Source organism: Prionailurus viverrinus, chromosome B1 (assembly GCF_022837055.1).
Source record: "Prionailurus viverrinus isolate Anna chromosome B1, UM_Priviv_1.0, whole genome shotgun sequence".
Lineage (NCBI taxonomy): Eukaryota > Metazoa > Chordata > Mammalia > Carnivora > Felidae > Prionailurus > Prionailurus viverrinus.
In genome coordinates, this window is record NC_062564.1 from 49,150,690 (window position 1) to 49,294,868 (window position 144,179).

Here is a 144,179-nt window from a genome sequence, read left to right on the forward strand (position 1 = left end):
AGAACAAACAGAGGGCTGCGGAGGGGTTGTGGGAGGGGGATGGGCTAAATGGGGAAGGGACATTAAGGAATCTACTCCTGAAATCATCGTTGCACCATACGCTAACTTGCTAACTTGGATGTAAATTAAAAGATAAATAAATTATTAAAATTTAAAAAAAAATTTTTTTTTTTTTTTTATTTTTTTTTTTTTTTAAATTTTTTTTTTCAACGTTTATTTATTTTTGGGACAGAGAGAGACAGAGCATGAACGGGGGAGGGGCAGAGAGAGAGGGAGACACAGAATCGGAAACAGGCTCCAGGCTCTGAGCCACCAGCCCAGAGCCCGACGCGGGGCTCGAACTCACGGACCGCGAGATCGTGACCTGGCTGAAGTCGGACGCTTAACCGACTGCGCCACCCAGGCGCCCCTAAAAAAAAATTTTTAAAAAGATCATTATGTTTGGAATGTCATACCTTATAAAGTATTTTAAGGCAAAGAGAAGCTACTTCCCCTTGCAAGAAGAAACACAGGCTGTCCCACTCTGGGAGACTGTTAGGATGTGGAGGTTTTGAAGACAGGGCCACTGCAGCACGCGTGATCCTCTCCACACCGCGAGGATGGGGTGGATAATGGGGATCACTTCCTGGAATGGTGAGGCCTAGGGCGTCTGATGCTGAGCGAGACACTTTGGTTCTTGGGGTCGGTGCCCTCACCTATTTAATGTGCATACTAGCAAAGAGTCTTAAGGATTAAACAATACTGTATCTGGCACATAGGAGGCAATTCATAAATTCCTGTTGGTTGTTGTCGTTTCCCCTGTGCTTTTTACGTTTTTGCAGTTAGAGAAGCAGACGCGGTCATGGGCAAGTGAATTGTCTCCATCGCCAACTGCTTTTACACAGCCAACCCTTCTCACTAATTTGAACTTCTGCCCCCCAAATGTCTTTGCATTTAAGAGAGAAAAGGCACAGTCCTTGCTTTCTGGGAACAAATAAATGATTCCTCTTTACTTTGAGAAGGGCTAAATAGAGATAATTACAGAAAACCAAGGAACACAAAGAAAAAGCAAGCAGATCGGCCTGCAAGTGGATCAGGGAGAGCAAAGCTTCCAGGATGAGCGGGACTTGGCCAGGTCAAAGGAAGGGAGGGGACCAAGGCTCCTCCCCAGGAGACACGGTTGGGGTTTCGGTGATTACAGGACACAAGGGTGCTCCAAGGCTGGCTATCAGCTAGGTGAGGAAGTGCCCCTAACTGCAAACAGGAACTAAGAGGTGCCAAGCCACCCTGGCTTGGTCTCCAGCCTCACCGGAAGCGGAAGTGACAGAAGGGGCCAGATGAGGGTGATGGTTCTCAGGCTGCAGAAGCCCGGTAAAGCCTTGGGCCCTGTCTCAGGCCCAGACTTTCCCCTTTGTTCTTCCTGTGAGCTTGAAGGGTAGGTCTTCTCGGTGCCACATTTTGGGAGTGGGAGGTGTAGAGGGGATTGGCGCCCTGGGAAGGCCCCGTTCTCTCCCTGCCGCCGTCCCAGCCCACGGGACGGCTGGCTCACCGCTCTCTCTCACTGGCAGGGCCAGACCTCATCAGGGAGGAGGAGGGATTCTCTCTCAAACAGCTCCAGTAACCTCCTCAATTAGGTTGGTGCACTTCCTTCATAAGTCACGTCAGAAAAATAGCACGTTTTTGTGAATCTTTTCTACAAGTCTGGGGCCTGGTGGTCCTGGGAAGTGAGTGGGTCAGTCCTTCGTGGATATGTGTATGGAATAGAAGCGGGGAGAGAGGTAGGCCATTCGGACTGTGCCCAGCACTGGGTGGATCCCAGTTTGGGGGAGGCTGAAGCTGATACAATTTGGCAGGAGGCACTTTTTAAGAAGAGGAACAGAACATTACAAATGCAGAAATATAGACCTTGGGTATAGGTCTTTGTAAGTATAACTTCGCCATCACTTGTTTCATGGTAAGCCCATCTCTGCTAAGATGCTCACCACATCCTCCACCCACCTTGTGTGGAGCTGGTGGGAGAGGTGGGGGGTGGGTGGAGGAAGAGGGACACAGGATGGAGGATAGGAAGAGAGGACTGGCCTGGGAGTCAGGACCCTGGTTCCGGTCCTGCCTCTGCCACTCCCTGGATGATGAAATCAGGGCACATCTCTGTCTGGCTGATCTCTAAGGTCCTTTCCAGCTTTATTCATCCATCCATCCATCCATCCATCTATTCATTTCATGAGCAAGGCCATTTAAAAGTCATCCGAGCCCCTATTACCTTTTTTATAGAAGCCCTCTCCCACCTCATGTTAAATGCAACAAAATGCATTCATGTCACCCATTAAATAAATTGTTGTATTTGCTGTAAAATGTGAAGTATTTTTAAACTTTGAAAAAACATATAAGTTGAACCTTTTCAACTTCACTTTTGAAAATTTCATTCATTCAGCAAATATTTTATTGAGCTCCTAGTGTGAGCCGAGCACTGTTCTAGATGCTGGGGTACAAAGTTAACAAAATCCCTGCCCTTATGGAGCTTATGCAGATCAAGCCCAACAAATAGATACAAAAAAATGTATAGTATGGCAGATGGTGATACGCTTGTGAGAAAAGTAAAGCAAGGGGAAAGGCAAAAATAAATTTAAAAAAATAAAGCAAGAATGGGGGCAAGGTTGGTTTATTGTCCACAAAGGCCCCCTGTGGTTTCAGTGGTTAGTTCTGGCCTTAGGCCATGGTTAATAAAGGATTAGTGAAATTAGCTCTGGTGAGATAAAGTCAGTGAGACTGGGGTCTTGCCAGAAAAACTCAGGACCCTGGAGCTCAGCCTTGATTCAGAGATGATTCAGATGTTGTTTGGCTTTGATTAACTCAATTACCTTACAGATGATTAGGATCGCTCAGTAATCAACGTGTATTGCTAAGTTACAAGTTCAAAATGGAATGAAATGTTTATAAGCGCTGAATCTAAGCATATCAGAATGGCATCCTAGTACTACATTTGTAGGCATTCGTTAAGTACGTATTCGATTATGTTGGCTTCTATTTCACTTTGGAAGCCGACACGCGTTTTTAAAGGTCTCACACATTTTGTATGCCTGGGAAAGCTCGCAGGTATAGTGCCGAAAAAACCGTCCTGTTAATGAACTCCCCTCCCCACCCCCCCATCCCCCCCTCCCCCTCCCCCACCCCCGCTGCCCATGGGCAGCTGTTCCTGTGGGCATGTTCCTGCTAGCCCTGCAATTACATTCATATTAACTCTGGGCTTCTGCATTTATGAAAGAGAGATCATCTCCACCCCATAGGGCGGTTTGAGGCTGCAACAAGATCACCCCTGGTCCTCACACAGACCCCCCCCCCCCCAACTCTTTGTGCCTTCCTCTATGTTATCCACAGCAACTCTCCTTGAAAACCCACCCACTGGCTCCGCTGCTGGGTCCTGCAGCTCCCCATTCGGCCTCAGCCCCATTCCTGCAAGTCTGACTCCAGAGCTCCTGTCCCAGAGGCCTGTCGTTCCAGCATCATCATCATGAATTTCCGTTCAGTCTCAATGTCTTTGTCTCCTTCGCCCTTCTGGGTCAAGGTGGCTTCTCCTTGTCCTCTGGGGACATGTGGGGAACCCACTGCCATCACGTTCTAGGGCCATGTAGGAACCTGCTTTGTTCCCTGCTGCAACATCCAGACCATTAACCTACCGCTGTCCCCCAGCTCCTTGTTTGAAGATCATGCCATCTGGTTCTGGTACTTTCCCCTTCAACTCTAGTGACTCTGGCACCTAACGTGTGGGCCTGGTGCCCTGTCAGTGGTGCTAGCCTGCACGGGGATGCCCCACCTGAGCCTGTTCCCTTTCTCCTGACGTCACTCTCTGCTGGTCATCAGCAGCAGGCCCACCACTTCCCAGGCCACATGTCATCCTGCTCTGTGAGTCTCATCTCTGGGCCTTCCCTTTCCCACCATAACCAAACTCACTTCTCCTTAAACACCCAGTCACATAACCTATCCCATTTTCCCCAGTCCATACCTCCTTTTGTTCCATCTGATTTCCTTCCTCTGGGTTCTGGAGCTCCTCAGCCCCTCGGCCCCTTTGGTTTTGCTCCCACAAAATGGCCTAAACTCATCTAAAATTTACCCCTTAGCTGGTGCACCCTCAGCCCCAGACTGTCCTGTCTTCTTTCTCCTCTCCTGCTCCTTGGCTGGGAGTTGCCGGTGGAGAGAGTTAGCATTCCATATTAAATGGACCAACTATTAAATTATCCTAACCCTACCATTTCCTTTTGGCAATCTGATTCATTTCTCATAAAAGCATGCTTTCATTACTTCAGTGACTATCTCAACCTTCCCCTTCACCCTCAAGTTCTTAATCCTACTCCTGCCAATTTCTGAAAATTATCTCATCTGCCATTTTCTGGAAACCAATCATTAAGAGCTTTGTCATCTTCTCTGTGCTAAAAATGCCTTCCTTGTCCCAGTAGATAAGCTCTTGTCCCCCTGGAGGCATAACCCCCTGGCCCAGACAAAGGACATTCCAGGTACTGAAAACTTGTGAAGAAAGGCCATGCAAGATTATCTGTGACCTCATGGAAGGCAAGAGATTAGCAATTGTAGTTCTGGTTTTCTGGAGGTCAAAGGTGATTCCCTACAATTTTAGGCTTGGTGAGCTTCTCACCATCTCAGGCAGAGTTATGGAAGGGCTGTTTTATTTGATTTAGAAAATGTTACAGCAATTATTAGGAGCCAATACAAGTTTTCTAAGTCTTATTTTGACAAGGTTGCTGAATTGGTAAATCAGGAAAATGCCATGAATCCATTTGATCTGGATTTCAAGGAAGGTGTTTTCTGACAACCCCATGAGCAAGTAGAAAAATATGGTCCGTATTAAAGTAAAATTAAGAGGATTAGTTACTGGGAGAATGTTGCCCAAAGAGTGCTGAATAATCGATTAATCTCAATCGGAAAGGATGGTTCTAGAAGTTTGCTGAAGGGACTACCCTGAGACCTTCCCCATTCAATGTTTTCCCAAATTTTTTGGATTATAATATAGAAGGAATGTTTACAAATATGTAGACAATATTTGTAAAGGGGACTATTTTGGAGTAAATCATAAAAGCAAGAATTAACTCAGTGGACTCTAACAAGATATCTTTAAGAGGGAAAATTCATTAAACACATAATATTAAGTGAAAGAAGCAAATCATAGAAAAAAACTACAAACAAAATTCCATTTATATAAAGTTCGAAACAGGCAGAACTAAACAGTGTATTGTTTTGTTAGACAAAAGTATGGGATGAAGGCCATGAAGAAAAGCAAGGGAAAGGTTATCACAAAAGCGATGAGAGTTGGGAGGGAAGGAGTGGCCATGAAGAGGGGCAGGCACAAAGGGGGCAGGGGTGGGGGCTGTTCAATTTCTTAGCTTGGGCGATAAAACACAGGTATTTATATTATCATTCTCTTTCAAAGTGATTGTATCTTTCCGTGCACTCTTTTGGGTGTTCGTGACATGTTACAGCAAAAAGAAAAATCGATCAATCCATCCACCCATCCTCCTATCTAAAGTCCTCTGATCCAAAAAAACTCCTCAAGGTCCCAGCAGTCTAATCACTGTGATGTGTGGAAAAGACACTGTCAAAGAGTCAGGTGATCTAGGCTACATGTGGAGAAGAATGGGCTCTCGACCCTGCTCTGTGCAGGCCGCTGGGGTCATGGCTAGTGAATGTGAACAGTTGGGGAGCTGCTGTTTACCTGGGAGTTAGGCAAATGGGGGTGGGGAGGTGATCCATGTGATGTGAGGGGCCATCTTCTGTCCTCAGATGCCTACTTTTTCTGCTAATGGGATGTTTAGGAGCAGTCTCATGTGGCAATTGACATGTGATCCAGCCTTCCAAGCCTGTTAATAGAGGAGGACTTCAGCTTGGTCTGTGTAGCTCCAGAAGACAAAATGGTGGGTTGAAGTCACTGTGGGACTGACTTTGACTCCATAAAGTAATTTTCTAATAACAAATGGCTTTAGAAAGTACCGAGCTTCCTGTCTCTGGATGCATTCATGCTGACACTGAAGGAGTTCTGTTACAGGACGTTGTAAAGGGCACGGAAGAGTGTGATCAGCTTAGCTGACCTTCAAGGTCCCTTCTAAACTCCATGGGCTATGTTTCTATGAAATTCCATGATTCTACAAAACCTGTGCATTAATACCCGTAAGGGAAAGCTAGAAGCTGAATCCGAAACAAAAGAAATGTTTTTAAATATAAGCATTGTGTTTTGAACAGCCATTTGCTTTTCCAATCAATACATGCTATTGGTTTAGAGGGGTCAGGCACCTTCTGTCCCACATTTCTAAGATTTCAATGGCAAAGACCTTCGAGAACCCGCACCCCCCCCCCCAACTCACCACCAAAGCATAGCTTTTCCAGATGTGCTTCAAGATTCTTGGTGCTGGAGGGATACCCGAGGTCCTGTGTCCCACCTCCCATCCAAATGTCAGAATGCAATATGGACTCACAAGTTGGCAGCTGGAACCACAACTAGACAGAAACTGAGAACTGTGCTATTCTCTCCTGCCACCTGCTGGCCTTCCCCTCAGGTCTTGTTTCTCCAGGACACTGGTGGTATCCACCCAGGAGAGTTCATTTCCAGGAGGCCTCTGCCACCCAGAAGTCCTGGGGGAGTGGGGGAGGAGGGTTGGGGGGACCCTGACTGTAAGGGGAAACCTTGGATGACTTAATGTTTGTTTATTTTTGAGAGAGAGACACACACAGAGTGTGAGCAGGGGAGGTGCAGAAAGAGACACACACACACAGAATCTGAAGCAGGCTCCAGGCTCTGAGCTGTCAGCACAGAGCCCAACGTGGGGCTCGAACTTACAGACCGTGAGTTCATGACCTGAGCTGAAGTCGGAGGCTCAACCGACTGAGCCACCCAGGCGCTCCCCAGGGTTTCTTAATCTAGGAAAATCGTAACTTCACGGATGACAGTGACTAGAAAAGACCTTCAAACTCATTCTAAGCCAGAGCCCTCCAGTATAGCCCACAGATAGGCCTGGTTTGGCCCAGTGGCATTGAGTAATTTTGAGCTCGCATGTACAAATTTGACTTAAAAATCAGATCCATGATGTCATTTGCTATTTATTGGGTATTCGTGAAGTCGTAAAGCTGAGAGCAGTGAGTAGGTGAGTGAATTCACATTCCAGTTGTGAGACCCACCAATAGTGAGATTACAACAGTCACAAAAGATCCCTACCCTTGGCCTTTGTTTATCTTTCTAGTCTCTGCCCTGCTTTGAGGGGAGCGACTGCTGGGGAAGAGGGGAACATCAGAGCATCTGGGGAGAGCTAGAAGAGGCGGTGACCAGTCAGACCTGAACTAGCAGGTGGGTTGAAGTTTTGAATTATATTTGTGACTAAAGTTTTGACTTAAATGATCAAGTTTTTAATATCTAAAAGGATGTTGTAATTTGAAAATGGAACCGTTCCATTTTGGGAAGTTGATCAGAAAGTCCCGGAATCTGATCTATTGGTACAAGATATCATCAGAGGGTGAGCAAGAGAATCCAGAGTACTACTGAAGAAAGGCCTGGGAGATGGCTCAGAGCCTGGAGCCTGTTTCCGATTCTGTGTCTCCCTCTCTCTCTGCCCCTCCCCCGTTCATGCTCTGTCTCTCTCTGTCCCAAAAATAAATAAACGTTGAAAAAAAATTTAAAAAAAAAAAAAAAAAAAAAGAAAGGCCTGGGAGAAAACAGCCATTTCTTTTTTTCTGTCCTGTCAAGTTTAGCCCCTGTGGTGAATCGGTTAATAAAAACTTATTTCCCCCGTGGCGATCATTGGCCAGAGCTGAGAGGCAGCTGCCCCATTTAGAAGCTCAAATGGGGTGTGTGTGGGCCCTCATTCCCATGACCTGCCTGATCCCCACAGCACTTGAATTTACCCTGCTGTCGTCCTACTCCCCATTTTCCAGCGGGCAAAGGGGAGCCCAGAGGGAAGTGACTTGTGCTAAGTCACATAGAAAAGGAGCTGAGTGTTCCTGAAGTCCACACTCCTAAACATAAAACCTAGGCACGGAAATGGTGTCCGGCTTCTTTTCCTTCATTTTACTGTGCAAATCCTCACCCTTCTGTGCCCTCTGCCCTTTTAAACCTAGTTAATAGAATTGAAAACATTTTATTTATTTATTTATTTACTTATTTATTGGAAAACACTTTAAACATTCTTCACTAGATCTTTTTCCCCATCCTCTGTGTCATGGGAGGAAAAAGCACTGGGCGTTGGGCAGCTAAGGTAGTAGGCGGCAAGGACATCTTGACTCGCTCGAGGCCAGTCCTGTCCCCATCACCCCCTCTCCCACCTTCAAGCACAAACTGAGATGAAAGCAAGCAGCCTTCTTCCTTTCCTTGTGTCCATTCTCCACGGAGCTCAGATTCAACTGGAACACAGGATTTCATTGAGGGACAGCCTGTCCCTTAACTCAGTGTCCAAGCAGAAGTGGTTCTGTGGGTGGGGACACCAAGGCACTCCTAATCCTCCTGTTCCTCTCCATTTCTCTCACTGCCTTCCCCTAAGCACCACTGTTTCTTTTGGCTTAGATGCCCCAGGAGGCAAAGGCAGAGAGAAGCCCCTCTCCCTCTCCTTGTTAGTTGAGCCACTGCTACATCCAGGCCAAGAAACAGGCAGAAATCCCCCAGCTAAAGCTGAATCCAGATGGGGAAATTCTACCTTTGATTAAAAAAACTGGTGGTTTTTACTGGTTGCCTCCAAGAAGGAGAACTGGGAACACTTGTTCCGCTGTACCCTTTTCTTCTTTTAAGTAGACTTTGTTTTTTAGAACACTTTTACATTTGCTGCACAACTGAGCAGAAGATACAGAGGTTTCCCATTTATCACCTACCCCCACGCATACACACAGCCTCTCTCATTATCAACATTCCCACCAGAGGGGTACATTTGTTACCATGGATGAACATCCACTGACCCATCCTCTGACACAGAGTCTGGTTTACCTTAGGGTTCCTTCTTGATGTATATCCATGGGTTTGGACAAATGGATATTGACATGTATCCACCATACAGGATCACACAGAGTAGCTTCATTGCCCTAAAAAGCTGTGCCCTCTGCCCTTTTATATCTAATGAATATAACTGAAAACATTTTTTTTATATTTGTTTTTTGAAAACATTTTCAACATTCTTCCCAGTTCAGAATCCCAGGAGATCCTGGGGGTGGGGGGCTCCTCCAGTGGAGTTCATTCACGGCGCTTTCATGGAAGAGTGGGCAAACTGAAGTGCGGGAGAGTTTGTGTTTCCAGCACTTTCTTTAATCCCTGACGCATGAGAGGTTGTCTGAATAGAAACGAAGGAGAAAACAAGTCCAGGTAATCAATGTATTGTTCTGTTCACCAAGGTTTTACTGTTACCAATCTCCAATCGTTAACTGGTTTTAAACATGGTGGATAATGCTTTTCACCATGGCAGAAGAGGGACCAAGCAGGACCTCACTTTGGGGGTGAGGGGCAGGAACATGGATGTACTGACTTCTCCCTTCTTGTTGAAAAAGGAAACATTTTCTAACCGCATGCACCTGTAAAGGCTTCTCTGTGACCAAAATTAAGCCCTGTCTATTTGAGACCTTCTACCCCTTTGCAAAGACTTCTCCCCCCCCCCACCGCCCTGCCCCACATCAAACTTTTTAATAATGTCCCAGAAAAGGTCAGGGAGAAGGAAATTTCACAGTTCCCAAGCAGGTAGCTGTAACTTCAGCTCCTCCTGCAGCAAAGGAGGTAGAAAGACCAGGCTGACCTCAGGAAAAGGCAGGGGCAGGGTGCTAGGTGTGGCCACAAAATTTACTACCTGCTAGGAGCTCTGGAAGCACCTTGGGGGAGACTGGGAGATGACGGTGGGTGGGGGTTGCCCAAGGATGCCTTCACATCCAACATTCACACCTCTGGAGAGCAGCCTTGGGAGGTCTCATGCCCATTTGCAGATGAGGAAATGAAGCCTCTCAGAGGTGACGTGGATAGACCAGCACACAGCAAAGGCAAAGAGAGCAGGGCCCGCACAGTTTCATGCGAGGTCCGGAGCAGGACTGTCAGCACGGAGGTCCCCACGGTGACTTTTGTACACTGTACGGTGGCTGGCTGAAGATGGGCTGGTTGTCATTCTCATCGATGAGGGTGATCTTCACCTTGGCATAGCCCACATGGTTGGGCAAACTTTCATTGGCAAAGAGGTCAAAGTTGTGGCGGTCCGGAGTCTCAGAGTCTAGGAGGATGGCCACCCAAATGAGAATGTCTGCTTTCCCGTGGACAGAGGTCGGGGAGATGACACAGTGCTGGGAACTGTTCCCTACCAGGTACACCTCGACCATGCTGTTCAGGCCCGGGTTCCATTACTCTGTAATGGACCAGACAGCAGAGATGAAGGAACACTGGAGCTCGGAGCCCCCTCCAGAGGAAATGGAGTTCGGAGAGGTTGAGTGAGCCCTCCAAGGTTGCACAGGACATTGGAGGCAGTGAGGATAGAAGCCCAGGCCCAGCTTCTAGGCCAGGCTGCCTTCCAGGCCGAGGGAAATGGGGTCAGGGCATCCCCTAGTTGTGGCTCCAGGGACTGGAACAGAGTACCACTGGGCACTCCAGGGCGAGTCTCAGTGAACACCTGCAGGTGAGGCCAAGCAAGGAAGGCTGCCCCGAGAAGGGGAGTTTTGAACTGGTTTTAGGAATAAAGGGAAAATGGGTTAGACTCTTAAAAGAGTTCTACTTTTGAAAGAGGTTATGTAAGCCTCACTGATAGGGAGTACATTAACTATAAAATTAAAAAGTCAGTGTTAGAAGTGATAGAACAAAGCCAAGGGCTTCACAATGGAAGAGAATTCTGGCAAGGCTGAACTGGATAAAGGGCACTGCTCTAACACTGTTTTTCTCTTTACCTTTTTCAGTCTGTAATTTTGACCTGTTGACCCTGGATTTGGCCAAGAAGCTAAAAAGGTTCAAGAATAACAGATCAGCCTTTAAAACCTGAAAGATCCTATTCTCATAAGCATATCCCAGAAGTCTTAAGCAAATGTTAGCCTCCTCTATGCAGGGCAAACTGCTGAGGCAGAAACCAAAATACCAGCAGGAGTGCGGGCAGCGAAGGGTTCATCTAGGCAGGATGTGAAGTGTCAGGCCATTAGTCTTATATTTTTACTGCAGTGGTTACAGGATGGGGTTGACATGGGAATGAAAACGCATACTGACTTGGGAGAGTTGTTTTTTTTTCCCCCCCAGCCTTAAATATTGACACCCACGCACCAGGTTTGGGAACGAGTAAAAGCTACATAAGATTTCAAGGGTGAGCCTTCATTTCCCTTGGCCTCCATTCCTTGGCCATCAACAAAAGCAGAAAATGCCAGGTCAGTGCCAATCAGTATGTGCCAACAGCAGGGAGGTTTCTTATTTCACCTGGCTATGGGGCAGAACTAGAGTCACGGGCATGAAGGTGGAAAGTTCCTCAAGTAATTGATACCATGATATCAGAAAGACACAGTAGAGCAACCAATGTGAGGCAGAAAAACAGAGGGCAGTAGATTCTAATGATCAACCATGGTTAACACACAGTGTCAGATAAGCATTTGTGTTTTCAGTGTACCCTCGACTCTAACGGGTACGCACTCATCTCTACGTTTTTTTGTATGAAAATTCTGGTTTCAACCTATCTTTCCCATATGGGTTAATTTACTCAAAAACTTAAACCTCTTGGGGCGCCTGGGTGGCTCAGTTGGTTAAGCAACCAACTTTGGCTCAGGTCATGATCTCACGGTTCTGGGAGTTCAAGCCCTACATTGGGCTGTGCTCAGAGCCTGGAGCCTGCTTTGTTCGGATTCTAAATTCTCTCTCTCTGCCCTTCCCCTACTCATGCTCCCTCCCAAAAATAAACATTAAAAAAAAGTAAAAAAAAAAACCTTAAAACTCCAGAATTCTCATAGTGAAGGAGGTGAAAACCAAATGGATGTGGGTATTGCCCCGACCAGTGAGAAACAGAACTCAAATGTCTTCTAATAATCATTTAAGAATTCCAATATGCTTTTGCAGCTGGGAGAGAAACTTGAATGTTTCTGTGGCTCCCTCTACCCCCATACCTGCCTGCAAACGCACTCAGTTACAGAATAAGCACTGCCACAGAAGGGGTGCAGCTGTCAACAATGCTGGTCTGGACCACTCCACTCCTCAAGGGTATCATTCCAGCAAGTCTTCACATTTGTAGCCTCGTCCTGGTCAAAATCTCAGCAGACCCCTAGGATTTGTGGCAGGCGGGGTATCAAGTCGTGAACTTCACATACCAGAGCTCAAGTATCATGGCCCTTGAGCTCCAGGCTTTTGACTTCTCTTCCTGGAATCTCTTCCCGGATTCCTAGGCAATCTTCCCTTCACCCTAGTTTGTTCTTTTCCTCCCACTAAGAAACAAAACTGTTTGAAGGGCATCATTTCAGGCAGCCAGGAACCTCCCCATTCCTACTGGCCTAAAATAAGCATGCAGAGCCCATCAGTGAGCCTGAGGCTTGGAGGAGCAAAGTGAAAAGTAAAATCCCCTACACACTTGGTTCTACTCAAACTATAAGCTTTTATTGAATTTTACATATCATTCATCTGGGACATGAGGACTATGCAGCTGGCATCTTCTCGTTCGTGAAATGATACAGCGCACATAAAGTCTCTTGCCCTGTGCCGGGCCCACGTGTGCTGAGCAGAGAGCTGTCACGGAGTGAAACTCGAATGTGAGTCTGCCTGGGCACTGGCAGTGGCTTCCTCATCTCTGAGCTGTCACACACGCTGGAGTTACACGGGTCAAGGCTGACAGCTTGGAATTTAAGTTTCTCATTTTACACTTCTGATTTTATTAAGTTACAGACTGTTTCATAGTCTAACATCAGAAGGTTGCCCACCGACTTTACTGTACTCCTGTTGAGTATGGGATTTGTTATTCACCAGGCTACACTTCCAACCAAACACAGAAAGAGCAGGCTTTGGCATCACAGCTTAGGAAGAACTGGAGAAGTGTTCTATTTCCCTACCCTGTGCAGTTTTCCCCATAACCTGTTCTATGAGAACAAGGGTTTCCCCTCTCAGATGCAAACGTGGAGGGAGAGCACTGGCTCCGAGCTGGAGGCTAGGGCTAAATTCTCTCCACTCCTCTGCGTCCTCCTGACGCCTTCCTTCCTGAGTGGGGAAACCTTGGCACTGAACAGTTAAAAGGCTCACCCAAACCCGTGCTTCGAGACAGAGTCATAAACAATACAACAAAATAAACGTGAGCTGCTGATGGGGCTCAGCTAACGCTTATTGCCTATTCTGCTAATGTCAAAGCCTTCCGTGCTTTGGGAAGCTTCCAAATACGTGTTCCGGCACAGGAACTGTGACAGAGCTCCCCTGCCAGATCGTGAGCCCAGGTCAACAAAGGTGGATAAGAAACAAATTCTTTAGCTGTAAGAGTAAGACAGAGCAGAGTTTGTGAAGTAAATTCAATAATGTGAACCTCACCCACAGGCAGGTGAGTGGGGAAATGAGACAGTTAATAAGAGAAGCCCTCAGGAGGCACGGATTTGATCAAGGGCACAGCTCATAAAAGTAACGATTGGGAATTTTCCTATAGGAAGTTTAGGAAACATGCCAATAGCAAGAAATGAGATGGGTCCAGTGCCAGAATTTTGACCTGTTGTCACTGAACCAGTGTCCTCAAGAGAAAATGTCCTTGTTGTTGTTGTTGTTGTTTTTTCCTGGGATCCTGGGTGCTGGGGAAAAGACTGCCCAACACACACAGGCAGGGAGCTAGGAATCCAACTTGGAGAATTCAGAGAGGCCTTGACGTTGTAAACCAGTGTGGGGAGAATTAGGACATGTTTGAAATTCGGACCCCAGGATCTCTCACACTGCACTCAAAATAGAGGTCTGCTTCAAAAGTCCTACCTACACCTGTTGTGACGTGGGGTACAGAGGAGTCCTTCGGAAGTGGTGGCAGGGTGAGGTGACGCAGGTGGGGCTAGAGGCAAGATGTCCCCGTTTTCAGTGTTTGCCGCAGCATGAAAGACGTGCCTCCGTACTGGGCAGGGCGGCCAGCTCACTGAAGAGGTACCGCTATCAGCTCACACTCCAATCCAGAGAGGGTTTGGGGAAGGTCATGCACTTTGGCCCAGCGGGCATCTGGTGTGGGTGAGAGATGCATGTGACAGTGGGGGAGGAAGAAGATACCCCTCTAGAACCTGCCATGTTGAGTCTCAGATGGATGAGGGCATTTTTTTTTAGAGCCAGATCATCCTCCAAACCAGCTTGGGGATGGGGATAATGAGCAGATTCTAAGAATTCATGTATCAATGTCCTTCCAAATAAAAAATGATTCTTTATTATTACATTTTTAAAATCACAGAACCCCAGGGTGAATATTATTACACACACACACACACACACACACACACACACACACACACACAAACACACACGATCATTAATTTCTGGAGTCATTTCCCATACCCCCTCTCAAAAATCTGGCTGAGCTATGCCTCAGGGAAATTTTCCAGTTTCCAACTCCACACACCAATTTGGGATAAATAGAAACACTGAAGTCTTTTGGTTTTACCCATAGTTCCAAAGTGCTATTATAGGTAGAGTATTTGTTGGAGGAGATAATTTTTGCTGGGTTAGAATACAGTGAAGAATAAAAGAAGTTGCGTGTAGAGCTCTGGGTGTGGTTAAAATGTGAATCTGCATGCCTCCTGACCTGCAGGCTTTATTCTCTTCCCCTTTCATGGTTTTGTTTTGTCTCTTCCTACAGGGACTGCAATAAAAATAGGTCTTCTATTTGGAATCACACTGGAGAGGAGGTGGTTCAGATGAGCAGTCTTGTTACATATTAAGTTACTGGGTCTACAATTGAGAAATCTGAACTCTGGGGTTACAAATCAAAATAAATATTATTTCAAGGTAAATAAACAAATTACTTGGCTGGCTCATGAAATGCTTAATTTTTTTTTTCCTAAAATCATAACCGCAACACGGACTTTTGTTTTAGGCTGCATCCCAAGACAAAAATCAGGTAACCTACATCTTCAAAAGGACGCATGCCTTCCGGTTTCTCCCCTCAGTGCTGAGAAATGGCTCCAAAGCCTGGAAGTCGTCAGGCACGTGGCTTGGGTTACGTGGCATTCAGGTAAACACTGCCATACGCCCAACCTTGATGAACACTGACTACTTCTCTAAGTACGATGGTACCTGGCGGGGGAGGCCCTCGCTCAGAGAAAGGATGCAGAAGGGAGAAGTTAGGACAAGCTGGGAGCTGAGGACAACTCCGCTAAGAGACTCAGGTGACACAATGGAATGGGAATACTGAAGCCAGCAACCTTCTGAAAATATCACCACCACCATCAAAACCCATAAGCTTTTTTTTTCTAGTCAGGAAATCAAGGCTGAGGGGAACATTCGCATATACTGCTCACTAATACATTCTTCTTAACAGAAGTGAAGCTATTTTAAGAACATGAAAAGCTTTTCAAGACATCTGTTTTCAGGGACAGAGCACAGTAACAAATACTTTTCAGAGCTGGTTCATTCTAAAGTCTATCCCAGGAACAAGGGCAGCCAACTTTCATGAGGTACTAAGACATGTTCCGGCAAAAATATTTTCACTTTCCTAAAGTTATATGCTATTTTCAAGTCCAAATATATTATAAATATCTGATCCTTTTCTGTTGGCAAAAAAGGAAACACTTTTTTTTAAAACTCTGAAGTTGGTAATATTTGTGTAGAATGAAGGTAGAATTTTACTCATTTTTTTATAACTCAGAACACAGATGAAATCAAAACGTCTGCAACTGTCCCTAAATTCACATCTTTAAAAGGTCCTTTCCTCCATTTACATGAATTCATCTGAATCATTGCCGTCCTGTAGGAAAGAGAAAAGGGACACTGTGAAAGCCTTCAAAATAAATAACTCCGTTTAAAAAATGTACACAATTAGTCTTAAGTAATAAGCTTCCTCATGCGTAACAGCAGCGGTCAGAAAGTAAAAAGTAAAATCACTAAATTCACTCGAATTCTCTATCTGAAAGTAGGAGTTGTTTAAAAGAGCTGGCTTCTCTAAGTTGTCAATAACATAGTGACAAGTCACCAGCGGTTTACAAAGTATGAAGTAAGGCTCAACTGACCTCGTATAGGACGTAATAAGTGTGACGGGAAGAAAACGTGATTGCTCCTTCAACAAATACACCAAGATTTGAATCCAAACAGATCTTGCCTCAAACCTTCTGCCCATGATACTGCCAGTATGCAAACCCTTCTTTGGTCTACATTCCATTATTTTGAGCCTCAAGGTTATCGCAAGATTTTTTTTTTTTTTTTTTTTTTTTTTTCTAAATAGGAAAAGTGATTAGGAAGCCACAGGCTAGATACCAAGTTAGTTAGCCTGCCAAGTTATTGATTAAAAACCCGACATGATGGTATGTAGTATAAAGGCGCTGATTTTATTGTGTGGCTTATACACGAGTCCTGAAGGCCAAGTACAAAAGAGTGCCAGACTCCACTTTGAGCTACCGCATGCCCTGAACACTGCTCCGGGTGCCAACGTTTACTAATAGTGTAAGTTTGGGACATTCGCTTGAAAATGTCTCAACCTGAACATATCAATTGTTGCAGATTCTCTTTCCCATTGCTTGATACCCGAGCTGTTAGAGAAGAGGAGAGGGCTCAGGCTTACAGGTGTATATGTTTTTCACCTTCTTAATAGCTCTTATGAAAGATGGGTAAGGAAACAGGAGATATAGGCAGGAAACAATGGTCTGAAGTCTGGTTTGATCTCCGGTTTCATTCAGTAGTTTCCTCTGTGCTTTTCTTCAATTAGCACAATGCACCCAGGCCACAGTAAAAATGTCTTAGATAACTGTACCCAGAGAAAACTCCTGTTGGTACTCTATGCCAGAACCAGAACTGTGACTGCTCTAGAGTCTGACGCTGAAATCACAGCATTACAGATGTTCAGAGAGTCACCATCTATCTTGAAGGTCAGCATTAGATCTGGAACACTGAGGAGGAAAAATGCTCTAAGATAATCTGGGTTGGTGACAATGAAAGTGTGTCACTCTCTATAAAGGCCGGGAGTCAGATCCGCAGAGTTCCGGTGTGTCTGCAGATCTGTATCTGGGGATTACAGTAACTTTTAAATATATGTCTGAGACCAAGACTTTATTTGGACAATTTTTACATTTAAGATTCCCTTTAAGAGTCAATATGTTCTCCCTTTTTTTTTTTTTTTTTTAAAGTTTATCTATTTTGAGAGAGAGCAAGCATGTGGCAAGTGTGAGTGGGGGAGGGGCAGAGAGAGAATCCCAAGCAGGCCCCATGCTGCCAGCGGCCAGCACAGAGCCCAACTCGGGGCTCGATCTCACAAATCGTGAGATAATGACCTAAGCTAAAATCAAGAGTCAGATACTTAACCAACGAGCCACCCAGGCGCCCCAATATGTTTTTCAATGTAGCAAAATAGGTATCCTGTCATCCACCTATAAAGTGATAAGCAAATAAAACTGAATTGAAAGTTAACTGTTTATTGGCACCAAATTTAGAAAGGCTAGGTAGAAATTACAGATTGAAAAGAATTATTCTAAATAGAACAAAAGCTCAAAATTAAAACCAACTTCAGAGTGGAAGACTAATATTTTTCCTGATAAATTTATATGAGCTTAATTAAAAATCAAGTCCTATGAGCGCCTGGCTGGCTCAGTCGGCTGAGCATCTGACTCTTGATTTCAGCTCAGGTCATGATCCCAGAGTCGTGAGATCAAACTCAGCAATGGGCTCTGCACTGAGCATGGTTCTTGCCTAAGATTCTCTCTTCCTCTCTCCCTTTCCCTTTGCCCTCTCCCCAGCTCGTGCTCTCTCTCTCAAAAAAAGAAAAAAAAAATCAAGTCCTATCTTATATAAACACTAGGCTTTAACTGAAAATCAACAGAGTGTGCAGCCAAATTAGATCATAAAAGGTCTGTAATCCCCTCAACAGCAGAAAGTTACAAGGAGAATTAAAACCTATTCTTTTGAAGTCTGGGGGAAAGCTGTAAGAGTCCTTCCACTGCAAGAGAGAATAAAAATACCCAGTGCAAAAACTTCCTTGGAAATGTGAATCTGATTGAAACCTGGAACTCAGGGACACAGGAACAAGCAACAGAGGGAAGGGGAAAGGTAGAAGAGTTCGTGATCCTTTGTTCTACAAATCTGACTTGCTAATCCTGGAACTTTTAACATCTGTCACTAATCAGATCACGTGTGTGTGTGTATGGATATATGTATGTATATTTGTCTATGTGTATTAATTCCAGAACGCTCAAACTTTAAAAATCAACAATGATGGAAATGAAAATGCCTAATGTCGTACATAACATTATATAGGCGCCAGATTTCTGCTGGCGTAGTCTCTAAATAACAGAACATTTTGATAAACAACAATAAGCACAAAACAAAGACATTAGATTTAGGGTACGTTAAAGACTTGTTTGACTATTAAGCTGTTTTAAGAGTTCCAAGAAATCTAAGAGTAGTTTCCAGAAGCGATTAAATACATCTCATCGTCATTAATCCTGATACTGTGTGGGAAAAGAGCAACTAAGGACTCTATCAGTAAGAAATAACAATGACTGGGGTGCCTGGGTGGCTCAGTTGGTTACGTGTCCAACTCTTGATTTTGGCTCAGGTCCTGATCTCACGATTCTGAAATAGAGCCCCACATCAGGCTCCATGCTGATGCATGAAGGCTGCTTAAGATTCTCTCTCCCTCTTCCTCCTTCCCTCCCCCGCTCATGCAGTATCTCGCTCTCTCAAAAAATAATAAAAAATAAAAAATAACAATGACCATTTATATTCATAGACTAAGGAAGAACTTTCATATATATGTCCTTGTTTAAATTTTAGTGCAGACCCATGAAGTAACAGATCTCTTCCACTGCTGATGAAATCTCCCTCAGAGAGGTTACATCACCTCATTAGGCTTATCCAATTAGTAAATGACAGTTTAAGGCTCTAAATTTCAAATTCAAGGTTGTATTTAATTACATAATGCTACCCTGGAATGTTTCAGGATAAAGTACAAAGCTACATCTCTGACTCACAAAGAAGCCTCATAAATTTAGTTCTTCACAGAGACATGAATAAGAATATTGTTGTCATTTTTAGAAGGACATCCAGATATGAACAAGGTGTAAAGTCCTACTAACAATTCCAATTTATGAACTAAATATGGGGTTTGACTAGATGACTTTTAAGGGATCTTACATTCTATTAATTATTTCTAAGCACCTAAAGCAATACTGCTTAACAGTATTTTCTGTGATGATGGAAATGTTCTATTTCTGCACCATCCAATATGGTAACCACTAGCCATATGTGGCTAGTATGACTGAGGAACTGAGTTTTTAAATTAAATTAAATTTTAATTAAATTTAAATAGCCACATGTAATTAGTGCCTAGTATCCTACATAACACAGATCTAAAGCATATATAGTTGATCCTTGAAAAACATGGTTTTGAACCACACAGGTCCACTTTTACAGATCTTTTTCAATAAATACAGTACAGCACTGTAAATGTATAAACTTTTTCTTATGATTTTATATTCTTGTCTCTAGCTTCCTTTATTGTATGAATAGAGTACATAATATGTATAACATAACATATGTGTTAATTGGGGCGCCTGGGTGGCTCAGTCAGTTAAGCATCCAACTCTTGATTTCGGCTCAGGTCACGAACTCTTGGTGTATGAGCTCAAGCCCCGCATCGGGCTCTGCACTGACAGTGTGGAGCCTGCTTGGGATATTCTCTCTCTCTCTGCCCCTCCCTTGCTCACTCATGCTCCCTCTTACTCTCTCTCAAAAATAAATAAACTAAAGAAAAAAAGGGGCATGTGTTAAATTGACTGTTTATGTTATGGGTAAAGCTTGTGGTCAATAGTAGGCTACCAGTAGTTAAGTTCTGGGAGAGTCAAAAGTTATATGCAGATTTTCAACCGCGTAAGGGGTTGGGGTACCTAACCCCATATTGTTCAAGGGTCAACTGTATTTGTAAACTACACTATAAAATACGCAATAGAGCAAATATATCCACCCAGTTTCAATCTTCTGCAGACTGTTAAGTGACAGCTAAATTGTGCTATTGCCAGTCACTGGAAAATAAATTCGGGGAAGGTAGTACTCATGGACAAGAAGTCTCTGACATAGTTCTAAGAAAATAATTAGGTGTTGATTATAAGAAGATTCTTTCAGTACTGTAATATGGATCATCACTGCTTTTTATCTTAGGAAGTACTATCAGACCACACTTCGCAACAATGTACAACAATCTCTTTCCATGAGGTGACCTACTTTAAAAACACATGAGAGAGTCCACAGGGAAGGAGGGGCGATGCCTCATAGAATCCACTTGAGTGTACGATGGTTACCAAATCATGTCAAGCCATCAGCAACACACGAGTCGGTATTGGCTAGTAACTCAATTATTAAAAACTCTTAATTATTTTAAGGCACAACATTAGAGCAAATAACTTGAACATACCTGATTTGAAGACATATTCTCAACTTTCATTAGCGACGAATAGCTCCTAGAAGAAGAAACACACATTTGCAATCAGGTTATCCAGCCAAAAAGTATTTCATGAACATCTACCATGCATCCAGCACTGTTGAGGGTCTTTTTGGAAGAAAATATAATCACTGCCCTCAAGGAGAGTGCAACAGAAAAGAGGCAGAGATCTCTGAACAGTAAATAAGATGTGCCCAGTGCTTTATAGTTTACAAAGTGCTTCCTCAGACTCATGTCATCTCCACAATGACTGGGAGGTAGGTGGCATTATTCAGATGAGGAAATCCATCTACAGCCAAGAGCAGATCGGATTCCTAGTCGGGGCATACTGCCCAGGTCGCAGATGCTACAGGAATTCAAGCGGAAATGCATCAGCGTGGCAGGGCTGCTGGGGCCCTCTCCTCAGATGAGGCAGAACCCAAAGGGAGCCTAATAAATATGTGGGATCAGTGAGGGAGGCAGACGCAGAGAATGGTAGGGGCAAAGACAAAGAGTTGGTGTTTATAATGACATTTCAAACCAATTCAAGTGGAGTCTGAAGGCCAAGTAGGGAATTAGGCTGGATGTGTAGGGCCCAATTATGTTGTCCTAATTGAGTGAGTTAACACAATGTGAACAGCAAGAAGCCACAATATAAGACAGGAGTAGAGAAGAGACATAAGAGATTCAACAAGCATTTAGTAAATATCCGTGATGTATAAAGCCCTATGCTAAGCCTGGGTGGAGGATAGGACAGGAAGAAAACAGAAAATGATGAATAAGCCAAAGCCTTGCCCCCAAAGAGCTTACCAGGAAGGGAGATAAGGCCTATTCAAGCCATAGCTATACAAAAAGTTCAATTAAAAATACACAAAGAGACAAAGGAAATACCAGTGTTTTAAAAAGGGTAATCTGTAGTAGACAGAAGAGAGGGAGAAGGGAAATAAAGGCAAGGAGATTAGTTAATAATAACAGTATTTACCATTTACCAAGTATTCTTTATTTGCTAGAATCTGCATTATATGCTTCAAAAATTACTGCTAACCCCAACCACCTTGCAATTGACAGTACTATGCCTACTGAATACCCTATGATTTCACTCATGTGGAATTTAAGAAACAAAACAAATGAACATATGGAAAGGGGGTAAAAAAAAGAGAGAAGGAAACAAACCACAAGAGATGGTTAAATATGGAGAACAAACTGAGGGTTGCTGGAGGGAGGTGGGTGAGGGATGGGCTAAATGGGTGATGGGTACTAAAGACGGCACTTGTGATGAACACTGGGTATTGTATTTAAGGGATGAATCACTAAATTCTACTCCTGAAACCAAAATTACACTACATGTTAACTGGAATTTAAAAATTTGAAATGAAAAAAAAAAAAAAAAAATGAACATACAGGAGGCAGAGTCAGGGAAGTTAAGGAAGCTGTCCAAAGTCTCCCTGCTAACCAACTAGTGGAGAAGCAGGCTTTTGCACCCACATCAGACTCCTGAGCTCACACTCTTGCCATCATGCTCCAGGCTGCTGCAACATCCCCACCTGAGGACACGAGTCCATGCTGTTAGCAGCTGTCCTGGTAAGAAGGGATAAAGCTCAGAGAATCAAGGATGACATCAAGGTTTCTAGCTTGGGCAATTTGAAGAAAGTAATGCCACAGCTGAGAGATATCCAAGTAGATGTGAACTGTAGAAACTGAAAACTGAGAACTGGAGAGAAGAAATGTCACAGTTAGAGACAACCATCTGGGAGATAACTGGAGACAGATCAGGTGAAGGATGTCAGACAAAGTGGTGTCTGGAAGAAATAAATAGGTGAGACCCATACACTACATGAAAGGCATGCCAAGAAAAGACTGGGCAGGGCAGGAAATCTCAATCATGGCTGCACTGTTAAACCACCTGTGGAGGTTAAAATGACGAGTACTCACAAGCCAGGTTCCAGAACCAATGGGTCTGAGGGCCCCTCCTCCGAGCTCCCTCCCACCCATCCAATGGCCTATCTGACACTTTTTTGGGTACCTCAAAGGTATTTTCAGATTCATATGTCCCTGTGCAACTCATGGTCACCCCACTACCAAAAAGTTTGGTTCTTTTCCAGGACTCCCTAGCTCAAAGAACTGTATCACTATCCATTCCATTTCATAGACCAGAAACCCAGGAGCCATTCTTTTTCTCTGCCTCCCACACCCTCAATCTGAACTATCTTCAAATCTTGTGATTTTATCTACAAAGTTACTTCTCCCTGGTCCACTTTTCTCCACCTCCACATCACCACCCTATTTCAAGCTACCAACATCTGTCGTGTGGACGACTGCACGAGCTTGCTAGCTGGCCTCGCCACACCTACCTGGTTCCCTTCCCAATCTGGTCAGCAAAGCAAGATTTCCAAAACATAAACCTTTATCATACTTGGGTTCAAATTTCAACCTTCTAGGCTCCCAATTTTGAAAAATTTCTATCTCAGGTAGCCATAGTCCCTATCTTTTTCTTTTCTGATTTGTTACTCACTTACCCTCTGTTAACTACATTTCTCCATTATTTATTTCTTCTGGCTTCAATATCCACATGGTGGAACCTGGTCTTGATGTTAATAGTGTTTGTCACACTACCACAAAGGCCAAAGAAGTGAACACAAGACTGAAATGGAGTAGGTAAGCTTTTACTTGGATGTGACAACAAGTTCAGCTATGGAGATGAAACCACACTGCTGGACACACTGAAGACAGCCATGGATACTCTTCCCTAGTATATGCCAATAAATGATGGTGTCTACTGGGAGACTCCCAGGTAACCTGCTTACAGGTTTTCTCCAAATGCCTGCTCACTAAAACCAAAGGTAGACCGAGTAGAAGCTGTTCTCCTTCTCTCACTCTTCAAGCCAAGGTCACTTCTAAGACTCCAACTACTTTGAAAACCTGTGTGGAGTCTCTCCTGTTATTTTCTCTTACTCTATGTATGGCTTATAAGGTAGCAGTCATGGAAAGAAAATAACATGTGAGGATTCCTCCCTACACCTAACTCTATGCAAAGAATCTCTAAACCAGAACCCCATTAGATCCTAGCCTGACAGGACATGTGTGAGCTACAAAAACTGTCTAAGGAGCTAACGAGTAAGGTGGTAAGTGAGAATTAACACACAAAGTCTAAGGAAGGGGAATTTTTACAAAACGGTTAACAGAGGGTGTTAATATACTACCCTCCCAACAACCCAAATATTTCTAAAACCTACCTGAGAGGATGGTCTTTATGGAGACTTATGTACATTACCAGATCATTACAATTTCTGCACACTGAGGACAAGGAGTAAAGGGCTCCATCTACAAGAACAAGATGGAGTTGTCTCCAGGGGCTACTGTTGTGCCTCTGAAAAGGAAGTCAGTGCCTTCTGTGTGGTAGGCTTTGCCTTGTTCACTGCTGAGCTGAAGGCTGATGGATAGGATCTTATCCATCCAGCCTAGAGCTCAAAGAACTTGGGACAACACAATGGCAATTTGATCCACTTTTTTCCATTGCCATTCTTGTTCAAAAAGCTGACAGGGTAAAGGAGACCAGAGTCTAAATAATGGTTTCAGAATTGGAAGGAAGCTGGAGATCTGTGGATGTGAGGCTGTTGAGTGTTTCTTCACTGAAACCATCTGGAAGCACTGGGGATAGCTTCCAAGATAAGAATAGCTTCCTGGCTTCTCTGTAGAATCCCCTGCAGATTCAAAAGTCAATTTCTTAAGCAATCAGAGCAACTAAAGTGGACATTCCCTACCAGATGTTCCAAATAAAAGAACCAACTGCTGGTGAAACTTAATAATAAAATTTTTGCTGTCAGAAAGCCAAGAGAAAGACTTTGGAATGAGAGGCTTCTGTAGGCACAGCATTTGACCTCTCAGGTGGAAGAGTCAAAGACCAAAATTAAAGTGACGTACGAAGCCCTATGGATGTGAGAAAAGATTCTAAAACAGCTCAGAAGCGCGGAGCTCGCTGCTGGGATCTCGTCAAAGCTGCGGAACACGGCACCCAGACGGCAGCGGTGAGCCTGCCAAGCCAACACGTGCTAGGTCACCGCGTCGGTCCCCAGCCCCGCAGCTCTGCCCCGTGTCCTGCTACCTTCGGCAGCTTGTGAAAGCAAGTCAGTTTTGTGGCGTCGGTTTCACAGAAATGAACACCAAAAAAGTGGGGTCTTTTGGTTTCCTGAGATCCGTGAAAGTGTATTAAAAAGAAAGCGGTAGGGACGAAGTAGAAAAACACGGAACAGAAAAGTGATTTTTCCATCTATTCCACTTACATTTTCCTTTTGATATGTATGTTACCAGAGTGATAAGAGGATAAAAATTTGTGTCTGAGAAAACAAATGGAAAAAATACAAGTGACTAGGGACAGCTTAGAAAATAGAACTGATTAGGAGCACCTGGGTGGCTCAGTTGGTTAAGCGTCGAACTCTTGATTTTGGCTCAGGTCATGATCCCATGGTTGGTGGGATCAAGCCCCACATCTGGCTCTGTGGGGATTCTCTCTCTTTCCCTCTCTCTCTGCCCCTCCCCTGCTCACACGTGTGCTCTCTCTCAAATAAATTAACATTTTTAAAAAAAGAAAGAAAATGGGACTGATTAAATTTGCTCTTGAAGCAAAAATTTCATTCAATAACAATGAGAATTTTCCCCCTCAGCTTATTTAAATGTTTTGTGTTGTTGAAACAATAAAAGAAAATTTGAGATATGAACATTGTGTTTTAATTTAAACTAGTAAAATCAAACATACAAAATTCCCTAAATTTTACTAGTACACAGCTTAATTTGAAACAAAAATGTAATGTATTTTAAGATAAATTGCCATAAGTTGCTTGATTTATAGTAAAATTTTACTTTAATACTGAATAGACAGAACGAGGCAGAAAAGTGTGGTAATATTGTGTACGAACTTGAGAATCAGATTAGTTATGTGACTTTGGGTGAGTTACTTACCTGCTTTTTAGGTTCAGTTTGCTCTTCTAGAAAACACCAATAACAATATTTGACTTACATGGCTATTGCTAGGATTAAATGAGATCACGCAGCTAAACCCAGTACAGTGTTTGGAAGATGACAAGTGTCCAAAAATGTTAGCTATTCTTAAGTTTTTAAGGTTTTTAAAAAAACTATTATTATTTTTTATTTTAGAGAGAATGTGTGTGTGCAAAAAGGGCAGAAAGAGAGAGAGAGATGGAGAGGGAGAGAGGGAGAGACAGGGAGAAAGAGGGTGAGGGAGAGGGAGAGGGAGAGGGAGAGGGAGAGAGAGAGAGAGAGAGAGAGAGAGGGAGAGACAGGGAGGGGGGGGGGGAGACAGGGAGGGAGGGAGAGAGGATCTTAAGCAGGCTCCACGCTTAGCATGGAGCCAGACACAGGGCTTGATCCCACCACCCTGGAATCATGATCAGAGCTGAAACCAAGAATTGGACGCTCAAGTGACTGAGCCACCCAGGTGCCCCTCTTATTAAGTTTTCAAGTACATTAAGTGATATTATTATGCCTAACATATTAGGTTTCTAAACAAAATTGTTAGGTTTGTAAAGGGCACAAGAAGGCATGTTTTCGATCTTTCCTCCACTCCACACTAAAAACAAAAATGAGTAAGTTACTCTCAATCCCACACTGCTCAAAATTACATTTTACTGCACTGATCAAGTTGATAATTTTTCTTTCACTCACAACACAAAGCAGACTCACAATCTAGGTCAAAAGAAATCTGTGCATTTGTTTATCTCATGTTAGCAGATTATAACTCAAGGTAACACTTCTGGAGTTCTCCATTTGAATATTATATTTTAAATGAGGCCACTTATCCTGTTTTAGCAGAACCCCCAACAGGAATACATGCATGCAGATAACTAATACCAGTACTTGATCACAATACCTGCATTCTGACCCAACAATCTTTCTAATAATCCAGTGTATTCTACGGAAATCAAGTCAGCATGTGGCAAAACAGCTCATTTTGATCCTATGCCATTTCCAAAGGCACAGCAATACATCTTTCCCAATTTCTTTTTGTTACATTTACACAAATGATATCTATGGAAAAATGTGGGAAAATCTAGAAATTCTATAAGTAGAAGTTGCAGGACTAGATTCCTTCTTCGACAAAGAAAACTTAAGAGCCTCCTCAGGTATAGCACAACATACCCAGTGGTAGGGAGAATAATGATCCTACTCAAAGATGTCTACATCCCAATATCCAGAACCTGCAAATATGTAACTTCATCTGGCGAAAGGGACTTTGCAGATGTGGTTGGGTTAAGGATCTTATATTGAAGAGGCTGTGGATTGTCTGGGTGGGCCCAATGTCATCACCCTGGTCCTCAAAAGCAGAGAAGGTCGAAGAGGGGGCTGTGACTTTGGAAGGAGGGTGTAAGAGATGCCAGATTGCCAGTTTTGACGATGGAGGAAGGCGCCACAAGCCAAGGAATGTGGATGGCCTCTAGGAGCTGGAAGAGGAAACAGATTCTCCCCTAGAGTTCCAGGAAGGAACACAGCCCTGCTAACACCTTCCTTTTAGCCCAGTGAGAACCATGTTGGACTTCTAATGTATGGATAGGTGGAACTGTAAGATAATAAAACTATGTTGTTTGAAGACACTAAATTTGTGATAATGTGTTACAGTAGCCACAGAAAACTAATACAGTATTTTAAAAAAAAATTTTTTTTTTTTAACGTTTTATTTATTTTTGAGACAGAGAGAGACAGAGCATGAACAGGGAAGGGGCAGAGAGAGAGGGAGACACAGAATCAGAAGCAGGCTCCAGGCTCTGAGCCATCAGCCCAGAGCCTGACGCGGGGCTTGAACTCACGGACCGCGAGATCGTGACCTGAGCCGAAGTCGGACGCTTAACCGACTGAGCCACCCAGGCGACCCCAGTCAGTATTTTTATACACTAGTATTTCAGGACCCAAATTGTATTTTAACTATGATTTATCATTTTACTTATTTTTATTTAAAAAATTTTTTTTGATTTATCAACCACCAGCCTTTTTATTCATACTGTCATATATCTTTTTTTTCCTATTTTTTTAATATGAAATTTATTGTCAAATTGGTTTCCATACAACACCCAGTGCTCATCCCAATAGATGCCCTCCTCAATGTCTATCACCCACCTTCCCCTCCCTCCCAGCATCCATCAACCCTCAGTTTATTCTCAGTTTTTAGGAGTCTCTTATGGTTTGGCTCCCTCCCTTTTTTTTTTTCCTTCCTCTCCCCCTTGGTCTTATGTTTTCATTTCACTTATTTTTAAAAATGTTTATTTTTATTTTTAAAAAAAAAATTTTTTTTTTTCAACGTTTATTTATTTTTGGGACAGAGAGAGACAGAGCATGAACAGGCGAGGGGCAGAGAGAGAGGGAGACACAGAATCGGAAACAGGCTCCAGGCTCCAAGCCATCAGCCCAGAGCCTGACGCGGGGCTCGAACTCACAGGCCGCGAGATCGTGACCTGGCTGAAGTCGGACGCTTAACCGACTGTGCCACCCAGGCGCCCCAAAAATTTTTATTTTTTTAAGTAGGTTCCATGTTCAACGTGAAGACTGAACTCACAATCCTAAGAGAGAGTCACACACTCTACTGACTGAGCCAGCCAGGCCCCCCTCCTGTTTACTATTTTAAAATGGAGTGTTTTGCGATAGGCCTCATGACATTAATTACTTCAAACTTTCAAAATATTAACAAAAACGGTTCTAAAAACAAATTTTAGGCACTGGTCTTTGGAGCTAAGACAACCTTATTCAAATATCATACTAATTGATGTTAATCCGTTAATATAGCATATTTTCTTCTCCTGAAGACGCTTACAAACCAAACTCTAAAGATAACCTATGATAGTTTATCTAAGAATAAAACCAGCTACTTTATTTCACATGCTCTCATATCCTGCCCCTATAAAAGCATGTCATTTGACCACCGCATCCGCATAACTACCTTTTTCTAAGCTGTTTAAGGCCCTGAGCTTGTCCTATGTCCCTCTCTCCACCAGTATATACTTCCTTCAGGTTGGTCCCTGGTGAAAATCAGCAGTGAGGAATCTCCAAGGTCAACACCAATACCGTAGCTCAGACATACCTAAGTTCGTCCATTTCTCGCTTCTTCTTCATCTCTTCCTTCTCTCTCCTTTTCATTTCCTGAATTTGGGCTTTTTTCTCATTCCTCTCTTCTCGGTCTCTGCATTCCTTCTCTGCCGCTAGATCTGGAAACCGCTCCATTCTGGTCTTTTCTAATCGGTTCAGGATCTCATTCACTTTCTTCTCCACTGTCACAATTTTCACCTTTGAGAAAGGGGGGAACAAAACTGAAATCTTTTTTTTTTTTAATTTTTTTTTTTTTAACATTTATTCATTTTTTTGAGAGAGGAGACAGAGGGTGAGTGGGGCACGGGCAGAGACAGAGGGAGTCAGATTCTGAAGCAGGCTCCAGGCTCTGAGCTGTCATCACAGAATCCAACATGGGGCTTGAACCCATGAACTGCAAGATTGTGACCTGAGTCAAAGTCGGATACTTAACTGATGGAGCCACCCAGGCACCCCCAAAACTGAAATCTTAATCATACAGTTTTCCCCTCCAGAACAAAGGAGTCGCTGTCTAGGGGCTGAGCAATGCAGCTGAGAGGGACTTAGAAAACATACATCATGCTGAGCCTTTGACAATGAAAGTGTTCTCCGTGTCCTCTGGTGGCAAACAACACTTACATCCTTCTGCCTGTGAAAGCCTATCTGTCCCACATCCATGTCAGCTGTTTTCTTCAGGTTAGACCACGGTGTATACACCACATTCACATTGTTCATCTTGCAGCCTGCCAAGAGAGACTGTCTTCAACATGCGGGCAGGACACTAAGCAATTTGCCCTCACCCACTGGCAAATTACCAAAATCCAACAGAGGAAAAGGCTTTGCATAAATAGCCATCGAGTGATTCAAACCACAGAACGCTTTTTTTTTTTTTTTTTAAACCCACCCAGAAATGGCAAATGGCAAAGGTGAACAACACAATTCAAGCAAAAGTATTAGGAAGGAAAGCAGGGACTTCTGAGACTCCCTAATATTGGATGCAAAGTTTATGATATGCATTTTTTTTTTTTTTTTTTTTTTTTTTTACAGTGAAAAGGATCGAATAGGTTTCCTCAAAGGAGTCCTTGATCCAATAAAGGCTAAACAGCAAGATAAAGCAAAAGGCCAAGGTCTGGGATTTAAGGGACCTGCACCACCATGATCAGCTATGTCACTCAGGGAAAGTCCCCACAGCTCCCAGAATCCCATGTGAAACATGAGGAAACTGGACTGGTTCAGTAGAGGTGTCTTTTGTTTTGTTTTGTTTTTTTTAATTTCTTTTAGCAGTGGCAACTCTGTTACCAAAGAAAACATATCAAAGTAATAAAAGCACAGATGTTTTGGAAGAGTGCAATGCATGCACTCTTGCTGAAGTGGAAGCATCAGACCAACCCAAATCACAAGATAGTCTACAACTGGTCTCCACTCAAGGTGTCAATGTCTTGAAAGACAAAGTAGTGCCTTTAGATAAAAAGAGACTAGAGACATGGTGAGGAACTATAACACATAATCCTGCATCAGAAAAAAAAAAAAAAAAATGCTATAAAGGGACCATAGTGGGAGAACTGGAAAAACTTACATGTGGGCTGTGTATCAAATAACAGTATTCTATCCATGTTAAATTTCCTGAAATTTGATCACAGTAATACAGTCACTTAAAACAATGTCATTGCTCTTAGGACATGCTGAAGGGTTATAAGATCTATAATTTTCCTCCAAATGGTTCAGCTTAAAAAAAAAAAAGAAACCAAAAACCTAATAATTAGAGCATTATAGAGAGAAAGCAAATACATACAGAAAAATTGTTGAATCTAACTACAGGGTATACAAGAGTTATATTTTTCTTGTAACTTTCCTGTAGGTTTGAAAATTTTTTTTCAAAATTAAGATTTAAAAAAATCTCCATGTGCATGGTGCTAGGGGAGATCCAATATGGATCAGACAATGGGTCTTGCCTTCCAAAACTGAAGGAAGGCAGATAAGCACATAAATAACTATGATGAAAAACAGAACTTATCAAATGATATTGGAAAGGTATAGGTAGAATGCTGAAGTAGCTCAGAAAGGGCAGTGGTCACCCACACTGGAAGAAAGGAAAGGCGCCACAGGAGAGGTTAATACAGTCTAGTGGTTAAGACAGAAGACTTCAAAGACACTGTCTGACTTCAATGCAGCTACTGCCACACTTCAGAGCTCTGAGACCTTGGGCAGGTTCCTTAATTCCCTGAAGCTCAGCTCCCTCATCTACAGATGAAAATAATATGCATAACTCAGTAGGGTTGATAAATGAATTAATTTGTAATGTTCTTAGCACAGTGCCAGACATGTAATTAACATTCAACGGTAACTCTACTACCATTACTACAACTACTGGGTGGACCTTGAACCTTAGTTTGGTGCTAGACATGGGATGACTGACAAGGAAGACAAAACTGAGGGCAAAGGAGACAACATAAGCAAAGGCATAAGGTAGGAAAACAGCAAATACGTGCTTTGGCTGGAGTGTGAAATAATTTGAAGGGAAACAAAGCCTGCCGTCAGATCAGAGATGCTTCACTTCCAGCTTAACAAGTCTGGACTCAATTGTACAGATAAGGCGAGGCGTGTCACAGGGAGTGTCGAAGCTTTTAGAAAGTTTAATCTAGCAAAAGATTCTAAAATGAATAAACTGGCTGACCAGATTCTATGATGACAAACAAGATTAACCCAACGCCCTTGGTTCTGAGGTCAAGCAGGGGGGAAAATATTTCAACTGCACCGCAACGGGAATGGAGTGTCCCTAGCAAACCCCGCAGGAGAACCCCTTCTTCACTCCTTGGCATCCTCTGCTGGGGACTCACGAGTGAAGTTCCTGGGCTTGGCTCCTTATTTTGCTAAGTGAGCTCTCACTGTGGAAGGCCAAAGAGCAGAGTGAAGTAAGGCAGTATTTTCTTCTGTTTTCTCTAGAACTGGTAAACTATAAAGAGATTACGAAGCAAGAGACTGGGCCCAGAATAAAGAGTCCAAAGATCCTTTAATAAAGTTACATCTGCTAGCCAGGGGCATGGAAAGGGGACAAGAACATGTGAAAGAGGTTGCAACACACAGAGAATAATGATTGTTTTAACTTTATTATTTTTACTTTAATAAAAGAAGCTCTTAACTGGAAATCTTAAGAAACCCTGTCCCACTCATAAAAATGGAATGTCCTAAAACTAACTGCAACTTAATGATTTACGGGGCTGAAAGTCAGTGGCTCTACAAGACCAGCCTTCTACTTTCTTTGGCTAGGTATCTGACCCATTAAAGCTGCCCAAGTTAGATTTAGGAAACACAGTCTAAGCGATGGAGAAGGGGTACACGGGTCAGCTCCTGTCCTGTAATCACCGACCCCTGGTACCTGCTCTCAGTCTGCCCTGTGCACTTATCCTCCACCCAAACCAGATTTCTTTCCAACCCTCTGGATCACCTCTGACCCTCACATCAAACCAAACTTACCTCTACTCTACCTAGGTCTATGTCCTACACACCAAAATCCAACCTCCTAACTAGCTTAATCATTCTTAGCAGCATACCATCTCCTTCCTGGCTCCCCTTTTTAACTCTCATTTCCTCCCCAAAAGTTGTCCTTCTTGACCTATACTGACTACTGACAGATTAAATCTACTACTGACAGTAGAAACAAAGAAGCACCAAGCCCAGAATTTCAGGCCTTACCTAAAACACTTAGAGCAATTGTTCTCAACCCTCTCTGCACATTATAATCTCCAGGAGAGCACTGTAAAAATATGGATACTCCTGGATCACCCCAGACCAACCAAGTAAGATTCTCTGGGAGATAAAAAGATCAACAGACTCGATACCTTCACAATTCACAGGGAGAAAGAAGTATTTAGGAGGAGAAGGAGAGAAAGAAAAAGTAGGAAACAGGGATGTAGAGACTTGAGCTCTAGAATCTAAGGACAAATGACAGAAATAAAGACATCACACAACATTAAAAATAAAACCACGAGACACATCTCTTGCTTAGCCATTAACCTCATTTCTGAAAGCCTTTCTACATAACCTCAAGGGTAGGCAGGTCTAGACAACTTTCTAGTCAAAGGAAGGAAGACAGGGTAGAAAGAGCCAAGAAAGGGCCACCGTCATTAGAGGGGTGGGGAGATGGGTTTTTAGTTCTCTGATAGGTAGCAGAACTGCCACTTGAAAGGACAAAACAGGGGAAAGGCATACTACATATTATTCCTTTGACTCCAGCCAAAGTCCCCGACATATTCTCTGAAAGTATTCTACTTCAGACACAGAAATCGGTGTTAATTCTGAAAACACCTCTAGGAAAACTGACCTTGAATGCTATTGGCCTTCACGAGATGGGCACAGTCCATCAAGACTTCCTTTGGGATGTCTTCTATCTTTTCCCCCTGAAACAAAAATAAACCAGATGGTCGACTACCTTGTAACTGATCGATACTGGAGCACTTACAGGGTTTTAGTGCCTTACGAAACACAATTTTATTAAAAGCAGAGACTCTTCACTATATTTCAGAACACTGAAAAATGAAGTCTATTATGGGAATGTTTGAGAGAAGGCAGTACAAGTAATACAGAAAATACTAACACTTAAGAAGTGAGGAAAAAGGGTATTGAAAACCCCACACCACAATATTAACTATAATTATGCCTGAGTAACTTTCCCCTCTTTCTTGTTACTTTCTTCTCTTCATTCTTACTTCTAGAAACCGTGTAGGGAAATGGTGCCCTATTTTTGATAAGTGGAAGTCTTCTTTGCTGAGGTCCTTACGACCCTGCTCACAAAGAGACACCTCATAGTTTTGGCTGTCAAACATCTGGTAGGTCATCTATCAGCCTTAATTAGAAACTCAGCTCTTAGTGTGTTAGATACAACCATCCACCCTAAGGGAAAAATAATATTGACTCATTTTCTGTACAGATAATGTAACAAAGTCAAAGCTGAATAAGCAAAGCCATCCCAAAACAACAAAAATACTTCAGAGGCAAGAGCAATGGAATCACCTCAGTACTGGCTCCAACCAGGCATAGGATTAAAGAAGCACTTCTGTATGGGAACGAAATGTTCTTCCTACTAAATACTTGAGACTAATTTATACCATCATGTTTCTAAATTTGTTTTTGTTTGAAAATGGGGATCTCTCAAATACATAAATTGTGACCAAAAAATAAGTGATTTAAGTTTGCCATTACTTTAATGACCTATCTCAGGCTGTCCAATTCTCTGACCACTAAAATAAAGGATTCTGAATTTCACATCTTGATAACACAATGTCATTATTAAGAATATCAAACATTACACCAGGTTATAATATGATGCCTTCAGGGACTTCTAAAATACACAGAAGCAGACTGAGCCTACACTAAATAAATCAAAATGAGTAATTAAAAAACAAAACAGCTACTATGTTTTAAGTACCCACGTGCCAGGCACTAAGTAACTAGCCATGTGAAATAGTTTACCTTCACTTTAGCAATGAAGAAACGAAGCTTAGCAAGGTTAAGTAACTGGGCCAAGGTCCCCTAAATCTAGTAAGTGACAGGACAGAGGTGAGACATGAACCCAGGGCTAAAGCCATGTTGTAGCAACTGAGCCCAGAGTAGGGTGCTTAAGAAATTCTCATGGAAACGTACTTTCTTGGTCCTTGATGTCAGGCTACATCCTGATAGCCCTTCTTAATACCTGTGTCTGTCAGTATTCCTAAAGCAACCTCATCTTCCTGTTTTGCTACTTCTAATATAATATGAGCAGACTTTAAAAAAAAATCACTCAGCTTAGCATTATGAGTAAAGTCAGAGTAAACTCTGTGGAGAGTGTGAGGTGCCCTCAATATGTAAACGTCAGAATGTAACTGTGGGCTTTGTGCCATCCATGTTAATGAGATTAGAGACTCTTCTATGGGTTTTCAAAAACCAAAGCAGCCTAGGAAAGAATACTGCTGAATATCTGTGATCTTCAAGGTCTGGATTGAATTCAACAACAAAATTAACACATACGATGCTTAGCATGTGCCAGGCATTATCCTAACTGCCTCAGTCATGCTAGCTCACTTAATCCTCAGTAACATAGGTACCGATTGCTCCCTTTTACAGATGAGAAAACGGGCACAGCTAGGTAACTTGCTCAAAGTCACACAGCCAGTAAGCAGCAGAGCCAGGATTCAAATCCAGCAGTCTGGATCCTGAACCACTCTAGTCTTATTCCATCACTAACACGTACTTGGTACCTATTAAGTACAAAAGGCTATGCTGTTTACTATACAGATCAACCATGTAAATGGTCCCTAAAAAGCATTTATTTTTACTGAGCACATTATGTGCTTCCAAAAGAAAGTGAAATTAAATTTCTTTTCACACAAGGAGAAACTGGTGGTAATGTCAACTTGGGACTACTGCTATTACTTCCATTTTCTGACACAGAGTCTAAAGGAAAAAAGTTTAATCTGAACCAAGAGGAAACTTGGTAATACCATACTTTATTTCCTCTAAACTTAAAGTAGTTCCAAAATGGCAAGAAGTTGCCAAGGAGAATCCAGAGTTTTGTTCCAGCACAGAGTTCACAATCTTCCTCTTTTCCTTTACAACACAGTTCTCAAAAATATCAACAGTATAAATAAAGATGGGGCACAATGTTTAACCTTGCTAGTAAATTAAGAAGTGAATATTATAACCATAATGAAATAGCATCTTGCATTTATTGAAAATTTGTCAAAAGGTTGCCATATTTTTTAAGTTATAAAATCCCAGGAAGGTCTGGAAAACCTGTATATATCAGGTAGCATTTTAAGCTAGCGCAATATTTTTAGAGGGCAATCTGGTCTTTGAAACATCTCCCAAATGCTTCTATCTTCTGGCTCAGTGATTCTGCTTCTGAAAAAAAATTTTTTTTAATGTTTTTATTTTTGAGACAGAGACAGAGCATGAGCAGGGGAGGGGCAGAGAGAGAGGGAGACACAGAATCCAAAGCAGGCTCCAGGCTCTGAGCTGTCAGCACACAGCCTGACGCAGGGCTCGAACTCACAGACTGTGAGATCATGACCTGAGCTGAAGTCGGATGTTTAACCGACTGAGCCACCCAGGCACCCCGAGAATTATTGTAAAAAAACCCAATTCAAAAAGAAAAACAGAAAGTGGTTCATAAAAAAACTTCGCGTTGGGGATTCATGATGCTGAAAACTATAAACAACTTATATTCTGACAGGGGAGCCAGGTAACTGTGGCATATCAACTCAAAGCAACCAGTCAAAACAATAAATATGAAAATAATACAGTAACATGAAAAGTTTTCAAAACTGTCACATTAAAGAGTAATACAATCAACTAGGGGAATTAAAAATTGTTGTAATAATACAATCACCAGGATGGAATATAAATGGAGACAAAAGAATTGGAGCGCATGGCATGACATCACTGAAAGGCATGGGGTAAAAAAAAAAAAAAAGCAGCTTACAAATAACTTTGGAAAACAGCATTTCAACTGGAAACTGTAAGGCAAAAAGACAAAAATAATTGCACACAAACAGCATACTTTAGTTGATAAAGTTGTTTCGTATGGGGATAAAGCTTAACACATCTGAAGCCATTTCCACATATAGTGGGAGTCAAAAAGCAAATAGATGGTAGATGGTGGGAACAAAGCTTCTCACTGTGAGAAGGAATTAATAGAGAAGCAAAGAGAAAAGACTAGAATGGCCTCTATAATAACAGATTCATCACAGACATCAGTTTGAGCTCATGCTTAACATAGATACAGATAGAGAAACAATCCAACACATGAATTACTAACGTGGGTTAATATACATACATGTACTTCCTAGCTCTATCTGCTGAGGGGGCTTAGAAGCAATGACACTCTAGGAGCAGTGAGCACACCAAGTCCAGATCTTGGCTCCTAAATACAATTCCCCAGTGAAAGGAATCAGGGTTCCTTGGAGAAAGGCCCGATTCTAGGACTGGGGCAGGGAAAATACAAGAAGAGCCCACACCATCTTAGAGTGTCAGAAAGGAAGTGCTCAAAAACCAAAAGGACAGGAGCATATCAAAGGAACACAGGAGCCAAGCTGAAAGAGCTCCAACCAAAGCTGGAACAACTTCAGCAACCAAATAACATAGAACCGATTATAACCCGAAGTACAAAATAAATGTATGAGTCCATACTGATACATGTAAACTGCTGTATTAAATATGTAGGGGAGAAGAGATAGAATCTTCCTTCTAAGTTTATGTAGATACTCCCCACTCCAAGAAGTGAAGCTTAATTCCATCCCCTCCCCTGTGAGTACGGGTTGGACTCGGTGATCTGTGTCCAAATAACAGAGTATGGGAGAGGGGAGGAAACCTGGCAAACACTGGCCTGGCCAAGAGATGAAGGTTAGCATCACTGGTGGTAAATTCTACTAATGCACGTGCCCCTGACATGATGTGATGAGGAGGGCACTCCACTCCTGTGCTATTCTTCCTCCAAAACCTGTAACTCCAGTCATGAGAAAAACATCGGATAAACTCAAATTGAGGGGCCTTCTGTAAAAAAACCTGACCAGTACTTCTCAAATTGCCATGCTCATGAAAAACAGGGAAAAATCTCACACTTTCAGAGCGTGAACTATCACAGACCAGAGACTAGGCACACGTGACAACTAAACACAACATGGGACACTAGACTGGATCCTGGAACAGAAAAAGGACATTAACGGAAAAACTGGTGAAATCAAAATAGAGCCCGGAGCTTAGTGAACAGTAACATACCAATGTTGCTTTCTTGGTTCTGACAAATCTGCCATGGTCATGTTAAGACGTTAACAATGGGGGAAGCCAGGCATGGGGTATATGGGAACCCCATGTAGTATAGACTATTTCTGCAACTTCTCTGTAAATCTAAAAGCATTCCAAAATAGAACATTTAAAAAAAAAAAAAAAGGCAATACACATACCAAGTACGTATACCCTATAATTCAACTGTATAAAACATACGAATGTTAAGGCATTAGAAATAATAGTGGTCTTATGTTACTAGGAAACACTGCATCTTTTTCCTTTACTAGTATAATGCTGTGTTAAATGTCCCAAAGAAGCCCCTGATAACTGGGAACATCTATCCTTGGTGAGGCAGGACAACCACATGAGTGTGAGAAAAAGGAACCACATGTGATCTCCACTGGAGAAGACAGAAGGTCCAGAACTGTCAACTGAAATGAAAGGGAGAGAGAGCAGAGGTGACGAACAACACACCTAAAGTTGCAGGATAATTAGGGCAGTGGTTCTGGCTAAGGTACGTACACTATGTCTCCTTTCAAGTTTCAAAGTCACCAAAATTTCCCTTAGTCATTTTCTGAGTCAGGGGTAGGACAGCTCTTCATTTGCTACCTTTTTTATCTTTTGCATATATTTATTGTTTTAAGCAATTTAACTGCCAAAAAAAAAAAAAAAAAAAAAAAAGGACAGAGGACAAGAGAGGATGTTCATCACTAAAGAAAAAGCATGAGTCCATGTTTAAATCCAGTTACCTTATGTAATCGAAGGTATACATGAGCCGAAGAGAGTTTGTCCACGTGAAACCTACAAAGAATGAAAACTACTTTTAGCAAGAGGTACAAGACAACCATCTCCTCAGGCCCCTTGCATTTAAAGCATTCCAATCCAAAAAGTATTAACTCAGTGCTTACCACATGTCAAGCACCATGGGGAGTAAAAACACGATCACTGCCTCCAAAGGGCTCACTGTCAACTGGGAGAGGTAAGGTAAACAGGGCAAGTTCTGCAGCTGCATGAGACTAAGTGCCAAGCTGAATACTAGAGACAATAAATGGAAATGCCTTGGAAAGGGCAATTTTGTTTCAAGTGAGAAAGAGCTATCAGTGATCACAAACTTCACTGATGAACTGAGACTCAGAGGGTATCTGACTAAAACACAGGTCGTAGAGAAAACACAGGGAAAGGAATTTCAGGTGAGGAGAGAAGGGAATGAAAGAAGTCATCAAGATCCATGGTGTTGCAAGCCTGGGAGACCGGCAGGACTATAGAGGAAAATACTTTACAGGTGGAGAAGGCACCAGTTTGGGAAAAAAGATGAGAGGAATGGTTTGGGACGTCCTAAGTTCAAAAACAATCCAAAGAGAAGTACAGAGTTGGACGAGCCATAAAATGGGTCAGACCAACAATTCATCCCTCCTTGTATCTGACAATGGCACTAATATGTTTTCTGGGAAAGCACGGGGATTGCCCTTTATGATACAGTCCTAAAAAATCCCAATGTCCTAAATTTACCTTTCATTAAGCCTCTATCATCCACCAATTGAAAGAAATCTTTCTAAACTTAATTCCTTTTACACCCTAGTCTAACATTTGGAGATATTTACCAAATAAAGTTGACATTCCCTCTTTCCAGCTTCCAGAGATGCCCCAGAATTGTCACAACAAACAACGGTAACACATGATGGTCACTTTGGGATTCTGATAACATTAGTCATCTCTTCCTTACTCCTCACCTTTCCAGACTGAAGAGTGCTCAGTAAAACCCTAAGGAGGCACCACTACACCCCATTATATATTTCTCTAGACATTTTCTTAGCATTAATGTGTTTTTAGAAGTGAAAATGGTCACACACTCATGCCTACTGTAAGATGTGTACAGCATGATTCTTTTTTTTTTTTAAATTTTTTTTTTCAACGTTTTTTATTTTATTTTTGGGACAGAGAGAGACAGAGCATGAACGGGGGAGGGGCAGAGAGAGAGGGAGACACAGAATCGGAAACAGGCTCCAGGCTCCGAGCCATCAGCCCAGAGCCCGACGCGGGGCTCGAACTCCCGGACCGCGAGATCGTGACCTGGCTGAAGTCGGACGCCCAACCGACTGCGCCACCCAGGCGCCCCAGCATGATTCTATACAAATGGTAAGATTATGGTGTTTCTGGGGTGCCTGGGTGGCTCAGTCGGTTAAGCGTCCGACTTCAGCTCAGGTCATGATCTTGCCGTTCGTGAGTTCAAGCCCCGCGTCAGGCTCTGTGCTGATGGCTCAGAGCCTGGAGCCTGTTTCAGGTTCTGTGTCTCCCTCTCTCTCTGACCCTCCCCCGTTCATGCTCTGTCTCTCTCTGTCTCAAAAATAAATATACGTTAAAAAAGAAAAAAAAGATTATGCTGTTTCTAATGCCCTCTTAAGGAAGTTAAGCATTTTGCTAGTCACCATGGATACAGAAAAATACTCCACATTTTTGGCAGTCTGTGATACCTCTAGGTTTTTTTTGTTGTGTTTTTTTTTTTTTTTTTTAACATGTATTCGTTTTAGAGAGAGTATGAGCAGGGGAGGGACAGAGAGGAAGACACAGAATCCAAAGCAGGCTCTAGGCTCTGAGCTGCCAGCACAAAGCCCAATGTGGGGCTCAAACTCACAGACCGTGAGATCATGACCTGAGCTGGAGTTTCATGTTTAACAGACTGAGCTACCCAGGCGCCCCCTCTAGGTTTTAGTATTACCCATTACTGGTAACCAGAATTGGACATTGATTTATTTTTCTCATATAAAATTTATATTCCCTATAAGAGATTCCTACTGATTACCGTCTTTAGCTTGGCCTTTTCCACTGAAAAAAAAATGTGTTTTTGCAAATCCAGAAATTATGTATCTAATTATCCTCTTTCAGGATCTTAGGAAGCAAGTTCAGTTGAAAAGTAACTTGCCCCATTCTGACTTGTCTTAAGCTAATTCTCTATTTATAACAACTCTTTCCTACATACCCATAGTAAATCAATTGTATCCTGATTTTTCTTAAAGGTCTGACATGGAATTTTGTCCAAAGAAATACATAAATAATTCAATGTCTATCTGATGGAGTCATACATAAGTAATCGAAATCCTAAAACACACACGGGAATATCACTGCTGATGCACAGAGCAACTCCAGGCTGGGAGGTATATTGCTACAAGGGCAGGCGGAATGTGTGGAAGTGTGGGGCTTTGGTTGCACTGTAAATCAAAAAAGCCAGCTCTCTAAACAAACTATCTTGGGGAGGTTCCTTAAAAAAAACCTTTCCAAACCTCCCAAAATGTTTACTCTGAAAAGTTTAAATTATGCGCAGTATCGTTCCCTAGTTCCTCTGGTCCTTGTTATCGTCCTCTCCCTACTTAATCACTGTTTTCTTTACTGAATACAGAGACTAAAAAGTTCAGTAAATGAGCACCAATGACCTGGGGATGCGGACGCAGGGCCTCAGAAGCTGGGCCATTGAACTCCTGAAAGTGGGGTCCCTGGAGATACTATTCTTTGGGGGTTTGGAGGCAGTAAACACACACTATTTCTATCTTCTTTTGCTTAAAGATAAATTCAGTTCCATTCTCATTTAGTCCTGGGAAAATCCTTTCCTTAAAGGTGTTTTCTGGTATAAACTCAGATGTTGATATCCACGCAGGTGAAGTTCTAAGGTTTACCTCAGAGTGAACCAGGTTGAAATGTGCCTTGGGGAATATCGATCAACTGAATCATTCTTAGCATGCCCAGGAATGTTTCCAGGATTGACACAACAGTCTTGAAATTTAGGGCTGGCTATTCTACCTCACAGCAGACCTCGAATAGCTTCTCAAAGTAAAAGTCAATCACTTCCAGCAAGAGTCATGAATTTCAGGGTGTCAAAATGGGTATCTGTAGACACCAGTTTGGTTAAGTAGCATTCCAGGAGATAGTCAACCATAATGAAATCAAAAACCCAACTGAGAATACACAGGGCGTAGGCTGTAAATTGGAAATTTCTCTTCCACTTACTTAAGTTAAAAAAAAAAAATCAGGTAAAAGGCTGTGGCAAATTGACTTTTGTGGTACATCTGGATATGTAACCTTTTCCATGCAGGTGTTTATGCTTCAAACCTGACATGTTAAAACTTCACAGCAGATAACTACATAACAGATGCAGCCACGTAACAGATGCAGTAGCTCTAATCTCCCTTGACAGGATCTGGAGATCTCTGGGTTTTAAGAACAACTGGAATAATCCAGCCTGGTGACAGGTGCTCAAAATGGAGACACCAGAATGCAGTTATGTGAATAAATGTCCAGCAGAGATCATTTCTACACAGGCAAAGAGTTAGTTAATTAGGAAGTCAACAAATATTTTTTGAACACGTACCAGGTGCCAGGTCCTATGCTAGGTAACGGGATGTGGGACTGAACAAAACAAGTGATCACTGTCCTCGTGAGGCTTATGGTCTAGGGTTCTAGGAAGGGAAGCAGCACTCAATCCAGAAGCCCTCAGCAGTGCAAACTGAACACCTGAAGTGAAGGGGGTACCAAGCGGTGTCTCCCTTGATGACACTTGTTACCTGAGCTCAGCAGATGGGCCTGTGCTGGGACAGGGGGCAGATAAAAAAAAAAGACTAAAATTCCTCAGGTTTGTCATGCCTCTTGGTTCCTGGAGTGTGGATGTTAGAGATGGCAGACAGGAAAGCATTTCCTGCTTTTTAAGTTAGTCTCTGTGTAACAGTTTTCCTAATAAATGTCCAATGCTGTCCACTTCATTGAAAATCAAGCAACTGTCCTAAAAAGTGACAACCTAAACTCTGTCTCTGTAGGGAATTAAATGAAGGATTCGGGCCCACACTTGGAGAAAAGAGGTCTGGAGAGAGTTGCAGCAATGGCCTGAGGAAGGAAGGAAGTCACCCTCAGACAAAGAGCAGTAGCCTAAGGGAAGAACAAAATTGGTGATTCAGAACTAGAGCCGGCTGGGGGGCCAGCAACAACCACAGCAGATCTGTTCAGTTTCTTTTAGCCTTAGTGTCCTCATCTGAAAAATGGGCACAGTACTAATAACTATTTTACAGGGCACTGTGAAATTGAGTATATCAATAAGGTAAACACCTGCCAATACTTTGCATCTAGTTAGGTATTCAATAACTAATGACAGTGTTCATTATTACTATCATTAAAGCAAACAGGATCCATGTGCTTATCTTCAGGGACAGCATTTGGTAGAGGGGTGTTTGTGGAGTTGTGGAGACCAAACCCCACTCTAGGTGTAGAATTAGGCACCAGGACTCAGCAAACTGAGTCCGAGAGTGTTACATCAAAGTAACGGGCGTCCAGGTCCTCCTAAAAGGTTCCAGGTCTGAGTGGTAGAAACTCCCACGTGGCATTCTAAGGCAGTTAAAAAAAGAAAAGAATAAAACTAAAGTGAGTTTTTGGTTTGTTCTGTCATTGCTTTCTGGGCTGGGTTTTGTGAGGAGCAAATTAAATTATCTCAGAAGGCAAAGAAAGCATGATTATTATTTTTTAAATTTCCAGAAAATATTTTAGAAAGAGGGGGTAGAGCCTGGATTGAGACAGGACTAACCTCATGAGGGAGTTGAGAAGACAAAGGGAACCCAGCCTGTGTTTTCTATAAAGCTGGACCTGGTCAGATGCCCTATCTATTCCATCCACATGGAAGCTTCTATTTCCCTCACCACTTCTTGTGAAGCCTTCATCCATCTCCTCGAGAAGAGTGGTCTGAGCACGTGAGTGTGGCAGTCTCACGAAACCACTCTGAGAAGACACATCATGAGGTAAAAGAAAGCTTCTGAGGTCCAGCCTCCAACCTCAGGGTTGCTGAGACATCATCCCCAGTTGACATGGCGATTAGAAATGAAGGGAGCTGGCAGTCAGCTACTTACCACCAAACATGAACAAAACACAAAGTAGGAGTTTCAGTTTTCATCATAAAAGTGAGGTGGTTGGCCAAATCTGAGAAAGTATGTAATGCATAGAAAGCAGAACCGAAATTGTTACTTACCAAATATCTTCAGGCCAGCCATACTTTATTAGATCTTCGTCTAGAGTGAGAAACAAGAAAACAAAGAAAAGGTTAAAAAAAAAAAAAAAACTTGTCAAATGAAAATATGCCAAAGTTTATACCAATCCTTTCCACAACTGTTTCTCTCCCTTAATGGAGAAAAGAGTAGTTGAGAGAGGCTTTGATGCCTGAAAATAGAGAAAAAAAAATTTGTAAAAATAGTTTTTAGAGTTGTCATAATTGATATAATTTTTATAATACTTAAAAGAAAGTTCAAGATATTTCTAATTTTTTTAATTGTATTTACTTATTTTAGGGGGGAGGAGCAGAGAGGGAGAGAGTGCCAAGCAGGCTCCGCAGTGTCAGCATGGAGCCTGATGCGGGGCTCGATCTCACAAGCTGTGAGATCATGACCTGAGCCAAAACCAAGAGTCGGACACTTAACCGACTGAGCCACCCAGGCACCCCCAAAGATATATCTATTAAAAGTTAGTTAAACTTCAAATTAGAGCAGCTGAGAGGTTAGATGAGGTCTTGGGAAATTGATTCACTGTAATAAACTTATTTGTCAAAATGGTTTTGTTCATCAGTGAACTGTGTTTTACTTCTTAAAAGAGACCTCTTAATTATAAAATAGTAGAAAATTAGAAAAGAAAACCACCACCAGAAGTATAAAAAAGGAAATAGAAATCACCTAAAATTCTGTCACATATGAAAATAAAAATAAAATAGAAGAAATAGCTATAAGTTAAAAGTAACTGTCTCTGCAGGACAAAACAAGGACAGGATAGAAAATATTATTATGATACATATTCTGTTACTATTTGAATTCTTAAGCTATGTATTTCTTAGATAAAAGTAAAATTAAAAAGTAAAAAGGTCTTTGGAAACAATGACTACCTAATTCTACCATATGAATAAACTTTTCTATTGTTCACGTTTTGTTTTTTTTTTAAACTTTATTTATTTATTTTGAGAGAGAGAGAGCAAGCAGGGGAGGGGCAGAGAACAAGGAAGAGAGAGAGAATCCCAAGCAGGCTCTGCACTGTCAATGCAGAACCTGACGTGGGGCTCAAACCCACAAACGGGGAGATCATGACCTGAGCTTAAGTCAAAAGTCAGATGCTTAACTGACTGAGCTACCCAGGTACCCCTGGGCTGTTTTAATTACAAATGCTTCAGTAACTATTTTTAAAATAAATATGTTCATATTCCCGATTATTTCCTTAAAGCATATTTATATTTTTAAAAGGTAAATTATTAGTTCAAAATGCATACTTCTGTATTTTTAAGACTAATAACATATATCACTACAGAAAGGTAAGACCTATACACACGAATAGCCATGCTAATAATTAGAAATGAATTGTGTCTAATACAAAAGCATTAAAGTATTAGATACAAAGTTAAAAATTATAAGGTAAACAAAATGATTGATGTGATGACTTAAAATGTACCCAAGAAAGTATAATCTATCTAACTTGAATGGGGTATTCATTTTCCAGAAAAGTAAAAGGATGATAAATCTTGGATAATCTTAGAAACTGCAGACAGTAGGGGTGCCTGGGTGGCTCAGTCAGTTAAGCCACTGACTTCAGCTAAGGTCATGATCTCGCAGTTTGTGAGTTCGAGCCCCACGTTGGGCTCTGTGCTGACAGCTCAGAGCCTGGAGCCTGCTTTCCATTCTGTGTCTCCCTCTCTGCCCCTCCCCTGCTCACATTCTCTGTCTCTCAGAAATAAACAAATGCTAAAAAAAATTTTTTAAAAACTGCAGACACCATACATTTTCTGAAGGGCTTTGTATTAGCTTACATGGGAAGCTGAGCCAATAGCCAACAAGTAATCAAAAAAAGGAAAGGGAAATTTAAAAACCTCTTTTCCTCAGTCAGGCAATGTTTGGCCTCCTGGTGACACCTGCTGGCTAATAAAAGGAAAACATCTGAAAGCTTTTTAGTGAAAGAAAGTAAATTATTCAATTAAAAATGCACTGATGTTCCATCCAGCCCTTAGGCTGAAGTCATCAAGGCTATCAGGAATAAGTATGATGTGCTAGGAGCACTAGGGAATAGGGTGCTTTAAAAATGTAATCTCTTGGGGCGCCTGGGTGGCGCAGTCGGTTAAGCGTCCGACTTCAGCCAGGTCACGATCTCGCGGTCCGTGAGTTCGAGCCCCGCGTTGGGCTCTGGGCTGATGGCTTGATGGCTCAGAGCCTGGAGCCTGTTTCCGATTCTGTGTCTCCCTCTCTCTCTGCCCCTCCCCCGTTCATGCTCTGTCTCTCTCTGTCCCAAAAATAAATAAACGTTGAAAAAAAAAAATGTAATCTCTTTTTTACAAAGCAATCTAGGAAAGCTGGCACCTCCAAATGACTCAAAGGGATCCTGGGTTTTTTTTTTCCCACATACATTTTATTACTTTTTTAAAATTTATTTTAAGAGAGACAGAGTGGGGGAGGGGCAGAGAGAGAGGGGAGACAGGGGATACGAAGCAGGCTCTGCATTGTCAGCATGAAGCCTGAAGTTGGGCTTGAACCCACGAACAGTGAGATAACCACCTGAGCCAAAGTCGGACTCTTAACCGACACAGCAACCCAGGCACCCCTCTACATACATTTAAATGACAGCAAAACTCGACTCAAGTGGACTCTAGAAAGAATCTAAATTTACATCTGCAGACATAAATTCTATATTTAGATTTATATCTGTAGATATAAATTCCTACAACAGACATTTAAAGGATTCTACGTCAAGCCCAACCTAACCTGCTCCTCCTTGGCTCTCCCTAATCACATTTATGCTGCCCCCTCTTCTACTTCTACAGCACTTATTCATGTTGCTTCATTTCACCTATACTTTTTAAAATAGACATTTTTTATTTTACTCTTTCTTTTTGAGAGTGCGTGAGTGAGCAGGGAGGGGGAGGGAGAGGGAGAGAGAATCTTAAGCAGGCTCCATGCTCAGCGCAGAGTCCGATGTGGGGCTCGGACTCATGAACCATGAGATCATGACCTGAGTCAAAAAGAGTCTGCTGCTCAACCAACTGAGCCACACAGAGGCGCCCCTAAATTAGACTTTATTTTTGAGAGCAGTTTCTAGGTGCAGAGCAAAATGATCGAATACTTGTTTTTGCATGTGCCTCTCCACCTTTAATACTATGAAAACAGAGATTCCATCTTCCTCTTTGGATGCTCAGACAGGCTGGCGTATGGGTCCACACAGATAAGCTCTAGCAAACACTGAACTAAAATGGAAGGAAAAAAGAGACCTGGTGGGAATGTCACTGGCACAGCTGCCTTAGGTCAGTAACACTAGCAGCCCAGCAGTGTGAGCTAGTATCAAGGCAGTCCTTCACTGTAAGAAATGTATCAAGTCCCCTGCCCAGAGTTATACGGTGCAAAACCCAGGCAACCATACGTAGCAGCTCTCCTTTAGGTGCTTCTCAGTAACCTAAGTCTTGGGTTAGCATCCTTGATATGGTAGAAAGGAAAGCAGATTTGGTTAGGTGTGGATCCGTACCTACTGCAGATAACCATGGCTGGTTATAAACAGCCTCCTTGCTCTTGGTAATACAAGGAGCTAGCATCCCTGCTCAGCTACATTCATCAGGATGGGGCTACGAAAAAATACAAGTTGCCTCTGATGATGTAGGAGTTACTAAGAGAAATATAAAAACAAGTATACTGCAGACTGGGTGCCTCCATTAAGTCAGACTAGAGACAATGTCATGAATTCATTATAAGGAAAAACTGTTTAAAAATTAGTTATTTTATTCTGCTGGTTTTTTTCTCTTGGCTAGGATGTAATAGGCTTGCTTATTCTGATTCTGCCTTATGGTAACCAGTATTACCACACAGTTCTAAACCATTTATATAGATCTGATTAAGAACTATATATATTTAAATATCGGGGTGCCTGGGTGGCTCAGTTGATTGAAGGTCTGACTTTGGTTCAGGTCATGATTTCAGTTTGTGAGTTTGAGCCCCACACTGGGCTCACTGCTGTCAGCGTGGAGCCCACTTTGGATCCTCTGTCCCCCTCTCTCTCTGCCACTCCCCACTCACACTCTCTCTCTCAAAATTAAACAAAAAAAATTTAAAAATAAGATTTCCATAGCTATTACATATATCACGTTATATATTTTATACATGTTTTATACACGTTCATTATTTTTTATGTTATGCATACATATATGTTTATGTTATGTTGTATGTTAATCACATATATGCGTTAATTATACAGTTATACATTTACACATATCATAGTTATACATAACATTATTGTTCTTTGACATCTTTTAATTTTTGGCCTTACTTATTTCATTAATGTCAAATGTCCCATACTGAAGAATGTTATCCTTGTCTCTTTTAAAGAATCAAGTTTAAACTGTTGTCAGTTTCAAACTGCACCTAGAACAGACACTGATGGTTGTAGGGGGGAAAAAGAGCTAAAGAAGCTCCAGTGGTGACAGCTGCCATTACTGAGTGCCCACCCTGGGCCAGGCACTTTACCCAGGCTCTTTGATTTCACCTTCACGACCCTGCAAGGCAGATACTGTCCCATGATCCTCTTCTTCCATTTCAGCAATGTGAGGTTCAAAGAGGTTAAGTAACTATAGCTACTTTATTAGGAGCTGGGATTTTAACCCAGATGGGCCAGACTTCAGGGCTGTCTTTTCTAGGAAATTACACTAGCCCTGTGAGAAGAACGATTGTATCTTCTCCAAGCATGAAGAAGTGTAATTCTGTCATTTCTCCAAGCTCCCTTGTTGCAGACAGATGTTTTCTCCCTCAGCCCAGTGCTGTCAACTCAATGCTCTAGAGCAAGAAAGCTAAACTTCTCCCTCTTCACTCGTGCAGTCAAAAGGCCATCCCCTTAAACGGTTTTTCCTTTTAAGCTTTAGTTCAAATTCATTAGTGGGTAAAAAAATTAATTGAGCAGGTTGAGACTAGCTTTTTAAAAACAAAACAAGAGGGCACAGCGAAGAGTATGGGTATTTTTTGTAAATTTTTGTTTTAGTTACATAAATGTATGCAATATGGAATAATGTATTTCATTCTGAGGAGAGTGGTCAATAAAGTCTGAAAAAACTGTTAACATTTCATGACTCAAAAAGAGCCATCTTCGGCCTCAAAAAACAATAGATGTTTCCTCTATTCCTAAATGTGGTAAAAATGTACAGAAAATGAGCTTTTCAACCAAGTCACCGATTATTTTTACTTGACATAAACTAGCATAGGTTAACCTGATTCATATCACCCTAAATCAAATGATACCACAAAACTCTTAATAAAGTTAACTTTCTAATCAGCAACAAATGGTCCAAGAGGCTCTAATGTTATTTGATATAACTAAATTCTAGGAAAGGAAACCCACTGGAGTTAATGGGCCTAACTAGTAGTAGTTAGTTGAAAACTCATATCCAACCAACCATGTGGGGTGGGGGGAGGGGGCAATTGACACTTACCTGTTGGAAATTTCAAAATCAAATGCTTTTGAAAACTTACTTTCATATTTATCCTTTCCCATGTAAATAGTGTAAGCAGATGAGTTAACTAAGACAAAACAAAAATATAAAAAACAGTTAGATAACTTCATCCCCAGCAAAACTGCTTCATGGGAAAATCAAGTGACAAATGCTTCGGTTAGGGGTTGCAAGACATGGCCTGTAGGTCAGATCCAGCCCTGTCTTTGGACAGCACACAAGCTAAGAAATGACTTCTACATTTTTAAAGAGTCGAAAACACAAAATGAAGAAGAATAAAGCTACAGAGATGTGGCTCACAGTCTAGAATATTTACTACTGGGTCCAAAGAGGAAACGTTCACTGATCCTTACTATAGAAGCTACTTCCCTACTTTCATCAGGACATAGTTTAATACAACTCCAGTTTAGTCCCATAATTTTGCCGTCTTCAAAAGAATTAAAAACAAAACGAAACAAAAAACCCAACCTTCACCTCAACCATTTAAAAATAGGTTCCTATACTTAGCTAAGCCTTTTCACTATTTTATTTAGCCAATATTAGTTTTTTCCAGGTGTGCTACACATTATAATGGGCTCCTAACCTATTCTGGGGAAACACAGTTTTCAAACATCTTCTAAATCAGTGATTCTGAACCCTCATTATGCGTTAGAACCACCTAATTGTGTCCCAGCTTCATTAAGACTAACCAAATCCAAATCTCTGGTGGGTAAGCAATAGTGTTTTTTTAAAGGATCTCCAACTATTTCCAATGTGAACTCAGTGTTAGGAACTCAGTGTAAGTCAAACTGAATATTCTAGGTATGGCTTACCTTAGAAATGACATTTGCTTTACTAAGCTAGTGTCTTTTAATGTAGGCATCTTCCATCTGGGGTCAACTAAAAAGTTAACTTTCTTAATTGAAATTCTATCTGGGTTCGGGCTTCCAAGCTAGTCTACCAAAACTTGTTTGACCCCATTTGTAGCAAAACTCCTGAATTAATGGTCACCGGGCCCCTAGTCTGGGCAGTTTGTTGACTGTCGCTAGACAGCACAGAACCAGGATGTGTGAGTGGAGCTCTAAAGGCCAGGGAGCAGCACTCTTTCATTTATAAATTCTTAAATAAATTGCCTGTACTTCCAGTAATGAGAAGCTCTCTAAATTATCATAGTTGCCTCTCTTGGGGAGGGAAAAATCTCGTATCTTTCAGTCAACAGTTATAATGACTACAACTCAAAATTACTTGGAAGTAGTTGAGAGAACTAATTGGAAAGGAGAGAGTATTTGCATTGACAGAAATATCTGCCTATAATTGAGCATTACATTAGCTTGGTAAGGCCTCAGCATAGCCAGAACAGCCATTATAACAAATGCCAGAAGTGCAGAAATAAAACCATTTCAGATTCTCTCTGCACGACCTAGCAATATTCACCCTTTGATCCTACAATGTCACCATTAAGTACATAATATAATTACTCTATCAAGCAATGATGTTCTTTTTACAAACTAAACACTCATTAATTGAGACTGGTTAAACACACTATAGAATATCCATAAACAAATACCAGGCACCCACTGAAAAGAAAAGGTAGCAATTAAATAGAACAGCATTTTTGTATATATAAAGCAAGATTCAATTTGTAAAAAAATGAATATATAGTTGTATGTACATGTTTACAAATATATTTTTAATATATGCACCTATTTTCTGTATATGTATGGAAAATATACATATAACTGTTAACAATACTTACCTTGGCTAGCTTACTTATGAAATATATAGATGGTTTTGTAATCAGACTGAAAGTAATTTTTAAAATGATTAAAATAAAATAAAGCTGTTTGTGCAGGCTAAGCCATCTAAATTACAGCCAAGAGAACGACACACTATTGTTTGGACGGTTGACCTATAAAATGAGGTGATTAAGAACATAACTCAAATGCAAACTGAAGAATATTCTACAAAATAATTCAACAACAGTGTCATGAAAGGCAAAGGCTGAGCAACTGCTCCAGATTAGAATAGACTAAAGAATAATGAATGACAGTGGAATGCAACAATGATTGGTAATTGCCCTTTGTTATAAATGCATTAGGACACTAATGCAAACTGAACAAAAACTGCTGATTATATCATAGTATTGCTGCAATGTTAATTTCCTAATTTTGATAATGAGGAATGTTTTGTGATTTTGGGGGGGGGACCTGAAGTATTTAGGGGTAAACTGCAAATTACCAACAAACGGTTCAAGAAAAAAATGTGTGTTTGGAGAGAGAGGTAAAGAGAAAGGAAAAGAAAGAAACAGAAGTTAAAATGTTAGAATCTGGGGGAGAGGTTATAAAGGAAATCTTTTATTATTTTTGAACTTTTCTTAAAGACTGAAATTAGTCAAAATAGAAAATTAAAAACAAAAAGGAGCAAGAAGTCTCAATGAAGTTCCTGTCTATGTTAATAAGGATGAAAGAAAAGTAAATTGAATTATTCTAGTACTTTTGTTATTCTTGCCCAAATAGTATGTTTGATTAGTATGGGAAATAATTATCTTGAAGGTACTGGATTCAGGTATAGCACCAGTCCACTTTAGAGACTCTGATAATTTCATAATTTACAGAACAATCTATCTGGAGATAGATGCAATTAAAAGGTACTAAAAGTACAGAAGGACTCAATGAGCTAAGTGCTGATACCTGGTGGGTCCATAAATCAGATGGTCTTGAATTAGACAGTGGAAATACAGAAAGGCTAATGTTTCATTATTCCATTATGACAGGTCATGGAACATGAATGAAGTTAAAGAGATTTTAGTCAGATACTAATTTTAAAAGGAAAGGCAGAAAAACAAAACAAAAAAACCCTGAGATTTTCTCCCCATTTAAAAAATTTTTAAACAGTGGGGCACCTGGGTGGTTCAGTGGGTTAAGCACCTGACTTCAGCTCAGATCATGATCTCACAGCTTGTGGGTTCAAGCCCCACATCAGGCTCTGTGCTGACAGCTCAGAGCCTGGAACCTGCTTCAGATTCTTTGTTTCCCTCTCTCTGCCCCTCCCTCGCCCTCTCTCAAAAATAAAATAAAATATTAAAAAAATTAAAGAATATCTTTAAAAAATTTTTTAAATGGTAAACCATAAGTTGGTTGAAATGCTTGGCTCTCTATAAGAAGTCATTTCCTGAAGACTCTGTATGTTCAAGCTCTTTTCTGTAATGCAATTATGTAGTTTTACCACTATTTAACTGAAAAGGTTACAATTTTTCCATTAACTTTGTAGTTTTAAAAGATTTGCTGCACAAGTGCATTTTTGTTAAAGACCAAATATTTTTCCAACAGGAAGCAACTGTGACCTTATAATAGAAGCCAATGAGAAAAATATGACCCATAATCTGTGGGCACCTGGGTAAGTATGACTAGTGCTCAAAAAATTTAGAATGGTTTTAAGGAGAATTAGGCAGCTAGCATAAAATACATGTAGTACCTATATACGCTGCCTGTATTTTTTTTAATGTTGATTCATTTTTCAAAGTGAGCGGGGGGTGGGGGGGAAGAGAATGGAACAGAGGAGCCTAAGTGGGGTCTGCGCTGACAGCAGAAAGCCTGATGCGAGGCTCAAACTCACAAACCAGGAGATCATGACCTGAGCTGAAGTCAGACTCAACCAACTGAGCCACCCAGGCACTGCCCCCCCCCCCCCCCCAGCCTGTATTTTTTTATTCCATTGTTGAGCCTGTACGGATATCTGTGTTGTTGGGAAGCTAAAAATTGATGCAAACAGAACAGAAAAGACGAAGGATGAAAATGCTACCAGGGGCCTGTAACGATTTTTCAGGCTAGTGTGAATTTCATTTTTGATAATTTTAATAATATGGGTAAAACAAGCCAAATCTATAAAGGCAGAGAAATAGCTTATGGCACACTGTGGCAGTCTAGACTGAACAAAATGGTGCGATGTGGCAGTGTGATGGTATAGGAGGGGTGACTGGAGGCTATCTGTATTACAGATTCCTTGGGTCTTACTGTTCTCATCTTTACGGTATCACCCTATTCGAACCCACAAAAACAACATGGAACTAGTTAAACTTAAATCTCACCTTTTACAAGCAAGAAGTGAGAGTAGCAATAGAATAGCATGCGTTTTGACTAAGTTAAAAAACAAACAAACAAACATTAGTTTATTCAACAAGCATTTATTAAGTGCTATGAGCCAGGCACTAGGCTAGGGAAACAAGATAAGGAGATCCTGCCCCTGTCCTCAAGAAGTTTACACTCTATCCAGATCAAGCAGACAGCATTTAATACTATATAAGAGCAACGCCAAAGGTACACATGCGGTGTTAGTGGGGTGCCCCAAAGAGGTTTATCTAAGCAATCTCTGGGGGGGGGGGGAGTTAGGTCGGGAAAGGCATTTGAAAAAGATGGGCCAGAGTTGTCTAAAGGAAGTTAACTGGGGATTGACCAGGCAAAGGGAAGAACATAAGCAGGAAAAACGAGGTCCAGACCATACCATTTCCTGGAAACTAAAAGCACCCTTTTCTTGTCAGCCAAAGACAATTCAGAAACACTATCACATATCAATTTTTGATATCTGGGACATCAACTCTGCCTCTTTTTATCGTTTTCTGTTGCCTTCCAAGCCCTACCACCCTATCCTAGAACGGTACGGTGCCCTTCCTGTAAGGCAGAGTTCTTGGCAGGTATTTCCTTTCTCCCTCAAAGTGGATAATTACCAGGACGCAGCCAGAATAAAGGCTAAGGAGGTGAGGGTGAGACCTGGGATGGGGGTGTGAAGAAGCCCACAAACTCTGCCCAATTCCAGATAGCGAAAGGAGGTCTCTCCGAAGGAAAAGAACTTCCGAATGCAAAGACAGCAGGTGTGACGGTCCATTTACCTCCCCCCAGGCCGTGGTCAGGGGCACACGGGGACGACAGGGACAGACCCAAGTGGGGACCGAGAAGGGGCGGGAAGAAGCACCCGGTGACGAGGAGGCGCTTTAGGGCGCTTTAGGCGAGGTGCAGGCTGAACAGCAGCCTGGGGGTCCCGGCTTCGGAGCCCCGTTGTCGAGCTGTGACTGAGGAGGTCACGGCGCCCACTCACCGCTGCTGCTGGTAAAGTAGAACACCATGATCCCGGCGGCGGCACAACGACTCCAGCGCGGAGTAGCAGCACTCAACTCGCAAGATACCAGGATACCAGAAGCGCGGAGGCCGCCTGTCCCCCGGAACTCCTCGCTCACTTCCGGCGGACGTCGGGTCGCGTCATAACGCCAGCCCGTCGGCGCCATCTTTAATCCTGGCGAGGAGGAAGTTATAGGCGGGCTAAGAGGCTTTATTGGGGGTTGAGAAGGAAAGATGGAGCTAGGGCAATTCGTGGTTGGAAGACACAGCGAGAAAACTCTGACTTCTTGAAAGAAAAACACCTTTGGCCGACTATATTTGCAGAACTTTCACCGAGTGGGCAGTCTTATCTTGAGGCTTATGTATTGGTTGTATCTGCCACCCATCACCGCCTTATGGGTTCCCTGGCAGCAGAAACCGTTTGCCTTCTTCACAGGTGTTCACTGTGCTATTCACAGTACTTGACACTGAGTGGAAGCTCATTTTACTTGGAAATGAACCCGAATTCCTCCACCTTTCACATTCTAGTTCCGCCACCTGTAAGGCGTTCCTTGAGCATACTGTGCTTCACTTACCTAATCTGCTAAATGGAGATGAATAGACCAACTAATACATAGGTTATCTTGCTAAGTTTAAGTAAGTTAATAGGCGTAAAGGGTTTAGAACTTAGTGCTCAACCAAAGTGGTTTGTTAGTGATATTCCCCAGAGGCATATGCTTATTGAGGTTTGGACTCTTGGACTGTTCTGCCTTTAAATCTGAGATCTCCCATCTATTACCTGTGTGTGATAGGGCAAATTCCAAACCTCTGAACCTCGAGATCTAACTGCTTTTGTCAAGTTGGAATAATTGTACTCACGTAAAGCTCCCCAGCAGTTAGTTTTGACCTGATTTTTTTCTCTTCATTCCAACAGACTATAGTCTATTAAGTGAAGTGCATCACTTAACTAAGAATGTGCCAAAGACTGTACCAGGAGTTAGTGATCCAAAGATAATAACAGTAGCTGACAACCCAGGAGTACTTTAAGAACCATACGGCATCCCAAAGCAAGAACCTAAGCTATATTCTATAAATAGTAATTGTTTCTAGGCCCTCAGTTTTATTCTCAGTAAAATGGGAAAGATAATACATATCTCAGATTGTGACAAGAAGTGAATGAAATAAAACTCGTAAAGCGTGTGAGACTGCCTGGCACATCACAGATGTTCAGTGCCATGATTTAATTTTTTAAATTTAAGTTGAAAAATAAAAAAATGAACTAGAAATCTAACGTTATTACCAATAAAAAAAACGTTAAGCTAAAGACAAACTTTTAAATGTGGAAGATAACTGCCTCGAAAATCTTGGGGAGACGCCTTTGCAAAAACATGCTAAGCCAAGCGACGCCAGAATGTACCTGGAGTTCAGGAGGGTGCCTTTATTCTGCCGAAAACTACATTTCCCAGAATGCATCTAAACAAGACCTCAGGAAAGGAGCGCTGCGCTGCCGCAAGGGATTATGGAAGGCGTGGATTCCCAGCGGGGAAAGAGAGTTTCACCTGCCAAGGGCGGGAGAATGTTTGGAGACCGCCTTTCGCACCGACCCGGCCAGCGCTAGTGAGCGACCAATCACCGAGCCAGCCCTCTGGAAGGTCTGAAAAGCGGCGAATCAGAACGCAGAGGCTTCAGCCTTTACGGGCGCGCGGTAATTTGAATACAGTGGAGGAGACACTGGCTCCGCTGGAGGGAGGTCGCCGGCTCTGAGGTTCAGGTGAGTGCTGCGGCGGGCCGAGGCGTGGGGTGGAAGACCGAAGAGAACGGGAGATTCTGTGGAACGTGGGGGTGCATGTCGAGGACAAAGAGCTTTAGCTCAGGGCTTGGCTGCTGGACACCGAAGCCACCCACAGGTTCTCCGCACTTAGAGGTCACCGGGTTTCCATCTTTCTGACGCACTTTTCTGTCATGCCTTCTCTCATTCAGCCCCAGAAGAGTCTTCTCTTAAGCCGCGGCTGGACCTTGAGTTCCAGAGACCCTGGTTTTCCTTTTAACCTTGAACATGCTTATGTAATACTTTTTTAAACGTACCTGATCCGAAGGAAGGGGAGGGGAAAACTTCTGTTGAGCCAACATACCATGCTGTCTCATGCTCGAGAATGAACGTGCATGATTTTATTTTCAGCAGCCTTAGGAGGTCCGAGGATTTTACAAACCAGGAAACAAGAGGCTTGCTCAAGGCTCCTCAGCCAGGAAAATGGGAGGGGATTATGCTAAACTCGTTTTCTTGCTGAACTCTGAAGGAAAGGCTAGAAACTGGTCTCTGCCTTCACTAACAGTCAGGCTGTTGGGGAAGACAGTTAAGCGAGCAAGAAAATGCCTTAAATGGCATATTAAAGAAGTGTGGGGTCTGGCGAGGGCAGTCACAGGAAGATATCCCCGCAGAATATTTTAACTTGGTGTGAATTAATCAGGCTAATTAAAGAGGAAACTGTGCCCTGAAATGGGGTTAAAAAAATACTTCCTCCTTGGGAGGATTATTTTCCAGCCTGAAACAGATGTACTAATTCTTTTATTTCTTGTTCCTAATTGTTACTGTGATGCAGTGTTTTCCTTTTTTTTTTTTTTTAACCTCCATGGCTTAAATGTTTATTAAAGTGATTTGCTTTTTAAAATACCCTCATCCATCTAAAAACTTTTTCAGACTCTTAAAGTATAATTTTGATATGGTGATTTTTATACAAATTGGATACATTTGGTTATTATAATTTTCCTATTGATTTTAGGAGTTCAGTTAAGAAGATGTCAGCTTTTACTCCAAGAAAAAAGAAGCAGCGTTCTTTGAGCTGTGACAAGTGAGTCTCATCTTATGGGTAGAAACTCTTAAAAAAGAAAAATCCGACCTCTTGTCTGTCTTATCTTCTCTCTTCTATTTCTTAAAATTTCCACTATTCCACTTGTCTGCTCCTTGTGGCTATAGTGTATTCTTTTTTTTTTTTTAATGTTTATTTTTGAAAGAGAGAGAGTGAGACAGAGCATGAGTAGAGGGGGGGCAGAGAGAGAGAGGGAGACAGAATCTGAAGCAGGCTCCAGGCTTTGCGCTGTCAGCACAGAGCCAGATGCAGGGCTCGAACCTACAGATTAAAACCGAGCTGAAGTCGAACGCTTAACCGACTGTGCCACCGAGGCGCCCCCGCTATAGTATATTCTAATTCTAGTCTGGAACTATTGTAAGCTTTCAAAATTAATTATTTGGTGCCTTTGGAGAGAATCAGAAAGAGCTGTTTTCTATGACTTGGAAATGTGTGTCAAATCTTTTATTTCCTTGCTCCTCTCAGCTCTCTTATGTAATAACTAGCATAATGTTTTTCATATAGTATTCATCTTTGAGCATTCTTTGAAAGTCTGCTCACTCAGTGCTTACTACATGTCTTAACAGGATATAAATTACTTCCCACAGAATAGGCTTGAGGTCAGTTTATTACATATAACTAATCATTTTAGGGGACATGTAGCCTGTCAAGTCAGGTGAGCTATAACTCTATGGGCTATAATTTGTATATGGCCACAATTTAGATGTAGGTTTAAAATGTTTTTTAATGTTTATTTATTTTTGAGAGAGAGACAGAGACAGGGTGTGAGTGGGGGAGGGGCAGAGAGAGAGGGAGACAGAGAATCTGAAGCAGGCTCCAGGCTCTGAGCTGTCAGCACAGAGCCTGACACAGGGCTCGAACCCACCAGCCATGAGATCATGACCTGAGCTGAAGTCGGCCACTTAACCGACTGAGCCACCCAGGCGCCCCTAGATATAGGTTTTGAAACATACACATACACATACCCACATGATATCAAATCCTTTTTTTTTTTTTTTTTTTTGAGATTATTTTTGAGAGAGAGAGTATGTGTGCAGGTATGTGCCTGCAAGCGGGGGAGGTGCAGAGAGAGAGGGGACAGAGGATCTGAAGCAGGCTCTGCACTGACACCAGAGAGCCCCATGCAGGGCTTGAACTTGTGAACTGTGAGATCGTGCCCTGAGTCAAAGTTGGATTCTTAACCAACTGAGCCACCCAGGCACCCCAAATCTTCTTTGTTAACAGTGTTTGTTTTTGCAAACATAATTGGGACCTTATTTTTGAAAGATATTTGAATGCTTTGGTAAAGACAAAATTTGAGAATCCTATTTTTATTTACATATGTGGGTATGTATGTATTTTTTTAATGGGGCAGAGGGAGAGAGAGAATCTTAAGCAGGCTCCATGCTCAGCGAAGAGTCCTATGTGGGGCTTAAGCTCATGATCCTGGGATCATGACCCGAACCGAAATCAAGAGTCAGATGCTCAGCTGACTGGGCCACCCAGGTACCCGGAGAATCCTATTGTTAAACTGATAGACAATGTTTATGCATGGTTATTTGGTAGAGAGGATTGTTTTTAGTATGACCTACCAGTATAGTTGTTTATTACTTAGTAGTAGATTGGCATTAAATTGAAGCAAAATGATACTTATCAATGGACTTTGTTTCTTTTCATAGCCTATTATCAGACATCCCATCAAAGAAATTAATTTTGGACTTTGCTGAAAACGTATTTCCATCACCTGATCAAAAATACATTTCCCAAAGCACTGATAATAATGAAGAAAAGGTACTTTGCTCTCAGCAAGGCCATTTCATTTCAAGTCCACTCAAAACAACTGAAAAATCCAGATTGGCATCTGCAAATCAAGGTTCACCATTTAAATCTGCTGTGTCTACTGTATCCTTTTACAACAAAGATCAGTGGTATCTGAATCCATTAGAAAGAAAGCTGATAAAAGAGAGTAGATCCATTTGTCTAAAAACTAATAATGAAGATAAATCTTTTCCCATTGTGACAGTCTGCTCCAAGAAGATAAACAAAAAGCCACAAAAGTGTTTAACTTCTAAATATCAACCAAAATATAAATGTATCAAGCCTGTATCAAAGAATTCTAAAAAATCCAAGCAAAATCGAGTGGCCTATAAACCAGTTGTGGAGAAAGAGAATAATTATTACTCAGCTCAAAATAATCTGAATGCTCCTCGGGTTCTAAGCCAAAAAGTCAAACCACAAGTTACACTCCAGGGTGGAGCGGCCTTTTTTGTTAGGAAAAAGTCTTGTCTTAGAAAATTGTCTTCAGAAAACAAGCCATTACTGGAACTCACGCAAAAGAATCCATCAGAAGTGATTGACGATTCTGATGTAGAGACTATCCGTAAAAGAAAAGGTTTTGAGAAAAGGCAAGTGCCAAAGTGCTTGTTACTAGAAAAGGAACCGAATGTTGAACTGCTTTGTGCAAGAAGTAAAAATGGAGAGAAATCAATAAAGGTAAAGAAAACCGAATATGTCACTTTAAAAACTAAGTTGGCTATCTGAAAAAACTTCAATATACCAAATATACCATATATATATATATATATATATATATAACATGGCTGAACAAAATTTTGGTGTCTTTGCAGCCCAGAGGACTGCTTTTATTAGCCGAATAATATAGTTTAATCACCAGAAAGAATTTAGGGCAGGTGCAATGATGGGACTTTTCTCCTTTTTTTGGCTTAAGGAAGCCTACAATTTTTTGCATTAAGGTATACATTTCACTAAATCCCCTTATTACTAAAATCCAGAGAAGCTTAGCAATTTTTATTTGGTGGTGTTTTTAGAATGTAGAAATAACAAAACTTTGGTAGTGGATTTCCAGCATATGGACATAATTGTTTTTTGTTTGTTTCAGCTTGTTATTTAAAGAACTGGATTATTCCACAAAATTTAAATCAAAAAAAATTTTTTTTAATGTTTATTTTTGAGAAAGAGGGAAAGATGGAACATGAATGGGGGGGAGGGGGGCAGAGAGAGAAGGAGACACAGAATCTGAAGCAGGCTCCAGGCTCCAAGCTGTCAGCACAGAGCCCAGTGTGGGACTGGAACCTATGTAGTGTGAGATCATGACCTGAGCCAATGTCAGATGCTTAACAGACTAAGCCACCCAGGTGCCCCTCCATAAAATTTAGAGAAGACAGAAAGTATTAAAAACATTTTTTATGTAAGCCCACTACTTAGAGATGATCACTGCTCATGTATAGTTGGGTTTTGGTTTATTTTATGTAGTATGTTTTCATGGTTGCCATTCTATGCTTTTTCGTTCTTGCCTCATATTTGACACAGCCAGCCTGGACTAGTGTTGTTTCCTAGGAATAGGATACCAAATTTACAATTTTCTAGGGGGAAAAAAAGGTGAAAAATGTTTAACCCAATATATTTTAAATGTTACCATTTCAATATAATCATAACAAGTGATTAGTGACGTATTTTTTTAATTTTATTTTTAATTTTTTAAAATTTACATCCAAATTAGTTAGCATATACTGAAACAATGATTTCAGGAGTAGATTCCTTAATGCCCCTTACCCATTTAGCCCATCCCCCCTCCCACAACCCCTCCAGTAACCCCCAGTTTGTTCTCCGTATTTATGAGTCTCTTCTGTTTTGTCCCCCTCCCTATTTTTATAAGATTTTTGTTTCCCTTCCCTTATGTTCATATGTTTTGTCTCTTAAAGTCCTCATATGAGTGAAGTCATATGATTTTTGTCTTTCTCTGACTAATTTCACTTAGCATAATACCCTCCAGTTCCATCCACGTAGTTGCAAATGGCAAGATTTCATTCTTTTTGATTGCCGAGTAATACTCCAGTGTGTGTGTGTGTGTGTGTGTGTGTGTGTGTGTGTGTACATATATATAGTATATATATGTATATGGTGTGTGTGTATGCATATATGGTGTGTATATATATATATATATACATATATATACACACACACACCACATCTTCTTTATCCATTCATCCATCGATGCACATTTGGGCTTTTTCCATACTTTGTCTATTGTTGATAGTGCTGCTATAAACATTGGGGTGCATGTGTCCCTTTGAAACAGCACACCTGTCTCCCGTGGATAAATGCCTGGTAGTGCCATCAGCAATGCAAAAGAGATCTTTCTCCACATCCTCTCCAACATCTGTTGTTCCCTGAGTTGTTAATGTTAGCATTGTGACAGGTATAAGGTGGTATCTCAATGTGGTTTTGATTTGTATTTCCCTGATGATGAGTGATGTGGAGCATTTTTTCATGTGTTGGTTGGCCATCTGGATGTCTTCTTTGGAGAAGTGTCTATTCATGTCTTTTGCCCATTTCATCACTGGATTATTTGTTTTTTGGGTGTTGTGTTTGATAAGTTCTTTATAGATTTTGGATACTAACCCTTTATCTGATATGTCGTTTGCAAATATCTTCTCCCATTCTGTTGGTTGCCTTTTAGTTTTGCTGATTGTTTCCTTCACTATGCAGAAGCTTTTTGTTTTGATGAGGTCCCAGTAGTTCATTTTTGCTTTTGTTTCCCTTGCCTCTGGAGATGTGTTGAATAAGAAGTTGCTGCGGGCAAGATCAAAGAGGTTTTTGCCTGCTTTCTCCTTGAGGATTTTGATGGTTTCCTGTCTTACATTTAGGTCTTTTATCCATTTTGAGTTTATTTTTGTGTATGGTGTAAGAAAGTGGTCCAGGTTCATTCTTCTGCATGTCACTTTCCAGTTTTCCCAGCACCACTTGTTGAAGAGACTGTCTTTATTCCTTTGGATATTCTTTCCTGCTCTGTCAAAGATGAGTTGGCCAAATGTTTGTGGGTCCATTTCTGGGTTCTCTATTCTGTTCCATTGATCTGAGTGTCTGTTCTTGTGCCAGTACCATACTGTCTTGATGATTACAGCTTTGTAGTATAGCTTGAAGTCTGGGATTGTGATGCCTCCTGCTTTGGTTTTCTTTTTCAAGATCGCTTTGGCTATTTGGGGTCTTTTCTGGTTCCATACAAATTTTAGGATTATTTTTTCTAGCTCTGTGAGGAATGCTGGTGTTACTTTGATAGGGATTGCATTGAATATGTAGATTGCTTTGGGTAGTATTGACATTTTAACAATATTTGTTCTTCCTATCCAGGAGCACGGAATCTTTTTCCGTTTCTTTGTGCCTTCTTCAATTTCTTTCATAAGCTTTCTATAGTTTTCAGTGTATAGATTTTTCACCTCTTTGGTTAGATTTATTCCTAGGTATTTTATGGTTTTTTGTGCAACTGTAAATGGGATCAGTTCCTTGATTTCTCTTTCTGTTGCTTCATTGTTGGTGTATAGGAATGCAACTGATTTCTGTGCATTGATTTTATATCCTGCAACTTTGCTGAATTCATGAATCAATTCTAGCAGTTTTTTGGTGGAATCTTTTGGGTTTTCCATATAGAGTATCATGTCATCTGCGAAGAGTGAAAGTTTGACCTCCTCCTGGCCGATTTGGATGCCTTTTATTTCTTTGTGTTGTCTGATTACAGAGGCTAAGACTTCCAATACTATGTTGAAAAACAGTGACGAGAGTGGACATCCCTGTCTTGTTCCTGACCTTAGGGGGAAAGCTCTCAGTTTTTCCCCATTGAGGATGATATTAGCATTGGGTCGTTCATATATGGCTTTTATGATCTCGAGGTATGCTGCTTCTATCCCTACTTTCTTGAGGGTTTTTATCAAGAAAGGATGCTGTATTTTGTCAAATGCTTTCTCTGCGTCTGTTGAGAGGATCATATGATTCTTGTCCTTTCTTTTATTGATGTGATGAATCACGTTAATTGTTTTGTGGATATTGAACCAGCCCTGCATCACAGGTATAAATCCCGTTTGGTCATGGTGAATAATTTTTTTTTTTTTTAATTTTTTTTTTCAACGTTTATTTATTTTTGGGACAGAGAGAGACAGAGCATGAACAGGCGAGGGGCAGAGAGAGAGGGAGACACAGAATCGGAAACAGGCTCCAGGCTCCGAGCCATCAGCCCAGAGCCCGACGCGGGGCTCGAACTCACGGACCACGAGATCGTGACCTGGCTGAAGTCGGACGCTTAACTGACTGCGCCACCCAGGCGCCCCGTGGTCATGGTGAATAATTTTTTTAATGTATTGTTGGATCTGGTTGGCTAATATCTTGTTGAGGATTTTTGCATCCATGTTCATCAGAGAAATTGGTCTATAGTTCTCCTTTTTAGTGTGGTCTCTATCTGGTTTTGGAATCAAGGTAATGCTGGCTTCATAGAAAGAGTTTGGAAGTTTTCCTTCCATTTCTTTTTTTTTGAACAGTTTCAAGAGAATAGGTGTTAACTCTTCCTTAAATGTTTGGTAGAATTCCTCTGGAAAGCCATCTGGCCCTGGACTTTTGTTTTTTGGCAGATTTTTGATTATGAATTCGATTTCCTTACTGATTATGGGTCTGTTCAAATTTTCTATTTCTTCCTGTTTCAGTTTTGGTAGTGTATATATTTCTAGGAATTTGTCCATTTCTTCCAGATTACCCATTTTATTGGCATATAATTGCTCATAATATTCTCTTATTATTGTTTTTTATTTCTGTTGTGTTGGTGGTCATCTCTCCTCTTTCATTCTTGATTTTATTTATTTGGGTTCTTTCCTTTTTCTTTTTGATCAAACTGGCTAGTGGTTTATCAGTTTTGTTAATTCTTTCAAAGAACCAGCTTCTGGTCATTGATCTGTTCTACAGTTTTTTTTTGGGGGGGGTTTCGATAGCATTAATTTCTGCTCTAATCTTTATTATTTCCTGTCTTCTGCTGGTTTGGGGTTTTATTTGCTGTTCTTTTTCCAGCTCCTTAAGGCGTAAAGTTAGGTTGTGTATCTGAGATCTTTCTTCCTTCTTTAGGAAGGCCTGGATTGCTATATACTTTCCTCTTATGACCGCCTTTGCTGCGTCCCAGGGGTTTTGGGTTGTGGTGTTATCATTTTCATTGACTTCCATATACTTTTTAATTTCCTCTTTAACTGCTTGGTTAGCCCATTCATTCTTTAGTAGGATGTTCTTCAGTCTCCAAGTATTTGTTACCTTTCCAAATTTTTTCTTGTGGTTGATTTCAAGTCTCATAACGTTGTGGTCTGAAAATATGCACGGTATGATCTTGATCATTTTGTACTTAGGGCTGATTTGTGTCCCAGTATATGGTCTATTCTGGAGAACATTCCATGTGCACTGGAGAAGAATATATATTCTGCTGCTTTAGGATGAAATGTTCTGAATATATCTGTAAGTCCATCTGGTCCAGTGTGTCATTCAAAGCCATTGTTTCCTTGTTGATTTTTTTTTTTAGATGATCTGTCCATTGCTGTGAGTGGGGTGTTGAAGTCTCCTACTATGATGGTATTACTATCGATGAGTTTCTTTATGTTTGTGATTAATTGACTTACATAGTTGGATGCTTTCACATTTGGCCCATGAATGTTTACAATTGTTAGGTCTTCTTGGTGGATAGACCCCTTGATTATGATATAATGCCCTTCTGCATCTCTTGATACCGTCTTTATTTCAAAGTCTAGATTGTCTGATATAAGTATGGCTACTCCAGCTTTCTTTTGTTGACCATTAGCATGATAGATGGTTCTCCATCCCCTTATTTTCAATCTGAAATTGTCTTTAGGTCTGAAGTGGGTCTCTTGTAAACAGCATATAGATGGATCTTGTTTTCTTATCCATTCTGTTACCCTATGTCTTTTGATTGGAGCATTGAATCCATTGATGTTTAGAGTGAGTGATTAGTGAGATATTTTAAATTCTGTTTTTGGTACTAAGTCTTTCAAGCCCATGTTTATTTTCACTTGCAGCATATCCCAGTTGGAACTAGCCATGTTGCAAATTCTTCTTAGCTACTTGTGACTGGTGGCTACCCTAACAGACCATGCGGGTCTGACACTTTCTATTAGTGACCCCTTATCAGTAATCTTACCAGAGGAAAGTCCCCCCGCCCAGGTACCTGGGGCAGAAAGCAATTGAGACTTTAAGAAAGGCTGTCTCCCAGTTTGGGGCTTGCATGTCTGTGGTGACTTGTTTATACTCGTCACAACCTATGCAGCTAGAGAAATGATAGGTTTTCACATGCTGTTCAGTACATTCTGAGGCTTATTTATTGAGCAGTTCAAACTCTCTACAGTCCTTTCCCTCTTCACCACCTCCTCTCATTATCGTTCTTATTGCCTCCTCTCAAATTCAACCCCAGTTGCTACCTCTTGTAGTCACCTAAATTTCAAGTCTCAGTAGCAAAAATTATAAATTGGTGGCCAGTAGGCCACATCCAGCACGTGGGTATTTTGCTAGGCTTACATAATGTTTAACAACAACAACAACAACAAAAAATTGAGCCAGCATTCTAAAGAAATGGTGTTTCATGAAAGTTGAAGTCTGATGTATCATGAAAAATGGAATTCTGACCAAGCTAAGCTTTCATTCCTCTATAGCAAACTCTTGGGACAGATTATCAGGCTACCATTTGACAGGTATGAGCTCCACTAAATCAACGTGTGTGTATGTATTTAGATCAGTCCAGTTTTGCTATGAATCAATTTCACTTACCTGCTGTCCTTGTAGGCATTTAAGTTTGCAATCCCTACTAAATATTTCTGCCTGCTTATCAAGTATTGCCAAGTATATTGTTAAATGGAGTATGTTCTTGCTGGCTAAGCCATGATGCTCCGATTTTATTCATTCTTCATATTTTTTTCTACCAAAAAACACCCCTGTGTCTTGATTGGAGTTTTGGTGATATGAGTGTATAAGTTTATCAAAACTGATATATCTGCACTTCACATAAATGCACGTCAATTTTTTTTAAATGTACAATTTGCACTAAAATTCTTAGTTTAGCAAAACAAAGTGGTGGGGGGGGGGGTGCTGTCTGCATTTCCATCCATTCATCTCCTAGTTAGTTTTCTCTCTATTTGGTGATGAAGATACGGTCTTTATACAGTGACATGATGAATTCTCTGCAACACTCTCTTCTCACTTTCTTTTTTAAACTTCATTTTCACAGGCTAGGTACTGGGTTCTGTCTAGTTTTCAGTAATTTTTGAGAACCTAGGCTTTGATTATCTTACATTTGTGGAACTGAGCTCAGCTCAAGATTTTTTTTTTTTAAGTTTATTCATTTTGAGAGAGCACAAATGGGGGAGGGACAGAGAGAGAGGGAGAGAGAAAATCCCAAGCAGGCTCCACACTGTCATTGCAGAGCCCGATGCGGGGCTCAAACTCAGCCAACTGTGAGATCATCACCTGAGCTGAAATCAAGAGTTGGACACTTAACCAACTGAGCCACCTAGGCACCCCACTCTGCTGAAGATTCTTAAGATTTTGTTAAACACCCACTACTAGTATTCATCTCTCCTAGCTAAGGATGATTCCTCTTTTCATTAGAGGGTATATCACCTTTCCCCAACTCATGGAGCCCTGAGAAATGGCAAACTGATGCGTTGTCCCATCTCTGCTGAGATGTAATGGTCTTGAATAGGAGTTCTTTTTTTTTTTTTTTTTTTAATGTTTACTTATTTCTGAGAGAGAGAGAGACAGAGACAGAATGTGAGCGGAGAGGGGCAGAGAGAGAGACACAGAATCCGAAGCAGGCTCCAGGCTCTGAGCTGTCAGCACAGAGCCCGCCGTGGGGCTCAAACCCCCAAGCTGTGAGATCATGACCTGAGCCGAAGTTGGACACCCAACCAACTGAGCCACCCAGGCGCCCCAGGAGTTCTTTTTTAATCAAAAGTTTGGTTTTTTTTTCCTTTCCTCCCAAGCTGTATATTCTCTTAAGTCTCACCAAATTAGTAGTGTTAGTGAAATATTTCAGAATGCTTTCCCCTTTTCCCCTTTGTCTTTCCCACTGCCCTGCTATTGCCCAGCAAGTGGGATTTAGAAGCCTCTCCAGCTAGTCCAGAATGTTCTTTTTCTTTCCTTGGCTGCCTGTTTTTAAAGCTTATGACAGAAGGTTGTCCCTTCCAATTTGGTGGCTGCTGGGGAAATTTTTGCCATTTTTACTAATTGTTTGGGTTTTTTTTGTTCTTTTTTTTTTTTTTTTTTTTACTTATCATAGGAGGAATGTTATGTAGTCTTCATCCTATTATCTCTATCAGGAAATAGATGTTTTGACAGAATTAAATATGCACACTCTATTATGTACATTTCATAAATATAGGGGAAATTATCCTTAAAATAGTCTGAAAGTTGAGGATTTAAAGTCAGTTAAAAAGTGTAATTTGTAATAAACTAGATATTTTGTTTTAGAAATAGATCTGTGGGGATCTGTTCATGAAATAGAAAATCGTTAAGAATTAGAGTTTTTTTTTAATTTTCCCTATTCATTTTCAGGATTCATCAGGTGGAGTAGTTTCTTCAAGAGAATGTAAACCTAATGAAAATAAATGTTTTCCTTCAGAAGATTCTCTCAGTGAAAACAAGGCGGGTAAGTAAGATAAAACTTCTCAAAATGAGTTAATTTACTTACAATAATAATTCATTACATGTGTCGATATGGAATTCTGTACAATAATGTTTTTTTTTTTTATTCAGTATGTGTGCTTCTATTTGTATCTTTATGTTTATCTCAGTGACACTGTTTTCTGTAGTAAGCAATGTAGTGCAGTTTGAAAACAAGGAAGGTAAGGAGACCTTAGGCTGGAATTTATGACAAAATACTGATGAATAATTGGTCTATGGGATGTAGCCAGGGTACTTAAGCTCCCTAGAACTTGGTCTTTTCATTACACCTACTCTACCTGTCTTTTACCCAAAATAATAGAAAGGAGTAAAAACAATTTATGTTATATATTCATCATCAAAACTCTACTGTAAGTAAGCATAATTTATGAAGCCATCAAAAGGACACTTGGGCATCAGGAACCTTGGGATTTTGTCTAGGTCTGCCACTAATTAACTATGTGGTCTAGGGATGAGATCTCTAGTCTTCATTTTTAAATTTCTCTTAGTTCTGAAATCCCATTACTAACTTGTAATGTCATTGTTCAATTAAACAGTATTTACTAAACTATGAACATACACAGAGGTTAACATTCTACTTACCAACCAGATTCTGGATAACTTTACTTTGTTGGTTATAGCTGTAAGTTTGAAAATAAATTAAAATTCTTGGAGTGTATATATATTGATTACAGTGAGAAAACTGCAGTTCACAGGAAGAAAACAGATAAAACAAAGAGCATAGTCTGGAGCAATAGCCCTTAAGAGGACCTAATGATATATAGAGAAGGATTGTTCATAATGATAATTCTGAGATACACTGTTAATAACTATTATTTACTAGGTGCTGAATATGTACCAGGCAGTGCTAAGTGTTAGTATGTGTTATGTTTCCTATGGGTTGTGCTATTACTGACCTAATAGAACGTGTAACAGAACAATAGTGGCTTTCTCTTTACAGTAGTTAATAAAGTTTGCTTTTAAAATAAATTTATTTTAGGGGTGCCTGGGTGGCTCAGATGGTTAAGCAACCAGCTCTTGACTTTGGTTCAGGTCATGATCAGAGTTCATGGGTCAGCACATCGGGCTCTGTGCTGAGAGTGCAGAGCCTACTTGGGATTTCTCTTTCTCTCTTTCTCTCTCAAAAAATAAAAAAAAGTGAAAAAAAAATGAAAATAGATTTATGTCAGTATACTAAAGTCCATTTAAAGAAAAACATTTCATGAACAAAAGATAATACAGGTGGCACAAGGATATGGCAAAATTCATAAAGGTAGTGTACAAATGGTAAAGGATTGTAACAATAATTACAGTTTATCATTTCTCACAACCTTAGGAAATGGGTTTGTATGCCCATTTTGTAGAAGAGGAAACAGACTTAGGTTAAGTAACTAACCCACAGCAGATCAGACCTGTCTTGGCTTTGTTTCTAGAGAATGAGCTCTATTTTTCAATGCAAAGTTAAAAGTTTGCTTTTTACTCAGTAGCCCGCTTATCCCATATTTTTCTCTAAACAACTACTATTTTAACTTTGGTCTTTTTTTTTTAATAGGATTTTTATTTTGTAATAATTTTAGATTTATAGAAAAGTTATAAAGACAGTACAGAGAGTTCCTGTATATTACTCCCCTCATTTCCCCCATTGTTACTATCTAATATCAACATTGTACTTTTGTGAAAACTAAGAGACTGATACCAGTACATTACTATTAACTAAGCTCTAGACTTTATTTGGAGTTCAGCAGTTTTCCATTAATGCCCTCTTTCTGTTCTACAATCCAGTCCAGGGACCATATCGCCTTTAGTTATGTCTCCATAGTGTCCTTTGGTCTGTGACATTTTCTCAGTCTTTTCCTTGTTCCATGTTTTTCATGATTTTGACATTCTTGAGTACTGGCCAGTTATCCTGTATCATGGCCCTGAATCTTGGTTTGTCTGATCTTTTCTCATCAATAGAATGGAGTTAATGGGTTTGGGGAAAGAATGCCCCTGACGTGAAGTACCCTTCTCACCACACTGGATTGGGGGTACTGATGTCCATATGACATTACAGATGTCCATGTGACATCACTTGGTCAAGGTCAAGTTTGTCAGATTTCTCTACTGTAAAGTCACTCTTACTCCTTTTCCATACTCTGTTCTTTGGAAGTAAGTCACCAAGTCTAGCCCATCCTTTCATGAAGAGGATTAGGCTCCATCTTCTGGGGAGTGGAGATAGTCACATATATTATTTGGAATTCTTATGTAAAGAAGTGTTGTCTCTTTTCTCCTAATTGTTTCCTCCATCTTGAAGTAAATGGAGTCATGGACACTTAACAGTATGGACTCATGAATATTTTATATTTTGGGTTGTAATCCAATACTACATTATTTATTCTGTTGTTCACATTGTTCTAGTTTTTACCAATGGGACATCTTTTCAAGTCATTCTCTTTGGCATGCCTTGTCCTTTTGTTTCTTTTGAGCACTTCTTTATTTTCTGGCACTACAGGGTATTCCAGCCTCATGTTGTATTTTCTCTGCCCCAGTCCTAGAATCAGCCATTTCTCCCAGGAAACTTGTGTGTTCTGTTAGACTTCTATTTATAAACCAAGATCTGGAGTTAGTGTGCTCACTGCTCTGGAATGTTACTGCTTCTAGGCCTTCTCAGCAAACAGAGCTAGGAAATATACGTATGCATACCGTGTATGCACACATCTATAATTGTTTCTGTATCTCTCCATCTGTACATATACTAAATAAACGTAAGTTCAAATTTGCTGTCCCGGTCTCTAATCCAATACAACAGGGTTTATCCCATCCTTTCTTGTTTATCCATGGCTTCCCTTAGACAGGGAAAAACTTTTCCACTATTCATTACCCACCCACTTAATTGTTCAGTCCCAGTACACCTGCACAATAGTTTCAGAATTGTTAATTCATACTCCTGTGAGAAATATTTACCAGTTAGAGTCTATTATTTATAGTCCTTTTGTCTTTAGCCTTATAATTTCTAGTTAAAACACAGTTTGATAAAGATATTTAGGTCAGCTGCCCATTCTTCCCCTACCTCCTTCATCGCGGTCATGCCACCCTATTCTAATACAGTTAGATTCATTCGTCACAGTGTGCATTCCATCCTGGGATCCCTCAACATCATGGCTGATGTTCAAATTTATAAAGTTCAACTTAATATTTTCTTTCATGTACTGTGCTTTTGGTGTTACATGTAAAAACATATCCAAACCCAAGTTGTGGAGTTTTCGCTCACATTTTCTTCTAGAAGTTATATAGTTTTACATTTTACAAATAGATCTGTGACCCATGGTGAGTTAATTTCTATAGAAGAGTGTTGTTGGGTTTTTTTTTTTTTGCATATGACTGTCCAATTGTTCCAGCACATCTGTCGACTCTCTTTTCTCCATTTAATTACTTTTTTTCTGTCAAGAATCAGTTGACTGTATGTGCGTGGGTATGGTTGGGGCTCTCTATTTTGTTCCATTGATCTAGACCATACTGTCTTGATTATTTGTTAAGTCTTGAAATCAAGTGATTTCAGTATTTAGGTGTTATTAACATTTAAAGTTTATGATTTAAAGCTTTGAGTTTATTTTATAATACAAAATTACTGTCATTTTTTTCCCCATCCAGTTTCTCCTGATTCTGTTGTCTACCCGATCTTCAGTGTGTCTTCAGTCAATACAAAAAGGTAAGGATTGCTCTTATTTTAATGTTTAAGGTTTATTTAATTGAGTCCTTCTGGGTATCTTTCTTTCTTGCACTATGTAATTTGGAGAGTATTTTTTTTTTCCTCCCCAATAAGGGGATATTGAGAATAAGATGAAATCAGGCCCTCTCCTAGAAACTTCATAAGAACCTAAGAGTTAAGAGAAGGGAAATATCTTTATGGGTTTGAGTGATAATAATTGCTAACATTTTTATACAGTACCTGACCCATAATAAATAGTTTATATCCATTATTTCACTTGATTCTTAGAACAGCCCAGAAGATCGATACTATTAATAATTCCATTTTCAGCTGAGGAAGCTGATAGTAATTCACATCTCTTAGAAGCAACAGCTCTTAGCAGCCACAACTAGAATCCGTATCTGAATTAAAGCCCATTCAGCTGTATTGCCTTTCCTGGGTGATAATATATTAATGATAGTTCATGTTTAATGAGCATTTACAACCTCATGATGTAGGTACCAGTGTTACCCCATTTTATAGACTAGGAAACTGGCCAGAGGAGTGAGTAACTTACAGCAGCTTTAGTGCTGTTAGAAATCTTGGCTGAAAAGGGATACAGGAGTACTGATGCATAGGGGCACTTGTACCCCAATGTTTATAGCAACACTCTCAACAATAGCTAAATTATGGAAAGAGCCTAAATGTCCATCAATTGACAAATGGATAAAGAAATTGTGGTTTATATACACAATGGAATACTACGTGGCAATGAGAAAGAATGAAATATGGCCTTTTGTAGCAACATGGATGGAACTGGAGAGTCTTATGCTAAGTGAAATAAGTCATACAGAGAAGGACAGATTCCATATGTTTTCACTCCTATGTGGATCCTGAGAAACTTAACAGAAGACCATGGGGGAGGGGAAGAAAAAAAATGGTTAGAGAGGGAGGGAGGCAAAACATAAGAGACTCCTAAAAACTGAGAACAAACTGAGGGTTGATGGGGGTGGGAGGGAGGGGTGGGTGGGTGATGGATATTGAGGAGGGCACCTGTTGGGATGAGCACTGGGTGTTGTATGGAAACCAATTTGACAATAAATTTCATAAAAAAAAAAATCCTGGCTGAAGCTGCCACTATGCTAGTCAAAGCTAAGACTGGGAAGGGGAGAAGCATGAATGTGAGAATGATAGGCTAGAAAGCTCTGGCAAAGAAGTATCTTATGGTCTTAACATCTTCCTAAGTAGTTTTGTTACTTCTGTCCCCCCTTGATGATAAATAACTGTAAGTATTGAGCAAGGAACTTTCTAGCTGAGTTCTACTTTTAGGGTACCTCCATCACCTCAGAAATTGGGTTGGGTAGCAACTTTCCCTCTTTAAAGGCCATGTTCCTAGTTTTTTGCACCTTTCTGTTTTTTCATCTATGTCTTCTTTCATGACTATTTATTGAGGATTGAAATCTACCACAATTAGCTGATATAAGTGTATAAACTAATTAATCTAGCCTAAGGAGATATGAGAATACTATTGGTTGGATTGTTTGAAATTTCTCTTTATGTAGGACCCAAAAGGTCAGATCTCGTCAATCACTTGTGGTTTAATCTATGACTTTTACTTTAGGCAAATTACAGATTCTCCAGGTTCATTGTCTCACATTCATTTTTTGTTTATTCACTCATTTAGCAAACATTTATAGAGTGCTATATGATATTGAACTATTATACTGAGTTTTGGAGATGTGAAAATAAATAACACATGGTCCTATCATGGAAGTTATGATTAGAGGAGAACAGGCATTATAATAAAATGTTAAAATTGCTAAGATAGAAATAAAGAGATTGTGGTCATACATGCAGGGATGGGAATTGCGGAGTTACTCAGCAAAGGTTGTATAAACGGCACGAGTCAAGCAGCCTAGAGAGTGTGTTTTGTGTTACGGGCACGTACCATTAGTGGTTTGTCAAAGCAGTTCAAGAGCGTCACGTCCAGCATTTTTTTTTAATGGAATAATGCATCTCTCACAGTTATTTATTAACAGTAAGTTATTTAGTAAAACTTTCTGGTTTTAGTTTTATATGTGTATCTATATTGGTCATAATGTAAAATAAATTTCTTACTGTCAAATGACAGGATAGTTTGGCTTAGCTTAAAAAACACTGGACACTTATTTTTCTAGTTTTTTTTTTTTTTTTTTTTCTTGTGAGTTTTCTCTGAATCTCTTGCTTTGGTCACCTGGTTTTTTTCCTTGCCTTTTTTTTTTTTTTTTTTTTTTAATTTTTTTTTTTTCAACGTTTATTTATTTTTGGGACAGAGAGAGACAGAGCATGAATGGGCGAGGGGCAGAGAGAGAGGGAGACACAGAATCGGAAACAGGCTCCAGGCTCTGAGCCATCAGCTCAGAGCCCGACGTGGGGCTCGAACTCACTGACCGCGAGATCGTGACCTGGCTGAAGTCGGACGCTTAACCGACTGCACCACCCAGGCGCTCCTTACTTTTATTTTTTACCTCTACTCTCCACAGATTTTTATTCCTTTGGTCCTTGGAAAACAAAGGTCCTTTTATTATAAGACTTGGGTTACAAACTCAGGGCCTATAGAGATTAGGTGGAGATTGGAGCCAAATGGGGAATGCATACCTCAAATAAAAGAGCATGCATTGTGTTAGTTACATTCTTTGAAGACATAATGGTCTGGTGATCTTACAGTGTCTCTCCCAATATTGGAAATACATATTTTTAAGTGAGATCTCTAAATTTTAAAATATTGGTAGCTAATCCACAGTTGTTTTTTTTTTTAATTTTTTTTTAATGTTTATTTATTTTTGAGACAGAGAGAGACAGAGCATGAACAGGGGAGGGGCAGAGAGAGAAGGAGACACAATCTGAAACAGGCTCCAGGCTCTGAGCTGTCAGCACAGAGCCCGATGCGGGGCTTGAACTCACGGACCGTGAGATCATGACCTGAACCGAAGTCGGATGCTTAACCGACCAAGCCACCCAGGCGCCCCTAATCCACAGTTTTAAACACTGTAAGCCAATCAAAACATATCTGTATTTGGCCCAAGAGCCTCCGATTTACCACCTCTTTAGGCCAGTCCCCACATTCTTTCCTAATTGGAACAAGTTGCCTCAACAACATCTATCCAGCCAAAATATTTTTTTCCTAAGTTTGAAACTAGTGGGGTGATGCTTTAGGTGTGAGGACAAGTGAATATATTAACCTCACTCACTGCCCAAGTATACAGTTGTTGGATATAATATACTGGTTGCTGACTTCCTGTGGAACTGTGAGATTCAAGAATAGAATCTTCTTATTTGCTGTGGCGTTACAGGGATTTCTTTATGCTTAGGGTAAGCATTGCCCTAAAATTCGGTAAAGCAAAAAATAAAAAAATAAAATCACTTTTTAATAGTTAAGTCAACTGCTATTCTTTACTGGTTACCTTGAGTAAGTTACTGATCCTCTCTGAGTGGGCCTCCGGTTTCTCATTGTTCTGAGCCCTATTGCTTCATTAAGGTATTGTCAATAGAAGGCATTAAAAATTGCAAGGTGCTCTGCAAATGTTATAGACATAGCTGTTTTCATCGTAATTTCTCAGACATTTCAATTTATTAAATAATGTTTATTAACTTTTATTTCAAAGATCTTTAGTTGAACAGTCTTCTGTGGGATCCATCATATCTGCTAACCTCTTGAAACAGATCAATACACAGAAAAGTACTAATACTAGAGATGCAAATAAAGAAACAAAAGACCAGCTCATCATTGTGAGTAAATTTAAAAACTCCTCCTGTATGTGGCTCTCATGTAGAACATGAAGGCAGACATGTTGTCTTAGCAGAGTTAACATGGTTTATAGACATTCTGAGTTGTGTATATGCCAGCTTTGTTGTAGTGGTAGCATTTAAACTAGTCAAATAGATTTTCAAACTGATAGTGTTGGGCAATGTGTTATGAGATAGAATGGAAGTTAATAAGCCATGACAGTGAATATTCCTGCCTTTTCTATATTTATGAATTTATCTGTGCTTTTCTGAACTTTTATTATGTACTGTATTTATTTTTTATCAACTTTTGGGGCAAAGAATTTTAATATTCCTAATCACTTAAGGAAAAACACTATATAATGAATATACAAGTCCTGAGATTTTTGCCCTGCCTCTTTGAAACAAGGCTTTTTCAGGTCTCTTCACTTAAGAGCTTAATAATTATGCTCTATTGTTCATCTTAGCCATTATCTTTATGATTTTATTTGATTCCTTCTTAGAACTATGGGTCAAGCGAAAGAATCTTGATTTTTTTTTTTATACCATCAAAGAGACCATTTCACTTCTTGCATCAGTTTATTGCATTTTTAGGTCTGTTCTCATTCCATTTTGTTTAGGAGGTGGAGGGAGGGGACATAGTAACCAGACTTTCATTTAGTATTTCACTTGTGCCAGCATAAAAGAAAAATAGGGAGAAATTTGAATGAATGGTTACATGAACTAAATATAGAGCTATTTGTGATGTGTTTAGATGGACTTGTTCTTTTCCCAATTACAGGACGCAGGTCAGAAACATTTTGGAGCCACCATGTGTAAGTCCTGTGGCATGATCTACACCGCATCCAACCCTGAGGATGAAATGCAACATGTCCAGCATCACCACAGATTTCTGGAGGGGATCAAATATACAGTAAGTCAAAAACAGTCTTTCAATTTGTTCTAAAAGTAAAACTGCTTTAAAAGGTACATTTCTTTTGCTTAAATATTGGAAGATCTGTATCTTTAAATATCATCTACAGTTTTGTTGTCTTAATATTTGAGGCTGATGGTACTTAAAAGCTAACTTCAAAAAATTTTTCTTTTTTAACATTTATTTATGTTTGAAAAACAGAGTGTCAGCATGGGAGGGACAGAGAGAGAGAGGGAGACACAGAATCGAATCAGACTCCAGGCTCTGAGCTGTCAGCACGGAGCCCAACATGGGGCTTGAACCCATGAACTGCGAGATCATGACCTGAGCCAAAGTTAGATGTTTAACTGACTGAGCCACCCAGGCGCCCCAAAAGCTAACTTTTAATAAAAGTGCCATATCAGACTTTCTATCCTGATATAAGTGTTGTTCTAGGTTGAGTGAACACCCTTCATCCTTAATTCTAGCCTTTTGAGCGGAGCTGCACAATTAGGATATAAAACTCAAAGACTTGAGGAGACCCTACTTCCCCATACCTCCTCACGTTAGTAGGAGTATTCTTTGTAGATAGGGTTAGAAAAACCGCTTTTCTGTGATTTCTCCAGGCTTTTTCTTTTCTGAAAGGAGAGGTTCCACCTTTTCATCAAGCACCTTTCTAGTATAATGCATCCTGTTGTCCTTTATGTTCTACCAGTTATTCAAATGCATTTCTTTTTTTTTTCTATAATATTTTTAGTGTGGTTTATTAAACCTCTGCTTATCCTAGCCCTCTTCTACCTTCCCACTCCTAATAATTCATCATTTTTTCTCTATATTCTTATGAAGTCCTCTTAATTGACTTTCCATTATTTTATAGTAGATAATATAAATGTCTCCCAGCATGTAGGGTGTCAGTCAGTCTCTTGAGGACAGGTACTTTATTTCAGGCATCTTTTACTTCCCTTCCCACATTCCTTTAGTCAGATTTTGTCCTTTTTCGCATCATTCATTGTTCATCTTTTTGTCCTCTCTAGACCAAATTGTTTAATGGTTGTGTGTGTGTGTGTGTGTGTGTGTGTGTGTGTGTGTGTGTGTGTTTTCTCTCTCTTCAGATTAAACTGAGTTTTTTTTCTTTCGTCAGGGCTGGAAAAAAGAACGTATAGTAGCACAGTTTTGGGATGGGAAAATTTTGTTGGTCCTGCCACATGATCCGAGTTATGCTATCAGAAAGGTATGGAACATTAGTTTCTTAATCCTTCTTCTCCTACTCCCTCTCCTCTCACCAAGAATTCAACCCATGTTGAAGTGTAAAACCCCTTTGCTGATAGCTAATTCATTCTGGTGATTCTGGTTTTCATGTAGGCGTCAAATTCATAGTGGTTTATACAAAACTAAATTTAGAATTACAAGATGAAGTGACAGTCAAAGATTTAAGAGAAAAGATAAGGCTCTATTGCTTATCTTTTACCTTCGTCTTCACTTGTGAAAGATAAACTAAATTTTTCAGTATTGAGAAATTAATGACCCCAGAGTCTCTCTCTTATGTTGTTACTGCGTGTCTCATGGGCTGGATGTATTCAGTGCACATTGAATAAAGCTGAAATAAAATCTGTTTTGGCACTTCCCACCCCTTACTCCCCCTAGGCATCTGCATTTCTTTCTGCTGAAAGTGCTCTTTAAAATAGGATTTTCAAACTCTGTTTTCAAAGTGGCAGATACATGCATCAGTAGTAAAATAATTTTGGGGGTGTGCAAATTTAGGAAATAGAAGTAAAAGGTACACATTTTCTGTACATAAATGTATATATAGTTTCTGTTCTTTTTAAAACAAATTAATCTCTTTTGTTTTTTAACATCATTAGGTAGAAGATGTCCAGGAACTTGTTGATAACGAATTGGGCTTCCACCAAGTTGTTCCCAGATGTCCAAACAAAACCAAGACTCTTCTCTTCATATCTGATGAAAAGAGAGTAGTTGGGTGTTTAATTGCAGAGCCCATCAAACAGGTGTGGTATATGTCTTTTAAATTATTGGCATAATGTGTGAGCAAAATAAAGTAATTGGGTGAAGACTTCAATAAGCAGTTAAGAATGCTACCATTGATGGGGTGCCTGGGTGGCTCAGTTGGCTAAGTGTCCAACTCTTGGTTTTGGCTCGGGTCATGATCTCGTGGTTTGTGAGTTCAAGCCCCGCTCTGGGCTCTGCGCTGACAGTGTGGAGCCTGCTTGGGATTCTGTCTCTCCTCTCTCTGCCCCACCCCTGCTCATTCCCTCCCTCCCTCCCTCCCTCCTTCTTTCTCTCTCTCTCTCTCTCTCTCTCTCTCTCTCTTAAAATAAATACACTTAAAAAATAATAATAATAAAAAAATGCTACCATTGATGACATTTTCCCCTGCTAAAGTATCCTGGACCATATAGATAATTGAAGTCATTTATTTCTATTATATTTGGTATTTTGCCATATATAAAAAGCAGGATTAGTAAGTCTGTCCTGTGTTCATGTAGTCATTTCCATACCTGGACTAGTGATTTTAAATAAGCAAATCTGTAGAGCCCAGATATTGAGGATGTGGCTTAGTGCAGGTTAATATATTTGGCAAAATAATTATTGTCCCTTAATTAGAATCTATTTTAGGTACTAATGAGCAATGTTCTGGAAGAGGAGTTGGCAAACTTCAGCGCCTGGGCCATGTGTGGCCCACCACTTGTTTTATAAAGTTTCATTAGAACAGAGATATGCTAATTTATTTCCATATTATCTGGTTGTTTTTGTAACAGGTATAACAGATCACATGGCCCAGTGAACCTAAAATATTTATAACTTGGCCCTTTACAGAAAAAGGTTGCCAGCTTTTTTTTCTAGAATAGAGAGAGTTTTTGCCTTCAAGGAGCTTATAGTATAATCTTTAGCTAAGGAGAATTATAGTTCAGACGTGTTCTTTTTACCTGACTTTATAGGATCCCACACTTAGGTCTCCTTCCTTTTAAAAATATTTGATTTCTCAATACATCTCAAAATGATACTAGCATAAATTTTTTACCTTTGTGTAAGTGGTTCCCTTTCTCCCCTCATTTCTACTATCTTTATTACTCTTCCTTATTTTCTCTTTTTTCACCATATATACATATACATATACATACATATATACATATATATATATATATGTATACACGCACACACACACACACACACACACAATATAGTGTCCCTCGTGTGTTTATCAGAAGCTGGAGAGAAAAGCAGCTGGTTTGTATTAGTAGTCAATTTGGCCTTTTATTCTAAAGAAGTAGACTATTTATTTAGTGATAATAAGCAAATATAGCTAAATAACATATATTCTCTTCTACTTTTTCGTATTTCAAGAGCAGTGTTTTCTTGATGGTAGTTAAAACTTAAGTACCCACCTATCAGAGCAGCTATATTAAAAAATAGTGACAAGGCACCTGGGTGGCTCAGTCGGTTGAGTGTCTGACTCTTGATTTTGGCTCTTGTCACAATCTCAGGGTTATGGGATGGAGCCCCATATTGGACTCCACGCTGAGTGTGGAACCTGCTTAAGATTCTCTCTCTTCCTCTCTGTCTCTCAAAAAAAAGATAAAAAATAGTGACAATATCAAATGCTGGCAAGGCTGCAGGAAAAACTAGATCTTTTAGATATTGTTGGAGAGAACATAAAATGTTTGGACTACAAAATGTTTGACGGTTTCTTAAAAAACTAATCCTACATTTATATGACCTAGCAGTCCTACTTCTGGTTATCCCAGAGAAATTAAAACCTACTCTACACAAAAGCCCATTCCTGAAAGTTTATAGCAGCTTTTTTGGTAGTGGTCAAAGCCTAGAAACAAAGAAACTGTTCTTCAGTAGGTGAATGATCACTCAAACTGGTACATCCATTCAATGGAATATTAGTCAGCAATAAAAAGGAACAAACTGTTGATATATGCAACAACTTGGACAGACGTCAAGGGCATTGTGCTACTGAAACAAGCCAATCTCCAAAGACCACATGATGTATGCTGCCATTTATATGACATCCTCAAAATAACAGAATTATAGAGTTAGAGAATAGATTGAGGTTGCCAGAGCTTAGAGATGGTTGAGGGAAAAAGTGGACATTATTACACAGAGACAACAAGAGAAAGATCCTTGAGATGATCCAGTAGCTCTGTATGCTGGTTATGGATACAGATGTGATAAGTTGTTCCATGACATGGGAATATATGCAAACATTATACCTATGTTAAACCCTTGGTTTTGGTATTGTACTGCACCTATAGAATATATAATCATTGGAGGAAGCCAGATGAAGGATACATGGATCCTCTGTACTATTTTAAAGATCCTTAAATACCACCCAGATTTCATAGTTAATATGCAAAAATCTTTAGTGTTATCATTTTTTTTAGGATATCATAAATAAATGCAGTTTAGACTGGAGAGAATGGGAGAAGTTTATGTACTATACTAAAAGTAAGAGTCTGATTTTTATAATTTTTTAATCAATAGAAGAAGGAAGTTCCATAATGGTATGTAATCCACTGGAATATGGGAATATCTCAACACCAGTATTTTTTTAAGCATTGTGTGACCATATTTATTTATTTTCAGAGAAAGAGAGAGGGAGGGAGCTTGCACACGGGTGAGAGGCAGAGAGAGGGAGAGAGAGTCCCAAGCAGGTTCTGCCCTGACAGCACAAAGCCCAATGCGGGGCTTGATCTCATGACCTGAGCCAAAATCAAGAGTTGGATGCTTAACCGACTGAGCCACCCAGGTGCCCCCATGCATTGTGTGACTATAAGTGGATAAGAATCTAGGAAGTATGAGAATTTTAACATTTTTGGTGAAGGTAATAAGATTAATTTTAGATACTTAAGTCTTGTTTGAGGAATGTGAACTCAACTGTACTATTTTTTACAAAGAAATGTGAACTCAACTGTACTATTAGCTCTAGATGCGTCTGTATTATCATTGTAGGCCTTCCGTGTCCTGTCCGAACCAATGGGTCCAAGCTCTAAAGAATGTCATCGGGCTTGGCAATGTTCAGATGTACCAGAACCTGCAGTCTGTGGAATAAGTAGAATCTGGGTCTTTAGACTGAAACGAAGAAAGCGCATTGCAAGACGACTGGTGGATACTCTCAGGTAAGAAATAAAATAAAATAAAATGGATCTAGACCCAGATTGGCTTTCCCAGAACCTTTCCGGGTTTATGAGTCAAAGGGAACGATGTTATAAAGACACTTCTGTTTAAATACTGCCAAAGTCAGGTTAAGGCCAGCAATGGCACTGGAAAACAAACAAATACACTAGATGTACTCAGTTTAGGGCACAACATTCCAAATGTGAAACACTGTAGCCCAGTGCTTATTAAACCACCTGTGGTGAAAGACTAGTTTAATTGCAGAGCAACACTTTAATAAAATGAAAATGAATTGCTAGAAAATGAAATAGGAAAACAAAATAAAAAAATGAGACATACAAGTCCCCATTTTTATTAGATTCAGCAGATGTGAAATTTAACATTGCAATAAATATAATTTGTACAAACAAAATACAGGCTTAAAAAAACTACAGAAATTGTACATTCATTGTTCATTGACTACTGTGTGACTTGGTAATTGATGAAGACTTATAAATCTAACTAAATGTAACCCACAAAATGGGAGAAATTTATCTAATAAGAGTCCAGTATAACCAGTATATATAAAAGAACTCTTCCTATACAACAATAAAAAGACAAATGGCCCAATTAAAGATGGGCAAAGGATTCCAATACAGTTCTTTGAAATACACATGGCTGCCACCAAGGATTCGCAAACCAAAACCATAATGAGATACCACTTCATACTCACTAAACTGTTAATGATATGACTTACTTGCTTGTTAACATACCTGATCTAGGTTGGATGGATGAGTTTCGTTTCACAACACTTACTCTCTCGACCTGTATACTTAAGAGAACAGGTTGCAATCCAGGGACCATAGTTTCAGGAGTGATCTAGCCTTGTGAGTCCTGTACGCTTTTTAGGAAAGAACACCCAAGACCGCTGTGGGATCCAGTGTTGGGCCATAATCCTAGTCACCTGCACATACCTTATAAAGGGGAGTAGTGAGAATTAGTGTCTATAATGATTTTATTTGATAGTTAATTATGAAAATCTCTATTTTTTTGAATGTTTATTTTGAGAGAGAGAGAGAGAGAGAGAGCGTGCGCGCATGAGCGGGGGAGGGGCAAAGAGAGAGGGAGACACAGAATCGGAAGCAGGTTCCAGGCTCTGAATTGTCAGCACAGAGCCCGATGTGGGGGCTTAAACTTGTGAACTGCGAGATCTTGACCTGAGCCAAAGTCGGATGCTTAACCAACTGAGCCACGCAGGTGCCCCGAAGTACCTCTATTTTTTATATTTTATCTTAAATATTTTATACTAAGAGATACAAATTTGGCATGGGAAATACCAGTATCTAACCTAGTTCCACCAGGCAGTAGTCCAATGCTTCTCAAACTTGAAAGTGCATATGAATCACCTGAGGATCTTGTTAAAATGCAGGTGTGATTGAGTAGGTTGGAGTGGGGCCTGAGATTCTGCATTCCTGATATGCTCTCAGGTAGTGATGAGTGCAGATCATACGCTGGGTACTAAGGCAGTAAGTAGGTTATCTATAAGCAGAAGTTTCCCTTAAAGGAAAAATAAAAACACATGCATCTGAGAACGAACACATCTCTTCTCACATCTGTGAGTTGAAATACAGGTAACATAAGTGGCAGCTATCCTGTAGAGGGGCCTTAGGCTTCATTCTCTCTGGTTTGTACAGGCAACATATGTTTAAATCCTTACAAAGGTAGAATATCGCCCCTAGTTGTTTTACATAAGAAGCAACAGAGGCTCACCAGGGATTATTAGTACATGTTTACACAGGCTAGTGAAAGGACAGAGTTAGGACTCAAACCCACAGATCTCATGTTCTTTCTATAACTGATGTCACTTTATAAGTGAGACAGTAAGCTCTATTTAATCAAACCAGTATTTTGCTTTGACTTTGTGTGAAATTATATAGTATACCATATACTTAAATCTTAACTTCTAATTGAATCCAATCTTTAATTTTATATTTTTAAAATTTCAAACCTGTGGGGTGCCTGGGTGGCTCAGTTGGTTAAGTGTCCAACTTTGGCTCAGGTCATGACCTCACAGTAGATGAGTTCAAGGCCTGTGTTGGGCTCAGTGCTGACTGCTCGGAGCCTGGAGCCTGCTTCGGATTCTGTGTCTCCCTCTCCCTCTGCCCCTCCCTGCTTGTGTTCTGCCTCTCTCTCTCTCTCTCGTTCTCGCTCTCGCTCTCAAAAATAAATAAAACCTATAAAAAAGTGCAAGAATAGAAAAAGAAGCCCTTATTTACCTTTGCCCAAATTCATCAAGTTTTAACATTTACTTTCTTCTTGAATTATTTACAGGTAAGGTATGTATATTACGCCCCTTTAGTCCCTCGTACTTCAGCGTGTATTTCTTAAGTCCAAAGATCCTTCCTCATGTAAGCATACTTGAGTTATCAAATACCGGGTATTTAGTGTTGATGTAATGCTTTCCTCTACTGTATGGTCCATATATCAGTTTTGTCGTGTGTCTCCGTGTCCGTCATAGCATTTCTTTTTCCTGTGTAGATCACATTGCGTGTAGTTGTCTTAACTCTTTTGTCTTCATCTCCTTTCTTTCTCTTTCTCTCTCCCTCTCTCTCTGACCCTCCCGTATACTCTCTCTCTCAAAATAAATAAACCAAAAAAAAAGTGCTTAAAGAGATCAAAATTATATATTTGGACTGCTTTAAAATACGTATGCTAACGTTTAATCAGAATTTTAAATTAGTTCCATTGTTAAATTGTCTTTTCCTCTTTTTTAGGAATTGCTTCATGTTTGGCTGTTTTCTCAAGACTGATGAAATAGCATTTTCTGACCCAACACCAGATGGCAAGTTATTTGCAACCAAATACTGCAACACCCCTAATTTCCTTGTATATAATTTTAATAGTTAAAGCCAGTCTCTACGATAGAACAGTTACTGTGTGGACGATTTCAGACAGCCCCATATCCTATAATAGGAACTATTTAATAGATACCAAAATAAAAATACTAAGACACACATATATACACATAAACCTGTATTAGTTTTATTTCTTATGAATCAAAAAGTGAGGGATAAATTTGTTGAAAAGTATCTGGGGACTCAAAAAAAGGAAAAGTCTTTGGATAATATATACTGACTAGCATTGGAATCCTTAATTATGAAACTTGATAGCTCTAACTGGAAAATGACATGCCTCCTTCATCAAAACATTGACAAAGCAAGGTGGTTTCCACAGAAATGTGACCATTTCTCTCTTATGAAGCACACTTTTGCACAGGGATTACCTCATGCCCCATCAGAAGCAAATAAAATTTAAAGATAGGCAAATAATTTCCATGCCCAATCTTTAATGGTAATTCCCAAATTCTGTACACAAAATTTTTAGTTTATAGGTATTGGCTGTAGCAACTGAGTTTCAAAATATTTAGAAAGTGTTTCGAATTTTTAATTTGTAATAGGGCTTTCCCATCTTTATGGTAAATAAAGAATGAGCAAAATTTCCATATCCTTTGATGTAGAACAGAATTCTGTAGCTTAATGTTTTAATCTTTTTGCAAATCATATCAATCAAGACATACTTGTCATCAGATCCAATTAAAATTAACCGTAGTAATTGCACTATTGTCATTTCATTCATTTCAGTATGAAAATGCTAACTGTACTAATCTTTAGTACACTTGTTACTGGGGATTGATGTCATTAACACAATAGATGCCCATTTCGTTTAGATGATTCATATGGTTACATTTTTAATATTTTTGCATGTTTAAAATACATCTTGTTCTGAGACATCTGGCGAAGGTGGTGACAAAATGAATAGTAGTATAACTATTACTATTTTATAGTAATATAACTGAGGTTAGTAAATGAATATATCTAGGCCGGAGAACTCGTGATAACATTATGTAAGTACACCTCCATATGCACACATTTTTCTAGTATAATTCTTGGATACTTTCTTTGAAGAGCAAAGAATTACTCATATTGTTTTGATTCTAAAAATCACTTAACTGCTGTCTGGTGGTAAGATGCTAGGGAAGTAGTTTTCCAGGTTATAACTTGGTAGAATCTGTTCACGTGCATTCTTTTATTTGCCTGTAAGGTAACAACATGTTTCCAAAATTTAAAAGCCTGCATTCCAGAAAGAATATGGAAGTGTTAAGATGTAATTTTGCAAACATTTTAATGCTGTTTTCTGCACTGCTGTTTTTGTTTTAAATATTTTATTTAAAAATTTTTATTAACATTATTTTGCTTGCTCAGTGCTTTTGTGATGAATCAATTAAAATTCTTCTCAATATTCTCTTTGTCTATTTTTTTATACAACCAAATGTATTGATTTTCATTCTGTATTTTTGTGATTATAAAAACAGTACATGCTCCTTGATTCCAAAAACCAATCACTGAAAATATAGCCAACACAAAAACCTGCACACTGGATGTTTATAGCAGCTTTATTCATAATTGCCAAAACTTGGAGGCAACCAAGGTGTCAGCCACAAAAAGGCACATAGGAAACTTAATATTACTGAGTGAAAGAAGCCAATGTGAAAAGGCTGCAGACTGTATGATTCCCACTGTATGATAATCTGGAAAAGACAAAACTGGAGACCGTGAGAAGCTCAGGAGTTCGAGGGGAGTGGAGGATAACTAGGTGGGGCACGGGACTTTGAGGGCAGGGAAAGTACTGTGCAGGATACTGTAACAAGTCCATCTCTAACGTTGTCCAAACCCATAGAACGGACAACACCAAGAGTAAAAAACTCGATTTGTCAACGTAGGTTCATCAGTTGCAACAAGTGTCCCTAGTGGTGGGATGTTGGTAGTGGGGGGCCATGCATGTGAGGGGCAAAGGGTTTGTGTGGTAAATCTCTGCTTCCTCTGATTTTGCTGTGAACTTAAAATTGCTCTAAAAAAAAATTAAAAGCTTCAAAAAACAAAAAAAAAACAAGGAAAGCCTGATAAATTATCATAGCCACAGAGACACGACAGCTAAATGTAACGCAGGGTCCCGGCACAGAAGGGCAAAATAAATCTGAATCAAGTATACCTTCGTGTGTCAGTATTGGCTCATTGGGATGTTAATTGTGACAAGTATACTAATGTAAGACGTGGGTAATAGGGGAGGCTAGGTGTAGGGTATATGGGAATTCTCTTTGCGGTTTTCCTGTAAAGCTAAAATGGACATCTCCATTATCAACGCCTTCATAATTACTACCCAGGTCAAAAAAGTAAAACACTGCCAGCTGCCCAGAGTCCTCCTCACATTCTCTTTAATCATCATTTTCCCCAAATATAACTACCTTTTGTATTTAAAAGTTTCGTCTGGTTTTGAGCTTAATATAAATTGAATATGTTGTCAAGATGCATCCATGTTATTCTGTCTAGTTGACACCCATTTTCATGGTTGTATATTCCATTAAAAGAATATACCATAATTTATTGGGATGGCTGAGTGGCTCAGTCGGTTGAGCGTCCGACTTTGGCTCAGGTTGTGATCTCGCGGTCCTTGAGTTCGAGCCCCACATCAGGCTCTGTGCTGACAGCTCAGAGCCTGGAGCCTGCTTCAGGTTCTGTGTCTCCCTCTCCCTCTGCTCCTCCTCCACTCATGCTCTTTTTCAAAAATGAATGTTTAAAAAAATACCATAATTTATACTACTGTTGATAAGCATTGCTACTTTTGCCATTATATGCTACCTTTGTGATAAACTGCGTCCAACGTATGGGTCTCTTTCTGCCTGTTTATTCCCTCTAGCCTCGCTGGTCATCCTTACACTAGTACCACATTGTGTTATCAGATTCCTGAAGTTGGTATTGTAAATTCTTCCACCTTTTTTCTCTCCGGGAGTATTTTGTCTATTCTTGATCCTTTGCATTTGCATGTACAGTTTACAATCGGTTTAAGATCCTCAAAAAGCCATCACCAATTCAAAAAAAAAATCTGTTGGGATTTTACTGGAATTGCATCACATCTACAGATCCGTTTGGGAGGACTGAATGTAAAAGATATATTTTTCTGGTGTATTTCCCCATTTAGTTTCTCAGCAATTTGGAGTTTTCAGTGTAGTTATGTAATTTTTTAGGATTTACTCTTAAAGCATTTGATACTTTCTTTGAAACCACTGGAAATAAGATTGTTAAAGTTTCATTTGCTGATAAAACACAACAGACTTCCATATTGATCTTCGGTTCAGCAGCCTTTCTAAATTTATTTAATTCTAAAGATTCATTTGCAGATTATTTTTGGATTTTCAGGTTGTTGGGGTTTTTTTTTTTTTTTTAAGTTTATTTTGAGAGCTTGCACGCATGTGCGAGCGAGGGGGTGGGGGTGGGGAGAATCCCAAGCAGGCACCACACCCAATGCAGAGCCAGACACGGGGCTTGATCCCAAGAACCGTGAGATCATGACCTGAGCTGAAATCAAGAGTCAGATGCTTAACTGACGTGAGCCAGTCAGGTGCCCCTGGGTTTTCAGTTTTGAAGTAATGTCTCATTTCATTTTTCATGAAAATACCATTTTCATGAAATACCATAGACTGGGTGGCTTAACAATTTAGCTCTCTGGTTGGTTCCCGAGTCCAGTTAAGTCCAATTTCAAGGCACTGGCAGATCCAGGACCTGGTGAGGGCCCGCTTCCTGCCTTGCTTGCGGTGTCCTTGCTGTATCCTCACAAGGCAGCGCTCCTCTCTCTGTCAGGGATACTAATCCCTCTCCTGAGGGCTCCGCCTTCATAATCACCCCCCAAAGGCGCCCCCTCCCATCACATTAGGGATTAGGCTTCAACATGAATTTCAGAGGGACAAACTTTCTAATCCATAGCAACTATAAAATGTTTACCATAGCTTGTTAGATACACACTCTTATGTTAAGGAAGCTCCTCTCTATTCCTAGGTTTCTAAGAGGCATTTGTTTTTCTAAGAGGCTTTTAAACATTTAACGCTGGATTTTATCAAAATTTTTCTTTGGAGGTAACTGATTTTTCTTCATTGGGTGAATATGGTGATTGCATTGTTCTTAAGTCAACCTAGTCTTGCTGAAATAATCTCAACTTGGCCCTGAGGTTTTTATGTTACTGGCTTTGGTTTACTACTATTTTGTTTAGGATTTTCGTCATCTGTTCATGAGAGCAATTGGGTATCTATAGGAGATGCACTGTTTCCTTTTTTCATTTATGATGCTTTTTTTTTTTCTTTTACTCTCTAGATGACTCTTGCTAAGGCTTATTAGGCTTATAAATTTTATTCGTATTTTCAAAAACAACTTTTGGCATTGTTGATCCTATCCATTATAGATTTCTCCATTTTCTATGGTAGGTTTTGTCTTTAAATTTACACTTCTTTCTTTCTTTCTTTTGGAAGGGAGTTTTACTTTTTCTTATATTCTTAGCTCACCAATTTTTCAGGTTTCAATAGCATTTAAGACCATATATCTCGGGGCACCTGGGTGGCTCAGTCAGTTAAGCATCTCTTGATTTTGGCTCAGGTCATGATATAATCCATGGGATCAAGCTCCGCATCAGGTTCCTTGCTGGGTGTGGAGCCTGCTTGGAATTCTCTCTCTGCCTCTCCCTGCTCATGCTGTCTCTCTCAATACACTTTAAAAACAAAAAAGACCATAAATCTCTATAATCACAATTTCAGCTGTATCCCACAAGTTTATATATATATATATATATATATTTTTTTTTTTTTTTTTTTTTTTTTTGCTTTTTTTGAGAGCACATGCACACAGGGCAGAGGGAAAGGGAGAGAGAGAATCCCAAGCAGGCTTCACACCCAGAGCAGATCCAAACTCGGGGCTCAATCTCACAACTGTGAGATCATAACCTGAGACAAAATCAAGAGTCAGACACTAAATGGACTGAGCCACATAGACACCCCTATATATAGTATTTTATTTATAAATCTCTAATTTCAATCAGCAAATTGTCGATTAAAGTAGGAACCAGGAGGCAATAAATAATCCTCAACATTTCCTGAGCAGCTACTTATCCCCATTTTCTTTTTGAGAGAGAGAGCGCAAGCACAAGCACAAGCAGGGGAGAAACAGACAGGGAGACAGAATCCAAAGCAGGCTCCAGGCTTCAAGCTGGCAGTGCAGAACCCAACACGGGGCTTGAACCCATGAACTGTGAGATCATGACCCGAGCTGAAGTCGGACGCTTAACCGACTGAGCCACCCAGGCGCCCCTGTCTCCATTTTCTAGAGATGTAAATAGGCTCTTGGAGGCCTTACACTGATAGCAAAGGGAGATTTTCTAGGAAGTGAGAAAGCTACTTGAGAGGAGCCTGTTTATTTGCTAACTATAATTAATTACAATTAATACAGCAAAAAGATTAGTCCCACTGTATCCTCAAACCAGTCACATTACTTTTCTGAGAATGAGGCAAATGGCCAAAAGGAAGGCAACATCTGAGACTTAAAGAACAAGTTCCAGAATAAGAATAAAAAATGTTCTTACAGTTGGTAGCAAATTTTCTGCAACTCCGTGTTGAGGACTTCAAGGCTCTATTCAGACACAAGATGGAAAGCATGCGGGATCATTTTGCAGTGCCTGCCATCGACAAGCCCGGTCAATGTGCGGTCCTTGGGCATTAGTTTGTTCCCATTTAGATATTCCAACTGTAGGAAGTGGACACAAATTTCTCAGGGATAAAAAGTATCCCTGAGCTGTAATTCAGGAGAATGGACCAAGAGAGACACTGCCTTCTGAGCTTAGCAGACCTATTAAGAATGAAATCACATATAAGTCAAAGTGAGGGTAACTAAATATCAGGGTGCAAAACTGTTCAGATTTTTCTAGAAGTCAGTTTTCAGTTTTTTTTTTTTTTAAGTTTATTTCTTTGAGAGAGCCGGTGTGAGGTGGGGAGGGTCAGAGAGATTGGGAGAGAGAATCCCAAACAGGCTCCCTGCTGTCAGTGCAGAGCCTGACTTGGGACTCGAGCTCATGAACCGAGAGATCATGACTTGAGCCAAAACCAAGAGTTGGCTGCTTAACTGACTGAGCCACCCAGGCGCCCTGACAGTAATTATTTTTTAAGTTTATTTATTTATTTTGAGAGAGACAGAGACAGTACAAGTTGGGGAGGGGCAGAGAAAGGGACAGAAAACCCCAAGCAGGCTCTGCACTGCCAGCACAGAGCCCGATGCAGGGCTCAAACCCATGAAGCCATGAGATCATGACCTGAATTGAAACCAAGAGTTGAATGCTTAACCGACTGAGCCATCCAGGACCCCCCCAAGGGGATTAAAAAAAAAAAAAAAAAAGATTGCCAAATTGGCTAACATACAGTGTGTAAAGTGTGCTCTTGGTTTTTGGGGGTAGATTCCCGCGGTTCATCGCTTACATACAACACCCAGTGCTCATCCCAACAACTGCCCTCCTCAATGCCCATCACCCATTTCCCCCTCTCCCCCACCACCCTCAGTTTGTCCTCTGTATTTAAGAGTCTCTTACGGTTTGTCTCCCTCCCTGCTTGTAACTTTTTTTTTCTTCCCTTCCCTTCCCCCATGGTCTTCTGTTAAGTTCCTTAAGATCCACATGAGTGAAAACATGATCTTTCTCTGACTTATTTCACTTAGCATACCTTTCAGCTCCGTCCATGTTGTTGCAGATGGCAAGATTTCATTCTTTTTGATCACCAAGTAATATTCCATTGTATATATATGCCACATCTTCTTTATCCATTCATCAGTTGATGGACATTTAGGCTCTTTCCATAATTTGGCTATTGTTGAGAGTGCTGCTATAAACACTGGGGTACAAGTGCCCCTATGCATCAGCACTCCTGTATCTCTTGGGTAAATTCCTAGCTGTGCTATTGCTGGGTCATAGGGTAGATCTATTTGTAATTTTTTGAGGAACCTCCACACTGTTTTCCAGAGCGGCTGCACCAGTTTGCATTCCCACCAACAATGCAAGAGGGTTCCCGTTTCTCCACATCGCTTCCCACAGTCAAGTCTAGGTGTATCACCTGGAGTCACAGGGACAATTCATTAACTAAAAATTCCCAGGTGGCTTCTGTGGCACACAGATGGAAGATGCTGATCCAAATCATCACCTTCATTTCAGATTAACAAATGAGGCCACAAGAGAGAAACAAACCTACCACATTCACTCAACACACCTAATGACACTCAAATTAATGAAATCTAAAACAAGACACCTTCTGGTAACTACAGTCTCCTTTATTCTATATCATTCTATTAGAGTTTTATTATTTTTACACCAGAACTGTGATATGCTTAAGGTATAGATTATTAAACAAAAAATAAAAAAGGGATCTCAATACAGAAAATACATTTAATAAATAAAGCAAAAGCCAAAGATCGGGGGAGACCCAAGAGCACAAAACAAGCCTTAACCAAAAACGTCTGGAAATACCCAAGGAGCTAGTCTTTTGAGCCATTTCTCTTGGCTTCCAGTGACCATATTTAATAAGGAGCACATCAGCCCAAAAAGGCCAGCAAAAAGGTTAATGGTTTAAAAGATAAGCAAAAGTAGACTTAAGTTGTACTGCGCAAAGTGCTTTCAACAGATCCATTAAAAATAAAGAATATGTGAGAAACATTAATAAAAGTGATGGTCACTCCAAATCAATGTTAGACATACAGTTTACAGCATTTTATTACTGCTAGTGTTTTAAATCTGTATGTATGTACAAATCCAAATATTTGAGTAGCTAGTTTCTTAAACTTTCTAGAAAACCTACTACAATCTCAAATGCTTATCATCATAAGCATGTTAAGAAATACTGTAACTGTTCAAGTGTTAACTAGGTGCTACGGTCCTAAGGCCACTTCCAAAAAGTCTAATAACTATGGATTACCACAGTAACTATATAATGTATTACAGTAAACAGAACAGTTATACACATGAGCCATCTGGAAAGCTCATCAGTCATGAATATGAGGTGATCACTGGACATCCATTTCCAAAGCTTCCACGATGTGTGCGGCAGAAGGGCGATCCTTAGGGTCTTCATTAGTGCATACGGAGAAGAGTTCAATTACTTTCTGGTACGTTTCATCCAGCTCTTCCATATTAACGGGTGGCCTCGTCCCCAAAGCTGCATAGTAGGCTTCATCATCAAAGTCACTTTCATCAAAAGTTTTATCTGCTCGTGAAGGCGTTGGAGATTGAAACAAACAAAATAACTTTTAAGTCAGGAAAAGCTTAGCAACTGCTCAAACTCACCCTCCCGAAACAAGAACTCCTCGTCCACTATGTTTTCAGTATGCACAGGCCATCTCTTCAATTATCCTGCCGTGGTGAAGATTAGATACTGTCACGGTTTATAGGTTACAACCCCCCACCCTCTTACTGTGATAGCTTTCCAATCTTTTCCTTAGACTGTAGTGGCAGGATTCTCACACAGAGTCGTGACACAGAGGCTTTTCTTTCCAGGAAGCAACTTTATTCGTGCTGGCACGGCTCAGTGGGGCTCGTACCCGAACAAACATGCAGTCTGATTAAGTGGTCTCAATGTTACAAGGTCATGAGGGATGTTATCACATATGCATGCAGCCAGGTTGCCTTGAGGTTTTTTGGTTTTGTTTTGTTTTTTATTTCCTTAGGGAGGGGCCCTACCACAAGACAAGAGGAACTTTTAAGGAAATGTTTTGCTCTGTAGGATTTTCTCAATTTATCTCCCTATTATCAATTAACCTACAACTCATTTATATGAGAGTAAACTGAGATAGCACCAAGTTAGTCAGTAGTAATATAATCCACATCTCATGCCACTACCACTAAATCAAACATCTGTTTTAAATTTCAGTGTAATAGATAAAATATAATTTTATAAGCTAATCTTTAGTTCAAACTGAAGAGACTGGGATTTATGTTAAAAAAAAAGATGTGGTTATACCTTCATCATCATCATCATCATCTGGAAGATTAATGTGTGGAATAGATAAAGTCATCATTTCCCACAGAGTCAGGCCAAAGGCAAATATGTCTGCCTTGTCAGTAATAATACCATTCTCTTCCAAAGCTTCCTTGGGTTTCCAAGGCTCGGTGCCAATGTAACAGGCCTCGGGGTCAGTCACTGAAATGAGTACAAGTAAGTCGGTCATAAGGGCAAGCACTAGAAATCACTAAGAAAAGCAAGCAACCCAAAGAAAAATGGGCAAATGATTTAGCAGGTAGTTTTAAAGGTTAAGAAATGCAGACAGTAAACATGAAAATACACTCAATCTCATTAGTAAGAATTACTTTTTCCTTATCAGATTGTTAAATATTAAAAAGCTAGTCAGTTGGCAAGGGTGTAGAGAAATAGCAATTCTCTTAGGAGGGGGCAGGAATACAGAGAGACTGTGGATGTCAAGAGCACAGACTCCGGAGCCAGACTGCCTTGCCTGGGTTTAAGGACATTTGCGAGTTGTGTGACTGTGAACAGATCAATGCATCTCTGTGCTCCAGCTTCTCCATTTTCAAACCATACTGTCATCAGGCAGAGAGAAGTACCATTTCTCTGCTTCTGTAATTGCTATGTCAGGGGAAAGGATAAGGGTCAAATCACACATTGGCTCTGAAAGCTTCTGCCCAGGAATGACATAGGCCTACTCATATTTCCATTTCCTTCTTCCTTCCCTCCCTTCTTTCCTTTCTCCCTCTCTCATTAATAAAGACAGAACAAATGGGAGGAGGGAGAGAGAAAAATGAGAATCTCGCACTCAGGAAACCAAAGAGCCAGTAGACAAGCACTCATTAATTCATTCATTCAACATTCTGGTGGGGAGGGGTACATCTAATAAGTACACTCTGAAGACAGAGTGAGAATGAAGAAGCCAGACTGGGGCAGCACCCAGCATCGGGTGGCAAGGACGAAAGATGTCTCTATGAGAGCCTTTTCACTTACACCAGCTTTCGGACAGTACACATTGGAAGGCAGTCATGTCCAGTATAAGCTCCCTGAAGGTTTTCCCCCATCCCACCTTGTACCTAAGAGGCACCTAATAGAATGCCCGACTAGGTAAGAGTCTAGACATGGTCGACAAGGGCAGTGAGTCTGGTGATAAGGTTAAGGAGTCAGTCATACCTCATTCTATGTTGGTCAAATTCCTACAGGGATGTACCACACCAAATAGCTTTCTAGAGCTCAGGATTAATACATCAGCTCCAATTGGAGATGCCAGTCAAGTGCATTTCCTATATGTCCGCGGATATTTGCCCAAGCGTGAGATTAGAATTTAAACACAATGGAAGTGGTTCCCCCACATATGTTACTGATCAAGACTGCTTCTCTGTGAAGATGGATTGTTCTGACAAAAGTCTGGTGTGATCATCAACTGATGGTTGACTCATTCCTTTTTGTCAATACAGAAACAACGGATATTTTATTGCCCTTTGCTACATTCAAAAAGGATAAGCAGACATTACCTGATTTAGTTCTCATGGTCATTATGCCAAACTGAAAAATAATTAAACTGGAGCTTCTCCTCATTCTTCAATTCTTAGCCGAAACATTATTTATTTAGGAGGGCCTTTCTCAACATCTAGGCTGTGTTAAGTGGCACTGTCGTGCTTATATAATCCCTTCTATCATAACAGTCATTACGCTGTACATTATTCAAGAGCAGCTTGCTGTCCTAGATTATGCACAGTAAAAGGGTTAAGAACTGAAAAAAACAGAAGAGGAAGGAGAACGTCCAAGTATATTCTACAGGGTGCCTGGGTTGCTCAGTCAGTTGAGCGTCCAACTTTGGCTCAAGTCATGATCTCGCAGTTCGTGAGTTCAAGCCCCATGTCGGGCTCTGTGCTAACAGCTTAGAGCCTGAAGTCTGCTTCAAGTTCTGATTCTTCCTCTCTCTGCCCCTCCCTCGCTCATGTTCTGTCTGTCTCTCTCTCTCTCAAAAATAAACATTAAAAAAAAAATTCAAATGTATTCTACAAGGTCAGCATTGCCCTGATACCAAAACTAGATAAAGACACTACAAAAACAAAAAACAAAAACAAAAAAACCCAATAAAACTACCAGCCAATATCCCTGATGAACATATATGTAAAAATCCTCAATAAAATATTGGCAAACTGCATACAATGGTATAATTAAAAGGATCCTTCACCATAATCAATGGATTTTATTCCAGGGATGCAAAGATGGTTTAGGATCGATAAATCAATCAATGTGATTAACCATACCAACAAAACAAAGGATAAAAATCATATGATCATCTTGAGGCACCTGTGTTGCTCAGTCGGTTAAAAGTGTCTGACTCTCCATTTTGGCTCAGGTCGTGATCTCACAGTCCGTGAGATCAGATCAAGCCTTGTGTTGGGTTCTGAGCTGACAGCACAAAGCCTGTTTGGGATTCTTTCTCTCCTTTTTTCTCTGCCCCTCCCCTATTTGCATATGTGTGCTCTCTCTCTCTCTCTCAAAATAAATAAACTTAAAAAAAATCATATGATCATCTCAAAAGATGCAGAAAAGGCTTTTCACAAAATTTGACATCTGTTCATGATGAAAATTCATAAAACAAAGTGGGTTTAGAGGAAATATACCTCAACATAATAAAGGCCATAAATGGAAAACCACAGCTAACATCAGTCTCAATGATGAAAAACTGAGAACTTTTCCTCTAAGATCAGGAACAATGTAAGGATGTCCACTTGTGCCACTTTTATTCAACATAGTACTAGAAGTCCAAGCCATTGTAATCAGACAAGAAAAAAAAAAAGACATCCAACTTAGTAAGGAAGAAGTAAGCTGCAGATGAGATGATGCTTTGCACAGAAAACCCTAAAGACTCCACCAAAAACCTATTAGAAGTAATAAATGAATACAGTAAAGTTTCAGGATATAAAATTAATATACAGAAATCTGTTGCTCTCTATATACTAATAACAAAGTAGAAAAAGAAATTAAGAAAACAATTCCAGGGGCGCCTGGGTGGTTCAGTCAGTTAAGTGTCCAACTTCAGTTCAGGGCATGATCTCACAGTTTCTAAGTTTGAGCCCTGCATTGGGTTCTCTGCTGTCAGCGCAGAGCCTGCTTCGGATCCTCTGTTTGCCTATCTCCCTGCCCCTCCCCAGCTCACTCTCTCTCTCAAAAATAAATATTAAAAAAAATTTTTTTAAAGAAAATCATTTTAAAAATCATCATTAAAGACAAACAAAAAGCAGAAACCAGACCTACAAATTCAGAGAACTGTTGGTTGCCAGAGGGAAGAGGGATGCGGGGCATGGGCAAAATGAGTGAAAGGGAGATACAGTTTCCAGTTATGGAAAGAATAAGTCATAGGGATGAAAGTTACAGCATAGCATTGTATGGTGACAGATGGTAGCTACGCTTGGGAAAGCATAGCGTAATGTATAGGTTTATCATACACCTGAAACTAACATAATATTGTGTGCTAACTATAATTAAATCAAACTATAATCAATTAATTAAAATCAAGAAAAAATACATACAAAAATTCTTAAGAAAGGGTAAGGACTGTGTCTATCCTATTTTCCTCTATATTCATAATACCTGGCACAGTGCTTGGCCATACTAAGTATTAACAATATTTGTTAAATAAATAATCTAGAGATAACCACTGTTAAAACTGGGCTTGTCACAGCACACCTTATATTATAGTTGTGAAACATGGGAATATACCACCTATTGAAACACAAAACTTAAAAATAACTTCTAAAGAGGCGCCGGGGTGGCTCAGTTGGTTAAGCATCCAACTTCAGCTCAGGTCATGATCTCGCAGCCTGTGAGATCAAACCTTGCGTTCGGCTCTGTGCTGACAGCTCAGAGCCTGGAGCCTGCCTCATATCCTGTGTCTCCCTCTCTGCCTCTCCTCCACTCACAATCTGTCTCTCAAAAATGAGTAAATGTTAAAAAGAAAAAAAAAAGAAAAAGAAAACTTTTAAAGATTTAGGTGTATTTTTTTCCAAACTTTTCTTAATGTGTACATATTTAAGTGCTATTTTACGATCTGTTCATCTCACTCAATATATCTGGATATACCATTCCTATAAATATAAACCTGTATCATTTTAATAACATTCTATTGTGTGGTGGTACAATAAATTAAACCACCCCTTACTGGTGGACATTCGCCTAAAGTTTTGCATAGTCTATTCTGCTACAATGTATATTTTTATAAGTTAGTACATACACAATTCAGTAAAAAAAGATTAATTTCTCTCCCAGCACCTGTTATTTTTAAAGTGCTTAGGAGTAAAGTTCCTCATAAAGAGAAAGCCTTAGCCCAAGAGAAAAAAGAAGAGAACTGCCGTTTTTTGTTTTTGTTTTTTTAATTTTTTTTTAACGTTTATTTATTTTTGAGACAGAGAGAGACAGAGCATGAATGGGGGAGGGTCAGAGAGAGGGAGACACAGAATCTGAAACAGGCTCCAGGCTCCGAGCTGTCAGCACAGAGCCCGACGCGGGGCCCGAACTCACAGACCGTGAGATCATGACCTGAGCCGAAGTCGGCCGCCTAACCAACTGAGCCACCCAGGCGCCCCGAGAACTGCCGTCTCTTAATGCATGGCTGGTTTAGTCAGCTATGCTGACTATAAGCATAAATTGATGAAGTGGAGAGTGCCGGTAAAGGAGCTGTGGAGACATTTCCCCCAGGCTTACAAATGTTTTTTTGAGAAAGCCAGATCAAGTTTTTAATTAAAAGTATGTATTGAAAATAAATGCCCTCAAATATACACCTTCAAGGAAGCACAAACCCAGGGTTTATGGCTTCACAGGATGGGCTGATGCTGGGCACCAGTGAAGATTTCACGTGTTAGTATTTTTATGAGGATTGTTATCATTTTCGTTACTGCTGTGTTTTCAACACTGCATGAGTTTTGATTCTTCTGTCCTAACTCTATTTCTTCTAGAAGCCTAAGTCTCTTGGTTTTGCAGAAATTAATATATCGGATTACTATAAAAAATGTCTGCAGTGCCCAATTATTTTTTGGAATATGTTCTTGGGAATGAATTATAGGATCAAAGGGCATTTTGAAAGGGGTTTTTTTTGTTTTGTTTTTTTTAAATATAGATTTCCAAATTGCCCTCTGAAAAGACTGTACCATTGTAGCAGTTACCAGTGCTGTTCATCAAGTAGGTCATACTCTCCCCCATCTGGACACAAAGATGGATGCACTTTTTGGCCTGTCAAGATTGGATGGAGCCATCTGACTTGTTCTGGTCAGTGACTTGTGAAAGAAGTGGCTTGTGTCATTTCTAATCTGGGGCATTTAATTGTTAGTGCAAGACTTGTGGAGCAGCACTTTCCAACAGAACTTTCTGTGGTAATAAAAATGTTCCATATCTGCATTATCCCAAAATGGTAGGCACTAACCACAGGCAGCTACTGAGCACTTGAAAAGTGGCTAGGGTGGCTGAGGAAATCAATTTTTAAACTTTTCAAATATTTATTAATTTCAATAACTGTATGTAGCTAGTGGCTACTGTACTGCACAGCTCTGAAGCCTTTTTACCCTCCATATGTACAGTGACGGCAGTGTTCCGTATAGCAGATGTTCTAGCCGCTCAGGTCCTAAAAATGAGAATAAAACATAGCCATAATGGATCTGTAGCTTGAATAAGCTGTGGTTGCTTTAAGCCACTGAAGTTTTTGAGGGTGTATGCTACCACCGCAAAACTTATCCTAACCTGAATGATACCTGATATGATACTGAATGATAACCTGAATTGCAACTTCTACTTAGCGTATGAGTACATGTTAAGCTAATTTGGGAGTAAGTCAGCCAAAGACAAATACATGATTTCACTCATGTGTGGAAGTTGAGAAACAAAACAGATGAACATGGGGGAAGGGAAGGAAAAATAAGATAAAGACAGAGAGGAGACAAACCATTAGAGACTCTTAAATACAGAGAACAAACTGAGGGTTGCTGGTGGGGTGTTGGGCGGGGATGGGCTAGATGGGTGATAGGCATTAAGGAGGGCACTTGTTAGGAAGAGTACTGGGTGTTAGATGTAATAATGAATCACTAAATCCTACTCCTGAAAAAATAACATAACATAACATAACATAACATAACATAACATAACATAACATAAAATGGTTTCTAGTTTTAGTGTCCTTCTTAAGCCCAATTTTAATGAATTATTTATCTGTAATTTTTTTCACTACTCTTTTTTAACATCTTAAAATCCTAATCCTCACATCTTAATTCTACAAGGATTAGACTGAGAATGGAAAACAGCTTTATATTTTCTAAAATGTCCACACATCATCATTTACTGACTCAACTACTTCTTTCTCAATACTACTAAACGTCAGTGTTATATAATAAATTTGATATGTTTGGGACTACTGGACTCCTTACATTTTTCTGCCTATTTTGGCAGGAATATCACTGCTTTCACTACTGTGGCTTTATAATACTTAACATCACCTCAGGAAAATTCCTGTTCATCATTCTTTCACAAAATTTTCCTGGCTATGTTTGAACATGTATCAAGGTTGAACTTCACATGTTTACAAACCATGAACTTTGACATGTTCTAAAATAAAACAGATCATGTTGGGATAATGCAGAATTTATGGATTTATTCATTCACTTCTGCTTTCTGTCTCTAAGGCTTCATTTATGTTTTTACCTGATGTGAATTCAAAACTCAAACTTAGTTTCATAAAGGTTAAATAATGAAAATGTTTTGCTTTTAGTATTGACCATATCGAATAGGTTTTGATTTGATTTTCTAAATACAGTATAGCTGGAATTTGATTTCAGCTAAGAATTATTTACAAATATTTTAAATTCTTGAAAAATGTGGGTGTTTTGTTTCCAATTGTGTCACTAATTTTTAGATTTGCAGCACTGAGGACAATGTAATCTCAGGTTCTCTCTTGTAACTTTATGTGCGTTCAGTTTTTTTTTTTTTTTTTAATTTTTTTTTTTCAACGTTTATTTTTATTTTTGGGACAGAGAGAGACAGAGCATGAACGGGGGAGGGGCAGAGAGAGAGGGAGACACAGAATCGGAAGCAGGCTCCAGGCTCTGAGCCATCAGCCCAGAGCCTGACACGGGGCTCGAACTCACGGACCGCGAGATCGTGACCTGGCTGAAGTCGGACGCTTAACCGACTGCGCCACCCAGGCGCCCCTGTGCGTTCAGTTTTAATAAATACTTGGATGTATAGAGATTCACCTTATTATCTACTCAGATATTCTACATCTTAGTTTTGTCTATTTGACCTACTAAGGATTGAGAAAATTATGCCAAAAAATCTTACTTGCATCGTTTCATAATTTCTCCTTTATTTTCGAAAGTTTCAACTTGGTAGCAGTTATATAGCCTAAAGGCTCATAACAGTCCTATCTTTATGAATGAATACAGACATCTTTATAAAGTCACTCTATTCATCTTGGCTTTTTTCTTCACTTAACTCGCTGATTTTTACTAGAAATTAAAGTGTACAAAAGTTCTGGGGCGCCTGGGTGGCTCAGTTGGTTGAGCGTCTGACTTCAGCTCAGGTCATATCTCACGGTTTTTGAGTTCGAGCCCGCATCGGGCTCTGTGCTGATGGCTCGGAATCTGGAGCCTGCTTCAGATTCCTTGTCTCCCTCTTTCTCTGCCTCTACCCTGCTCGTGCTGTCTCTCTCGAAAATAAATAAACATAAAAAAAAAAAAAAAGCGTACAAAAGTTCTAAACAGCATTCATTAACCTTCATTTTACCACATATTCATATGAAGAAGCACATTTAAATGTTATTTATTAAATAACATGTTTAAAGCAGGGACCTTCTTTATGATGCTGGCTCTTGGTTCTTACCAAGATCTTAAATTCACTGAGAATGGTCAGTATTTATATCAAAGAAGGAGTCGAGAATGGTCAGTATTTACATCAGAGAAGGAGTCGGGGCAGGCCAAAGGGCAAGCAGCAGAAGATCTAGCTTTATTAGCATCCCTCTCTCCTCCTTCCACCCATTTCTTCTTCTACCAGTTTCCCCAATCTTATCATTATGCGAAACTAAATGAGTTCCTTTATAAAACCTTATTAAAACTGTTTTCTACTCCCAGATATTTTACCACATAAAAATCCCAAGCCAGGTTAGAAATAGTTCCTAAAGTTATCTTCAGTTAAAGTATATTAATAAAAATGCAATAATTTATATTGGTGTGACAAAGCAGGGGGCTGGAGGCTGGGTGGAAGAGAGACAGGAAAGGACTGGTATTATTTATTGTATACTTTTTATACATAGTTTTTAATTTTAAGTATATAAACTTATTACCTATTTAAATATGTAAAAATTAGAAACCTAAAAATTGCATAAAAATAAAAAAAAATACTACTTACCAGTCATATTTTCATCCAGTGGTAGAGAGACTCCTACATCACAGATTTTAATTGTTTCAAAATCACCTTTAATTACAACATTTGAGGACTTTATGTCTCCATGAAGCAGTTTCTTTTCTTGGTGTAGATACTAAAACAGTTGAAATTTAATACATCTGAGCAAATATATAAACTGATAAAAATATAGCATAACCTTCAAACAAAAATAACAACTTGAACTCCCTTCCTGAACTGTAGGATTGTATCTGTTCATCATTTCAAACTATCTGAAGTCAGACCAGGGAACATCCTTTGTTACCATAGTCCGCCATACTGACCAGACCTAAAGGAGTCTTTGAAAATCAATGTCCATTTATAGGTAAGCTAACTTTTTTATTTTCAAACTCATCTCATACTTGTCTATTACAAGAAGACACTGCAGCTTTAAAAATATACCACAATTGGAGCACCTGGGTGGCTCAGTCAGTCATGATCTCATGGTTCGTGAGACTGAGCCCTCCAACAGGCTCTAAGGCGGGGCGGGGAGTCTGCTTGGGATTCTCTCTCTCCCTCTCTCTGCCCCTCCCCTGCTCATGGCTCTCTCTCTCTCTAAATAATACAAATATATTTTTAAAAATTCACCAAATTTTCCTTAAGGCTAGTCATTTTTAGAAGTAAATTTGGGATCTTCACAATGAGGCACACTTTTCTCAAATGACTGAGGTGATGCAGAACAGATGACTAAGGGCTACACAGAGGTCACAAGCAGAAGAGGAAGCAGAAATGTAATCTAAGACTATATTTTGTTTTACACACCAACTCTTTCTTAGTAATGCTACTCACGCATAATCAAAAATAATCTTGCTACACTGTTATTTGTTCATCAGCATCTGAGCATCTACTCTGTGAGCTGGGTTTGAAAATACTGCAGAGACAATTTTTGGTATGTATCTTGGAACACTTACTGTGCTTAACTTATTATTTTTTTTAAAAGTTTATTTATTTATTTTGAAAGAGAGAGAGAGAGAGAGAGAGCACGAGTGAGCTGGGGAGGGGCAGAGAGAGAGAGAGAGGGACAGAAAGAATCCCAAGCAGGCTCCACACTGTCAGTACAGAGCCCGACATGGGGCTTGATCTCACGATCTGTGAGTTCATGACCTAAGCTGAAATCAAGAGTCAGATGCTTAACTAACTGAGCCACCCAGGTGCCCCAAAACTAATACAATTATTTTTTTCTTTTATTTATTTTTTAATGAATATAATTTATTGTCAAATTGGCTTACATACTAACTCTTAACATGCGACTTTGATATCAGTATCAATCATGATCCACTTTTGAGTCATTCAACAGTGTTTTAGAACCAGCATTACTTCTGTTTGGTTATTAGGATAAAGAATTCTTTTCCCGGGGTGCCTGGGTGGTTCAGTTGGTTAAGTGTCCAACTCTTGATCTCGCTCAGGTCATGATCTCACCATTTGTGAGTTCAAGCCCCAAGTCAGGCTCCTCACTGACAGCATGGGGCCTACTCTGGATTCTGTCTTCCCCTCTCTCTGCTCCTCCCCTGCTCTCTCTTGCATTCACTCTCTAAAATATATATAAATAAACTTTAAAACAAAAGTTTTCCTTCTTTACACAGTATCTATCAAAAGTCACAACAATTTATTTGCATAACATTGAGAGAGCTTTTTTCATTTAACCCACACATGTAAACTGATGTTCAAAACTTAACATCCCACAAAACAATCTTAAGAGGTTTATTTACATGAAAGAAGGGTTAGGCTGCACCTCCAGGAATAATTACTACATTTGTGTTAAACTGATTAATCCTTTTAACTACACCTAACACATGATCTCTATAAACAAAACTACCTGGGTTGGGTTATTTCAGGCTACGTAAAGGCTTCAAACAATACTTTGCTGATCAAAACAAGGAAATAGTGCACTATGCAATAGGAGAGTTTATAAAGACTTTAACTTAAGGCAACTACCTCTTTTGGGGGAAAAAAAATCCCACCTTGTAATTAGGTATATAAAGTCCCACAGAAGTCATTTAAAACATAATGGCATGGTTACCTTTAACCCTTTTGCCATGTTCAAAGCAACTTTTAAAATTATGGCTGCTGGAAAAGGATCTTGGCTGTCTTTATTTCGTTCTTCTATTAAGTCATTTAAAGACTTTTCCCCTCCATATTCCATAGCAAGACACAGACTACCGTCACTGGCTTCAGTGAAAGCACGATAACCTTAAAGAAAACAGGATATTTTCTTACTAGAATAGGGAAGAACAACTGTATTTATGTTTTTTTACAGTGATCGAAAACGTGTCTGGAGTAACACTGACAAAATACAATGAAACCACTATTTATGAAACTAATTCAGTAGATATAATTTAAAATGACTTCAGTGCTTGCCAACAGTATTGCAAATTAAAGTATTTTTAAATGAAATGCTCTATGCCTTCCTAAATATAATGGTTTCACCAGTCTTAATTATATTAGAAAATAAGGAAATTCTCTAAATAAGATCATTGTATATTCCTGAATTCTTTACAGTGCCAGCATCATAATGACTATATCTATTCCCATGAAATTTTAAATATATATAAACATTACAAATATTACATAATAATTTATATTCTAAAACAGTCACAATAATTTGATTCTTGCCAAACTCCACCATCATCTCCATTTTTATTAGTGAAACTGGTTAAGAGATTATTACAAAGTGTCTGAATAAACACACATACTGCTACGAAATAAATTTAAACTTACCTACAATGTTTGGATGATGGAGGTTTTTCAAAATCTTAGCTTCATCTATTAGCCTCTTTTGATACATACTTTGATAATGATCATTACATCTAGGGTTAATCTTTTTCACAGCCCAAGGAGAATGAGACAAACCTCTTGGAGATCTTAAAAAAATAATCAAAAATTATATAGAAAGAATAAGAACCACAATGTATTTCAAATGACTAGGAAGAACTTACACATTTTGAAAAGAGCTCAATAGTAATTTGTTTTAAACATTTTCAAAAAATATTTTCAACTATCAACACCTCTGCTCCATATCCTTTTTAAGGAAGATATCTAGCTAATATATCTGTTAATTATAAGAGAAGCCTGACATCTATTGCTGAAAGGGATGGGTTAAAAAGAGACAATTAGAAGGAAAAAGATGGAATGTTATAAATTTTAAACTTCAAAATTATACTATTTTCTAATTTTTCCATTCCAGCATGTCAGACTACCAACTACTTATCAAACACTTAACTATATGTACCACAGGCAAGTTACAGAATGGTAAATAATAAACATTAATGTCCAAGAAGTTTAAAGAAGAGATGTACAAAAAACATTTGACTCATATATGACCATGCAAAGAATAACAGATTGTTCTTAACCAACAAATATTGTGTCCCTACACTAGCCAGTCCATCCTATACTGTTCACCATCTACTCAAAAGACATATGTTTAAGGAGATAATAAACATACAAATGAGAAAAAAATATAAAGTGTCTATTTTCTAGGAAGATACAGCCATTTTAAGAATATTTAAGATGTAAACATTTTGAAGTCTAAATAAATAGGTAAAACAAACTCAGGGAAAAGTTTACCTGATAAAGTAGGTAGTTATTTATAGGTACAGCAAATTAACAAGGACAAAGTGTATGCGACATATGGGCACAAAAGCTAATGAAAGAGCCTCAAAAGTTAGAGATAAAAAGTTTAACAATAGGAAGATAAAACAATAGACAGAGCCAAGAACCTACCACTTCATGAACACAGCTCTATGATCACAGGACCTTTTTTCTCTCTTTTTTTAAATCAAAAAAACATGCACTTAAAGGATTGCTAGATTTAATTTACATACATCTATCATACACAAGTTTATCCGAACTATTCTTAAACCTCCAGTTTTAGATAACAACAGTATTTGAAGATGACCTCTTCCATACCATTTTATTATGAAAAATATATTTTTCAGGGTGCCTGGGTGGCTCAGTCTGTTAAACGCCCGTCTCTTGATATCGGCTCAGGTTGTTGTGATCTCTTGGTCCTGAGATCGAGCTCCACTGCAATGACAGTGCAGAGCCTGCTTGGGATTCTCTTTTTCCCTCTCTCTCCGCCCTTCCCCTGCTGGTGTGCGCTCGCACTCTCTCAAAATAAACTTAAAAATATGAAAAATAATACACCACAATTTTACTTGAGGCTAGTCATTTTTAGAAATAAATTTGGAATCTTCACAATGAGGCACATGCACACTCTCTCTCAAAATAAACATTAAAAAAAAAAAAGAAAAATATGTATTTCAAGTTTCAAAGGTACCCCTCAACTCCTGAGTGTTTAGAATTCAGTGAACAGGGGCACCTGGGTGGCTCAGTCAGTTAAGCAACCAACTTTGGCTCAGGTCATGATCTCCCGGTTCATGGGTTCAAGCCCCATGTTGGGCTCTGTGCTGACAGCTCAGAGCCTGGAGCCTGTTTCAGATTCTGTGTCTCCCTCTCTCTCTGCCCCTCTCCTGATCACTCTGTGTCTCTCTCTCTCTCAAAAATACATAAACATTAAAAAAATTTTAGAATTCAGTGAACAATTCCATATTTGCCTTTCCATAACATATCTCAATCTACAGACATATTTATGAAATCTGAATAAAATATTTTGCCTAACTATATGTTGGTTTGTTGAAAAGATAAAACAGGCAGATCTTTAATGAGACCGCAGTAGGAATAAAGATAAAAGAAGACCCGAACAATAATATTGTTAACAAAAACAGCCACAGATTTGTCAGAGATACAAAAATACGTGAATAAATACAACTTTTACCTCAATAAAATTAAAAGACAAAATGGACAAATTTCTAAGAAAACATAATCAAGAGTTTATAATATCCTTGTAACAAACAGTAAGCCTAAATAATTTTACAAGTGAGTTTATTAAACTTTCAAGGAAGCTATCGTTCCATCTTACATAAACTGTTCCAGGGAATAGAAAGAAAGGGGACTATGAATTTAGTATAACCTTAATAAACAAATCAAACAGGGACAGCGAAAATGGAAAATCACAAGCTAATTCCACTTAAATCATATCTGTAAAACTCCTAAAGAGCAAAATGAAGCCAGCAGTTTTATTAAAAAATAGTAATATATCACAACTAAGTTAATTTAGGAATGCAAATTTGATTTAACATAAAAAAATATAGACTTCTAGATTAAAATCATAGCTGGAAACTACACATATGATTTTGATACCTCCCAAGCCCCACTAAAATAAAAGCAAATGGGTATATTAAGACCTATATCCAACAAGAAGAATGGAAATAATGCAGAGGAGACAACACATTTCTGGAAGCTTGGAAAAAAGATTAAAGTAACTGACTTAACAGGCCCAGTGAACTTCCTGAAAGTTACTTAAAAAGCAGGGGCGCCTGGGTGGCTCCGTCGGTTAAGCGTCCGACTTCGGCTCAGGTCATGATCTCACGGTCCGTGAGTTCGAGCCCCACGTCGGGCTCTGTGCTGACAGCTCAGAGCCTGGAGCCTGTTTCGGATTCTGTGTCTCCCTCTCTTCTGCCCCTCCCCTGTTCATGCTCTGTCTCTGTCTCAAAAATAAATAAACGTTAAAAAAAAAAAAAAAAAAAAGCATATGAATTCCTAGATGCCCTCCCCAATTCTGTATCACTAGCAGTTGTCCACCTCCTAGTCCCCCGGCTTCTGAAGACTGGAGACTGGCTTTGGAAGGGATAAAGGCAGAGGGTCTTTAACTGAGATTAGTACTGGCACAGTTGAGAACCTGTGAACCACACGAGGAAAGGGTAATTCATGGCCAGATGCACACTAAATGCTCAATGTGTTTTCACATGTGTATATTAATATCCAGATCCGGATACAGAGCACTTATAGCACCCTCAAAAGACTTAGGATGCCATTTTAGAATGGAAAACTTTCAGATAGTTCATTAAAAACAAGACAGACAGGGGCACCTGGGTGGCTCAGTCAACTAAGCATCTGACTTTGGCTCAGGTCATGATCTCATGGTCTTCGGGTTTGAGCCACGTTTCAGGTTCTGCTGACGGCTCAGAGCCTGGGGCCTGCTTTGGATTCTGTGTCTCCCTCTCTCTACCCCTCCCCCACTCATGCTCTGTCTAAAAATTTTTTAAAAAAAGAGAGACAAAAATGAAAAAATAGACATATCAGAAGATGAGGTTGGAGAAATCTCCCAGAAAACAGGGCAAAAAGACAGAGAGAAAAAAGAACCACCACCCCCCCCACGCAAAAGGTAGATAATAGGAATTCCTGATAGAGAAGAGAATGGGGGGTAGGGGGGAAAGGTGGTAAAAACTATCAACAAAGTAATTTAAAAAATAGTACCTTAAAATTTAAGAGTAGGAATTTTCAGATTCCAAAAGGTCCATACCCATGTATGTCATTGTGAAATTTCAGGAACACTGGTGACAAACAGATCATACAAGGTTCCAGGACAGTGGGAGGGACAGATTACATAAAACAGATCATATAAAAAGCTTCAGAAATGTCAAGAGCGCCACTATAAGCTAATAAACAATGGAGCAATGCCCCCGAAATTCTAGAGGAAAATTATTTCCAGAGGAGAATTGTGATCCAGAAAAACAAAAAGGGCCATTCAAGTACATGGGTAAAATGAAAACATTTTCAAAAATGCAAATTCTCAAAAATCTATTTCCTGTGCATCTTTTCATGGGGAGCTACTAATGCCCTCAATCAAAATGAAATGTAAACCAAGAAACAGTAAGATGTAAGATACAGAAAAACAGGATCCGATTCACTAGAGAAGTAAAGGAAATGTCCAGGTTCCCAGTAAAAGAAAATCCGGGTTGACAGGGCCACATTAGGAGTGGTATGGTCAGGCAGTGAGGGCTATTTTTCAGTATCAACAATGTGAAGCTTTCTAATTAAGTCTCTCATACATAGAACTTTGTTGGCAACACAGTTTACATTTAAGGACATTTTTTTAAAAGGGGGGAAAACGAGACTAACCATGAACCTGTGAGAAATGTTTTCCTTTCAAAATAGTTTGGACAAGAGTTTTTAGACACTAAAGAATGTCCAGAAAATAAATAGCACAGAAACACACAAAGAAGGTGTTTAAACTGCAAAAATTCTTCAAGAATAGCCACTTATATATAATTGCTATGTTATTCTCAATTCATTAGCTTTAAAAAAAATTTTTTTTAACATGTATCTATATTTGAGAGACAGAGACAGAGCACGAGCAGGGGAAAAGCAAAGAGAGAGGGAGGCACAGAATCTGAAGCAGGCTCCAGGCTCTGAGCTGGCAGCACAGAGCCCCAAGTGGGGCTCAAACTCATGAACCATGAGATCATGACCTGAGCCGAAGTTGGATGCTTAACTGACTGAGCCACCCAGGTGGCCCTCAATTCATTAGCTTTTTACTGAAGAAAGCATTTCTATTTGGAAACAACATAAACCTGGATGAAGCTAAGGATACGGTGGAAGTCAGGCTAATTCTAAGAATGCATTAAGGAATATATATTGACCTAAGTTGTTTGCCACTTAAGAAACATGAAACTAGGTACAGAGTAATGAGTCAAAGAAAAAAAAAATTTTGTTTTAAGTTTATTTTTTTATTGAGAGAGAGTGGGGAAGAGCAGAGACAGAGGGAGAGACAGAATCCCAAGCAGGGTCTGCACTGTCAGCACAGAGCCTTGACAAGGGGCTCGATCCCACAAACTGTGAGATCATAACCTGAGCAGAAATCAATAGTCAGACGCTTAATCGACTGAGCCTCCCAGGCGCCCCTACAGAAACAATTTTTTTAAGAATGTGTTTGTTGACACTTATAATTTCATTTTTCTTTTAACACAAATTTCCTGCTTTAAAATCCTGTATATACCCTTCTCACTTAACAACGACAGAAGAAATAAAAAACTTTACTTCTTTAAATGAGAGCATCTTGAGAAGGCCACTCTCCAAACAGAGATTAGCAGTCATTGACATCCCCCAATATTAGCATCCTTTCTGAGATTTTCTTATTGAGAATCCTGCATTGTTACCATACAGGAACCCCTTTCCTCTATCCCTTTCCCTTCCCACACAAGCCAAGGAAAAATTGTAAATTACCTCTTTAGTAACCCATCACCAGGAAGTTAGGAGAAAAGTATACCAGGAAAAACTCTTGACAAATTATAAAATGTTCTAGGACTGGAATACAGCAGTCAGATAAGGTCAGGAACATACCTCAAATCAAAATATTTGAATTTTCATATTCTTTGTCTCCAAGTACAGTGCATCTATGTTTCATGTGAAAAGGTTAATCTGGAATGTTATACTCACCTTTTCATAAGGTAGACATTTACTCCAGTACCAAAGCCAAGCTTCTGCATAAATGGAGAGGCAGGAATATTTATACATGGAGTTGAACATAGTGCTGATGTCAGAAAGAGAAATAAAAAATAGAAAGTTAATGTTTGAAAAGACCTCTACATAAGCATCCTAATATTTTCAACATATGAGTATTAATTGGCATAGTCTTTTGGAGAGCAATCTGATACTATTATCTACCCTAATTTTAAATGGATATCCTTTGACTATGTCTACTTTTGGAGCCCTATCTTATGGCAACACCAAAGCAGGGGTCAGCAAACAGCCTATTTTTGTTTGGCCCACAAGCTAAGATTTATTCTTAGATTATGAAAGTGTTGTGAAGAAATAAATAAAGAAGAATATGAGGGGTGCCTGGCTGGCTCAGTCAGTAGAGCATGTAACTCTTGATCTCGGGGTTGTGAGTTCGAGCCTCATGTTTGGTGTAGAGATTACTTAGAAATAAAACAGTCCATACAGTCCCTATGTGGCCCACAAAACCTGAACTATTTACTATATGCTGTTTGCCAATGATTGAAAGACATCATAGACACACGTGCATGCACACATATATATTTGAATACTGGGGATCTGATTTTGTGACTGCAAAAAACAAACAAAACATCTAAGGAGTCATCACTGGAGTCATAATTATACTATATTTGTATTATAGAGCATGATACAGTCATTAAAAAAGATGAGATAGAGGAGTCCTACTTTTGTTCGTGAACAATTGAACAATCTTCTCATCATGAACAATTAAAAAACTTGATACAAGTTTTCAGACATTTGACAATAAATGTCTGAGAGAAGAAAAACAAATGAGGTAAGGCCTACCATTGCCCTAACTTATTGCTTGAAGGCACTTTCTGGGCTGCAGCACAAAGAAATAGAGCCCAGAAATCTTAATCAAATTTAGAAGATGGAGATCAAGGGTCAAGGAGGCCTAAGAAGCTAGAATTTGTGGAGCAGGGAACTACAGGGAGCCAGAAAATGAGAGAGAAAGCTCCAGAGAGCTGAAAAGAGGTCTCCCTTTGTGTGTTTGGTTATCTGACATACGATGAATAGAACATCCCAAAGTCAAGGAAAGCACCAAATGCAAGCAGTAGACTCAACGACAGTCAGAGATCACACAGGTCTAGGAATAGTTCTCTCACCATCAACCAGAGTGTGGTAACTCTGTAACACACAGGGTATTGATTAAAGTCCTCTAAATGGTCACAATTTAATAGTATAGCTATATTTTAGCTCAAGGAAAAGGTTTAGAATAAAGCTTCAAAGCCTCAAAAGAAATAAGCTAATAATGGGCAGGTAACTGGACCATAACAAAATCACACACCTTTGCAAGGAACAAGAAAATATAGCCCTCAACAATGTAAAATGTCCAGCAGCCGAAAAAAATTACCAGGCACGAAAGGAGAAACATAATCCATACCAGGAGAAAAATAAGCCAATAGAAATATACCATAAAATGACAGTAACAGAGACTTTGGAGGTTAAGAACCTTAAAATGTAAATCTTAAAAAAACATACTCAGTAATGTAAAGGAAAATGTGAGCAGAACAAGCAAAGAAGATGTAAAAAAAACAAAAAACAAAAAACAAAAAACAAAACCTCATGGGACTTCAAGGAATAAAAAATACAATGGATAAGAATAACATCATCTTAGAGGAGAAAGCAACTAAATTTTAAGACAAAGCAACAAAAACTACCAAAATGAAGCACAGAAAAAAAAAAAAGACTAGGAAAGATATACAGGGGTGTCTGGGTAGCTCAGTCAAATTTCTGACTCGTGGTTTCAGCTCAGGTCTCGATCTCACAGTTGTGAGACAGAGTCCCCTGTCAGGCTCCTTGCTGGGTGTGGAGCCTGCTTGAGCTTCTCTCTCTCCCTCTGCCCCTCCCCTGCTTGCACATGCTCTCGTGTGTGTTCATACTCTCTCTGTGTAAAAATAATAAAAATAAAGGAAAAATATAAAGAAATCACCAGTGAGCTATTAGACAATAGCAAAATAGATTTAATCCAATCACAGGGAATTACATTAAAGGTAAATAGTCTAAACAGTGTTGTCCAATAGAACTCTCTGTCATGATGGAAATATTCTGTATCTGTGTTGTCCACTATGTAGTCACTACATATGTGGTTATTGAGCACTTGAAAAGTAGTACAACTGAGGAACTAAATTTGTAATTGTATTTAATTTTAATTCATTTGAACCTAAATTAAAAAAAAATTTTTTTTAATGTTTATTCATTTTTGAGAGACAGAGAGTGTGTGAGCGGGAGAGGAGCAGTGAGAGAGGGAGACACAGAATCTGAGGCAGGCTCCAGGCTCTGAGCTGTCAGTACAGAGCCCTACGCAGGGCTTGAACCCACAAATGGGGAGACCATGACCTGAGCTGAAGTTGGATGCTTAACCAATCGAGCCACCCAGGTGCCCCATTTGAACCTAAATTTAAATCAGCACATATGGCTAATGACTAAACAGTCCTATTAAGGGCAGAAGTTTCAGAATGGATATAAGCAAAACAAGACATAATTACATGCTGTCTATAATAAACTTACTTTAAATAGAAAAACACAGACGGGTTAAAAGTAAAAAGTTGGAAAACATATGCTTCAAACACTAATCAAAATTAAACCGGATTGGTTCTATTACTATCACATAAAGTGAACTTGAAACAGACAGTACAACACTGGATAAAGAAAGACATTTCATAATAGTAAAGGGGTAAATCATCAGAGGTGCCTGGGTGGCTCAGTCTGTTGAGCGTCCAACTTTGGCTCAGGTCATGCTCTCACGGTTCATGGGTTCGAGCCCCACATTGGGCTCTGCTGCCAGCTCAGACCGGGGAGCCTGCTTCAAGTTGTGTCTCCCTCTCTCTCTCTGCCCCTCACCCACTGTCTCTCTCCCAAAAATGAACATTAAAAAAAATTTTTTTAATAAAAAAAAGGGGTAAATCATCAAAAGAAATAACCATCCTAAATGTATAGGTGTCCAGTAACAAGCTTCAAAATACATAAAGTAACCACTGATAGAACTCAAAAGTAAATCCACAACTGTAGGTGGAGACACCTCTCTCAGTAAGAGAATAAATAAAATCAGTAAAGATAGAGAAGATATGAACGAAACAACCTAAGTAAATCAACCAGCTTGACCTAAATGATATTCATGGAACACTGTACCTAACAGCAGAAAGTATGATCTTTCCAAGTGCCTGAAACATTCACCAAAATAGATAAATGTCAAGTCAAGAAAGAAAATATAAAATACAAGTATCAGACATGAAAAAGGAGATATCACCACAGATCCTACTGACATTAGAAGGGTAATAAGGTATTAAGAGTATACACGGATAACAGTTTGACAACTTGAAAGTGAAAAAATTCTATGAAAAACACTAACAAAGCTTACACAAGAAGAAATAAATGATTTGAAGAGCCCTATACCTATTAACCATGAAGGCACAGTTAATATTTTCCTCCTAAAAGCAGGAAAAGACCTCTCTGACCTCAGCCGTAGCAATCTCTTACTCAACACATCCCCAAAGGCAAGGGAATTAAAAGCAAAAATGAATTACTGGGACCTTATGAAGATAAAAAGCTTCTGCACAGCAAAGGAAACAACCAACAAAAGTAAAAGGCAACCAACGGAATGGAAAAAGATATTTGCAAATGACATATCGGACAAAGGGCTAGTATCCAAAATCTATAAAGAGCTCACCAAACTCCACACCCAAAAATCAAATAACCCAGTGAAGAAATGGGCAGAAAACATGAATAGACACTTCTCTAAAGAAGACATCCAGATGGCCGACAGGCACATGAAAAGATGTTCAACGTCGCTCCTTATCAGGGAAATACAAATCAAAACCACACTCAGATATCACCTCACGCCAGTCAGAGTGGCCAAAATGAACAAATCAGGAAACTATAGATGCTGGCAAGGATGTGGAGAAACGGGAACCCTCTTGCACTGTTGGTGGGAATGCAAATTGGTGCAGCCACTCTGGAAAACAGTGTGGAGGTTCCTCAGAAAATTAAAAATAGACCTACCCTATGACCCAGCAATAGCACTGCTAGGAATTTACCCAAGGGATACAGGAGTACTGATGCATAGGGGCACTTGTACCCCAATGTTTACAGCAGCACTCTCAACAATAGCCAAATTATGGAAAGAGCCTAAATGTCCATCAACTGATGAATGGATACAGAAATTGTGGTTTATATACACAATGGAGTACTACATGGCAATGAGAAAGAACGAAATATGGCCCTTTGTAGCAACGTGGATGGAACTGGAGAGTGTGATGCTAAGTGAAATAAGCCATACAGAGAAAGACAGATACCATATGTTTTCACTCTTATGTGGATCCTGAGAAACTTAACAGAAACCCATGGGGGAGGAGAAGGAAAAAAAAAAAAAAAAAAAAAAAAAAGAGGTTAGAGTGGGAGAGAGCCAAAGCATAAGAGACTCTTAAAAACTGAGAACAAACTGAGGGTTGATGGGGGGTGGGAGGGAGGGGAGGGTGGGTGATGGGTAGAGGAGAGCACCTGTTGGGATGAGCACTGGGTGTTGTATGGAAACCAATTTGACAATAAATTTCATATATTGAAAAATAAATAAATAAATAAATAAATAAATAAATAAATAAATAGCAAAAAAAAAAAAAAAATTTCCTCCTAAGAAAACTTCAGGCCACATGGCTTTACTATCAGTAAAGGAAGAAAACCAGTTAAGGAAAAACTATCACTCTACATATACTCTTCAAGAAGAAAGAAACACTTTCCACCTTACTTTATGAATATAGAATACGCTGATATCAAAATCAGAAAGATATTCCAAAAACGGACACCTACAGCCCAATATCCCTTATGAACATAGAAAATATTAGCAAACTGACTGAAGCAATATATAAAATACATCATGACCAAACTGGCTTTACCCCAGGAATGAAAGGTTGGTTTAACATTTGAAAATTAACATAATTTACCACCTTGAAAACTAAAAAAGCAAAATATCCCAATAGATTCTGAAACAGTTCTTGACAAAGTCAACATCCATTCATAACAACCCTCAACCTGATGAAGGAGAATAGAAGAAAATAAAAGTAAATCCCTCAACCTGATAAAGGATAACTATGAAAAACCAAAATCTAACTTCATTAGGAACAAGCAAGTATCCACTTGCACCTCTTCTATTAAAAAATATACTAGAGCCAGTGACATAAAGAAAGAAAAAGGAAATAAAATACAGACTGGTAAAGAAAAAAAGTAACACTGTATTTATTTATCTAAGACAGTACCTACTATGTATATAATAGCCTCAGCAATCTCTAAAAAAGCTAATAGAATAAGTGACTTTAGCATGGTTTCAGGATACTATTTGTTGAAAAGATTACCCTTTATCCACTGAATTGCCTTGGAAAATATCTTTCCCTACCAGGAGCACTGCATGTATGAGAAGAGGAAAGATAAAGTAGTTCCTTAATGGTTCAAATTGATTCTTCACCAGGGAGAACCTCCAAATCTATTAGGAGGTCAACAAAATTAGCCAAAAGATGGCCAAACCCAGGCCTACAAAATAAGTCTTGTTAAAATCAACATTATAAAGACTTATGCTAAAATTACTTGTGTATGATAAATAATAACTAGAGGATCAAACTCTAATAATACTAAGACATTTCTAATAACAGTAACAATGAAGAAAGATTTTATATCTTACCAGATTTCTTTTTTTCAGATAATTTGCTTGGTGTCTTGAAATTATTGATTTCTTCCATTGTAATAATCACTCTAGGTCCTATGATGAAAACAAATTGAAAGTTACACTCCAGTTCTGCAGAATACAACTCTCATTCATGAAAAAAAAAATCCTATAACACTATGACTCATTTTATCATATAAACATAAAATTTGAGAACTGAAAAAGACCATAATAAATATTTACTTTAATTTTATCTACAATGAGAAAATTAAAATCTAGAGAGGTACAACTACTTACCCAAGGTCACTGTTTATTTGTTTGTTTGCTTGAATTAAAAAGCAATATACGCACTTGGTAAAAAAAAAAAAGGTAATATATACATTTGGTTAAAAAAAAATCACCTAGTACAAAAAGGTGTAGTTAACTTTCCCTCTCACACTTCCCAGGGGCCATTGTTCATAGGTCTTTTATAAGCTTTAAAGAAACTTGTCTATGCAAGAGGCATTCATTTATAATAGCCAAAAAAAGGGAATAGAAGTATTCATCAGATGATGAAAAAACAAAATATGGTATACAACACACACAAGAGAATATTATTCAGTCAGAAGAAAGAGTCCTGATGTATACTGCAAAGTGAATGAACCTTAAGAACATTATGCTAAAGGGAAAGAAGCCAGACACAAGACGCCACATGCATGATTCCGTTTACACAAAACGTCCAAAATAAGCAAATCCACAGACAGAAATTAGATTAGTAATTGCCAGGAGCTGAGGAGAATGGAGAACATAGAGTGACTGCTAGTGGGTATGGGGTATCCTTTTGTGATGATAAAAATGTTCTAAAATTAGGTATTGACTTAACATATTCAACTCTGACTATTCCTAATAAAACCACCAAATTGTATCCTTTCAGAAACTGAATTTTATTTTGTGTGAATTATATCTCAATAAATTCTGTAAAAATTATCTATTAACAGAAAATGTACATACTTCATATACAAGCAATTAATCTAAGCTTTTTATTTCTTCTGTAACATATTTCTTAAGGAATCTTTTAAATAAAAACTTTAAATATTACTTTTTCTTTTTAAAAAAAAGTTAGGTTTCATATCAGATCTATTGTAAAGCAAACTGTCACTACATGTCTATAAGCTTGCTTGGTTTGTATCCAAAGTATATAAAGAACTTATACAACACCAAATAATAATTCAATTAAAAATGGGCAGAAGACACGAACAGACAATTTTTCCAAAGAAGACATAGATGGCCAACAGGCACATGATGAAAAGATGTTCATCATCACCCCATCAGGGTAATGCAAATCAAAACCACAATGAGGTATCACCTCACACCTGTCAGAATGGCTAAAATCAAAATCACAAGAAACAAGTGTTGATGAGGTTGTGGAGAAAAAAGAACCCTCATGCATTGTTGGTGGGAATGCAAACTGGTGCAGCCACTATGGAGGACAGTATGGAGGTTCCTCAAAAAACTGCAAATAGAACTACCCTATGATCCAGTAATCTCACTAGTGGGTATTTACCCAAAGAATATCAAAACACTAATTCAAAGGGATACATGCACCCTGAAGTCTATTGCAGCATTATTTGCAATAGCCAAATAATGGAAGCAACCCAAGTGTCCATCAATAAATGAATGGATAAAGATGATGTGGTTTATACATGCAATGGAATATTAGCCATTAAAAAAGAATGAAAGCTTGCCACATGCAACAACATGGATGGATCGAGAGAGTATAATGCTAAGTGAAATAAGCCAGTCAGAGAAAGACGAATACCATATGATTTCACTCATAAGTGGAATTACAAAAAACAAAACAAATGAACAAAGGTGGCAGGGGGAAACAAAAACAAACCAAAAAACTGACTCTTAACTATAGAGAACAAGTTGGTGGTTCCCAGGGGGAAGGATGGGGAGGATGGGTGAAATAGGTGAAGAGGATTAAGAGTACACTTATCTTGGGGTGCCTGGGTGGCTCATTCGGTTGAGCTTCCGACTTTAGCTCAGGTCATGATCTCATGGTCTGTGGGTTCAAGCCCCGCATCAGGCTTTGCGCTGACAGCTCAGAGCCTGGAGCCTGCTTCGGATTCTGTGTCTCCCTCTCTCTCTGCCCCTCCCCCACTCTCACTTTGTCTCACTCTGTCTCTCAAAAATAAATAAATGTAAAAAAAAAATTTTTTTTAAAGTACACTTCTCTTAAGTACTGAGTAATATACAGAACTGCTGAATCACTATATTGTACATCTGAAATGAATATAACTATATTCTAACTGTATTCACTGTATGCTAACTACACTGGAATTTAAATTAAAAAATAAATTAAATATGGGGCGCCTGGGTGGCTCAGTCAGTTAAGCAACTGACTTTGGCTCAGGTCATGATCTCACAGTTGGTGGGTTCAAGCCCTGTGTCGGGCTCTGTGCTGACACCTCAGAGCCCGGAGCCTGCTTCAGATTCTGTGTCTCCCTCTCTCTCTGTTCCTCCCCTGCTCATTCTCTGTCTCTCAAAAATAAATAAACGTTAAAAAATAAATAAATTAATTAAATATTGGGAGACAGAGACCATATGTTTAAATTTTGTATAGAGCCCAAAGAAATAGCATTTTAAAAAACTCTGCCAAGAAAAATCACCTTAAAGGCCCAGCTTTGTCTATTAATGAGACCTTTGTAGTTTTTTTTTTTTAATGTAGCTACAGTCACCACTGTCTTTGGATTTACCTGAATTTAGAACACCAAAGATCCCCTTTCCATGCAAATATACACTAATTTTACCAAGTGAAACGTTTAACTGGAAGGGAGGAACACGTTTTTTCAGAACAAGTTTCATAGTTTTCAGGAAGGATAAACTATTTTAACAGAGTGGGCTGAAGCAGCTACTTCTACTTTGGAAGTAATTTCCCCATGTGGTTCTGATTCCCCTTCTTCCTTCTTCATTCATCTACCCTCACGAGAAGTTGTAAAGGGGGCACTGCAATGACCTTCTAAGACTTCTGTCTACCTAAGAGAAGCTACTGTTCATTCACTCAGTCAGCAGACACTTATTGAGCATGTACCATGTACTGGGCACTGTTCTAGGCACTGGAGACCCAGCAGTGAACAAGACCCAAACAAACAGTAGAAGAAATACATAAGATAACGATATATAGTCAGGGGAGATATACACCAGTGAAGGGAGGCAGAGTATTGGGAAAGGGCTTGAAATCTGAGTTAGGGTGGTCAAAGGAGGTTCATCTGAAGAGATTCATTTGAAGGAAGTGAGGGAGCTAGCCCAGGGGAGCTGCATCTAGGGGAAGTATGCAGGACAAAAGTAGTGAATATAAAGGCCCTGAGGCAGAAATAAATGTTCAAGGAAAAGCTAAGAGGGCAGGACTAGGAAAAGGGAGAAGGAAATGAAGACACAAGAGTTTGGGGATGCAGGATGGCAAATCAAGCAGAGCACTGAAGCCATAAAGACTTCAGCTTCTTCCACAGAGCTTCAGTCACCATAAGGATTTCAGCTCTTGCTGGGTTCTGGATGTTCTTATGAACCTGGAACCAATAAGATTTCCTAATGTTTGGATTTTTGTTAGGAATGAGAGAAAAGTCAAGGATAGCTCTAAGTTTTCAGACTGAGCAACTGAAAGAATAGAGGTGCCATTACTGAAATCAGGAACTCAATTCTGAATGCTTGATTAAACATTTGAGTAAAAACGTGAAGTAGGCAGCTGGATATAGGTCTGAAATCCAAGTTGAAGATACAAATTTGTGGCACATTAGCATGTATACGGTATTAAAGTCAAGAGACTGGATAAGATCACCTCAAGAGTATATATAGATAGAAAACACAGAGCTCTGAGGAATGAATGTAAGAAATGAGGAAAAGAGTAACCTGAGATGTAACCATGTTACTCATGTAACCAAGAGTAACCATGGATGCTGAGCCAGATGCGAGGCTGGAACTCATGAACCGTGAGATCATGACCTGAGCAGAAACCAAGAGTCAGTCACTTAACTGACAGTCACCCAAGGGCCCCTAAACAGGTCTTTTAACATTACTTTCTAGAACACTCTAGGACTCAGTTCCACTTTCCACTCGAAGCTACTTACATCTAAAGAGGCCACACCCTATCTACGCCTAAACTGTGTTTTGTCGTGGAAAAAGATGCCTGAGGCATCTATACACAGTTTAGGTCTCAGTCTGACAGATGGCTTCTGGCCACAAGCCCAAACTCTCATATTATATATAATCTCTCTCTGTATATAGATCTATCTACATATTAATTGCTAAATAACCATTGTAATCTAAATCACAAAATCCTTACGAAGGTAACAGCATAAAATTGTGATTATCTTACATGAAGATACATTAAAAATGAGAGTAGTAGGGCTAGGCAAAATTTCATAGTCTATGGAGTATTTAGGATATTAAAAAAAAATCAAGTACTGTTTAAGAAGCAGTATTTAAAAATTAACAGAGCTCAGCAAGCTAATCAAAAGATCTATTGGATCAGATGTCAGTAACTTTTGGAGCCTAAGCCACCCTAGGACTAAACAAATACATGGATCCTACTGGGTAGAGCTAAAGTGTATAGACAGACAGGAAAAAAAGAAAAAAACAACAAAATGAGAGAATTGGTAGCGTTAATTGAAAAAAGGAAAATGGGCAGGAAAGGTAGACTGAAAAAGAAAGGCAAAGTTCTGACCAGATTATTTCTAGGGTCCTGTACACTTTACACGCTATGGATTCCTACACGTAGAGTCACATGACTGTTCATCCCCTGATCCAGGAGCGTATAGTGGGCTGGTTGTTAAAATCCCTCTTCCACCTGCTCAGTCACCTCACTTGAAAAATGAAAGCAACATCAGGTGAGACGTTCAAAGAGGGGAAGTGTGCTTCCTACTCCTCTTTCTCAATCCCCACCCTCTCCATTCCCACCAGAAATCCTTCACCAATTCCAGCCGCTCCTAAGAGCTGGAATTGAGACTCACTCGGCTGCGGGGTAATGAACCGCCGTTTCCACCAGGCACGCGCCCCCGTGTTCGAATCTGGTGCATCTAAGCTGTACCTACACACTGCGTACCAGCCTCAAGCACACAGACACCAGAGTCCTGGGCCTACACGGTCTATAAAACCAATTGTAAAATACAGACACCTTGCTGGATGGGTGCTCACCATCACCTTCTCCTGCGGATATTCCTTAAAAGTACACATGGCTAGGCTGCTCTTGAGAAAAGGCAATTTCTTTCTTGAAATCCCCACCCTATCCGTGATTCAGACTCGGGTTTGGGTCCCAAACATTTTTCGAAAAGTCATTCCCAGTGTAACGCCACATTCCCAACGTCTTCACCTTTCCCTCTAGGCCCCTGAACGGTCACGAAGCAAACGCAGAGGAGTCGGCTGGGGGCGGGGGGCGCGTTCGGCTCCAACCCGGGCTCACGCGTGGTCGGGGGTCCGCAAAAAGCTCCCCTTACCGCAGCCGCGCTGGGGTGGAGAGGTCCAGGCCAAGGCTATCTTGAACACTGATCCCGCGTGGCCGCCAACAAGACCCTCAGCGGCTGCCTCAGCGCCCCGCCACCTGCCAACACGCGAACTTGCTAACAGTCGTTGCGACGGGACACTCCCCGCTTTCAAAACCGCGCGCGCCGCCCCTGCGAGGCCGTAAACTACGGGGTGGCGCGAAGGACATAACAAGCCGTTCTTGCTTGTTCTCGCAAGTCGTTTCCCGGCCTTTCCTAGTCTCCGCGAGCGTATCTTGCTATCAAACGGGGACGCCTTGAAGACAAATAAAAGGAAGAAGCTCACGAAAGGACGAACAGATTTTTATAGCCACGGTCAGCCTTCCACAGGGACAGCTCCGGTTAAAAAGAATATTTATACATGTACTTAAGGCTGAAATTCTTCCCCAGTTACAAACAGTGGTCTCAAAATGTGTGATGATCATTATATAAATTTTTATTACAGATTTATTTGGTCATGAAACACTCTAACTAGAAATGCATTAGCCTCGAGTAACAATTATTTTTGGCTATGAAGAAAAATATTTAGAAATCTTGCTAACTCTTGTAATGACCACTTTCAGTTCAACATTTGTTCATTTCATTCATAGAGCACCTACCATTTGCCAGGTTTGTATTGAACGCCACTGCACAGGATGGACTATAGTAGTTACTACAAGAGGCACACAGATGAAGTCATAGAATGACCTCCTGAGCAGGAAGAGCTTAGACTCTGTGGAGTAGGAGTGGGAGGGGAGGGATGAAGAAATGCCCTAAGAAAACACACACACACACACACACACACACACACACACACACACACACACCATTATACAAAAAAGACTATTTTGTAGGTCATTATGATCGTAAACTCATTTTTCAATTAAGGACACTATGGCACAGAGATGTTAAGTCATTTGCCTAAAGTCACAGAGCTAATAAATGGTAGAATCAGAATTTGAACCCATGTTGAACTTGGACTCCTTCTTTAACAAATGTGCTCAAACTTTCTTCCAACATACACACACCCCTCCTCCTCCAGAGCCTTCCCATTTGGTCACCCTCTGCTAAGCATAGATGATCTCATTGCACCTTCCTGTTTGCACGCTAACTTTTTTTTTTATAGAGGCATAATATAAACCTCATCATCTTTTTTTAAATATCTATTTATTTTTGAGAGAGACAGAGACAGAGTGTGAGTGGGGGAGGGGCAGAGAGAGAGGGAGACACAGAATCTGAAACAAGATCCAGGCTCTGAGTTGGGAGCTCAGAGCCCAATGTAGGGCTTGAACCCATGAACCTGAAATCATGACCTGAGCCAAAGTTGAAGGCTTAACTGATTGAACCACCCAGGCACCCGGAGGGGGAGAGAGAGGGGGAGAGAGAGAGAGAGAGAGAGAGAGAGAGAGAGCGCGCATTAAGCAGGCTCCACGCTCAGCACAGAGCCCAATTTGGGGCTCCATTCTATGCCCCTGGTATGCTGACTGACCTGAGGTGAAATCAAGAGTCAGACACTCAACTGGCTGAGCCACCCAGGCACCTCTAATTTCCTCATTTTATTTTAAATCTATAATTTTCTACATTTTTAATTAAATCCTATTTTTTTTTTTACAATTCTCTATTTTCTATTCTTACTGGCTAATAAAATCCTGCCTAAAGCTAGAGACTTAGAGCTTCATTAACCACTACTTGTGGGAAAAAACTCCAGGGAGATGAGGGTATTGACACAGGTGTAACATGAGGCAGAAAATATTCACAAGAATGAAAGCCTTTGGGTAAAGACTTATAACCATCCTGTTTCCCATCTTGCAACCAAAAAAGTATCTCCAGAGATTATTGAGAGAAACATCTGAATTTCATAAGCTTAATGTTATTGCCTGTGAAATGGAATTGTTAAATCTCAAAATCCTGCATGCCAGTCAGTTGTCATGGAAACAGCTTCCCACTTGGACTGGTTATTTCTTTCAGGGTGTAAATGGCCTGGAATCCTTGGTTTAGGCAAAAGAACCCCAAACTCTATTTGGCTCTGGGCTGGTTGTACCCAAAGGAATATCTGCATTGTCACCTTTTTTATGGCATAAACTCCAGCTTCTCTGTTCAAGGCCTCCTCTTCTGACTTTCAAGAGCCTAGTTGGAAGCAAGAAAAAAAAAAAAAGAATCTTAACATTTTTTTCCTGCTGCTGTTACATTTGCATTCTCTTTCTTTTTTTTAAACATTTATTTATTATTGACAGAGAGGGACAGAGCATGAGCAGGGGAGGGGCTGAGAGATGGGGAGACACAGAACCTGAAGTAGGCTCCAGGCTCTGAGCTGTCAGCACAGAGCCTGACACGGGGCTCGAACCCACAAACTGAGAGATCATGACCTGAGCCGAAGTTGGATGCCCAACCGACTGAGGCACCCAGGCGTGCCACATTTGCATTTTCTTTGAGGCCATATGGATCTAATGATTGGCTAGAAGAATGGTGGGAACTTTTTGGAAAGAGGAAGAAAAATACATTTCAACATTTTCATCTTCTCACATCCGTATATCCAACCAGTCAATTTGACATGTCCCTAGGGTGCTGTTTAAGCATCCGGAACGGTTTGTCAGGCTTCCCAAGATGTGGAAATGCCTCTGTGTCATCCCTTTCCAGGGAGAGGACTTTGGATATGCCAAGCAGCCTGTTTCTTCTCACACAGCTCTAGTTTTCAGGAAATTTCTTTTTTAAATTGGATGTATATCAAACTCTAGCCTAATGACAACATTTAACTAATATATATTTTAAAGTAATTTTTAGACCCAACTCAGGGCTCGAATTCATAACCCCAAGATCGGAGTCACAGGCTGTACTGACTGAGCCAACCAGGTGTGCCCTTAACTATGACCAACAACTTGGCCCCTTTTTTCTTAGAGTATAACTGTCTACTGGGGAAGGTAGACAATAAATAAGTAATTAAAGCACTTGCAAATTCTGATCAAGGCTGTGGAGAGCATAGGCAGGCTGCTGTGACACAGAATAATGGGCATTTATGTAGAAGGTTCTACTATCACAGGGTAGTCAGAGAAGCTTTATCTAAGGAAATGGTTTTAAATGCAGGCTTCGGGGAACAGAAGGAGTCAGCCTTGGGTAGAACCAGGGAAAGAGCCTTTCAAGTGGAAGGAAAGGTGAGCGCGAAAGCGGTTGGATTGTTTATGGGGCTGAGAAGAGAGAGGAAAAGGTGGCTGGGATATAGTGGAAGGTATGTGAAAGTTGGCCCGGGATGAGGCTGGAGAGCTAAGCAGCCTCTTGGTGCAGTAAGAAGCCATTGAAGAATTTTAACAGCAGAATAACATGGTCTGGTTTTTGGTTAAGGAAGATTACTTTGGAGGGAACATAAAAAAAACAAACAAACAAAAAAACACCTGTTATGGGGCACCTGGGTGGCTCAGTCGGTTAATCATCTGACTCGTGATTTTGGCTCAGGTCATGGTCTCACACTTCACGGGTTTGAGCCCCACGTCGGGTTCCGTGCTGGCAGCGAGGTGCCTGCTTGAGATTTTCTCTCTCCTTCTCTCTCTGTCCCTTCCCCGCTAATGCGCTGTCTCTCTCTCCCTCTCTCTCTCTCTCAAAATAAATAAATAAACATTAAGAAAAACCAACAACCCTGTCATTTCTTTTGCACAAATGATGCTGGGGCAATTGGATATCCATAGGCAAGAAGAACAGAAAAGAAAGAAGAATCTTTACCCAAAGCTCACCTATAAAAAAGTTAACTCAGAATGTAACATGGTCCACACCCAGATATATTTTCAGATGAAATGCACGTATGTGCACCAGAAGACATAACTGTTTATTGCAGTGTTATCTGTGATAGTCACACTGGGAAACCACCCAAACATCCATTGACAGTAGAAAGGCTAAATAAATGGTAATATATTTCTACTGTGGAATACTATACAACAATGTCACTATCTGCACCAACTGGGATTAACCTCACAATGCTGAGCAAAAAAGCCAAACACAAAAATATAATATGGCATAATTCCATTTACATAAAGCTCAAAAACAGGCAAAATGAAACCATAGTATTTAGAGGTATGTGTTTAACTGGCAAAAAATATATACAGTAAAACCTTGGTTTACGAGCATAATTCGTTCTGGAAACATAATGCTTGTAATCCAAAGCACTTGTATATCCAAGCAAATTTGCCCATAAGAAGTAGTGGAAACTCTGGGGTGCCTAGGTGGGTCAGTTGGTTAAGTGTCCGACCGTTGGTTTCAGCTCAGGTCATGATCTCACAGTTAGTGGGTTCGAGCCCTGCATCAGGCTCTGCACTGACGGTGTAGAGCCTGCTTGAGATTCTCTCTCTCTACCTCTCTCTCTGACTCCTCCCACATACACACTCTCTCAAAATAAATAAACTTAATAAAAAAGAAATAATGGAAACTCAGATGATTCATTCCACAACTCAAAAATATCCATATAAAAATGACTACAATACTGTAATGTAATACAAAATAATAAATAAACTACAAAATAGAAAGGAAAATAAATTAACCTGCACTTACCTTTGAAAACCTTCATGGCTGGTGTGAGGGAGACAAGAGACAGGAGAGTTATTGTGCAGGACGACTTTCACTATCACTAACAGAATCCTTGCTATCTATTGGTTCAATGGAATCTTTTTCTTGTCGTGCAGCTTTAACAAGGAACCTATTCAATGATCCAGAATGAAGCAAAGCATTCCTGAGCTTACTCTTGGATGGAAAAGCAAAGGACTGTCCATAGGTTCTTGGAAGTGACAAAAAATACACTAGTGCCTGTTGTGGGCACCTTCCAACATTCAGAAAAATCGCTGATTTCTGCCAAACACCATGGCCCGAGACCGAGTATCCGAGCATGGGAGATGACCCACAATCCCACAGAGAGAGAGAGTGGGAGAAACCACTGGTTCAGTTGTGATCATGTGGTGTTTGGTGTCATGTACTACTCGTACTTTAAGACATCGCTCGTTTATCAAGTTAAAATTTATTAGAAATGTTTGCTCGTCCTGCGGAACTCTTGCGGAACAAGTTACACACAATCCAAGGTTTTACTGTATATATGTTTCTGAAAAACACCAAGGTGGTGACCATAACAATCAGGTTTGGTGTCGATTGGGAGAACAGGAAGGGCTCTGTAGTGCTGATGTTCTAACCCTCACCTGGGCGATGCTACCTGAGGGCTGGCTTTGATCACTCATTGAGCTGAACTTTTTGTTTTGAGTACTTTCTTTGTTAAAAAAATTTTTTTTAATGTTTATTTTTTGGGGGGAGACAGACAGAGTGGGGAAGGGGCAGAGAGAGAGAGAGGGAGACACCGAATCCAAAGTAGGCTCCAGGCTCTGAGCTGTCAGCACAGAGTCCCACACAGGGCTCGAACACACAAAGCGCCCCGACTTTCTTTGTTATATTTTACAACAAAGGAGCTTTAAAACAAAGTAAAGGAAGGAGAAGAAAGTGTGTGATGGAAGGCAGGCTGAGAAGTTGGGTAACCTGCTCAGTGGACACAGTGCATGGGCTCTGATTCTGACTTTGACCTCCACTGAGATGTACTTGGTGCAGTTTGGAAGGCAGAAGTGAGTTGAATCGCCCTTCCTACCCCTTCACTTCTGTCCCCTGGTAAGCAGATTGTGGGGTTTGGGGGGTTTCTGTAGCTGTGTTCTAGTGTGTAGTCACTCACTCCTGTGGGCATTAAAAGACATCTGCATGGCAGTGGTGGTCTCTTGACCCCTTGATTACACCTATGGTAGATATCCTTGAACCTGACATTCCCAGTCTCAATTTCCTGCCTGTCAATGGGCACCGATATAAAATCCTCCTAAAAGAAAGAGGGAGAGTAGAGGCACGTGGGTGGCTCAGTTGGTTGGGCATCCGACTTTGGCTCAGGTCATGATCTTACGGCTGGTGAGTTAAAGCCCTGCCTCGGGCTCTGTGTTGGCAGCTCAGAGCCTGGAGCCTGCTTTGGATTCTGTGTCTCCCTCTCTCTCTGCCCCTCCCCCGCTAACGCTCTGTCTCTCAAAAATGGATTAACGTTAAAAAAAAAGAAAGAAAGAAAGAGGGAGAGTGAATAATGCAAGTAGCAATACAGTCCACCATGATATACTAGAGATTTTCATAACTGTAATAAAGTTCATTATGGCAAACAACAGGAAAAACATGTAAAACATAAGGCTATAAAACTTTTAAAAATATATATGAAACATACAACCATAAAACTTCTAGACATAAACTGGTGCAACTTGGGTGAAAAATTCAGAACCAAGGGTGAGGTGAAGAGTTTGTGGCCCTGGCGCTAAAAGCATGCTCTACAAGGAGGAAACGTGATAAATTGATCCTCATCACAACAAAAAGTTTTTGTTCTGCAAAAGACCCTGTAAGAGAGTGACAAGACAAACTAGAGAGTGGGAAAAAAAAATATTTGTGAACCACATATCTGCAAAGGATTTGTATCTAGACTTTGAAATAAAACCCTCTGAAAATTCAACAGTGGAGAAAACCAACAGTCCAGACAGAAAATGGGCAAAAGACATCGTAAAAGGCTAAATTAATGGCCCCCAAAGACCCCGGGCTCTAATCTCTGGAATCTGTAAGCATTAGCTCATTTGAAAATCAAGTCTTTGCAGATGGGATCAAGTTAAAGGATGTAGAGATGGGGAATTTATCCTGGATTATCCAGAGAGCCCTAAATGCAATCCCATGTGCCCTTCTACGAGGAGGCAAAAGCGGTTTGACACATACACACGTACACACGCAAAGGGGAAGGTAATGCGAAGATGGGCAGAGAGAAATTTGAAGATGTGGCCCTGTGGCCACAAGCCAAGGAACACCAGCAGCCATCAGAAGCTGGGGGAGGTGAAGTGTGGATTGACCCTCCTCACTCACACCATATTCCACAAGGATCCACATGCCGGCCAAAGCCTGCTGCAGCCTCCGGACAACGTTTCTATCACCTTTGCCCTTTGCACTTACTCTCACAAAGAAACCACCTTGGCCTAATTTTTGTCGTCTGCTTCATGGAGGCACCTATGTGAAGACGGGAAGTGGTAAAACGCTGGGCATAGTTTAACTACTTTTGGCTTCATACTCTGCCCCCTCCCCCTAAGGACAGAAAAAAGGGCCATCAGTTCAGATGGATTGTGATCAAGAGATGGAAACGTTCGAGGATAGAAAAGCGAAAACAGGAATGGGAATATCAGTGAACTCTGAGAGGGACTCTGCTTGGCTGGAGCGGCATCTTCATGCTGAGGATCTGGGAGAGGGTTCAGCTGCGGCCTTGGAGCAAAGCAGGGGCTGGGAAGCCGTCCACACAGCTGCCTCTAGGAAGGCTGAACTCCACCAGTCTTTACTCATCCTCAGTGGCTAAAGATTTCCACTTGCCGCTCTCTGATTTTCCCTACCGCCCAATGAGAAGGGAAATTTTGCCGGTTCTGGGAATACGGGGCTTGAAAAACAAGAAGTGCTTTGGAAAATGTGCCGGGATCGGAGTGGCCTATAATTGATGAGTTCCTTCCTCCACTGTGGTCCAGAGACCTGAGAAGATGTGGCAGAGAACTCTAACCTCCCTCTGGGGAGAAGCCTACTTAATGCCTAACAAAGATGAGTATTCCAGCCTCTGTGATTGTGGGAGACTTCTGGGCTGGCCCTGACATGTGGCCACAGTTTGGGCACCCTGACATTGTTTTTGCTCCACAGTGTTCTTTGCTTTCTAAATCAGCCAGAAAACATTTTCCTGATGCTCAGCTTCCTGGGATGAATCAATACAGTGAGTAATAGGAGGGAGTTTTTGGTGGTTTATATTTTAACTACTCAATACCCACCTGGAATGTATAGGGAGCATGAAGGTATCGGAAGGCCTGCTTGCTTCGTCCTCCTGGAAATTATCCTGCCACAAGGCAACAGCATCTACTCAACAGATTGTGTGATGAGAAATAGACCAGATGATCTCAAGGCATCTGAAAATCATAGGTGCAGGGCCATTTCCCCGGGAAGATAGTTCAATGGAGAAGCCGGTCACGTGCACCATATATTAAAACCAATGAAGCAGAACCATAAAAACAAGCCCAAAGCTTGTTACCACCAAAACACCAACCAGAGATCATTTTTCCAGTAACATGACACATCCAGTTTTTAAAATAATTACTCCTTAGGGACTGTGAAGAGCTAAGTGGATGTCAGAAGGGAAGGACCCTCCAAAATCCCCAAAGTTATGACCCTTCATGTACCTGTTAATATTCTCAGCACAAATTCAGCAATCCTGGATCAGTCTTAAGCTAGCTATATAGCTATGAAGAAGTGGGTGTTACAGTGAACAGGAGTGAATTATTTATTTCTTTGAAGTGGAAACCGGAACTAGGTAGACTCTGATGAGGCTCTTTCCTGTGCATGGAAAGAGAAACTACACTTTAAGAACTGACTCCTGAGAATTCCAGAAGTGGGTGAACTCATTCATCCCCTCCCTCCTTCTCTTACTCATTCATTTCTTCGTTGCACAAATGATCCTGACCCAGGTACTAAAGGTTAGGAAGCTGAAAACAAAAAACAAAAACACCCTGCCTTCAGGAAGCCCATAGGCTCCTTAACAAATACATACCCTACAGTGTGTCAAGTAGAAAATTGAGAGCCTCGGCTTGAAGGGTGGGGAAGCTTTCTCTGATGTGGGTCTTGCAGGATGAAAAGTTTGCCCGACCATCCTGATTGGTGGGTGGAACAGGAGTGGCAGGGCTCTCCCAGCAGAGGACAGAGGGATGGAGCCATGAGAAAGGACGTATAGTCTTAGAGCAGTACAGAGCAGGGAATGTGACTGGGAAAATAGGTAGAAGTCAGATCATAGGCTTTTCTAATGGTAGGAATTTGGATTTTGTTTGGCAGGTGGTAGGGAGTCATAGAAGTGTTTAAAGCAGGATTGTTGTACAATCAGATTCAGATGTTAGATGGAAAGATCTCCTCGGTGTGTGTTGCTGGGGCAGACAACTGGAGATTGTCCAGGTGAGAAATGAGGAGGGTTAAACTGGCCAGTGACGGTGGGCTGGATGGACAAAATTAATCTGGACAGTGTTTGCTGGGCAGAATCAACTCCTAAGAACTGTGAGGCTTTTAGAGGCCTATTGCCAAAACAAAAGGAGGTTAGTCTCTCAGGAAGAGTATTGGAATGCGGTGGAAAGAGGGAAAAGGCCAAAGGGCTTTCCCACATATTGTTCCCCTGTGGTGGGGAGAGACTGAAAGCTGGAAGGAAAGGAAGCTAGGAAAGGCTTACACCAAGCTGAATTGACATCACATTGAGTTTCCCTTGTGGTTTAGATGTAAAAAATTCATTTGTACATAGTTAGAAATTCCAGGCCAGATCAAGACTGAAAGCATGCCTTTTTGCATCTTCTGTTAAGTTTCTTTAAAAAAAAAAAAAAACGGGGAGAGGTCTACTTTGAAAAATGCATTTATTTTCATTCGTGTTGAATCAAAATTCGCATACAGTGATTTTACTCATATGAGAACTTTAAGACACAGAACAGATCAACATAAGGGAAGGGAAGCAAAAATAATATAAAACCAGGGAGAGGGCAACAACATAAGAGACTCTTAAGTATGGAGAACAAACAGAGGGTTACTGAAGGGGTTGTGGGAGGGGGGATGGGCTAAATGGGTAGGGGGCATTAAGGAAGCTATTCCTGAAATCATTGTTGCACTATATGCTCACTAACTTGGATGTAAATTAAAATAAAATAAAATAAAATGATTTTAATATTTCTCCTAGCTTAAGGTGGAGATTACGATAATTAATTTTAAATATTTTTTCTTTTTTTAGATGAGTATTTAAAGCCATGCATTCCCTCTAAGCATTGCTTTAGCTGCATCAGATAGATTTTTTTTGACTTTTATTTATTTTTGAGAGAGAGAGAGAGAGAGAGAGCGAGCGTGAGTGGGGGAAGGGCAGAGAAAGAAGGAGACACAGAATGTGAAACAGGCTCCAGGCTCTGAGCTGTCTGCACAGAGCCTGATGTGGGGCTCAAACTCATGAACAGTAAGACCAAGACCTGAGCCCCTGTCAGATGCTCAACCAACTGAGCCACCCAGGCGCCCCCGCCTTTTTTGTTTTTTTGTTTTTTAGTTAGACTTTGACATATTGCATTTTCATTATATTTTCATTCAAAATATTTTCTAATTTCTCTAGTGACTTATTCTTTAATTCAGGCTTATTTAGAAGTATGACTATTAATTTCCAAACATTAAAAGAGTTTTTTTTGATAGCTTAGTATTATTGATTTCTAATTTAATTCCGTTTAGTCAGAGAACATACTTCATAAAATTTTTTTTTTAATTTATTGAGACTTATTTTTATGACCCAACACATGGTCTATATTAGAGAAATTTCCATGTTCATGTTTAGAAACAGTATATTCTGCAGTTTGGAGTGGATTACTCTATGAAGGCCAATTAAATCAAGTTGATTGATGGAGTTGTTCTAAATGTAGAACAACATAGATTCTATTTACGTAAGTGACTTCTACATCCTTACTGATTTTCTGTCTACTTTTTCTATCAATTATTTGGAGAAGGATGCTAAAATCTTGAATTATGATTGTAGATTTGTCTCTTCTTTCTTTTGGTTTTGTTAGTTTTTGCTTCAAGTGTATTAAACCCTAAGTGGTCACACGTTTTTTCATTGAGAGGCACAGAATATCCAGTTGTGTCCCTTTTAATGACAGTAGTTACTGATGCTCAGTCCCTAGGTCCATTAACTTATTGGAGATTACATAAAGTTGATATTTTAGTTCTACCAGTTCCTTTTCATTTAGTGGTTTCTATTCAGCTACTATTAAAAAAAATTTTTTTAATGCTTATTTTTTTTTGAGCGAGAGAGAGAATGAACAGGGGAAGGGCAGCGAGAGAGGGAGACAGAGAATCCAAAGCAGGCTCTGTGCTCTTGTGGGTTGTGAACCCACAAACCATGAGATCATGACCTGAGCCAAAGTCAGATGCTCAAGTGACAGAGCCACCCAGGCACCCCATCTTCTCAGCTACTATTTTTTGTGTAGTTAAAGAATCTGAATAAATGCTTCATTCTTTCCATTTATCAATTTTCAAAATAATGAATTAGTTGCAATTATCCTTCAAGATGATCACTTAAGGTTTCTCTAAAAATATCATTATAAACACATGGATTTGAACAGATTTGACGGATTTGTAATCCACTGTAACTCTTGTCCTTACTGACACTCATACTACAACGTCTTTGGCTTGTGAAAGCCTCTTCAAGTTCGTTCCCGGATCTTGTTTACATGATCTTGATAGTTTTGGTAGCTTCATCTTTAATTGATATGACTACATGTTTCAGACTCATCTTGCACATTTCTCACCCCAGACTTGGTATTGGCCATTTCAAAAAGCCTCCATGTTTTTCTTTTTAAAGTGGGAAACGATATTTCAGTACCACAATCTGGGAGCTAGGGATGATCTTTTCATTTGGTCACTGTTTCTAGATCCAACTGTTTCTTTAAAAAAATTTTTTTTTTAATGTTTATTTATTTTTGAAGGAGAGAGAGACAGAGCATGAGCAGGGGAGGGGCAGAGAGAGAGGGAGACACAGAATCCAAAACGGGCTCTTGGCTCTGACCCGTCAGCACAGAGCCCAATGCAGGGCTCGAACTCACAAACCACAAGATCACACCTGGGCCGAAGTGGGACGCTTAACCGCCTGAGCCACCCAGGTGCCCCTAGGTCCAATTGTTTCTTAAGTAGACTTTTATAAATGACAACTCTCCTCTCATAAGCCTTGCTTGTGACAAGATGGGTCAGTCCAGGATACACTGGGACAAGTCCAGGAACAGACATTTTTCACTTCAGTCCCTGACTTTGCCTTGCGTATTCCTGGCACTCACCTCATCATTTAGGTTTTAGGTCCTGAACTCGTGTTCCCCTGAGTTCTCCTAGTTTCAACACATGTCTGGTTGACCTGGACTTTCTGATTCTCTCAGGGCTAGAGTCCTTTCTTCCTTATTAACTGTGCTAGGGACTGTCTGGTCACCACAGCTCTGATTCCCCCATGATGTCACTGTTCATCTGTAAGATGCAACAGAAAGCCTATGGCAGAGCAAACCCTGGTTTGCTGGCTTTGAAGGAGTGAGGCCTTCTCAAGCAGGAAAACCTTTAGGAAAAGGCCCGTCTGATCTGTCTAGGAAGCATGAAATGTCATCAACCCAGATCTCCTTTTGGCTTGATGGAATCTGAACTTTACTCCCCACCCTGAAGTCCAGGGAGGAGACTTTTTGCCAGAATTGTTATTTATTTCAAAACACTTTATATTCTGAAGAAGGGGGTAAAAAGACACATTATTTGTTTTGGAAGATATTTTGCTTTGCCTCAGGTTATGTCTCATCTCCCAAATAATTTGTGGGATGAGTGGATTACCTGATTTCTCTTGTGAAAGGAAAAAAGGAAGAGAAAAATAACTCATAATTCTCTGGAGAAGCAACATGGAATTAAAAATGGAAAAAGAGGCACCAGTTATACATTCCATTTACCTCCAGCAAACACTGTGTAGGGGACGCCTTGACCACAGAATACACAATGCCAAAAATGAATGTCGACTCCTTTTTTTCAAATGTGACGTATTTTCCACAGAGTTTGATTCTGATCTTTGCTGTGACTGCCTATGGCCACTCAGTTACTGGAAACCACGATGCCAGTTCTTTGCTAAGTGGCTTTGGCAAGGCCTTTCCCAGCATTTGATCTCAGTAAGAAGGCTCCAGAGACTTTATTAGTTGTGTAAAGAATTATAGAGATATTAGCCTAAGTTGGATGAAGCCCAGAGCAGCTGTACTGCTCTTTAAGTGCAAGAAAATTTCTCAGAGATATATTATGCTAAGAGAAAAGTATCCTGGGATTTAACCCTAAATTATGTGAATAATGAACATAAGAATTCCTAAATTTTACAGAACAACTCTATTCCTGGAAATTGTTGTGTTAAACCTAATGTTGCATACCCAATCCTACTTCCCTATTCAATACCTTATAATTTCAAAATTGCTTAATCTCCATTTGTAGTTGAATGCCAGTGTTATACTGTTATCTTTCAATCTCTCAATTCTCCAAGTTTCTTTGACAAATACTTGCATGTAAAAAAATATAAATATACTATGATAGTTGTGTGTGTGTGTGTGTGTGTGTGTGTGTATTTATTTATTTATTTATATTTTAGAGAGAGAGTGTGTGTATGCAAACAAGGGAGAGGGGAAGAGGGAAAGAGAGAGAGAATCCCAGTCTCCTCAATGATAGTGCAGGGCCTGATGTGGGGCTCAGACTCACGAACTGTAAGATCATGACCTGAGCTGAAAACCAAGAGTTGGATGCTTAATTGACTGAGCCACCCAGGTGCCCCTAAATGCATTCAATTTAAAAGATTGTGTCTCAGGGGGGCCTGGGTGGCTCTGTCGGTTGACTTCAGCGCAGGTCTGTGGATCTGATCTTGCGGTTGGTGAGTTTGAGCTCCACCTCAGGCTCTGTGCTGACAGCTCAGAGCCTGGAGCCTGCTTCGGATTCTGTGTCTCCCTCCCTCTCTGCGCCTCTCCCTTTCGCACTGTCCCTCTCAAGAAAAAATAAACATTAAAAATTTTTTAAAAATGAAAGCTTATGTTTATAAGCTTATGTTTATAAGAGATTATAACTCTTTCTTTATTGATGTTTAAATTCCCTCTTCTCTCTGAAATTGTGATGGTTCGTATAGATGGTCTTTCAAAGATGTCCATGTATGACAAATATTAAAAGTAAGCAACCGTGGATATAACAGTCTCCCAATTTTTTTTTGGAAATTAACTGGTCAGTGAAATTCAAAAGTGTGGAACCCGCTGGCTTACTTAACCTTCTAAAATGTATCTTCCTGTAATTAATATGTACTGGCACGAGATGGTGGTGATGCTTTGGCCATGCATGTTTTACCAAATGAGATAAATATGCTCTTCCTTTTAAAATCCTAGAAATCATGTTTTACTGTTGAAATAGGCACAGTCAATATCTTTTCCATTAATCGTTAGACATCATCACTTTCATCTTGTTCGAATTCTCAATTTATTCTGTTTGATTAGCCTACTCCAGCGTTTTTCAAAATACATTTTGTACAGCACTCGGTCCTCATGGAATCGTTTTCCACACTTCCTAGCAGCTTTAAACAACAAACATTTAGATTTCTACTTCTGGAATGACAGAGCGGAGAGCGCCACAGTCTCCAGCGAAACAAGCATAACTAGTGAAAATTATTATTAAAATCTTAACATTTACAAGCCTCGGGAAATTGTCCTTAGGGCATAACAGGTAAAGAAATATTTATTCAAGAAAATCTAGTAAAACTTGGTAAGAACAGTGAGAGTCCGTAGCATTTGAACCATGACTTATTGCCTCCTTGCCTACTCCCAGCTCAATGTGACAGAAACTCCACACCAGGCAGGTAGAGCTAAGGATAGCAAGGCTCCTTCTTCTCCCAGCTTTTACTTAAGGGATCTGGATCTTCCTGGGAGGGATAGACAACTAGAATTTTTCATCAGTCACAGCCACATGTTGGCAAGGATGCGGAGCATCAAAACTCTTGTGCACTGGTAGAAATATAAATTGGCACCACTGCCTTGGAAAACAGCTTGGCAGTTCCTCAATGGTTTAGTCATATGGTTACCATAGGACCCAGGAGCTCTACTCAGGTATACATTCCCAAGAGAAATAAAAATGTATGTCCACACAAAAACTTGTGTATGAATGTTCATAGCAGCATCATTTATCATAGCTGAAAGCTAGAAACAACCCAAACACCATCAAGTGATGAATGGATAACCAAATCTCGTATGTCTATATAATGGAATATTATTCAGCAACTTAAAAAAGTTAACTGCTCATCCATGCCATAACATGAATAAACCTCGAAAGTGTTATGCTAAGTTAAAGGGTAAAAGAAGCCTGTCACAAGACACCACATATTGTGTGATTCCACTGATTGTCTAGATTTACTGTCTAGATTTATGGTCTAGATTCCATTTACTGTCTAGAATGGGCAAATTTGTAGAGACAGAAAGTAGATTAGTGGCTGCCCAGGGCTGGGGGAATGGGAGAATGATGGTTGACTCCTACAAGATTGGGGTTTTTTTTTGGAGGTGGTCAAAATATTATAAAATTGACTGGTTATGTTTTCACAATGCTGTGAATAGAATAAAAACCATCAAATGGGTGAATTGTAGGATATGTGACTTGCATAGCAATAAAGTTTTTATCAAAAAACCTACAAAAATCAACACTTCACTATCTCATATTTTCTGTGGATCAAGAGTCTAGGCATGGCTTAACTGGGCACTCTGTTTAGGATCTCACAAAGCTGCAATGAAGGTGTTGGGCAGGGCTGTGCTTATACTGAGGTTGGGATCCTCATCTAAATTCACTGGTTGTTGGCAGCATCGAGATCCTTGCAATTGTAGGACTGAGGTCCTCAGCTTCTACAGGCTGCCTGCCATTCCCTGCACATGGCCTTCTCTGTAACATAACAGTTTGCCTCTTCAAAGCCATTTACTAGCTTTTGTGATTTTGAATAATTGATCTAACCTATATCCCACATTCCTCATTTGAAAATAATAATTATAATAATAATAGCTGCTTATTATGGTTGTTGTAAAGATTAAATATGTTAGTGCATGTGTGCCTAGCTTCTCATAGCCAGTCAATAAATCTTAGCTAATGCTATTATTAATAGACATAGGGTATTAATAGATGCTGCATAAAGAGTTCTATTAAAAAAGTTTGAAGAGTCCAACTTCTAGAATGATGCATTAAAGATCTACAAAAACCTGCTCCTCTATAAAGCAATGAGAACATTGGCAAAAAATTGCCAAAATAAACTTTTTAATAACTCTGGATATTAAACATTTGCAACAGTCTGAAGAGCTTTTATTAAAAAAAAAACCGCTGAATCTCAGTAAAAAGAGTGAACTCTAAAGCATTTTAACTTGTCCTATCCCATTCCCTTCTCCTCAGCTCCATGGTAGCCTTGAAAACCACCAGCCTCACAATGATGGTATCCATGAATCAGCAAGCTAGCAACCACTGAAGGGAAAAATGTGTTTGAGCCCCTCTAAAAGCTTCATTCTCAGAGTATTGTCATTCTTTGATCTGACCGAAAGTTCCCTTGAAACACCCACTTGCAGGGCTTTTCTTTCTTTATTTGATCTGACTCAGAATTTGCTCAGTCCAAACAGCTTTTTCCCTAGGGCATTTGTTGAGAACAATTAGTGGCAACTGCTTAACATCATAGCTGGCTTTGGCAACACTAACAGTTGGGGCAAACAAATAGCTGACCAAAAATTGTAGAAAGAAAAGCTGGGAAATGGAATTTTCACAGGAGGCTTTGAAAATCTGTGACACATTCCTGGAAATCTAGAAAGCCCCATACTTGGGCAGGGCTGTAAACACGCTCAGGAAAGTCCTGTGAAGGCTGTCATCTCTCACCTCTGCTTGACCTTGAAGCTCCATGCAAGCAGGGAGTGAAGACCAAGGCAGTGTTGCAAACTGCTTGCTAGAGCACTGAAGGCATTTACCAGATGCCACACAGAGCCTCTGGGCAAACACTGAAAGACTTGTTTGTTCAAGGTATTTAAGGAAATCCTTATCCAAATATTAGCTGACTACTAAGGTAACCTACTAGAGACTTCGGTGGCTACACACTGTAGACTTTACAGAATTCACTTAGGAAAGTCACTAAACAAACAGTAACAATAACAAAGACAACAACAACAACAAGAAACAGCAGCAAGAAAAAAATCTGTGGAGTGGAAAGAGGGGGATCGCATAAAAGAATTTCAATTTAAAGTAAAAATAGAGGTTATGAAATGGAGAATCTCACTGGTGCCCTCAAGAAGACAAAAGTTAAGGACTAAGATACTGATTTCCTGTAAATGCCTGATTTACAGAAAACTGACAATGTTGGAATTTTCTTGGACGATGAGAGGCAGATTAGAGGTTTTCCAAAGGCATGAAGGGGAAATGACCCAAGTCAGATTAGTCTCAGAAATTGGGCTGAATTGAGCTTTGTGTGTGTTTGACTGGACTGATTTTGGCTCCCTGGAAAATTTTCAAGGATGGTCTCCATTTGTTTTGATTTTTAACTGACTCTAAGTGAACTGTTCCTTGTTTACATTCTCTGCCTATAAATACAACCTATCCCAAACCCTCATTGGACTCACCTATAGCTTGCTTCAGTTCATCTGTTCTGAATTGCAATTCCTTGGCCATTCCCAAATGAACTCATCTTTTTGAGCTTACCTCAGTTTATCTCCCTATTTAGGTCAACACCAATTTCCAGAGTTACTACAGTATATTATTTATATGTCCAATTTTCAACAACAAAAAATTGTGAAGCATGCAAAGAAACAGGAAAGTGTGGTCCATACACAGTGAAAAAATAGCAGTCAATGGTAACTATCCCTGAGGAATACCAGATGTTGGAATTACTGGACAAAGAATTGAAATCAGAATTTAAATATTTTTAAAGAATTAAAGACAACTTTTTTTTTTTAAGTGTATTTATTTTGAGAGAGAAAGAGAGCATGTGAGCAGGGGAGGGGCAGAGAGAGAGGGCGTGAGAGAATCCTAAGCAAGCACCATGCTGTTAGCTCAGAGCCTGATGCGAGGCTCTGTCTCACAAACCATGAGATCATTAGCTGAGCCGAAATCAAGAATTGGATGCTTAACCGATTGAGCCACCCGAGAGATTTCTATCTCCTAATAAAGAGATACAAAATATAAAAAAGAATGAAAACAAAGGAAGACAGCAAATGTGTTCTGTAAGAAATACTAAAGGAAGTAAGTCCTTCAGGCTGAAATGAAAAGACACTAGACAGTAACTTGAATATATGTGAAGAAATAAAGAACCCTAGTAAAGGTAACTGCATAGGTAAACATAAAAGAGAGTACAAATATACCTTTCATTCATAAGCCTCTCTTTCTTCTATCTGATTTAATTTTATTTATTTTTTAAGCTTATTTATTTATTTTGAGAGAAAGAGGCTTGAAGGGGCAGAGAGAGAGAGGGAGAGATCGAGAATCCCAAACAGGCTCTGCACTGTCAGCACAGAGCCCAATGTGGAGCTTGAACTCATGAATTGTGAGATCATAACCTGAGGTGAAACCAAGAGTTGGATGCTTAACCAACCGAGTCACCCAGGTGCCCTCTTCTATATGATTTAAAAAGCAATTGTATAAAGCAATATAGTTGACTCTTAAACAATGCAGGGGTTAGAGGTGCAGTAGAAAATTTAAGTGTAACTTTTGACTCTCCCAAAACTTCACTACTAATAGCCTACTATTGATTGGAAGCCTTGCTGATAACATAAATGTTTACTAACACATATTTTGTATGTTATATGTACCATATACGCGTTCTTGCAATAAAGTAAGCTAGAGAAAAGAAGTGTTATTAAGAAAATCATAAGGAAGAGAAAATATATTTACAGTATTGTACTGTATTTATGGGGAAAAAATCCACATATAAGTGGACACATGCAATTCAAACCTACGTTGTTCAAGGGTCAACTTATACTGATGTGCACACAATGTATAAAAATGTAATTTGTATAAAGACAATAACAATACTAAGAGAAGTGGAGGAAATGGATGTATATAGGAGAAAAGTTTTTATATAATATTGAAATTTTTTGTACTAATCAAACTAGATTATTATAAATTAAACTGTTACTTATAATTTTCAGGGCAACCACTAAGAAAATAGATTTTAAAATATAGTAAAATAACAAAAAAGGTAATTAATATAGTATACTAGAAATACTCAACAAAAAGGCAGTAATAGAAGAATAGAGAAATAAAAAAGACATAAGATATGGAGAGCAAATATAGCAAAATGGCAGAATAAATCCTATTTTGTTAGTAATTACATTACATGTAAAAGGATTAAACAGTCCAACCAAAGGCAGAGATTGGCAAAATGGACTTTTTTTTTTGAAGTTTGGGAAATAATGGTCAAAGTAAAAGTAAACAGATTTCTTTACTTTTCAGAACCTTGAATACGCTTCAGGATATGCTGGTCTACATAATTCTAATGAGTAATAAATCCTATCTTGGAGTCAAAGTTCTATGCACTTCTGGTCAATTTTGTGTCAGAAGTGGTTTGTACACAACATTGCAGATTTTGTTGGCAAAACTTTCTTAGTTTCTCTAGCATGGTTGTTGGGTTTCTGACTTTTTCCCTTGCAGCTCCCCCATTTTAGCTACTAGAAAAATATCTCCCTGAGTGGAACACCATATCTCTTCCTAGTTCTCCTGAGTTTCTTTCAAGTGGCATAAATAGGAAGGCAAAGAGTCACTTAACAGTATAATACTTCTGATGATGAGAATAACCTGGAGACAATTCTTACCTTTTCATATCTCTATTATAAAAACATATTGTCAATGTCAATATCAAGGTGTTACATGTACATGAAAACATTTCTCTAGAGCTCACTGAAATAGGGTATTAGACTAGAAGCTACAAATCTTTTATTTTAATTTTGTCATTTATCAGCTGTCTCAGTTCATTTGGGCTGCTATCACAAAATCCCAAAGACTGGGTACCTTATAAATAACAAAAACTTATTTCTCATAGTTCTGGAGGCTGGATGCTAAGTTCAAGGTGCCAGCCCTCTCCTGGGGTGCAGACTTCTTATTGTGACTTCACATACTGGAAGGGGCTGGGGAACTCTGAGGGATTTCCTTTATAGGAATACTAATCCCATTCATGAGGGCTCCACACTCATAACCTAATCATTCCCCAAAGGGCCACCTTCTAACACCATACATAGGGTATTATGATTTCAACATGTGAATTGGGGCAAGGGAGTGGAGGACACACAAAAATTCAGACCGTTGTACTATGTGACTTTAAGCAATTTACCTAACCTCGCTGTGCCTCAGCTTCTTGACATAATGGAGATCATAACTGCCTCAAGAACCTCACAGGGCAATTATGAAAGCAAAATCAAATAACACACAAGCTGCTATAAACTAGGTTACACTATGCAAATATAAGGCTTTATTTTTTATTGATGACGATTAATCACTTGACTATGAATGATTGGTTAGCTTAAGAAAGAATGGTTGTTCAAATATGTTCCCCTTTCAAAAAATTTTTTTAAATACTTATTCAATTTTGAGAGAGAGAGAGAGAGAGTGGCAGACAGAGCTAGGGTGGGAGAGGGGCAGAGAGAGAGGAAGACACAGTATCTGAAGCAGGCTCCAGGCTCTGAGCTGTCAGCATAGAGCCAGATGTGAGCTCAGACTCACGAACTGCAAGATCCTGACCTGAGCCAAAGTCAGATGCTTAACTGACTAAGGCACCCAGGTGCCCCTGGAATGAGTTATCCTTGATTAAACACATTTGAACCCAGTTCTGTGGTTACTCACTACCATGGCCATAGAATAATCAGTCATTTACTAGAATGGTGGTTCTCAAGCTTTAGTGTGGTTTGGAGTCACCTGGAGAGCTTGTTGAAACCCAGGGCTCTAGACCCCTTCTCTAGAGTTTCTGACTTAGAAAGTCTAGATTGTGTCTGAAAATCTGCATTGCCAACAAATTCCCAGGAGAGACTGATTTTGTTGGTCCAGAGACCACAATTTGAGAACCACTGTCTTGTCTTAGGAGGATGGGAATTTTTCATTCTTGTTATAAATTGTTACAAATGCCCTGAAGGAAAAATGACAGGGTAATATGAAGGCATAAAAAAAAAAAAGAAAAGAAAAGAAAAGAAAAGGGTTGGGAGTGCCCGTGTGGCTCAGTTAAGGTTCTGACTCTTGATTTCAGCTCAGGTCGTGATCTCATGGTTGGTGAGATCAGGCCCTGCATCGGGCTCTGTGCTGATGGTGTGGAGCTTGCTTGGGATTCTGTCTCCCTCTCTCTCTGCCCCTCCTCTCTCTAAATAAATAAATAAATACTAAAAAAAAAAAAAAGCAGGGCGTCTGGGTGGCTCTGTCAGTTGAGCATCTGACCCTTGATCTCCACTCAGGTCATGATCTCACAGTAGTGAGACTGAGACACAAGTCGGGCTCCATGCTGGACATAGAGCCTGCTTAAAATTCTCTGTCTCCCTCTCTGCCCTTCCCCTGATCACTCTTTCTCTGTCTTAAAAAAATAAAAATAAAAAAAAAAGCTGACCTAGTTTGGAGGGATCCCATTGCTCTTTGAGAAGGAGAGGGCATTTGAGCTGAAATTGAATAAAATTTGAACAATAAAAAAAATTGTTTATTTTTGAGGGAGGGGTTGAAGGGAGGGGTAGAAAGAGAGGGAGACACAGAATCCAAGGCAGGTTCCAGGCTTTGAGCGGTCGGCACAGAGCCCAACACGGGGCTCGAACTCACAAACTGCGAGGCCATGACCTGAGCCAAAGTCGGATGCTCAACCGACTGAGCCACCCAAGCACCCTGGAGCTTGATGCTTTTGATGAAGAAAAAGACCCGTGCACTGGAGTGCAGGGGGAGTGGGGAGTGGAGGCAGCAGGTGAGGCTGGGGAAAGGGGCACAGGCCAGACCAAGCAGATTCTGAATTTCATCCTAAGAGCAAAGGGAATTTGTTGAAAGAGTTTTCTCAAGGGAATGAAAAGACCAAGTTTGTATATATTTTTTTCAAACAAGCAGGGGATGGGCAGAGAGAGAGAGGGGGGTACAGAGGGTCCCAAGGAAGCTCTGTGCTGACAGCAGACAGCCCGATGTGGGGCTCGAACTCACGAACCATGAGATCATGACCTGAGCTGAAGTCTGACGCTTAACTGACTGAGCCACCCAGGTGCCCAAGTTTGTATTTTTTAAAGTCCTCTCTACTCACTGTATGGAAAAATGATTGCAGGCAGGCAAGAGTAGAAATGGTATGACCAGATGGGAAGGTAATGAAGTTGCCCAAAGGAGTTGGTGGGATGGGCTGAGGAGGTGTAAGTGCAGTGGAGAGCTGCAGGCAGGGGTGGGTGATGAGCTGGATGGAGTGGCAGGAGAGAGGGCTATTAGCATGCCAACTGGTCAATGGTGTGAAGTCCATTGCACTAGGGCGTACTGGATGGCAGAGGGCCATCATGTGATGGTGGTCATGAATGGTTATGGATCCTGGATTCAGGTTGGAAATATTGTATTATAATTTTTAAAAATTGACATACAGTTGGGGTGCCCGGGTGGCTCAGTCGGTTAAGCATCTGACTTCAGCTCAGGTCATGATCTCACGGTTCATGAGTTTGAGGCCCAGCGTTGGGCTCTGTGCAGACAGCTCAGAACCTGGAACCTGCTTCAGATTCTGCGTCTCCCTCTCTCCCTGCCCCACCCTCACTCACACTCTGTCTCTATCAAAAATAAAGTAAAAAAATAAAAATAAATAAAGTTTTAAAAAATTTAAAAAATTTGACATACAGTAAAGTTCAGGAATTTTTTTGGGGGGGAGAGGAGGTGGGCGAATATACATTTCGTTGAGTTTTGGCAAATGCATAGTTTCACATAACCACCACTACTCTCAAGATACCTAATAATTTCATCTCCCAAAATTCCTGCATCTTGTTCTTTGTACTTCTAAAACCTGGCAACCACAGATATACTCTTGGGCTTTATAATTTTACCTTTCCAAGAATGTTAGATAAATGGAATCATACAATATATCATCTTTTGGGTCTGGCTTCTTTCACTTTGCATAATGTATTTGAGATGCATCTGTGATGTTGTGTGTATCAATATTTCATTTTTTAAAAATTCCTAAGTAGTAGGAATTGTTTGCACTGTATGCCACAATTTGTTTATCCACTCACCGATTGAAGGACATTTGGGTTTCCAGTTGGGGGCATTATGAAAAATGCTGTAAGAAAGATTCATATGTAGTTTTGCCTTATGTGAACATCAGTTTTCCATTTCTCTAAAGTAAATGGCCAGAATTGGGGTTGCTGGCCTAAATAAGTATATGTTTAACTATAGAAAACTGCTAAACTATTTTCTAAAATCATTGTACCAGTTTGCATTCCCACTAGTAAATTATGAGAATTCTGGGTACACCACATCTTCATCACTGCTTGGTATCGTCATTTTTTTGTTTTTTTTAAAAATGTGGCCATGCTAATGGGTGAATAGTGGGGTGGTTTTCATGGTGTTGAATATCTTCTCATGTATTTATTTACATATGTATATCTTCTCTGCTGAAGTGTCTGTTCAAATCTTTTGCCTAATTTTTTTAAATGTTTATTTTATTTTCTTGAGAGAGAGAGAGACAGAATGGAAGCAGGGGAGGGGCAGAGAGAGAGAGAGAGAGAGGGAGACAGAGAATCCGAAGCAGGCTCCAGACTTTGAGCTGTCAGCACAGAGCCCCACGTGGGGCTCGAACCCACAAACTGTGAGATCATGACCTGAGCCGAAGTCAGATGCCCAACCGACTGAGCCACCCAGGCTCCTGAGCCCCTCTTTTGCCTAATTTTTAATCAGGTTGTCTGTTTTTTTTATTGGTGAATTGGCTATATTGATGGACTGACTTTGTGATATCTGGGTAATAATGTAGGCCATAGGCCATTGGAAATATAAGCTTGGGGTTCAGGGGCAATGTCTGGTCTGAAGATATTCATTTGAGAGTTAGTGGCATATAGATGCAGGAAAGTCCAACGAGTGCTCATAGAACTGAGTCTTGGGGAATTCTAGCATTTAGTGGCAGAGTGGGGGGAGGGAAAGGTGAGTCTGCAAAGGA

At 40.0% G+C, this 144,179-nt stretch overlaps 3 protein-coding genes across 9 annotated transcripts; 1 reads left to right on the plus strand and 2 right to left on the minus strand.

The window, feature by feature from the left end:
• Positions 1 to 14,292: 14,292 nt before the first annotated feature.
• Positions 14,293 to 54,004, minus strand: CCDC25 (coiled-coil domain containing 25). Of its 3 annotated transcripts, XM_047855962.1 has the most exons (9): positions 53,881 to 54,004; positions 48,833 to 48,880; positions 43,333 to 43,372; positions 38,084 to 38,135; positions 32,896 to 32,971; positions 29,214 to 29,317; positions 28,591 to 28,793; positions 20,502 to 20,547; positions 14,293 to 15,851 (listed from the first exon to the last, which is right to left on the minus strand). In XM_047855962.1, the coding sequence occupies exons 1-9, from the start codon at positions 53,906 to 53,908 to the stop codon at positions 15,822 to 15,824; spliced, it is 627 nt and encodes a 208-aa protein (XP_047711918.1). In that variant the 5' UTR covers positions 53,909 to 54,004; the 3' UTR covers positions 14,293 to 15,821. The 3 variants fall into 3 exon arrangements, with proteins under 3 accessions (XP_047711918.1, XP_047711920.1, XP_047711919.1); XM_047855964.1 differs by lacking the exon at positions 53,881 to 54,004 and having other exon boundaries at positions 48,793 to 48,872; XM_047855963.1 differs by lacking the exons at positions 43,333 to 43,372; positions 48,833 to 48,880; positions 53,881 to 54,004 and adding an exon at positions 38,243 to 39,243.
• A 1,385-nt stretch (positions 54,005 to 55,389) lies between these two features.
• Positions 55,390 to 84,960, plus strand: ESCO2 (establishment of sister chromatid cohesion N-acetyltransferase 2). 2 transcript variants are annotated; one of them, XM_047857555.1, is made up of 11 exons: positions 55,390 to 55,650; positions 56,660 to 56,728; positions 58,405 to 59,218; positions 67,109 to 67,202; positions 70,847 to 70,904; positions 74,528 to 74,651; positions 75,430 to 75,561; positions 76,682 to 76,771; positions 77,403 to 77,546; positions 80,518 to 80,684; positions 83,436 to 84,960. In XM_047857555.1, the coding sequence occupies exons 2-11, from the start codon at positions 56,676 to 56,678 to the stop codon at positions 83,566 to 83,568; spliced, it is 1,809 nt and encodes a 602-aa protein (XP_047713511.1). In that variant the 5' UTR covers positions 55,390 to 55,650; positions 56,660 to 56,675; the 3' UTR covers positions 83,569 to 84,960. The 2 variants fall into 2 exon arrangements, with proteins under 2 accessions (XP_047713511.1, XP_047713512.1); XM_047857556.1 differs by lacking the exon at positions 55,390 to 55,650 and adding an exon at positions 55,767 to 55,803.
• A 5,867-nt stretch (positions 84,961 to 90,827) lies between these two features.
• Positions 90,828 to 120,593, minus strand: PBK (PDZ binding kinase). Of its 4 annotated transcripts, none has more exons than XM_047857484.1 (8): positions 120,443 to 120,593; positions 114,990 to 115,067; positions 109,241 to 109,334; positions 103,682 to 103,824; positions 102,984 to 103,153; positions 100,931 to 101,060; positions 92,531 to 92,710; positions 90,828 to 91,777 (listed from the first exon to the last, which is right to left on the minus strand). In XM_047857484.1, exons 2-8 carry the CDS (start codon positions 115,045 to 115,047, stop codon positions 91,578 to 91,580), a joined length of 975 nt encoding a protein of 324 aa, XP_047713440.1. In that variant the 5' UTR covers positions 115,048 to 115,067; positions 120,443 to 120,593; the 3' UTR covers positions 90,828 to 91,577. The 4 variants fall into 4 exon arrangements, with proteins under 4 accessions (XP_047713440.1, XP_047713439.1, XP_047713442.1 ...); XM_047857483.1 differs by having other exon boundaries at positions 120,319 to 120,593; XM_047857486.1 differs by lacking the exon at positions 120,443 to 120,593 and adding an exon at positions 120,144 to 120,308.
• Positions 120,594 to 144,179: the final 23,586 nt, after the last annotated feature.

What these genes read in the sequence shown, in the direction of transcription:
- PBK (XM_047857484.1), bottom strand. Translation starts at nt 115,047, where the DNA reads ATGGAAGAAATCAATAATTTCAAGACACCAAGCAAATTATCTGAAAAA. An exon ending in CCATCATCCAAACATTGTAG is followed by an intron (nt 103,154 to 103,681) that starts GTAAGTTTAAAT and finishes GTTTTCTTTAAG; the next exon opens with GTTATCGTGCTTTCACTGAA. An exon ending in ACATGGCAAAAGGGTTAAAG is followed by an intron (nt 101,061 to 102,983) that starts GTAACCATGCCA and finishes CAACTGTTTTAG; the next exon opens with TATCTACACCAAGAAAAGAA.
- ESCO2 (XM_047857555.1), top strand. Translation starts at nt 56,676, where the DNA reads ATGTCAGCTTTTACTCCAAGAAAAAAGAAGCAGCGTTCTTTGAGCTGT. An exon ending in TCTCAGTGAAAACAAGGCGG is followed by an intron (nt 67,203 to 70,846) that starts GTAAGTAAGATA and finishes TTCCCCATCCAG; the next exon opens with TTTCTCCTGATTCTGTTGTC. An exon ending in CAAAAGACCAGCTCATCATT is followed by an intron (nt 74,652 to 75,429) that starts GTGAGTAAATTT and finishes TCCCAATTACAG; the next exon opens with GACGCAGGTCAGAAACATTT.
- CCDC25 (XM_047855962.1), bottom strand. Translation starts at nt 53,908, where the DNA reads ATGGTGTTCTACTTTACCAGCAGCAGCG. An exon ending in GGGAAAGGATAAATATGAAA is followed by an intron (nt 43,373 to 48,832) that starts GTAAGTTTTCAA and finishes TTCTCACTCTAG; the next exon opens with ACGAAGATCTAATAAAGTAT. An exon ending in GAAGGCCAATAGCATTCAAG is followed by an intron (nt 29,318 to 32,895) that starts GTCAGTTTTCCT and finishes CTCTCTTGGCAG; the next exon opens with GCTGCAAGATGAACAATGTG.